The 141338-nt window shown below is 41.4% G+C and overlaps 3 protein-coding genes across 4 annotated transcripts; 2 read left to right on the plus strand and 1 right to left on the minus strand.

Annotated features, from left to right (window-relative positions):
• Positions 1 to 12222: 12222 nt before the first annotated feature.
• Positions 12223 to 30974, plus strand: hs3st2 (heparan sulfate (glucosamine) 3-O-sulfotransferase 2; the record flags this gene model as incomplete). The annotated part of the gene is made up of 2 exons (XM_079177937.1): positions 12223 to 12719; positions 30356 to 30974. 2 exons carry the CDS (start codon positions 12223 to 12225, stop codon positions 30972 to 30974), a joined length of 1116 nt encoding a protein of 371 aa, XP_079034063.1.
• A 28367-nt stretch (positions 30975 to 59341) lies between these two features.
• On the minus strand, positions 59342 to 74503 carry usp31 (ubiquitin specific peptidase 31). Of its 2 annotated transcripts, XM_079178408.1 has the most exons (16): positions 73465 to 74503; positions 73175 to 73309; positions 72763 to 72857; positions 72581 to 72673; positions 72255 to 72390; positions 71815 to 71962; positions 71547 to 71727; positions 71305 to 71416; positions 71015 to 71109; positions 70076 to 70153; positions 68865 to 68994; positions 68381 to 68500; positions 67691 to 67916; positions 67430 to 67588; positions 67200 to 67352; positions 59342 to 65789 (listed from the first exon to the last, which is right to left on the minus strand). In XM_079178408.1, the coding sequence occupies exons 1-16, from the start codon at positions 73987 to 73989 to the stop codon at positions 64297 to 64299; spliced, it is 3879 nt and encodes a 1292-aa protein (XP_079034534.1). In that variant the 5' UTR covers positions 73990 to 74503; the 3' UTR covers positions 59342 to 64296. The 2 variants fall into 2 exon arrangements, with proteins under 2 accessions (XP_079034534.1, XP_079034533.1); XM_079178407.1 differs by having other exon boundaries at positions 71547 to 71962.
• A 13946-nt stretch (positions 74504 to 88449) lies between these two features.
• Positions 88450 to 110171, plus strand: baiap3 (BAI1 associated protein 3; the record flags this gene model as incomplete). Its single annotated transcript, XM_079178327.1, has 33 exons — positions 88450 to 88583; positions 95606 to 95693; positions 96111 to 96194; positions 96371 to 96478; positions 96885 to 96944; positions 97291 to 97357; positions 98850 to 99063; positions 99280 to 99324; positions 100001 to 100078; positions 100802 to 100907; positions 101064 to 101171; positions 101253 to 101345; positions 102005 to 102108; positions 102198 to 102315; positions 102497 to 102621; positions 103746 to 103836; positions 104044 to 104100; positions 104214 to 104311; positions 104427 to 104478; positions 104608 to 104759; positions 104888 to 105011; positions 105608 to 105748; positions 105936 to 106031; positions 106319 to 106534; positions 106836 to 106904; positions 106996 to 107075; positions 108075 to 108183; positions 108717 to 108788; positions 108878 to 108961; positions 109290 to 109410; positions 109487 to 109610; positions 109679 to 109884; positions 110068 to 110171. 33 exons carry the CDS (start codon positions 88450 to 88452, stop codon positions 110169 to 110171), a joined length of 3528 nt encoding a protein of 1175 aa, XP_079034453.1.
• Between the last annotated feature and the right edge of the window lie 31167 nt (positions 110172 to 141338).

Below are 141338 nucleotides of genomic sequence, written 5' to 3' on the forward strand. Positions count from 1 at the left end.
TCTGCCAATGTCTGTGTTAGGACACACATATTGCTTCTACTTCGTGTTTCCATGGTCACTGCCAAGCACCTTTTTTTCTCTTAAATCCTCTCCCAATTCTCAATAAGAACATTAATTGAGACCAGATTCCTGGAGGATAAAGGTGGCGAGTCTGCACGGATGACAGTAAATGAGATCTGATTATGTATAGAGGGGACCAAGAAGGATTTAAATATGAATTATGAATACGGCAGAAATTCAGAGTGCTCTAAAAATTCCCCCTCATGCTTGAATAATAGATATGGTTTAGTGCTTTGCAGATCCATATGGTATCCACATTTATACACTGCTGTTCTGTTTGTGAGAATAATGCCAAATAATCCCTTTTTACATGAGACGGATGAAATTGCCTGTTGAGAAGAATTAAACTCACGACTCTGTATTTGATGCTGAAGCTCAGCCCGGTTTAGTGTCATTTGATGGTGTAAACACTTGTTAGTAGAGTGCTGGCTTCAGGCTTGCCACCTGTTTTGTTTGTGAAGGCGCGGAACATCTTCAAGCACATGACCTTCGGATGATCGGAAAGGAACAATGGGGTCTAAAAAAAGTCCTAAATCTATATATAGTATAATACAGCCTGTATTGAGTGCTGGGGATTTGCACTGCGCTGCACATTACCTCTCTGTGTGATTGCTGGGTTCAGCCATCTGCGATGTACACTAACATATGAAGTTACTTTTTACAAATACCTTCTCAAACAGATGCAGGAAGCTGAGGTTGCACTTCTGCTTTCAGGCTGGAATGCTCCATAAGAGCAGGACTGCTTCCTCCTGCTCTGACAGAACTTGTGTGCCGAGATGTCCGACTGATGAACTGCGATGCTCCTGAGCAAAATCTAAATTACTGTTCAAGGCTTGCACGCTGGATGAGGCGGGGGGGGTAGCCCTGTCTCCCACAAACTGCACAGTCAAATATGTTTTGAGCAAAATCTTACTTTTGCTTTTGACGTATCTATAAATAATTACAAGGTCAGGTCCATAAAACACAGGGCTGCTGTTCGTGTCCCATGTGAACCAACTAGTCCTTTTAAAAGGTTAAGCCGAACTATGATGTGGTTTTGTCGCATTTTGTTCTGTTTTGTTTGAACTTAAAGCGTGAACTGTGACTGTAATCGACTGGGAGAAAAGTTTCTCCTCAAAATGTTTTTGAAAGTGTCATTTAGCTGCATGGGAACGTTACTTTATAGGAGACAGGGTTGCAGTATCAAACATCTTTAAAAATGAATCTGAGAATACAGGCAGAAAGGTGCTCTGCCCATCGAAGTTATACCTCGGTTACTTCAGATGCAATGCTCCGCATGTTGTATGGGAGATGATTAGCAGATCTGCCCAGGAAAGAAGGGGAAAATCAAAAATCACAATATTTCACCATTTTAAGTACACTTTCATGGTTTTTGTACTATGGCACCGATACTCTACGCCACCTGTTCAAAGTCCTGGCTGCCTGAAATCTGTTATTGGGACACAACCTCTTAGTCTTATGTAGACTAACTGTTAACTTGAGGTAAACCGGAGCATGCCAACCTGCTCATTTGACTGTTTCACAGGGACAGAACGGAGGAGCTGACAGCCAACCAGTCTGTTATTCAAGGCTTGTTGCTCAGCCAGCTTTCTGTAATGAAATGCCAATTTTGTCCAAAACTAGCGATACAATTAAAGAACATGATAAGAAATACTGTATTTTTCCACAACTAGTGAACAACCAATGATTATCTGAGTCGTTCACACAGCATCAACTGCTAGATTAAAATAATGTAAAATAAGATCAAGGCCAAACAATAAACAACACAGAAGAACATGATGGAGCAACTACTTGTTTTTGTCATTGTAGATGAAAGAGTGTGTGATGGGTCGACCGCTAAATTACGAATTATCTCCTCCCTTCAACAGCTAACAAGACCATCAATTTGTCTCCGACACAGCCAAACCCAATTAAGTTTGGGTAAAAAGATGAGTTGTTTTTTAGTTTTTCTTTCTTCTAACCAAATTGCTGCTTTCATGAACGGCTTGCAGGACACAGGAAAAGATAAAGAAAGCAAACGCAGTGCATGAAAAGAGTCTTTCTATGGGAATTGTGATGCCCAGGTGTTTCCCAGTTTCATAAAACCGCCGACCAATTACCTGCAAGATAACAAAACAAGCAGGTTCACCTAAGACAGTCATCTGTTCTATATTCAACAGGCCTTTTTCACAACAGACATGTTAATGTGTCACAGTAGGAAAAGCACAAGTGTAAATAATTCATATGATGGCTGTATTCCATTTAGCTGCTTCAGTTTTAGGGACATGGTGTTGTGCATTGCTGACTCACTGTCACGGATAACTAGGGCACTTGAACAGAACATTGCATTTAAATCTGTCCTTCCATTCACATGTTTTTATGCATATTTAAAAATGTTTGCATGAAAACCTGTTGGAAATAAAATTTAACAACAATGGAACATGTAATATTGCAAAGACTTTTTACTCTTAAATGACGTGGAAGGTTTGAGTCATGGGACTTAAACGTAACTCAAGGGACAAAAATATCTCTCAAATTAACACGTGACACAAATATAAATGCCACATTTCCATCATGTTTTCCACCGTTTGAAGTTTTGACTGGCGCTCTTTCAATTACGTCATCTTGTTGCACCCTCTTCTTCTGCAATAATTTAATACCACGAGGGTTATATATCGATGGACCAACTCCTAATATTTACACTATTAGATGGAAGCGCATGTTAATTTGCAGCAAAACAAATTATTGAAATTCAATTAAAAGAAAGATATTTGGAATGCAACTCCAAAAAAGGAAATACAAAATATGATATCATATTTATATTTATATTTTGGCTCTGGTAATATTCGGATAGAACATTTGTTCAGTGAAATGTACAGTACTAGAGGTCCATCTCATTCCAGAGAGATGTGCTTTAACATGTTGGCACTAACAGCTAACCTGTGCATTTACTCCCTTGTTTTTGTTTTGAAGGAAATTAGTTTCATGACCTGAAAATTTTTCATGTATTGCTCATTTGTATATAACTTTATTTACCACTTTGTATACTGTAAATGTATATGGGGACCAATATCATTGCTGCACTCAAACAAAAGTGCTTTTAGAGAACATTTTCTTCTCTGTTTTTCTCGCTCAGCTCGTTGGGGAGAATGCTTGATTGAAAAGACCGGACGACTCATAAATGCTTCACACATTATTCTGTGCATGCGGTCTCATCAGCTTGTGTGAAAATTAAACACTCACACAGTTTAGCTTGAAGCAGAATATCACCAAATTAAATATTCCCATCTCTGTCGGACATAATACGCCGCAGGACATTCCAATCAATATTTGTCACTGTTAATTGTCTCTCGAGGCCATTAAACGAGGCAACTAACGCTGAAATGTGGGACGTTAGCGACAGGTTGCAAATCTCAGTCAGAGCACTTGAATTTGCGGAACCAAATTTGGCATTTTTGTGACAACACTGGGGAGTTTCTATATTGATTGGATGAAATGAATATGCAGACTGACCGTATTAGCTCATCTCAACTCTTTTGCTCACTGAGCATGAGACGTTATGAGACTCCTTGTCTCCAGTGCCATCATCCTACTTCCCAGTCCGAGGCTGCAGTGATGCGGGCGTCTCACTGAGGGACGGTTCTGATCTTGTTTGGGTTCAGGATTGTTGAGCCTCAGAACAGTAGTAGCGATTAGGTACTCCCTGTTTGTGTGCTTTTCACAATAAATAAATCTGTAGAGATGCAATCAAAGAAAATAAATCTGAGAGCCACTGAAAGCACATCGAAATCTACTTCACAGCCATCAATCGAATCCCGTTGCATTGAAGCAACAGAAGACGGGGTGTAGCCCTCTGTGAACGGTGATCAATCACTCGCAGAAGTGACCCTTTTGTCCGTGTCATTGAAACCCGAATAAACAGCACAAAATCCATCAGCCATGTGGTTTGTCTCAATCAATAAGAGGTTGTGTTCAGAAGTGCTTAGCGCAAATAAATGGCTTCATTTGTTTTGAAACAACTCTCATGTCCTCTGATGGCAGCTGTCCATCATCAGAGAGCTGGCGTGGATGGAAATCAGTCGGAGACAGAGGTGTTAGAATATTTTAATTATGCGGGGACACAGGCAGCCTCTGCATCACATGAAACCGACAGAAATGACAAAGATGGCAATCAATGTTTTCTAGCTTGGAAATAATTCAATCTTGGTTAATAACTAATGCAACTTTGAGCAGCAGATGTTTAAAATCAAAGAGTATCTCAAATAAATGTGTAGCAGATTCCTGCTCCATTATGAGAGCTGTGACAAAACAAATCAGGATTGGAGGGATCACAGCACTCAGGCTCCTGATGTGTCTCTCATGTTTGTGCTAAAGTTACGACTAATTAGGTTTTGGGGATTCCTCCTGACAGTTGAAAGTCTGTTTGGCCCGGTGGCAGCTAGATCTGCAGGTGTTGACTTCCCCCCTCCGTGCACGGGGATCAGAAATATTTGCAGGATTTCAGGAAACTGCCGAGCACTGTCCAAGCAAACTGTGTGATAATTAGGCGATGTCGTTAAATATCGAAACGCTCAGCGGACGGCAGAGAGGATGGCATTTCTAAACCATGTCCCCTTTATGTGAACAAACAAAAGAAAGCGCTGCAGTAGAATAGTCGTGGTTTAAACAACACGGGCAAAATGTCATCAGCAATTAGCTGACACCATGGTTGGCGAGGAGAGAGGTGACCTGCTGTTCAATGGCCTTTGGTCGGCGCTTGGCTTTTGTTCTTGTTGTCTTTTCTCCAGCAAATCATACACAAGAAGAGGGAGAGCATGAATAAGAACCTGAAGAAAGAGGCTCAAAGTAATTAGCAGTAATAGTGTTACCTACGCTTGCTCAATTGAAACCTGTTGCTGATTTCTGTAACTTTACTTCATGGCACTACAGGTTTAAATTTGTACACAAAATACAGAGTTTCTACCGCACCAAACGCTTTATCATCACGTGTGATTTTGGAGGTGCGAGGTGTTCAGAGTCCTGCATCAGCGACAACACCGGCAGTGTAGAAGTGAACCAATTCAACCACTTCAGTGATTCAAGTGATTCAAATTTTCATCCTTGTTGAGGGATAGTTACCAGTCAGTGTTAAAACCCGAAATCATAGTCAGGTTTCCAAATGTTCATCGTTTTAGCTCGCCGCAATCATTCCTCCTATTAAGAGATCCCCTCCTAATGTGTTCCCAATCTAACAAAAAACGAAGTCCTCCTTCCGTGCAAAAATCTATTACAACGTTTATGTGAAGTTTCTAGTTATACAAATGTGTGTGTCTTTGTGTTACTCTTCCTCCCCCAAATTTTGCACCAAAAAGCCGTAACTTTGTAAGAGCCCCACTTGTGTGTAATTAAGTTAAATGGCTAAAGCTTCATATTAACTTCATAAAACATCTTTGCGGGTTGTGTCCACCATCCTTGTCTACATATGGGCCAGTAAACATTGTTGTAAGACGGACTTGTAATTTGTGAACCCTTCCTATATTTCTGCATCCATCCAAAAGAAAAGTCTAAGTTGCTAATTAAGTGATAACATGTATGTGTGTTTCTGTCCTTCAAACACCGACAGGAAGAGCCTCTAAATGTCACTCTGAAATGAATTTGATGGTGCTGTATAATGGCTGTAGCTGAGGAGCTGGTGGTGTGAAAACTCCTTGGTTTTATCGCCCTTTAAGTTTTTCTTCTGTCGGTCTTTGGGTCCAGTTCAGTTCCTTGAAATGTCCAGCAGTGACTGATGTGCTGGCAAAGAAGCAGCACTAAGATCATCTCGCTTGACTGACTCACAGCAGCCATTATGTATCACCGCCTGGACATTTTTGATGAAGTGGGTTTGTTCAGTAGTTGTATGGATTCAGTGGAGGGGAAGAAGCATCCAGGATGCTTTTGTTTGTTCTCAAAGAAAACATTAGTGCAGTCTCAAAGCAGCAAAACATTGCTTTAACTCCCAGGGTTGTTCTTGTTCCGCGTTCTTCTGTCTGAGCAATCATCTCCTAACTGCTCCTCCAGACTTTTGAAGATGTTTCTTTGACTATCCATTTAGCTTTTACAGCACTCGTATATTTTTGAGTTCGTGACTAACTCCAGTGGATTGTTTGAAGAAGGATTGTGTAGATACACAGTCACGTTGACTCTCGATCTGATTTTCTCCCAGACAAACGACTGGGTGTTTGTCACAAATAGAGATGACACATTTGACTGTAAAAGCAATTCTGAAACTCATCGCTGTCAAACTTTTTTTCTTCAAAAAAAATAAAAAAATGTGTCTGTACGCTGGTATCTCTTTCAAATTGATCTACAAAATTGCAGCCTGCGGTGTGCCACATAGTTTAGTCGTGTAATGTCAGGTTTTCCACATAGAGTGGGTGGAATTACTTAATGCTGTCAAGTGCTGATATCACACTGATACGGTGAGCCTATAATCTCTGAATAGGAAGAAACTTAATGAAAAAGCGAGATATCTTGATATCCTTGGCATTACAGGACGACGGCAAGAACAAAGGGAAGGTATTTCATCACCGCAGGGCGCTCTGCGGCACCACTGTGCACGAGGCTCGGCAAGGTTGCTTATTCTCAGTGGTTTGTATCATTTTAAAAGGGAAAGATTATTTGAATCCCCTGGGGATAATATTCTCTGCTGAAAAAATGAGCTTCAGCTCAGGCACAGCTGGCAGTTTAGCAGCATTTATATCAGCCAAGAGATCCTATGAGAGGTTAATTGCCATCTAGCAGCAAGTGGTCAACAAAACAAGGTTTTTTGAAGGCGTGATCGCTTTGTTAATATAATATTAATGTGACTTGAATCAATTGGGTATTTGCAGAGATTCATGTTTGTGTTGGAGTCCTGTGATGCAGGTTCTGTGTGAACAAAAGTACAGAAAGGCACAGCATGAAAGTCATGATGCTGCCCTACAAATGTCATATTTTCTGAAAACTTGCTGCATGACAAACTATCACACATAGCAGAGGCTTGTAATTTAGGGGCAGTGTCTGGGATACCTGCACTCATCAAACAAGAATTGTATGACATTCTGCTCTATTACCCAGTGGAATTGCATCCATTTCCACAGAATACAAAAGAACTTCGGAGTTCATCTTCAATGAAGTTCTCTCGGCCGCCTGGGGACTTCAAGCAGTGTGGAATGTTTACGTCTCTTATAAACAAGCATGACTGTGCTGCCCACCGGCTGCTAACAGCTAACGTTAACTAGCCGTCGTCCTTCTAATTTCGACTCAAACTCGTTGTCCACGATGTAGCGTAATCACGGGAAAAAACAAGGTCCATGAAAGAGTTTGTACATGTGCAGTACTGATCAGGCAGGATGTGTGGATCGGGTAGAGAGTGACATGTCATGTGTCAGCTCTTGACGCTACACAGGAAAAACAACAACGTGATTATGTGATAGCGGATCGGTGCATAGACTCGTGAACTCGCCAACACCCAATCCAGCATTTCAGGCTGTATCGGAGGCATTTCCAATACTGGTATTGGAACAGCTCTAGTTCTGAGGACGGGAGTTAATCTCTCACAGTGTGACGGATGTGAGGGCAGACAAAGTGCAGTGTTATCCACACGTATAAGTGCTGTAGGAAAAGTTTTGGAAAGGCCCTCTCAGTACCTGCTGTATATGTGAGCAGACTTAAAAAAGGTGCAGGACTTTTTTCTGGATAAGGCGCGTGTGTGTGTGTGTGTGTGTGTCTGTGTGTGTGTGTGTGTGTGTGTGGAGTGAAGCTTTAGTATTGCTACAGCAGTGAAGTCGTTATGTGAGGTTATTGTAAAAGCACAACATGATCCATTGCCAATTTATAGTTATTCAACCGTTATGTACAAATTCACTGTATTGCTTTGGAAGCAAATAACAATGACACAAATGTGAACTTGCCCATGTTTGCAACTGATTACAAAGCAAAAGGATTTTCAAAATCGGACAATGGGCATCGAAAAAAAAAGGGATTGATAGTTTTGAAAAGCTCTCCTTTTGTGTCCTTGAATTCAACTTTTGAGTCCATATTCATTTATATCAGCGATAAATGTCCTTGCAGCGCAGGGCCAATCTCGAATGTACCGTCTAGAGAGACTCATCAAAACAGTGAGGTGGGAAGGAGTTGGAGCTGTCCTATATGCCGTTTCAGCAGTTTGAAGTATCTCACTGTCCCTTTGAATTGTAAAATGTTTTGAGCTTGAACGAACATTTTTATGTTGTATTTCAGCTTGACCTTAAATGACACATGTGGTCTCCATGACTGCTGATCATATTTCATGATCGAGGTAAGCAACACGGCAAGAGCAGAGCGCAAACAATGACGTTAAAGCTACTACGAGGAACTTATTTTTGTGTGGATTTTGGTGGTCTTGACAGTCCTCCACGCACAGTCCTGGTTCTGGTTCTCCACGTGCCTCTCTTCCCTCCAGCGAGCCCAGCAATACAGCACGGGCCTCGCAGTATGGTGGCGACTGGCGGAGCAGCAAGGCGAATGACAAAAAAAAAAACACCAAGTGGACCAATTTGCTGTGCATCATCACACTTTTTGGAGCTGGTCACATTTTCTATCATCATGAAACATGAGCTGCAGGTGAATTGATGCACTCTGGTTGCCAGCTCAAGCCTCACGGATGACATCATAAAAACATGTAGAAGCTTTAGTAGAGTTAAAAAAAAAAGAACTGCCACTTGTTTATTTCCTGGAGTACAGCGCAGCATTGTGGAGGTAAACCCCAGGGAGCTGAAACTGTTGTCTTAGCTGCACTGAATCTTTACTTAATAATATGACATTATTCACAAAGCACCTCCGAATGTTCTTCTAAAGGGATTCACTTAACCCTCCTGTCAGTTAATGCACCATAACACTGCTTTACACCCTTCTTTAATTTGCAATAAACAAAGGTTAATGAGCATGAAAGGGAATAATAACATTACCAAACATTGAATGTTTTTCCTGCTCATGAAAACAGTCCCAGTTTCATTGTAGGTTTTGTCCTGTTAATGCAACAATACTGCTGTTGTTTTATTTAAATGAGCACTCAGTGCAGCTGTACTGAAATAATAAAAGGAATAGAAAGTAGCATGAGCGTCTCCTTTTTTTTCGGTTTGAGTGGTTTCACCTTCATCTCTATGCATCTCTGGTCTTCACCTTTAGCTATAAAACAAGTACACTTTTCATTATAATCTTTTAGAAAACCAACTTCTTTCGCTTTCGTGCTTTACCCTTCTTAAGAACTCTTTGCCTTGAAGTAGGACATGTATACTGCCACACATTTAGCTCTGCACTCTTTTGCTTTTTAACTGCTTTACATCATCGTTGTTGCTGTGGTGCTTCAAAGGACGCTCAACACACAACCACAGCAAATAGATCCCAAACGTCAAGAAAAAAATATATTTAAGGCAGACGATGAGATTCAAGCATGTGTTACCTCTAAAATAAAACCTGCCAATTGTTTAATAATTTACTATAATAAGGAGTTATCTTGGTTAAAGTTACACCCGTGTTGCACTAGCAGATAGCAGAGTAAGCTGGCTGTGGCTTTTTACTGCGATTCGCAAGACGAGTCATGAAAGTATGTGCTCGGTGCAGCTCGTCTGTTTCGCTAAAGGGAGCGTTATTCTACACTACTGATGCCGTCTAAAGTTTGAATGGTAAAACGATTGTGATGTACAACGGAGATTAGATATTCATTTGCAGTGCAAGACTTTCCAACTTCAAGAAACACGATAAACACGGGGTGTGAGAGCAGTAGACGACTATGTTAACGCAGTTTTAACTTACAGTTGTGAAGCTTCGTCCAGCTACCGACCTGTTTTTATTGTTTTTCACATGTAATAGAATGTAAAATGTTTGCCAAGCAAGACATCCGAGTTTCTTTGGTGCTTGGACTGAAGAGCTGTTTGTGAGTGCTGTGAAATTGCTGGCAAATAGTTTGAGGACGGAGGCCTGTTTCATATGTACTGAGCGCAGCTAAACTAACCCCACCAGACACCGCAGGGTGCCTGAGCTGGCTCACTTCAACATAATTCTGGAATACCAGCCAAGAAAAAAACAATACAAATGCTGACTTCTTGTCCCGCACACCTGTGAGTATGAATGAAAAGTGTTCGCTGCAATATTCTGTGCAGAGGAAACACAAACGTCCCATGGATCCTTGCCTTTTACCTGCAGCCCACATGTTCAGGAGATAGCTGCAGAGAAGCAGCCAGACATAAATGTACTCCTGATGCACAAATCTGGAGAAAGAAACTACAGGATCGGTTGAAATACAACAGCAATCTTTACTCAAATTGGGCTTCCACAGAAGTACAAAGACTGCGAGTCCACAGGGAGAGCATTGATTTCTGTCTTTATTTATTTGAAGTAATTGCATCCAGCTTTGTTTTAAGAATTGATAGAGTGAATCTCAAGAGCTAAGTAAATCTGAGTGTCGTCTGCGTAGCTGTGATAAGCAGAGTCATTGTCGTATATGGCTTGAACTAGAGGCAGCAGGTACAGATTGAATAATAGCAGCCCGGGAATCGAACCCTGGGGGACTCCACACGTCCACTCAGATTAATGAGTGGATCTACAGGACTATTTAAGAGTGGAGTGGAGTTAAATCACATGGTATAGGATAGTATACTGCAATGGTAAACCCTGTTGAAATGTACTGAAAACTATTGCCACTAGGGGAACAACATGTTATGTTTGATATTGCAGTTATCAGTAAGATATTCCATTGTCCATGTTGTACTGTGAAGTAATGCCAATGTTGAGAACATGTATTTAGTAGGGGAGGAATTTGGGACATTTTCTTTTAAACCTTCCCCATTCCTTTCATTTAATTGAACAGAACTGTTGTTCAGAGTTGCATGTGTATTGCACTCCCCTGAAGGGCTGTGTTGGCACATTACTGCAAGCCACATAGTGTGAGCCTCTGGACTGTTGGCACACACACTCAAAAGGGTGCTACTTTGTATATTTTGCTGGTGAAATAATAAAAGTAAAAGTTGTTTACACACCACTAATGCCATAAAATAATGTCTGAATGGTGTGTACCTACTACAGGGTCGCAGGCTGAAACAGAATGACAATTTATCATATTCATATTTTTGTACTTAAAAGTGGAAAAGCATGAATATTGCAGCTTTATCCAGGCACTGCATAGCTATTCACTCCTCCATAATGAAACAAACGTTAACCATGACATTGAAAGACCTGAAAATGTTGCATTCCGGTCTGCAGTTAGTCTTGACTTTAAAGAAAATACTCATGTAGAGAATGCTCAGCCTTGATTAATAATTCTGTTACAAGTGAAAAGCAAACAAGTTGCAGATAACAGAAACATTGATGACACAACTGTGGCTGCTTTCAAAGGTCATTTGGATGGATTACTCTGAAATGAGGCATGCTATTAATACATTCATTGGTCATATAAACTCTAAGCCATAACAATCAGCTAATACACATAATTGCAGCTCTGATATATTTAAGTGAAAATTGAAATGACTCTTTACATAAACTGGCACTCCAATAGCCAAATTCTGCATCTTTAAATCTCCATATATGATGATACCTAAAATATTCAGGATGTTCCTTTAAAACATAAAACGCATGTAGAATTATGATGATGTGCATGACGTCGGGGAGTTTATTAAATATTTATAGCCGGTAGCCTAAGTGCATATACCTTCACAAGTTCTGTATGAAAAGGAAAGGCGGGCTGAGCATCTAAATCCCGTTGGAGGGGAACGGAACATTCGCGCTGCTGAGCGCTTTTGGGACACAGGACGTGTTGGACTTTTCTCTCACTCGACACACACAACAAGGAGAAGGAGGATAAAGATGGGCGTCAAGTTCCTCTGGGATTCGTTTTAAGACATCAGTGATTGATCCAAATGACTAACTTCACACTACTTGTGAAAAAAGAACTTGTTTAAAGGCTGAGAGAACAATTTCTTCCCCATAGCTCTAACCTATAGCCTCAGCTCCAAGTTTCTCACACAGTTCAGCAACCTATGAAAAGGAATAGTGCGATTTACGCGCAGTTGATGCCTTCGAGAAGCCACCCCTATCCGCACATGCCAGTCTGTCTCGAGTCTATATTATTGCCAGACTCCGGCGTCGGACCATAAGAGGAAGAAGTCTCCGATGGAAAATCATGCAGCGCTTTGAACCCATGGAGACATGGCACATAGGTTCCTCTCATCTACGAACAGATCCAGCGCCAGATTCGCCTTCATATTCACGGTGTCACTGTCCTGCACCTACTTATGCTACAGTATTATTTTTTGCCGCAGCACAATCATGACAAACCAGGGTTACGAGGGGAAAAGATGCTCGCCGAGCAAGAACGCAGGAGGGAAGAAACTTCTTGGAAAATTAGACAATTGCGCCTCGCTGGAAGTCAGGTCCGCTGCCCGGCGAGGATCAAGTGATGTCCGCGAACAAAGTAAAGCCCCTGCCTCGTCTGGAAGCCACTGGGCTGACATGAAGTTGAGAAACATGAGTGTTGCGCAAAAATATGGGAATAAGAAGCTGCCTAATGTGTTAATAGTCGGTGTAAAGAAAGGAGGCACCAGGGCGGTGCTGGAGTTCATCCGGATACATCCAGATGTGCGCGCTCTTGGAACAGAGCCGCACTTTTTCGACAGGAACTATGACAGAGGGCTTGACTGGTACAGGTGAGCAACACATGAAATAAACATACTAAAATGTATTTTTTTTTTCTGAGAAATTGCATTTGCCATGATATATTTCTGCATAGATGTACTGTTTGCACTTCAGTCACCCCTCTGCTCTGCCGGGCAAGGGACTCTGCTATATGACGTCATGATGTACACTTCCACGTCCAAATGTCCATTCAACTCGTTTTCTGACAAGTATGAATGCAGGTTTATTATAGTACCGGGCACTTCCCAGTCATGTAATTCGGTTGCAATTTGTCCGTGGCCGATAATTCAATTTAGGGGGCACATTTTACTGTCCAATTAAGCACGCAGACACGCTGCAGATGTTTGCTGTCAGCAGATCTCCATGGTGCTGAACAGACAGCTCCATGAAACTGATGTAGGACCAGTTCACACTAAAAATCCCAGCCAACAGATGACACAGGCAGCCCATAGGTTTCCAGCACACTTCAAAGCAGGCTACACCAGGGCACAACATGTTTTTTTTTGCGGGCTGGTGAAGGCAAAAGGGTCTCTCAAGGACCATCGACCCCCCCCCCCCCCCACCCACCTCTTTCTCGCTCTGTCACTTCTTCTCCAATGTGTCTATAAAGAAGGCCCTGTTGAATCTAATTTGAAGACAAGACTTATCTTGTTTTCATTTTCTGTTTGTTGAATTGAAAACTGAAGCAGAAAGGACAAGCTTCCTCTCAACAAAAGAAACCTAAAGATCATTTCCAAGCTGATCAGTGACTACAAATGTCAAGTCTGCAAAGGTCCTCCAAAAGGCTCGTTGGTTTTGTGTTGCATTACGTCTTTTTGTTGGAGTGAATACCAGGAACAGACCACAGAGCAGCGATTCAAAGAACATGGAACAAGTGAGGACGTCTGTTCTCAGGCATGTATACAACCTGCCCATCATGTCCCAGCTGATAGTTCGCTCAGATCTCCTTTGGCTTGCACACACTCCTCGGTGTGAGTTAAAATGATAGGTCCTGTTTGGTGCACTTATAGAAATGCCAGCTGTGTTTTTATGCCTCTGTGCCAGCAACAGCCGTGGCCGGAGGTACTATGGTTCTCATAAAGGTGATATTCTAAAAAGGGAAGGAGGGTATTATTTCCACCTGGACTCAAGGATGAAGTGATTCAATTTTGGTGGTCAAAGGTCGAGGTAATTGTGTTTTTGGGACACAGGATGCGTTGGACTTTTCTCTCAATTGACACACACGAGGAGGAAGAAAATAAAGATCGCCGTCAAATTCCTCTGGGATTCATTTTAGGACAGTGGCATCAGTAATTGATCCAGACTCCACATTGTAACTTCTTGAAAAATTAGACAATTGCTCTTTGCTGGAAGTTACGTGACACGAAGTTGAGAAATAAATATGGGAATAAGAAGCTCTCTAATGCGTTACTTGTCGATGTAAAGAAAGGAGGCACCAGGGCGGTGCTGGAGGTATACATCCAGATGAGAGGGAATTTATTCAAATTGATCCACCTCATCTCAAGATGAACTGTTTAGATTTTCGCAGTCAAAGGTCACCGTGACCTTAATCCATTCCTGTCTCGTGAATGCGATACCTCTGGTGTGAATTCCTCCATATTTGGCACAAATGTTCACTTGGACTGAAGGATAAATTGATGAGATTTTTATGGCCACGGTGACCTCACAAAACACGTTTTCAGCCATAACTCAAGAATGGCTAATTATGACAATTTCACATGAATGTATAATAGGACAAAATGATAAAGTGATGACATTTTGGACAGACATGGATATAAATTGCAACATGACTGGTTGGCGGAGGAATGGAACCACAAGGCGGCAATTCTAGTTTTATATTCGACAAAAGGCCATGAAGAAGGTGTGTCCTTTAATATCTTAACCGTTTAACACAACACAGACACACATCAGTGGGCTGTCACTAGATCATTACACCACTTTGGTTCTAGGCCTCATTTCAGCGAGTAAATCAAAGTGTTAAGTGAGAGCTGAAAAGATACAATCAGTCCATAAAGTACAAACAAATTGTTCATTATTTTACATTTGTGACTTCCAGATAGTTTGATTTAACCTAAACTTCATCATGTCTCGTCCGACAGTTCATTCAAGAGTGAAAATACATTCTCGAAATGAAATAACAATGCAGTGTATGTAACAGAGACTTTGTGTACAATAGAGTTATCTGGAAAGCTGCTTCATGGTCCTGAAAAGAGAATCGGTACTTTTCATCTTCACACTAATGAACCAGAGGCTATACGATTACAAAGGTGTGTTGATGTAAGACGCAAAAACACTCCAGACTTCCCTGGTTTGAAGGTGAAAAATAAACATTTCATAATTTGCACGTTTATTAAGGTGTCGTTTTAATTGCAATTCCTGATTCTAATCTTAATTTCCCATGTATAACAGTTCCTAGGGCGCTTTTTCAAAGACGGTTAGTCTTTATTGTTGTGTGTATTTCACAAATTAAATAGATTCAGAGACCTTCGCAAACGGAACGAAAGCTCTTTGTCACACATCACAGAACGAGCTGGAGAGCTTGTTAACAACCTCGACGGCTACCTCGACACATGACTTGATGTGGCCCAGCGCATATTCCTTTGTGTTGATTGATTTACACGTGCACACAGAAGGCAGAATATGTAGACACAGTGTAATGGAGTCAGTTGTACATAATTGAAGGCGTGTCTTTATTAACAAGCATCTGCAGCAACAGAAGTAACCAAACTCCAGTTAAACACAGCGGACTAGAGTATGCGGGAAGAAACGACCGTGATGCGTTTTTCTATTTCTCCAACAGATCAGATCAGACCGACATGGCCCTGCACCGACCATTAGTCCACTCACTGCACCACCTACCTTCCATCCCATGAATCTGCCATCTAAATGCAGCTTAATGATGCATCAGGAACTTTATGCCCAGGGGTTTTAGCTTTACTGAAGTTTGATTTGGTTATTTTTCTATGTCACACTAAAGCTAAGCACAGATAAATCGAGGTCCCACGCTGATATGATGCCACAATTACAAAGCTGGAATATTGCACACTTGTCACAAGCTGACAGTTCATATACTCAGGATACTTAAACAACACCATGAACACAGAGGCTGGTTTAATTCAGCTGTTATTCAACTTGACAAGTGACTGAGTGGAGCTCATTGTGTTTGACTGGCCCTCAGTGATTATCTGTCACAACGTTTGGTTTGTTGGCAGCACGTCACGTAAAGTATCTTTCCATTTTGATTAACTGTCACATTGTTCTGTAAAGCAAGTAACAATATATTTGTACATTCCACATGTGTTGCTCTGCTTTGTGCACAAGTTATCAATTGGTCTTTCTATCTGTCTATCAATGCGCTTTAATTACAGATCTTCAGTCCACAGACCTTTTGGCCGGCATTAAACTGACAATACTAAGAAACATCTGTATACTCAATCAACCAACCAAGCAAACAAGCAAACACCTAAGACAATTGCACCTTTAATCATTGTAAAAACATACATAAGCGAGCCAGGAAGAGTGGCTCCAGATGATCCACGTCATAGAAAGCTGAAAATAAAAAAGTCCTGCGAGGAAATACGAAACAAGTAACGGAACAAAGTGTCCTATACAGACTAGGAGTCTTATAAAGAGAGGATGCATCCTTGGCTGGACGCTGGTTGACCATCAGACACTGCGTGCACGAGTTAGACGGCATTTCCTCCGGAGCAGCGGCGGCGTCGTCGGGTGAACACCGCTGTTCATTTCCTGCATGCTTTGAGACATTTAGTCACCAGACTTCTGTCCCTTTGGTTGTTCATTCCATAAGTCTGTTGTGTTTCCTGTGTGCTCTTTATTGAGCTTAACCAGAACCAGAGGACAATTCAGAGAAATAGTCTTTTTCTTGGCGCCTGCTGCTGGTCCTGTAATTAATCAAAAATCTATTTTTATAATTTCCAACATGAACACAAAGTTGCCTCAGTCCATCAGGTCTGTCTGTCCACAGCTCATCTTGAATTCTGCTGGACCCCTTTGTGCTCATTGATGACTTTATACTCAAGGACTTCTCGTGTTATGGGGATTCACAATTTTTTGTCAGTGACTGCTGACTCCTCACTCCTCTTAGGCCGAGTTGCACCAGCAAGGATTCATTTGATCTGAGATTAGTTTTAAGAAGAGTTAAAAAAAAACTAGGTTTAAAATGAGTAAATCCAGATTTAGTATTTAGCAGAGCTCTGTCGCACAAATACAAACTAACCTCTGTTCAGTAAATCCAAGTTTATACTCAAATTAAATCGTTTTTATCAATATGGAGGAAACACTTGACTCTACTCACAGTAACGTTAAAAGAGACTTCCTGTTCAGCTCCAGAACAGTTTCCTCTCTGAACCGGTATCTTGGGAGAAATTCAGCTGCAGCACTGATTTAGTCTGTCCCCTAGCTTGTTGTAAGGAACTTGATTCAGGTTTAAAAGTGAATCCTTGTTGGTGCAACCGCATCGTAACCTGGCAATCTTTAAGAGTTCAGTCCTGGTTGATTCAGGATTTCTATTTGAGTGAAAACAAAGGATTTATACTCAGAGTTTATCATTCTGGAAGCTGCATTTAAAGTTCATTACTAACATGTTATTTGTCAGAACTGTGTGCATTGTTGTATTTTCTGTGTGTAAATGTAGAAAAACAACAGACACCCAGTTACTAATACTGCAAATATAAATACTGCAGTACTTTCATCAATGGGCCTTTTGAAGTGGATCTGATGAATTCCCTCGGTGGAGTTCGTTGAAGTATTGCGCCAAGAAATGGACAGAAATGGAAGGAAAAATCACACAAAATTAAAAAATGTCCGACTTCTGTTTGATTTTAATGCATGGTCCCAAGAGACCTACTTTTAAATCTACTAATGTGATACAACGTAGCGTCCCCTAGTGGCTGAATGGAATGACAGCTCTGGACATATGAATAAACTGTAGAATAACAAAGATACAAATAAAATAAGAAACAAATAAAATAATAAAATAATTGTGCCTATAGAAAAGTTATTGTATTTATTCTATGAATAGTAAAAAAACAATATGCTGTAGTTTATTTCTAATCTTTAAACAGAGAAAACTAAACTTATTATATTATTATTTTTTAATCTGTTCATGTATTTTAGCCACATTAGCGGAATGGCTCTGTGGATTGCAGTGTTGATCAGTCAGTCCAAAACTTTGGTCTGAAGGCAAATGCCTGTACAATCAGGCGCGGCATGACACCGGGGCAGACTCTGCAGAGCCTCAGTTAAGCCGCCTCAAGCAATTAAGTATTTCTTTTTAGTCTTTAAGTAAAGAAATATGTCCAAATTAAAAACCAGCCATGCTGTTCCCAATCCAATCCCTGATGCATGCTCGCGCCGCATGTGTACGCTTGTGGTTGTGGCTGCACCGTAGAAATCATTTCTTTCATTTCCAACGTTGTGATAGACATTTCATCTTTAACATTATAAACAAAGCACAGCAGGAAGTTGGCCGACAAGTTATTTTTAGAAATATAATCACTCAAATTGTGATGCTTGTTCGTTTTACACGTTTGTGCACATAAAAGGCAACGGCATTTCATCTGTAACACTATTACTAATAAACAGTCGTCTGATTATGCATATGGTAAGAAATGCACTTCTTGTTGTCACAGTTTGGATGTATTGAGTTGTTAGTTAGTTGAGTATTAATTGTAGCGGCGTGGGCGCTGTCCAGTGCTGAAACCGTTCACCTTTGCATGTGATATACGTTTTTGTCATTGTCTGCCTTGCAGCCACTTGTATTAGGTTATTAGCTTTTTTTGTTGAATGTTCTTTGGCCAAATTCAATTAGAACATTGTATATAAATTTAGTTTTTGAGTGCCATATCTGCTTTTTTTTATAATTAAAAATGATCTTATCTTTTTGCTGTTTAATGAGCATTATAGCCTTGCAGGCCTGCTACATGATGAATGAATGAAATGATTAATTGATTACTGAAGTTGGCATTGACTCATTTTAGGTTAAGCAGACTAATCATTTTTGGCACGGGAGTGTATCATTGACCTTCGGATCATTAAATGTGACAAACTAATCTCCACTTATTAGATTTTTTTAAAACTGCTCTCATGGTCTTCATCATCCAAGTGTCCTCACAAGATGACAATGACAAACTTTGATCCTTGATTATTTTCAGCACTAATCTCTGTGTATACATACTCTCTTCTGAAGCCCCACTCAAATCACCTTGTTTTTATTTTAAGTTATTCTTATCAGCTAATATCTGTTGCACAGACCAACACACACAACATGTGACGCTAAATGAACTCTGGTCAGTCTCAGTCTGTCTTGTTACATTAAGCATGTGACGGATCATTTAGGCTCTGAAGAAAAATGGTGCAGTGTTCATTACTGTGCCTCCTGAACAGAACACACACGTGGCCTCATTTGTTTCATGCGAGGGTGTTCACGTAGCCATGAAGGAGCGGATAAAACAGACGTTTCGCCGCCACCAGTTTCCTCGCACTTCTCTCACCACTTTTTCCATCCTCCACACAATCAGAAAAGATCAAACAAAATACATGTCGCTGTACAACATCAAGACTTAAAAGGGCATCCGGCTCTATTGATTTCACTGGAGTCAGAAGCACTTCCAGTAGATTCCCTGTGAGGGGTTGAAATTGTATGAGCGGCTATAGCTGCAGCAGCAAATATTCTCCAGGTCCACATTAATTGGCTCGGGGAGGCAGGGAGCTCTGGAACAGTATCATCAGAAAGGTTGATGAGGACAGAAAGTTAGATGGTTCTCATTTAACACAGAAAACTGCCCATTATACAGCGAGGGATTGTAAGGCGTAACTCTGCATTATTAATGAGCTGTCTTCATTGCAGTGCAGCTCTGAGACATGTAGTGGTTAACATTAATTAAAAAACAACTCTTTCTGAGATGTTTCCCCAGTGAGACCAGTCTGAAATGCAGAGACATTGTGCTCGTATTCCTTTAGTGATTATGCATACATTCTGGACCTATGGTAAAGCTCTGGTGTATGCAATTGAACAACCAACAGTGTCGCTCTTTCAGTCCACCATTTTGTTCCAAATAACTATTATATGATTGCCGTGAAACTGACGTTCACGGTGCTCAGAAGATGAATCATCTCCAATAACTGAAGTGATTATTTGAAGAGCAAAAACAACATTGAAGGCTTTTTCCTGGTGGAAAAGATGTCTTTGCTATTCCCCCGACTGGATTTGGCAAGAGTTTGATTGACAGATGGTTCATGTAATCACCTGCTGCTTCCAATGACGACTTCTCAGATGGTTCTGTGTAACAAACCATCTGGCAGGTCGGTGTCAAAGCGCTGTGCTTTGTGCACCTCTCATCCACCCCAAAACACATCAAAGACATCTTCCTGTAACTCACAAAAAGTAACATTTTCTGAATCGACAATGTTGCCAATACACAGAATGGATGCAGCAACGATCATACTTTGACTCAAGGAAATATCTAGCGAAGCATGTTGTTTTTTTGGTTTTAGGTAGTACGGTTGTTGATGAAGTCATTGCTGTTGTACTGTATTAGTGTGTGTGGTCAAAAACAAATGACAGCTGTCTGGTTTGTCACTTAATGTGTCTTGACAGTAAAAAAATATAATTCCATTTGGGCTTCAGTAGTCCCTGAAACAAATGATACTATCAAACTAACTATCATTTTGGAGACTCTGGAAATATCCAGCAGTCTGCGATCCTTACCTCATCGTAGCTCATCCTCACAGATTGTCAGCTTGTTAACTTTACCCCCTTGGCGAACCCAGAGTGTCACTCCCTCCTGACTAGTGATCAAATAATATCTGAGCTCTCCCTCCTGTTTCTCCCCTTGTCTGTCTCCTTTTGTACTTTCCCACCATCTGACTGAAGAGTAACACAACCAAAGGTGTGTGGACTGTCCTCTCATCGTTTATACTGCACATGTCCTTGGCTCACACTGCGAAAAGCTATCTGTAAATCCAGAAAGAACTTCTCAAAGCTCCAATGTTGATGGAAATTCAAGAAATCTCCATTCATATCATTAAGATGCTCCTGTTACAATGGACAAATGGGTGGTCGTAGAGAGGAAGTGACGGCAGACTCTTTCAATTAAGACATTCACAATGTCGCAATGTTATTATGAAGGGCGATATACGTCAATTATACGACGAGAAAAGAAACGTTTTAGCTGCCACACAGATCATATTACAGCATTGCAGAACGCCTTTACAGACTTGATTTCATCAACTAAAATCAGCAGCACAACAGCTGTAAATGCATCCAAAAATACACAAAAGTAAGCAGTAATCCTCATCTGAGAATGTGCAGTTTGGGATTTCAGAGCTTTCCTGTCTTTATTTCAGTGTCTGGATACTTCCCCGTGCCACATGTTAATGTGACAGCTCGTAGCTCGGCTCAATTCGGCGCGTTATTGTTCAAGGAGACCAAGTGTCAGTCATTTCCCTCTGCAGACCAAACCATGAATAATTGTTACTCCAAGGAAAACAAAAGCCTAGTGTTGAAATGACAGCAATTAAATAGGCTTTGGTTCAAGGTCAAACGCATCATCGCCGGACTGTATTGTCCTGCTCTGAATTTGTTTTGATTCTATTATGGGGCCGAGGACGGGCCAGTAAATCGCTAATGCCAGCGATCTGGCTCAGTCAGTCTGCTATTTTCAACCAATTTGTCTTCTATTAAATCAGAAAAGTAGATGCTTGATTCTCAGAGAGCTGAATTGTTATTCACCTCTGTTCCTCACCTCGCTGAATTGGCTGCAGGATTGCCGTATTTGTCTGGACTGCTCTTTGTTAACTCTTAATAGACTTTCAAGGCACCAGGCCTCTGTTGCTGGTGATTAACGATCAGATGTCGTCACAGCTGTAATCTAAGTGAGTGATACTTTAATAATGAAGCACTTCTCTTTACTGGATCTATGCTCGATCATAACGAGAAGAAGATGCCATTTTCAGGAAGAGCAGTGGCACAGACATTATGAGAATCACCGAGCATACGAACATTTTCTCTGCGCGGTCCACCTGAGTCATACGAACGGCTAATGGGTTTAGTCGGCAGGGAAGCAAGTCTGTGTGGTATTACCTTTTCAGGACATTTCAGGACAAATAGTTTGTAAAAACGCAATTTCACCAAGTCAATTTCTGTAAGTATGGATGAAAGAAAAAAAGAATATTAAATTATGTAATCCAAAAAAAAAAAAAGCTCCAATTGAACACATACAAATGTGTCCAAAAAAGCAATTACCCTGAAGCTGCAATGACTCTCAGGACATTGCGCAACTCAGACACTCGTTTACATTTTTACTAACTGGACCAAAATTCTATATACTGTAAGTCCAAATTTGCTGTTCAGCATTACTGTTATGTTCTCTTTTGTTCCCATTGATAGCACTGTTGTTGCATGTTTTTTGTGTTGCTCTGATTCAGTCTGAAGATAACGAGACAAGCTATTTAAATTGCGTGTTTTATATTACTTGACTTTGACTGCAGATCTCTGATAAAAGTTGTAATCTATTTCTTCAATACATTTTCACCGTTCTGTTTCTAAAGCAGAGCTTTTTATGTATGGCTGAGGACCGTGACCATCATTACTCTGAATGCTGCTTACTGTGATAACACACAGGCGACGAGAGCCGAGGAGACTTTTCCCCCTATAATTTACCGTGTAACTGTTCTGTTGTTAAATTGCTCCGGGGACCAAACAAACACAGCACTCGTAATGGATACTTTGATTTGGACCCCTCTATGGTCAGTCTGTGAGGCTGCATACTGTTCAATGGCCAGGGTTCATTATTCGTCCTCGTAATGACAAACATTTGTTGTCCGGCGGGAGCGACTGGCCATTCTCTAAATCTCTGTGCCTCTGCAGAAACACCTCACGTGGTGACTAATGGCTTAAAGTAAAGTGTTTGCATGGAATCCTCCAACTCATTCAGCTGTTATTGTATTTAGTAATAGTCTGATTAATTGCAAGCCGTGAGGAAGATGATGTGCATTCAGCACTGGTTAGCTTCCAATCGGGTTTTTGGATGATTGTTGGTGCGGGTTGTGAAGACATGAATAGACTTTTGATGGGTTAACATTAACAGTGATGTAGTTTAGGGCTGGGCGATAGAGGGTCAGAGTCTAAAACAGCTGATAAATGCATTGCATGCAATCTGTATGAAGTCTCCATCACCTCGACATTATTATTATTGGTTATAATAAGAGAGTTTAGCTCTAGAGAGGAGACTTTTGTACTGGTTTTAGACATTTGTTTTTACACTCTGTGTCATTACAATGTGCAAGTCATGACTCAGCTTTGACAGAGAATACAGAGGTGTGATGCCTGATGTTTATGTGAATACATTTTTTGTTTGCTGTTCATAAGGTCCTTGCATTTGTTTTATGACAATTCTGTAATTGTGCTGCAAACATTTACTGACAACTTGTCTTGAACTGACAATATGCAACATTCTGTTTTAAGTTCAAACCACAGATAAATGACAGTAATACATTCTGAGTTCATTGATCGTTCACAAGGAGATGATTCAAAGCTGACCTTTACTTGTTCTGATGGTCTGCATCCCTGATGAGCCGGCGTTGCTCTTTGGAACTTTAAGTTGTACAACAAGACGCACTTGTCTGGAGCTAAACAGTCCACCGTTTTAATTCAGTCACCGTGCATTGCCTGTCTTCACACTAACAAACCATGAATATTCTGTAGGTGAAGGATTTTCTTTATTTATGATGTTTGTATGCAGTGTTAGATAAAGGCTGTGGATCTTTACAGTCAACACAACAGCCCTGCACCAAATAGCTTTCAATGTCCAATCTTAGTTTACTTTGTGAGATTTTGGTCCTAATCAGTTGTAATTGCTTAGTTCTTGCTATTTGCTCTGGTAGCCATGTGGTGTTAGTAGGGTCATCGGTCATCTATTGTTTGAAACAGTGGGAGATGTTAACTGCTACCCTAACACCTTTGATTCCTTATTAGTGGCCCTTGAAAAAAATCATATTTCTGACCCCTTAATGTTAACGTCTATGGTCTACATTATATCCCAGGAACACTTGGAAGGAATTTCTTCAAATTGACCACCAACATTGATAAGTTCATCCTTCAGCGTGCCAAACGTTTAAAGATCAAGGTCACCGTGAACTCAGTATCTCAGTATCGCTTTGAGAACAAGTCTTCAAATGTGGCAGAAACGTCCACTTTGAGTCCAGGATGAACTGATTCGTTTTTTGTGATCAAATGTCACTGTAACCTGTCCATGAACTTATATTCTAACTCGGACAATTTCAAATGAATATACAATTGGAAACAAATTATAGAATGATGACATTTTGGACAGACGTGGATGTAAACTGATTCTAGTTTCTGGAAGAAAGGCTAGGTTGCCATGAATGTTAGTAGAATGTTGACATTAATGAGTATATTCATGCTCCCTAAAGGGTGAACCCTTTGTAGTTTGGAGACTGTATGATTCACTTTGGTGCCGATCCTCAGTAGTGGACTCTGTCTGAGACGTTGTTGCCTCTTACATACTGCAGTCTCGACAGCATTAATATCTCCTTCCAAGCTAAATCACATCTTGAGCAGGTCAACTGTGGCGATTTACTGTAAGTGTGGTAGAACTATCACGCAGTGCTCTGTTGGCGCTGACACTGAAGTCCCACTGCTGATGTTGTGTAGCCAGACCACCTTCTAATTGAAGGACAAAGTCCGCTACACGATGGGCTGCACTACAGTACATACAGACAACTTGTTTATACTCCACAAACTAACCAGAAGTGCAGCCCAGATGGGTGCTTTCAAACTCACAGCCTTTTGATGTGTTTTTTTCCAAGACCTGTGGGAACTGTAGGGCTGAAAGTGTCCCAACTGGTTCAGCACTTACAATATACACAAATGCTCCTTATGTTGAGCACCACAGATGAATGACCAAAACTTTAGGGCCCTATGAGAAGTGAAAGCCTGAGTGAAATTGAACAACTGAGCAATTTAAAGATATTAACTGGCAAAAGTCAAAGCAATCATTACGGGGATTAAATCACAGCTATAAATCCATTGCTGATGAATGACTTTAGGTATACAAACTGCAGTCAGAGTTGCATGTCCTCCCAGTGGAACTGCAGGAGAACGGGGTGTCTGGTTTTAATGGGAAGTCCTTAGTACTTTGAAGTAAAGACATCCGTGTTTGTAGCCTATTCCTCCATAATGATATAGCAGCGTCCAGAGGGAAGTAAGGGTGAACTCCAGACCTCCAGCCTCCCCTGCTCCAACAGAGATAAATTGTTCAGCAGGATAGCCAGCAGGCTCTTTCAGGGTTGCTATAATATGCAGACTAGCTTTCAGCACACCGCAGCTCATTAATGAGCGGCGATGACTGCATGCTTTCCACTGTTGACCCTATCTCCCTTGTTTGAATTGTAAAACGTGGATGTGATTTTCTTGGTTAACATACATTTGTTTTTTACTTTATTTACAGTAAGTAATTGTCTAATTTCATGGTATGGACATTACAGTTATTAAGACACAATGCGATACGATTAGACCATGAAGACTGCTGCATCCTTAATGTAGATGATAAAAGAGGAAACAGTAGGACAGCGCTCCAATTTTACCGTTTAAAATAGAGACGCAAGACGTCCTTCATCAGCGTGTATTCTGTACAAGTACAACCCCACAGGGGGAGCCACAGCCTGTCCAGGCACAGAGCAGGATGACGTAACCATGAAAAACCAAGAAAACCACACAAGTTATAAGAATCAAGCAAACAATATCTCTTCATTCATCCCATATTATCCAATGCGCCTCCCTTTTGAGAAGGATTCTGTCTTTTCATCCCCAAACTTTAGAGTAGTGTAGAGGAATATACACATCTGTCATGTTATTGTCTTTCCATTTATTTGATGCATGAGATTTTATTCTGGACCACAACTGCCCCACCTTTATCTGCATGGCGTGTTGCTACGTCCTCATTATTCATTATTTTTCTTTCCACTGGCCGACAAATGGTTTCCACTGATGCATTATTTACCTGTTAGATGCTGTGATAACACTCAGAGCTACTGACGGTATCCTTTGTGTAGAACACTTTTATTCGTATGACTCTAAAACACATACATAATTCCACTCTTATAGTAAAGGCATCTACGTATGATAACAACCTACACTGATCATCACCAAGCTCTTGACTGGAGATGTTGATCATATTGTTTTTTATCGGAGGATTCCTTTCTCCTCGTCTTCCTCCTCATCTGTTAAAGCGATCATCATAAAAGTAAAACTGATACTGGATGATGAATTGATAATTCTGCTATATTGATATTAACCAGCCAAGACCTTGTTTACTATGTCTGTTAATTGCTGGGATATTTACAAAACAATTCAGTATTTATTAAATGCTAACTCACTAAAATGAAGCATAAAGCACAATTATTGGAACTGACACTCAGAGAGCCTCAGCTTAAATCTCCAAAACTCTGATAAACACATTTCCTGGTTTTTACATGTTTGATTTACATGTTTAACACGGCACACAGTTCTCACTGCCATTCAAAGTCCCACTCACATGCAACAATTGGCCAATACATTTTCCACATGGCCAAACATCTAATTGCTTGACTGTCGACTTGTCGATCAGGATGTCAGCACCGTAACGAGACCACAGGTGACTCATCAACTGTTTACAACAACGATGGAAGCCAACATAGCAGCGATTGGCCCAATCATCAAAAATATGTTACTGAAATGTATTATATTCTATTTAGCATATCTCCTGCTCTGATTTCCAGAGCAAACAGCAACCTTTGTAAATGCATTGATATAGTGACTGATTCTACAATGTGGAGAGAAATACCTTTTTTCATTAGTGTGCTGTGCTGGCTTTGTGTGTTGTTTGGTCAATATATTCATGAACTTCACTTTTACAACATCGCTGAAAAATCAAATCCAGACTATCATTCAAAAAGTGGAAACGTTAAAAGTCTTTTGGATTAAGCACAGCAGTGTGTAACTGGTTCAAACAGAATGATATGGTTTGAACAGTGTGTGTGTGTGTGTGTGTGTGTGTGCCATACAGTAACACAATTGTTTCTTTTCATAAATTATTGTATAGTTTTGAATGAGGTGTTTCATTTTGCAATAGATCTAAGGTGTTCTGCTACTGACGTGTGTGGTTGTGTGAAGTAGTGTCTCAACAAAACGAGCGCTGTTTGTAAAAACTGTAATACATTACAAGTCAATGTCACAGAATGTTTACAGACATTAACAGCAAGAATTGTGCAATTAGAGCATCACATGCAATACTGAAGCATCCAAACAAATTAGCCTTCAACCAAGTCCTCTCATGTGACCAGGAACGGGGCTCATTTACAGTATCGAGCTGATCTTCCTCACCTGAGTTCATTTTCCCAAAGTGATTAAAATGTCACAGCCAAGCCAGTAATGCATCCTGACTTCAAGTTTCACCAAGGATTGGGAAGAAGACTGTAAATTACCCCCGGAGAATGTGGCGTTGACTCTGAGGAGTGAAAAGGTGGTAATCAATCAGAGCACTTCACTCAAATGTCAGTTAATCAAGGTGTGTGTGTGTGTGTGTGTGTCCCACAGAGCAAGATGTTCATATTAAAGTACGTTTTAAAGTTTTATTTCCTCTGATACCTGTATACTGATAAATATGCTAAAGTGTCAGAAACTTTGGTGATTACCCTCGAAGCGATTCCATTGGTATTACAATCATGTCGATTTTTCTAAGTGCAAATAATCATTACCAAGCAAGGACGGAACAGCTTTCAGTGAAATCACCCACTGCCATAAAGATCCTCAATTTTATCTTTTACTTTCAGATTTCTTGGGGGCACGGGGAGAAAAAAAAAATCCTGACGATTGGTTGAGACACCTGCCTCAGGTGTCACGTGTTCCCCTCCCGGCCTGAATAACGAGCAGACACATAAACGAGGCTGCTGCTGCTGCCAGGTGTGTTTTGAGTGGGCAAAGAACATGATTTATCAAAAATAATTAAAATTTAAATTTAAAAGTCTGCACGTCACTTGCATTCTGTTAGTTTTATCGCACGGCTATTAAAGGTTAATAATGCGGCACTAAAATCAGGGACGGGCTGGCGCATGTGTGGATGATGATTTTGTGATAACATAATTGGATATGAGACCCAACTACAGCATTCTAGTTTGAATACATGTTTGTAGATATTACAGGTGCCCCCCAGTGTTCCTCATTAACATCACTCCAAGACAGGCGACTTGGAAGTTGTTATCCAGGCTGCTCCCGCTGACATGAAAAGCATCCCTTCTGAATAGCCCCGATTTCAATCAAAATAAAGACGAACATCCTTTGATCATTGGATCGCACCTTGTTTGCCTTGGCTGCAGTTAAACAACCGAGGACACGGCGGCTAGAGGTACCAGTTTAATGAGCCACAGGGAGAGATTTGAGTCGGATGAAGCACAGCACTGTTAATATTTCTGTTTCCATCGAAACCGTTTGAGAACAGACACTGAAGATACAATGAATGCATCGCTAAGACGGTAAAAACGTGTCCTCTGCTTCTGAGAGAACTACTCTCAGAAGAAGATACATTCTGTGAGGAATTATTAATCCATCATTGACAATAATCTGCATTTACACTGTGGATCTTATCGAGTCAGTTTTATGTTTACCACTCACACTCCACATTCCAAATGTTATTGGAGAGAATGGATGAAATTCAAATGGATCCAAATGGTATCTAGCTGACTTCCCAATGTGCGGTCTTTTAATTGTGTACACTTTATTTCCATCTTGTATTTCATCAGTACCTTCGGTGCTGTTTAACCATGTAATGTAATGTCATTTAACTGGTGCTGAGACTCACCGCTGTAAAAAATCAATAACTCAACGTAAGTTAGCAAATGTTACAGAATCTTCTGACGGTCAGACTTACTTTGGGTTTCATATTCTGCATCCAACCAAAAACAGAGAAACACAGTATGAGTGGAACATCGCGGTGTAAAAACTCTCCTGATGTAACGTCATTAGCTTTTTATGAACACCTTATTCCCAGTATCCTCAAGCTATGTGTATTTATGTCGACAGAACACTGCCATATAGGGTTGTATAGCCAACAGCAGGCAGCTGTGTATATACTATTTTAAGCAGAACCATCTGCAGCCTTTCACTGTATATGTTCACATTGTCAGCCCAGTTTTGTAGTCTTGAACCAGCGCGTACAGGGTCCTCTCATCTACACAATCTTCATCTCTGAGCATGGTGGAAATGTTTGGAATTGACAAGCCAGATAACGAAGACTGTTTTCCTCACACAGCCAAAGATTCTGCAGCTCCTGGAAAATGGCTGCAAGTTGTGTGTGTGTGTGTGTGTGTGTGTGTGTGTGTAACAAAGCTGTTTGCTTGAAAAGGTGCTGTTCTCATAAAAGATTAATAGTTGCCTTGTGGCCCTGAGGCACCCGAGCCAACAACTCAGGATTCATAAATAAAACTAAATGGATCAATATTTCCAAGACTTAGAGGTAACCTATGGCTACCTCTAGCTTTAGAGAGAAAAGCTTTGAGAAAGGTTAGCTTTTAATCGAAGCCCTCCCCCAGTAATAATAAAGAAAGTCTGGTATTTGATCATCAGAACTACACTGAAATGTACCTGTAATCTAAAAACAGATCCACATGCTGTGAAATTGAGAGATTCAAGTACTATATCCTCTGTGATCATAAAAGTTTAAATAACGACAGCACAGCTGACGCCACAGCGGCGTCCTTTTTCATTCCTTAACAGGAAACAGGTGACAAAGTGTGGATGAATTGTGGCAGAGGCATTCATTGTCTCAACAGCCAACATCAGATGCCCATTTATCAAGTTTTATTGAACCAAAGTGCCAAAGCAGAAAGACATATTACACTGGGAAGGAAAACCCCACATGACAAATGTGACAAATAGAAACATTTGCCTGTAGTTTGCAAAGCCATTATCGTGGCAGCATGATGATGATAATTATGATGCATGTTTTGATCGTACAAGCTGTCCTGTCACCTAATCTAACAAATATATATTCACATTGTGTTTATTTGGGCTTTGACTGCAGTTATTTGGTACTCTGTGGATGTGTGATATTATACTGCATGCATACAGTTTGCCATCGAAAGTATTTAAATCATAAAACTATATTTTCTAGTGTCTGTAGTGCCAATATTTTACAAAATATTGTAAATTTTTCAAAAAATACTTTTGTGATTCGTCCGTCCGTCCTTCCGGTGCAATCTCATGAACGCAGGAACAGTAATTTCCTCAAAGATGAACTGATTATATGTGAAGTAATTATACTTTTCATTAACAGATGTTAACATATTTCACTTACAGTTTTCTGTACCAACATTGTGACTGATTTGCTCGTACTTCTGTCCTCTCTTTACTGTTTATATTTCTGGTCAGACACTAGATGCCTCACAATATAATGCATAGTAAATATGTATTTATCACAACACACGTGGTTGTTTTGAACTTGATATTTGTGACACAAGTGGGGATTTGCTTTCCACTGACTTTGACATTTTTGTATACACATGCGACAGAAAAGCATCAACTCTTGCTGACTCATCCATGTGTGTTTTATTCTTTCCTTTCTCTCCCAAGGGGACTAATGCCTCGAACACTCGACAGCCAGATCACATTAGAGAAGACGCCCAGCTACTTTGTCACCAGAGAGGCACCCAGACGCATCTCCAGCATGTCCCATGAGACCAAGTTGATTGTTGTGGTGCGCAACCCAGTCACAAGAGCCATCTCCGACTACACACAGACTCTTTCCAAGAAGCCCGACATCCCCACGTTTGAAGAGCTGGCCTTTAAGAACAAAAGTCTGGGTCTCGTCGACTCTTCCTGGAACGCCATTCGGATCGGGATGTACATCCTGCACCTGGAGAACTGGCTGCAGTACTTCCGCCTGTCACAGATGCACTTTGTGAGCGGGGAGCGGCTGATCACGGACCCGGCGGGGGAAATGGGCCGCGTTCAGGACTTTTTAGGACTGAAACGAATAATCACAGACAAGCACTTCTACTTTAATCGAACCAAGGGCTTCCCCTGTCTGAAGAAGCCGGAGAGCAGCAGTCAGCCGCGCTGCCTCGGCAAATCCAAGGGCAGGACTCACGTGCAGATCGAACAGGAGGTCATAGAGCAGCTGCAAGAGTTTTATAGGCCATTTAATATCAAATTCTTTGAAACTGTGGGGCAAGACTTCAAGTGGGAATGAGCGTGCTGTACACAAACAGAGCTGTTTTTAAAATGGCTAGAGAAACATAGATGAGGGCACCTTCAGCAAAATGTTTAAATAACAAGTTTATTGAGCTATCTATACATTGAAATATGAATATAGGAGAATATACAACTCATTAGAATATACTCATTTAAATAGTTTCACGTCATGATGGGGTTTTGGTTGGGTCATTCTGATAACAAGTGCCATTTCTTTAAAAAAATATATACAAAAGTCACGTTTCTTTCCCGCATACAAGACATATGAATTCATCAACAGACAACCAGCATTAATTCATCAACCAAGTCAGTAACCAGCAACCGTCACAACGCCTTCCTGTCATTAAGCCACGCCAGACCTACATTATGACATTGCTAGAATATTCATTCCTGCTCTGAGTGATCCGCCGGCTTTCCCGTTAAAATGAGCTCTCAACATGAAGTTGCACCAAAATGTCAAATGAATAATGAAATCAGCCTGGCAATTATTCTGCGGAGAAGTGTTCCTCCTTATTGTCGATGAAAGCTCAACAGTGGCAGGTTTACTGAATACATGTGCTGTAACTGAAAAGGAATTAAAACAGATGCTATAACTCTGACAAAGGATTACCGCTTGTTGAACTTCAGCGCTTTCTGTGTCAGTATTTTTGTTGTGATCATCGAAATAAAAAGGTAAAAGTCTTGAATTCAAGTATTTATTTGGGATATTTTGTGTTTTTCTTGCCTCCACGTGAGTAAAAGTAGTGTTTTCTTCTTACGGTGTGTAGTATATATCAACCCTGTCTCATACAAAATGATGTTCCCATACAACTAAGCTGGGAAACTCTCAAACTCTCAATTAAGTTTAGAGGGAATGGCATTTTCTCCTGGATTACAGCTGCTGTTATAAACAGTTTGAAACACGTGGTTACACATTGAAACAAAACGGAAGGAAAACTATTTGGTTCGGTTTAGTAATAAACATCATGGTTTCAAAACCAAACGTAAACCCCAGCAATGCAGTTTCATTAAAGGGGAACATGAAGGAAACAGGTCTGATCGTATGTATTTCCCACAATAATATATTATTATCAGATCTAACACCTATTAATTGATTCCATAACAAACACTACCTGAAGCCAGCCTCTCGTTAATCTATAACCTGATGAGTCATACTAAAGTAGTCTATATCAAAACTTCTAAAAGCCCTGTTCACACAGGACTACAATAACACACAGACTTCATGTGATTCAGGGCACGACATTCACTCACATCTCCTGTCCACATCTCAAAGATAACATACTAGGACTAAGAAAGAGACTTTGTGTTGAGCCTCCTGAAAGATAAAGCGTCCCTTACCAAATGCTGCCATGCATGTCACTGATCTCATTAACTTTCAAGATTCCTCCGTTGATAGATTTGATCGTGCTCTTTCTGAAGGGCTGGATTAACCTCCTCAATTTGCATCCTGAGTTGTCATTAATAATTTCCACTCATCTCCAAAGATTCTCGACACAAAAGAGGAGTAAAAGTGCAGAAAACCCAAAAATGATGATAATAATAATCCAACAAATCCCCAAATGAATGGATGTATCTGCGTTCTGTGAAATACGGGCAGCAAACGCTCAGTGGACTGTCTGTTGAAGACCAAAGATGTCAGATTAACACGGGATTAAGAACACAGACGGCCTCTGCAATTATTTTTAAACGACGTCTCCAGGTAATCCTTGGGTCCCGTATGAATGCAGTTTTAGATTTAACTCAATTGACGACAACATGACCTTCTAACACCGCTGAAACTGCAAGCGCTGGCATGTTGTGTCTAGGTTTAACATTCAAGCCTGATTGCTCTGAGACCTTGGCCTTCTCCTTCTATCAGTCCCTTCAACTGTTTTGGTGGTGCTGACGGATTTATACTTTTTGCAAATCTAGTTGTTTGCTGTAGGAACATTGTTCTCTTAATCTGAGCATTTACTATCACAAATTAAGACACAATAAATAATGAATCAGAAGACTGTCTCTGTACATCCTGATTCAAGAGACGTTGCTCTATGAGGTTATTTAAATTGATGAGATAATATGATAATCCGAGCAAAGCACCCTGGATGAAACAGCCAAATTAAGCTGCTACGGTAATGATGAAGCAGTATTTAAGGGTTTGAAAAGATATCTGGGACTTCATCCACAGGTGTTTCACTGTCATTGTTTAATCCCCCGCTGCAGGCCTGTGAAATGAGCAGCACTATCCAGTCACACTTAGACTAATGTGCAAAAGTGACAATGTAACCTTCCATATAAAGGAAATTAGATATTCACTTGCATTCCAACTGTGCTCCTCCAGTACATGTCCGTCGGCCAGCAGCAGCATTTAAACTGTCATTTATGATATTCCACATTCACTTTTGATTAACCTGCCAATGCCGTCCGCAGCTGCCTGCTTCTTACTGAGCCATCAGCAGACACGTCAGTTTAGCAACTTTATCTCAGCTCAGTTAATTATAACTTTTACCCAAGAATGCTTTGTGCCTGATGACATGGCACCGATGAAAAAAAATAAACACACCGGGCTGCCACTGTGTGATACCCAATGAACACTTTGATGCGTTATCGGTCCTGCAAATGGTTACTTTCCGTGTGAATTCAGTTGAAGAATATTAGGTGAACTTTTATGGTAATATTCATGGATGAAGTCATGTTGCAGAGGGAGAAATGGCAGCTGTCAAAGTTCTGCACAGCCTTTCCTTAAATGCTTGTGCTTATTCAAGGGGACACATCCCGGGCAAATAGGGTAAAAACTAGATATTGCCACGAAACTTTTTCAGAAAGTTTTCAGAAAATAATGTTTAGATATGCAAATGAGGTATTATCTTATTCAATATTCACACATTTCCGGAACACAAATGTGAACATTGGATACGGTTCAAATTCTTGTTTCACTTTGTAAAAACCTTTGACTCTAATAAGTCAACAGAGGGGATTTTGGATTTCTCTTTTGAAATATTCAATAAATCAGAAAATAATGTCAACAGCCATAAAAACATCTATTTTTGCCATGTGTTTAGGAGGAAAAAGTTTCATAAATCAGGCTATGAATGATAAATGAACAAATTCCTCTGTAGAAACCTTTATATTATGAATAGGAATGAAACAGCCTTTAAAGATATGTAATTACTATGTGAAGACACTTAGGTTAAAAGAGAAAGAATTAACCAATACATAGCACCATAAGAACCTCCCCAGTTGATTACTTACATATAGATTTATTTTTGGTATTGCATGTACTGCAATTTAATGTGGAAATATACAAATGAGGCATTATCTAACGTAATGTACTGTAATGTTTATGTTCTCGTGCCGCATCGAAGGCATCCATCTTCCACCTGCACAGTGGAGGCAATGAAAACACACATTGATGTAAATAAAGTATCCTCATTATGAAAACACACAGGTTTCCTCTGTCTGACCATTCTAAACTTCAAAGTAAATACCAAAGAAGCTGTTGTAAATGTCATGAACTTTGAAAGACTCTGAGGTAAAATACACCTCTGCCACTCATCAGAAATGTCTAACAGTACACAATAAAATCAATTACCTCGGAGACCTTTTATTTTCCTTCTTATTAAACGAAAAGAAATAATGAGGCAGCATTCAAATATATGTTTTGCAGTTGCCTCTTATGAACTCGCTTCAGAGGTCTTTTATAACTCCTGCCTTGAAGACCTATTTGAAATTCCACTGAGGCTCCAACCCTGAAGCTTCACACACTTTACAAGCTCGCGTCTGTAATCTCTATATTGTCGGGATGACATCGAAAGAGATAAAGCCGAAAATGTGCTGTGTCCCAGAAAGCACAGAGGCTCATTTAAAAAAAATCCATCGATAATATAAAAAATGCTCAAATAAAAGGCAGAGAATATCTCGTGATATTTAGTAACTTCTTGTACGAACCGAGTTTGCTGCTGTTTGGATCGCTGATGTCACATGTAATGCAAGCAGCTTGTTTCTTTCTGGAATATACACTTTCTCCAAGAAGATGTCCTCCGTGTGTGGTACAGTGTTGAAGTATTTATATCGAGACATCTCCTTGGCCCCCGTGATGAGCCAAAGCTACGGAGGATAATGAGGATGTTTCTTTTTTTTTCTCCATGCGGACAATGAGAGGAGCATCATTTGAAACTCGGCAGCCACGAACCCCTCCAGAAATCTCATTAAGCTAACCTCCACCTGCATCGATGCACCTTTTGAATATGTCATAATTCCACAAGTTTTGTTTTTTCCAATGCTGTGCATCATACTTCAAGCTGCTCGTCGAAATTAAAAGATGGACCCAAAACATACATGTATTTCCTGTGCAGATGCATGCTTTCTCAGGACTCTGTTTCATGCTTCATGTAATACAGCTGGCGAGTCCAGTGTCACACTAATGAAAGGATTCCCATTAAAGAGGCCATGCAGGTTGTTTGGGACACACACACACACACACACACACACACACACACACACACACACACCCAGCATGTACTAATAACCAATGTGAAAACCTTTCCCCTAAAACTCATTTCCTCTGGTCTGTTGAACATGTGCTGCTTGCCTTACCTTCAGAAAGGTCAAGTGCAGAACGGGTCTCCAGGCACACAGTCAACTAATTAAGCAATAGAGAGAAGATGCATTCCAGCTCCTGGGGTTCCGCAGCAGTCGGTAGCCACCCTCAGGGATAATGAACATGCAAGCAAGCTTGGGATTTGCATGAACATTGAACATTACACTGTTCTCATGCAACATATAAAAGACCTCTGGCAGGAAAGAAAGCAGATGTATAATCAAATAAAAAGGTGCTAATGTCTGAGTCTTTCTATTTAGTAGGCCTATTTACACACAAATCATACAAAACAGTGTTATTGATTTTTTTTTAAAAACAGCATTTCTCCATTTTAATACTGTTTCCATGGACATGGATCAAAGCTAGAGAATGTAAGTGAAAAATGTCGGATGTGCAGAAATATCTGGAAATGTTGTCAGCTGGAATCTCATTGGAGGAAAAGGTTCCGCAAGAACTTTGGTTCATTCAATCTAATCTATACGGGAGCTAATGCTGCTGCTCCAAGTTCAAATCGGCGACATTAATGTGCCAAATGATTTGAGTCCTTGGATGATGGTGGCATTTTCACAGCTGGACAGCAGAACTTGCACTATACTGCCATGTTATTCCACCCGTTACAAGCTAACAACAAGCTCAATAATATTGCTTTAATCTTGTCCAAAAAGGTAACGGAGAGTAATCAAGTTACATTCTGCCAATGTTGTGGTACTTGGATTAGGTTAGTCACTAACAGGTAATAGTAATTATACCAGAATACATTTATAAAGTAACCCTACCAGTCCTGCGCTGCAATATCTGAAACCTCCATGACATCTGCTAAACAGCAATATAATGAAATGCTTTTTTGTTGGTGAAATCAAACGGGAAGACAAATGGTGAAGCTTACTGTTATAAAGGCTGCAGCCTTGCAAGTCACAGAGCGGTTCAGTGCCCACTGCCTTCCATTTAAATGTGGGATCACAGCGGATGTCAATTGAGCGTACAGGACCGAGCCCAGGAGACCCCCCAAAGGACAAGAAATGGTCCGCAGTGAAAACGGGCATCCTCTGCAGGAAGCCTGATAATTAGATAATTAAGTCCTTATTCAACTGAGGGAATGTGCCCAACGGCGTGTTCAGGAGAGCAGAGCACAATAAGGAGCTCTGCCAAATGACCGGCACTTACCCAAACTTTCACCACTTTTTGTCATTCAACTGCCAAAGCCCGCCGGCCTCGGCTGAAAGCGGCTCAAGCGCACAGATCCTGAAACTTTTAGACTCCCAGCAGGTGGTGAAAATGAATATTACTTCATTCTGAAGAACACAGAGAGTTCACTTAACTACTAATGGGTGAAAAATGGAAAAGTAAGCAGGTAATCTGAACGCCATTACCGAGAGTCTCGGGCACACGTTCCGCACACAGGTGCAACTATTCCCTGTTTTCTGGATGAAAGGCCAGATTTTGTGTTCGTTATCTGTCTGTTCTTCTTCTTCACCTCAGGTACCTGAGCCCCTGCAGACATGATAAGGTTAACGGTTTGCAGAGACATACTGTATTTAAACCCTCGTAGTGTATGTGTTACAGCAACATATTACAAGACTAATGCTTCTGTTTGGCTTTGTGATCGATGCCGCACATTTGTGTTGCTTATTCAGATGTAATTATTAACGCGAGTTTGGGATTTATGACGGCATCTCTAATGAAATGGAGCCGTAAAGCTGTCACTGTTGTTTTCAGGGGTGTGAATAAAATGCCATCAGCGCCGTGAACACGGATGGAGGACGTGATCTGTTGATACAATGCTTCATTTTCCCTTAACGTGCAGGCATTCCGGGAAGAAAATGGTGAATCATTTTTTGAATATAACTCTCTGTAATTGTGGAACTAATGGCTTTACTTTGGAGAACAGGAGACAATAATCAGAGCAAAATGCAAAGCCTCAGAGATTGCTTCTGCCTGCCAGATTCTCAGAGGGAAATCATCGTAGATTGTAGCGAAGCTTTCTGCAATCACACTGGCTCTGGTTTAGTGTAATGTGACTCATCAAAGCGTTTCCATTGTGTCATTACTTTCATGCTTTCAGAGGAAATGGGCTCATTCAGTTAGCATCAGTCTAACTGCTTCTCTTCTCTTTAACCATCTCTCCTTACAGCGGCCCTCAACCCCCAACTCACATATTGAAGATTTTTAAATACTTGCCTCTCACTCCAGCCTGCTCTCTAATTACTCTTCCTCTGGGATGTTTTACGATATGAGTCTATATGTCTGTAATTTTAAGAAGTGGAATATGCATGCGTGTTTCTCCACTGATTTTGAGAATGAAAGAAAACAGATCCATATTTTAAGTTTGAATGATTTCTTTCAAAATTAAATGAAAGATTAAATGAGAAATGTATTGATTCTCTGCAGTCTCCAAGGTTTGTCGTGTGAACGTCCGCTACAAACTTTGCCCCAAGTCCTAACTTGATCATGAACCATTTTGAGAAATGTCCTCGATGGAAGAATTGAAACCATTCTTATATCTGTTGATATAAGGAGACAGTGAGCTTAGCTTAGCACAGAGAAGACTGGAAGCAGGTGGAGGCAGCTAGCCTGTCTCTATCCAAAGGTAACAGAAAACACAGCTATCACCAGTTTCTTTAGTCTGCACCAAAAAAATGACAAAAAGTGTAAAAAACGACAATTTGCAGTTTTGCAAATGATCATTTAGGCCAGCAGAGACTCAAGATAGTCTGTTATTCACATGTGACGTCGTGTGTCGTTTTTACACTTCAGTTTCTGTTCAGATCAAATAAATGTTGTGTTTGTTTGTGAGCTTTAGATGTGCAGGTGGATTTTGTTTACTGCACGGCTGCTGGATAAATCGTGGGATCATGGGGAGTTGCTGACAATGTACCTAATTTTAGAGAACTCAAAATGTGAAGCAACACTGAATAAACATGGATCTGCTGCATGCTTCTAAAGAGGGAATCGCATTAATCCAGTGTTTAGTGTAAATACTTTTGAATTAAGTCTCCATCGGCTCTCTGGCTGAAATGTTCCTCTGTATGACATTTCTGGTCACAACAATCATTGATTTTATAGGAGACATTTTACCTTTGGCAATATCAAATGTCTTTGTTGTCAGTAAATGATCACCACAGCAAAGAAAAGATGGGTGATCTGTCATCACAGACACACGCCTCATTTTGGTGTCTTTCAAAACAATGTGCTCGGAGAAACAATAGCTGAAAATGGTATGTTAATGCCCCTTTGAAACGTCACTCTACCAGCCTCGTCTTCTTGGTGAATTGTACATTTACCCCAGGTTTTAACAGTTCTCCTCCTGTGGAAGTACAGTCATTTACATCTGAATGACTTCACGCGCACCCTTGAAATCTGAGAAACAAGGTAAAAGACTTAACAAGGCTCGCCTGTTCTGTTGGCCCATGAAATGGGCACAGCTTAATGGCTTGTGGTTGGCAGGGATGCTCTAAAGCTATTTGAAGGCAACAAAAGAATCAATCTGAAATGCATGACAAGTTGCACTACACGGATTCCGAATGTAAGAGGACTATTCATGTGTACTGACATAACTGGGACTCGTCAGCCTTTGTTTCTTACAGCATCATCAAAGTTGTTTGTCTACTGATCTATTAAAAGTGGTCTATCAACAGTATTCAGTCAATTCATTTTATCAACCTTGATTTATACACAGAAAGCAAGAAAAGCACAGATATGAAGGGCTGTATATAAGATTGGTACACTTTCTCCAAAGAAGGTGATGAATTGACTCTGAGATCAAAGTTCAGACTGATCGTTCATTTCGGACATGTTCAGTTACGGTGGATAACTGAGCGATTACAGACCTTTCTCAACTAGTAAATGAATATTGCAGAGAAAGAGACAGAAGACATCCGACAGTAAAGACCTCAGACTGAGGAAGATATTTTTATAATGTTACCACAGCACTTGTTTGAATACATTTCTGCTCTCTGTGTTATCTGTAAGTGTCGAGTGATGACTTACCACAAAAAGTGTCAAGAACTAGTATGTGCAATTCTGTTTGCTGCTGATTTTCTTTTTTTCCCTGTTTCTCGAAGTCGTGCTGGTGCTTTGACACAGACCGAGATCCTCGCTCGACTTTGAAGTGAATGTCTTTTTCTTTGAGACACGCCAACGCTTCGGCACTTCTTCAAGGAGCCGAAGCTGAAGATGGTTCCAAATGTGTTTTTCTCTCACTCAAAATAAATGACTTGTGCGCTGCAAGAATCAGAACAGAAGATGGCACTTCAAGATTCAACGACTACATGCAAGGTTTTCCCTGTTTTAGGGTATTTATTACCAGAGATTTGATGGTAAGTAAGGCTTGTTTTTCCTACTTTTTAGACAGCAAGTGGTCTCAGTTCACATACTTTTTGTGTGAAAATAAACTTTAAGACAATAATTTGAGTTTCATAGGTTCAAGTTTCAGAAAAGTCTGTCCAAGAACAGACTCTGGCAGCTTTGTTCCTGCAGTGATCATTTTTTAAACAGGAAACAGACGGCTCTTCAGCGCGCTGTTCACTTGTTTATTCAAAGTTCATTCATATTTAATCCATTCTGTGTCCAAACTTTGACACTGTGTATCGTTGGGTCCCCAGCAAAACACCCGCCAACTGTGAAGTAGATCAGATGAACGACCAACAAGGACACACATAAACACACGCATACACATTTCAACGGAATTGCATTTCTAGGAAACAGCTTTTGTCGATGTTTACTTCCTATCAGCTGATGTCATTCAAATACACTGCAACAGGAAATAAACCGGGACACATTTTGTAATGTTTAAGTTTACAACTGTGAAATGTGAGAAGCTAGATAATGCTGGCAGAATAAGAATAAGGGCCTGAAAAGACACACTGCCAAACGCAAGATCGTTATTTGTTTGCTGCCGCTTTCTTTTTTTGTGCTAACGTTAGCTTAACACAAAGCACGAACTCTACGCTACCTAATAGTTTATCTTATTCAACCAAAATCTCAGGTACCTCACTACTTTGCCCCCTGCTGTTTTTTTTTGTTCAGATCATGGTAACTACGGTTGATGAAGTCATATAGCTTTGGGTATCCAGCAGAAGTCACCACAGTGAGAAAATAACATAAAGGACGTGGGGCACTTTACGGCTGTGCTTCATTGTCATTGAAAACTATTTTTTTAAAAAGCCACCAAAAGCTGGTAAAACACACTCAGTCTGATAAAAATTCATTTTTACACATATAACAAGTTAATTAGTGAGCTTTAGAGGTGCTGGTAGGTAGATTTAGTCAGTGTTGGACAGAGCCAGGCTAGCTGTTTCCCCGTTGCGAGTCTCTGCGCTAAGCTAAGCTTGATATTTATTGCTCAGACATTAGATATGGATTTTGTCATTTAACTCTCTGTAAGAAAGTAAATAAATCAAATGATTACTTCGACCATACTGTAGTTGCCATTTGCAAACATTTTGGAAAGTTATATTTGAAACACATTGCCATTGAATGGTTGCTTTCATCGAACCCAATCTGAGGTTTTGCTCCTTGCTGTTTGCATGGGGCTAACAACAGATGCCCATGGTTGCTTTAAAGGAGAATTTTTTTTTTTTTAAATTCCATTGGATGTATCTAACGCTATATAACTCGCAGCCCCCAGTGTTCAGTAAGTGCAACAGCAGAATAAGGCTCAGTTCTTTATACCTCCAACATTACAAGCAATTAAGAAACACAAGCAAAGGTGAGGTTCATAGTGCCTTCACAGAAATGAGAGCAATCATGTTAGAAAGACGTGTTCAGAAAGGAATTGAAACCAAGCAATGAGATCAATTATGTTATCTCTTTTTTTTTCAAGAACATTAGTGCAAATAAAAGGGGAATGATGTGGGTGTACAGAGATGATTCATGGGGCCAAGCAAATATAATGTGTCCAATCTGCTTGTTAAATGTTGTGGAAATGGATAGTGGCCTTTCAGAAAACTCCCAGGACTCTGTCAGACATTCTTGCACTGAGGAGACTTCAGCCTCTTTGCCAAAGACTCCCAAGACAAAACGGCATGTCGGAACTGTGGCCCCGCACGGTTCATCATGTAAAGGTCACACATATTGCTGCATGGAGTGGCTGATGAGCATCCAAAGAGAGAGGGCACGTCAAGACGACAGGAGCTGCAATCTTAACAGTGAGACTCAGTTTGTTATATGTTATTGCAAAACACCACTCCGTCCTAAAACCTCAGTATTTCACCCCATAGTGAACTGTAGTATTCTACTTTTTCCATTTGAGAAGTTTCCCTTTAGATAAGGCGCCATTGGAAGGATCTGTTCGACCCAAAATACAAAAATAAATATACTTTCCACACAGTATGTAATCATGCTGGTGGTTTTGGTGTGATTCGCTGAGGTAGAGGCGTCTGCAGCAGCTGGTTTGTGGAACTGAAAATGTTTCTATTCCTTCTATTTTTTTCCATATGTTCCAGTTACTTCTGACAATCAACAGACTTGAACAGTTTCTTTCAGAACTTTTTCCCACCAAAGCACGTCTACAGTACCAACTGTCTACTTCCTCGTTGCAAAGATGCTAGTTAACGATGACACTGAAGGGTGACATTTCTACATATTTCCAAACATCACACCAACACAATCTGAAAGGAGAAACAGCAGTAAATAAAATGGAAACCTCTACAGAATTAGTTGGTACAAAATTATAGACATTTGAATGACACAAACTTTTATGTTTTAGCCATTGAGCTGACATTCAAAATGGGAGGACTAACACTGGTAATTAGGAATAATTAGCAATATATATTCACTAATGCACCACACATTTACTTGTTACCAGAGGAGTTTGACTGCAGCAGATAAACTGAGACTTGTCCATACGGTTGGAGGGAATACAATTGCATGTGTATTATTTTTCATCCCTCGCATCAAACATAACAATTTCATAGACGAATGAGCAGCAGCGGTGTTTGTGAGATGCTATCCTCGTGATTCTTTGCATTATTCAAAATAGATCGTGATTATTCAGTGCAGGGGTTGTGAAATGTCACTGAATCAGCAATGTTTGAAATCAGGAGCCTTCAGCAGAACGGCCTTAAGCTTCAAAGGGAATCAGCGCAGCACTGTAGTTTTTGATCATTGGAGACAATTGATCTTTTGTGTTCAAAGAATATTTATGCTTCAGGCTTCCCTAAGAAACATTTCAAACAACCTGCCATTAAGTGTGTGATTGTAATATCAATACCAAGAAAGATGCAAATAAGTCATCTGCTCCCTGATAGCACCGTACAGTATCTGCAGGGATGTGTCTGTTTTACTACAATCACTAAGACACTTCCTGTACAGTAGCAGTCAGTAATAGTTGGATGGATGCTTGGCAACAGTGGCAGGTACAGTCAGTACTATTAGGCAGTTAAGGTGATGGCTTTATTTGTATGTATAAGGTAACAGGTCTGCAATGAATTCATGCATTTAGAATACAGTCAAGCTTTTGGAACATTTGGTGTTTTTAGAATCCACTTACCGCACACACACACACTATGAACGGACAACTCAGCAATACACATAGATGGTCCTGATCAACTCAGCCCACTACACATGTGGGTGGGATAATACTTCATGTGTTGTTGTAAAATGATATTCAAAAAATCTTCATAAATGATCTCATACGATTGATGCTTCTTTTTTATTTTTTGTATTCATTTTCCTCTGAGGTTATACCCTCTCTGCCTGAGAACATTTCTTGTATGTTGTAAGTTGTAGCAACATCCGGCGGGTGCAACACACATCCAGAAGCTTGTGTATTTATTTCAACAAACAACAGGAAGAGAGAGAGTTACTTCTGTAAATCACTGTCACACCAAACTGTGTGAACGCGATTGCAGGTTGACGTGTGAGAGTTATTTCAGTGTACTCTGTGAGGACCGTGTGGCAAGTTTTCCAAGTCTATCACGTATTCCTGAACAAGTTTGACAATGTAAATGTGGTGTCTCTCACAGACTACTTTCTCCTGTTTTGCTTGTTCTAAGCCCGTCAGTAACCTCTGTGCACTCGCTGGCGGTCGATGATGAGGTGTCATCTTGTGCAGCAGTGACCTTGACTGGGGTGAGTTAGTGAGTTATTGTATCTTCAGAAAGAGTTTCAATCACTCGGTCCAGAGACGAACTCCACAGACGTCACTGAGGTCAGGTCGGTCTGACAGCAGTCGCTGTCCTCTGGACTGCATTTTGTTTGGAGGCTATAAGGAAAGCTGGCTGGCTCTGTGGTACCAAAACCTCCAGTCTCCTCATGTCCAGAAACCGAGAGCTTCTGGCAAACTAGCTGGCAGTTTTATCATCACTATTCAACGTGTTTAGAAAATGCGACCGAAGTTGTAAAACCACCACAGTCTGTGCTCCAGACCCTCGCTCCAGTTGGTGTGAATGAGAATGTCTCAAGTTGAATGAGCGTTTGAGCCAAAGCACTCAGAAACCAAAGACACAGTCTTATCACTGTAACCCATTAAAAGAATTGAATGATGTATTAGAGATGGTGTTGGATATTGGACACCTGCATACACACACAAGCCCTCCCACTTTATGGACACAAAGAGAAAAAAAGAGCCGACTGATCCTTGGTTTATAATAAATATCTGGTCGATGCAGATCCGGTGAAAACGATGCTAATCTGAGGGTAATGGAATATTTATGTGTCACACAAACTGGCCTGGAGGAACATGCAGAAGGCTGTGCTGTAGGAATCAGATTGCACAAGCCACACACAGGCTGCTCATTTGCTCTCGCTTCACACTTCTGATTGGAAAAGCGGTGTGACTTGCAGCATGCATGATGAATTTATGTGTTAGGTTCTTTTTGTTGTTTGTATTTTTTATCTTTTTTTTCAACCAGTGCATCCTTGCCAAAATCACGGAGGGAGGGCTGCCAACTCCAGAGAGGAATCCAGAGGCTGCAGTGCTGCAGGGTTGAGAGGGAAGTACGAGGGGGGGAGGGGGGGCACTTTGTTATGCGCCATGTGGCCCCACATGGGTCGGAGAGCACAGAAAGTGGCCGTGATACTGACTGACAATTCCTGATAGGCCTACTTACCCTCCGGCCCAGAATACCAAGAGTGGCGGACATTTTAACAAGCTTGTGAGCTGCAACTATGAGAGGAGTGGAATAATTCTATTTTCTGATTAAACACTTGTCGATTGGAAATAGAAATAAGTGGAGAAAGTCATGAAACATCCATCACTCGAGAAAGTAAACGTGAGACTGAGTTCCTGTACAACGAAGTTAAATCTAAGCTTGTTTTTCCGCTGGTGAAGAGGAAATCTACTGGTGCTAGTAATAATGATGAATATTCCCCCATTACACTTATTATGCCTCCTGTCAAACTGCTTTAGTTGATTTCCAGAGGCTAATGGTCGCCGTTGAGTTTAATCGACCAGCAAAACAAGCAACACTGAAGCACTCGTAGCTTCATAGTTGCATCTTATTGAAGTGGGATTTTAAATTCAACCAATTAAACTTCCACTCATTGAGTCTTTTGCAATTTACTACACAGCAAATGGGCCTTGAAACGCTTTTATCTCCGTTAGGAGCCTAGACATATTTTCCGCTTCAGATATGTAAGCTGGACTCAACTTCTAAAGATACAAGCTTGTGAGGAAGCAATTCATGCAATATTTTAGTTGTTAAAGACATATCAAACCAAACTGCTCTTCATTTTACCAAAGCTTTGAACACTGGTCACTCTGTGTTTTTAATTCCCCACTTTTGTAGCATTTATAGGCGTTATATTATGTTCCAAAATGATTTATTATACGCCATAATGTAGCTGTAAGCATTTATTAATGCATTGGTCAAAAACTATAACTCTTCTTGTGTGCACCCATAAGTGGAGGCTGGTGTAGAAACATATCATGAATAAATAAAATGAATGAATCGTAAAGCACAATAGTGAACATATGTCTTCATAAAAGAAGTAACAATTGATGGCAACCTGTAAATGGATGTAGATGTTTGGAGCACCGGCTCTCCTCCGGTGGTTCCTGGAACAGTAACACACCGTGAGGCATGAGCCCTCATTGAAACCAATGAAAGTGAAATTCTTTGACTGCTGCTTCAGGCATGTGCAGACCCCCCCCCCTCACTCACTGTGGTAGTCAGAGGCAGTCAAATCATTATGTGCGTGCACGTCACAAATATCATTATTTCAATTCCAATTATGAATCTAATGTTTTGCTATCCAGTTACAGTAATTATTACAGATTAACCTTTGTGGCTGCAGGCACTGTGAGTGGTTTGACAACAAAAAAAAAACTCATTATCTTAAATTAAAGGCCGCAGCAGAAACAAGAGCAGGAGATGTGTATTATTATTACTATTCAGAAAAGCTCGGTCTAATGCTTGACAGGCATTATGTCTCTTTTTTAGGAGGCGCAGTCGATGAGAAAACGCCTCCTTCTTCCGTCTCGTATTAAAGAACAGCAACAGTCTGGTAAATAACATCCACGGGACACGTGTCCGTTGGAGGGACGTGAAGCGAAGGCTGACGGGCCACTGCCCTTAAACACCGGAGCATGTCCCCCACCTCAGCGCTGTCACACTGAAACTAAAAGCAAACATGAACCAAGACACTGAGGCAAACAGTCTTAAAGGGGTATGTTAGGTCGCCTTTTCATTCTTCATAGATAATTCCAGATTAACAACACGTTTAATAACTGGCAGCCATAAACGCAACCAGTGTTTGAAAGTGACGAGGGACCGTGTTAAATGGTGACTCTCAGCCGAATGCGTCGTGGTTGCTCGTAGTGACGGCAGCCGTTGAAACCACAGAACAGAACATGCAGGTGTCCTCGAGAGACCCGTCGATCGTTTTCTAACTAGATACTCACCGGTGTTAATTATCTAGAGCAGCCATTTACATAAGTTACTGCGAGCAACCACGGACGCATTCGGCTGATAATCACCAGTTAACACGGTCACTGGTTAAACTGAAACACGTGTTGCTCTGAAACGGTCGCGATGCTGTTCAAATTCTGTAGAACTTAAGTCCGCCGTTGGAGTGTCGATTTTGACAACCAAAACATGCGACAACCAGACGTTCTGTTGCCATGTGTACGCATGTTTTTGATGACGTCGGCTGTAAAATAACGTGCAGAGGGATGCTACATGTTCTTGTGAAACACAGAGATTGGATAGTTGCTGTCTATACAGGACTGTCTCAGAAAATTAGAATATTGTGATAAAGTTCTTTATTTTGTGTAATGCAATTAAAAAAACAAAAATGTCATGCATTCTGGATTCATTACAAATCAACTGAAATATTGCAAGCCTTTTATTCTTTTAATATTGCTGATTATGGCTTACAGTTTAAGAAAACTCAAATATCCTATCTCTAAATATTAGAATATCATGAAAAAGTATACTAGTAGGGTATTCAACTAATCACTTGAATCGTCTAATTAACTCGAAACACCTGCAAGGGTTTCCTGAGCCTTGAAAAACACTCAGCTTGGTTCAGTAAACTAAATCACACGTATGGGGATTATCACAATATTCTAATTTTCTGAGACAGTCCTGTATATAGTATAATATATAAACTATATAGTTTGCAGGATGGAATACATTACTTATTGTGGCTGGTAATTGAAGAATTCACAATCATTACATTTAAGGATTGTCAATTTGCACAACACAACTGGGCTGTGACAAATATGTGAGATTTCAATATAACATCCTAAAAATGAATAAAAACTAAGTTGATTTAATTTTTTTACAACAGCAAAAAAACAAAAACAAGCTCAAACACGACACATTCTAAACAATAGACGACACATTAAGCACAAACTGTGAAACTTTTCTGATGGTAGACAGCAAACTCCCTCCAGCTCGGCAGATAAAAAAGATTTACAGCAGCTTCTAATTCACATCACACCCTCGTTCAGACTGGCTGTTCTCCTTAGTCATTGTTAACTATGATGATGTGCAACACTTAAATAAAGCCAAAGCTTTTACTGCATCCACACCAATCAGATGGCAAATCGCTGCCTACAGAAAATAATCAAGTGGCTTCTACTGAACCAAAACATTCAGAATATAGAAGCTGCTTCACTGTGAAATGATAAAAAAATAGTCCCGGACCTCTGTTTGCAGAGAGGAGCGGAGATCAATAACAATCAAGACTGTGATTAGACGAAAGGGCCGATCTTGTTTGAATTGCCTCACATCAGATCTTTGTGAGTATTCTGGGCTGTGTGTTACCAATGTTTGGACAAATAAAACCTGACATGTTAGAGGCAACTGAAATAAAAATCTCTGCTTTTGCTGTTACAGAAAACAAAGGTTGTCTCATCCAAACCTCCACGCTCACAAGGGAAATGGTATTTTCTATTATTTAGTGAGCCCTTTCTCTGGTGTTGAGGTATAGTATTTTATAAATCTGCGAGTGTGTGTGGGTAAAACTCTGGGCTTCTCACGCGCTCACCTGTCCTCTTCACAGCAGCAGGGTGTGAGGATCAGTTCCTCCATAGCTGCTGAGCAACGAATATTCGCCGAGATCCACAGCGACTTTAAAGATGGTGGCAGATCAGCCGGGAACTGCAGATGAGAGATGAAAGGAGGAGGGAGGACAGCAGGAGAGGCAGGAAGAGATAGAGTGAGGTGAGAAGTTAATACCCCCCACACGACATATCCTGCAAATCATATCTCAAGTGAAATAACAGCCAGCCCATCAATGCAAATACGCACAATTACGCCAAGTGTTGAACTGCTTGACATTTCAAACATGTCATGGGGATTTCCAGCTTGAACCTGCGAATGAGGCAGAAGTTGGAGAATAACCAGCTGCTGTCTTGTGAAAGGAGCAGCCTGATAATCTTTGTAATATCAGAAACGCATTCATTATTTTGGAGCAGGAGCATGTGGCCTAAATCAGGGTTGTGACAGATGGGCGATTCAGATTTGAAAAGAAGCTCCCTGTAGTCGTTCCTAACGTGGGAAAAGTGTTTTGAAACCTGCTCAGTGATTTCAGTGTATGTCCTCATTAGCATTATTTTGCTCTCCTTAAGCTGTGGATCATTAAAATACCTGACGTTGGATGCTGCAGCACATTGTGTTCTTTCACAGATTTAAATAAATAAATTGCCGCAATTAAACATGAACACCAGTTTGACTTCAGTCCCTGAGCAGCGAACCGTATTTCACGCCACATTCATCTCTTTGGCTCCTATATGCTAACTGCTAGCGTGTTACCATGTGAGGTCATCTTGGTCTCAGCAGCACACTGACCTCCATGTGCTTTTGTCTCATCTCAGTAACAGAGTTTATATTTCAAATACATCTGTCTGCTCAGATATTTACAGTGTGTTGAGGTATTAAATGGCGTAATAGGAAGACTAAACCATTTCTTTTCTAAATGTTCTAATAAAGATAAATACAAACCTGATTAAAGCTACATGGCAGCAATGTGTCTCCTTAAAACCATACTCGTCGTCTCAGGATCAGTATTTGAGGTTGTGTATGATTATGAAAATATTGCTTTAAGGCACCTTTGTTGAGGTGGTGATAGTCATAAAGAAGTGAGTATACACCTGATTTAAATATAGTTCTCTGTTTTCTTTGGGGAAACAATACAATAAAACCAGTAGTGATTTATGAAGCAATAACCTAGACAGAAAAAAGGCTAAATAAGGGTTTATAATCATTGCCTATGGAGGTATAGCCTATCAGAATAGTCCGCAAGCATAATATCTTAAAATAACTTATTTCCACTTTTGCATACATCAAGGTCCCAAAAGACACCGTAAATCAAACACCTCTGCGTTCCTTGATGACGACCGATTGTGCTCACTTCCCTCTTTTCTTCTTTATTAAAAGACTGCAGGTCCAACCTGACAGCAGACCAATCTCTGAAGCCTCCATATAACACCCTCCTCTGCCACCTCCTGCCCCTAAATTAAGATTAATTACACAACAGGCCAATATGCTGAAATGGGAAATTATATGCTCCCAGGAACAGCACTCTATAGATGCTCTGTCTGAGTTAGTGGAACAGCTTTTAGATTGCGCTCACACATCCCTATGCTGAGCACAGCAGGCGTGGGATTGACTGTCTCGCTGTATTCTGTGGGCTTGATAATATCTGGCAGCGGAGTCTCAGGATGGGATGACACTGATTAAAGCCACTTTTATTGCATGTCAGATAGGGTTGAATTCTTCTTCTTTTTTTCTAATCAGTCTTCACGCGCAGTGAGACAACACACCACGCCCCCCCCCCCCCCCCCGTGTGATGTGATGCATAACTGGGAGTCGAACAGGCCCCGTTCAGTTCAGTATGTGTGCAGATATGACAGTATTTTACATTTATTTTGGGAGTCTTGTTAATATAAAATAATCAAATATGTGTATTTGCTCGGGCTGGAGCGATGCAGCACATACTAGTTGTGTCAGCTTTCTTACATTTGACATTTCTAAAGGCTAGTGTTTAGGATTCGGCAGCATCTAGGCTGCGGATTCCAACCAACTGACACTTCTATCATGTGCGTAGTCGGGTGTCCGACATGAGAACGCTGAAGGCTCTGTCGAGAGCCAGTGTTTGGCTTGTCTGTTGTAGGCTACGGTGCAAACATGGTGGTGTCATGGCAGACTCCGTAAAAACCAGACCAGCTCTCTAAGTAGATATAACGGATAATTCTAAGGTAACAAATACACACCAATCTTTATTTTCAGGTGATAATAATCCCCAAAGAAAACATACTAATTCATATTATATTCATTTTGCCAATAGATCTCCCTAAATGCTACTCACTAGCCCTTTAAGACAACTGCTGCCAAAAATGCTGCATATTTTTTCTGCTATTTTGCTGAAGATTTTATTCAGACTACAAGTAGGGAACGATCTCATTTCCACCACAAAACAGCGTTTTGTCAACAACCCTGTTTGATTGTCGTCACTACAAAATGTGTCAACCAAAGAAAGGCAAGTATAATATGTCTCACATACTATATATATACAGTACTGACTGCAGACCTTTCTTCACAGTCATTACAGTAACAGCATCAAAGCCCCCCCCCCCCCCCCCCCAGCATGGACCGGCTCAGCCACACAATCCCCCGCTGTGAACATCACCAGAGGAAAAATTCATGCTGAGCGAACTGAAGGGAGAGCAGCGGAAGGAGTAGCACCTGGTATGTTATGTAATGCGTGGACCTCATTGTTCAGCATGCAGCTCTGTGTGTTCGCACTCTGCAGACTGTGAAGCATTATGTCCCGGACTGCGTTCGAGGATGGATGATGGGCAGCTGGCGGCAGCAACAAGCTTCTGAATCGTTTCACACAATCCAGAATCTCACACAATTTAAATGCAGTTCTTGAGAAAGAAGCCTCTGCACCCTTGTGAACAATCCAAGCATTTAGAAATAAGTGTGCGCTGTCTAGAACTTCATCAGTGCAAATGGATCCGGTTTATGCTCTTAGATGCGTGTTTAAAAAATGAGAGGCACTTATGACTTCTGGTGACTAGCAGTTCTCTTGAATACCGATGTTGAATACACTTATTGTAAGTCACTTTTGCTAAATGACTGTGATGTAATGTCTGCCAAAAGGGAACCCGAACCTTATAATGGGACCAAATAGAGTTCACCTGCACTATGTTGTGCAAGTGCACATGGGAAATGCAGTTCTTCCTCCAAGATGTGACGCAAGATCTTGGGAACTAGACTTGCACAACAGCCCAGCTGCGTTCAATTTGGTCCCATTAAAGGCGTTGGGTTCCCTTTGTCAAACATTTGCCCTGATGAAGGTCTAGATGCAAAAGTTTGTTTTTATTTTACGTTTGCCCTAAGTGTATCGAGAGTCCGTGGCTACTTATTTCATTTTATTTTGCTCTTTAATGTGGTTAGAGGACCAAGATACCAAGAAAATGCAGATTAACTTTTCACTAAAAAGAGTAAGATATTAGCGTATTTGCTCGATGGAGTATGAAACTACTTGTATCACTGCAGCCCACTGCTTCAGTATGCTACAAGGTGCTGAATTGCTTTAGATATCTTCATCAGAATCGGATTACAAGTATTGAAAAGACAATCAATCAACATTGAGTTAAAATGATTTAGGTGATGTTTTTATTTTTTTATGAATGGTGTTGGTTTTTGACCCACCTGGCTTTTATCCTTTTCATTCTGTGGAGAACCAACTATTGCCATCTTAAGCCATCACTATCTTATAAGATGCTGAGAGTCAGTGCTGACAGCCAAGTGCCCCACAGATATGAACATCAATAGCCTGCTGATACACCGCAGTCTTCTTCCAGATGTCTCAATATTCTGCTTCTGGCTTCCACCTCTTTGGATACTGTTTGGTACTGTTTCTGTTGTTGTGATATTTGTTTGCAGAACTGTAGATCAAGCCCAAAGTGAGAGCTGCTTTAGGTTTGAAGGATTAAACCTGTTCTTTATGATAGACATGTCGGGGTGAAGTTAGGCTTCTCTTATAAACAAACAATCACTAATTTGCATTTTTAGGGTGCAAAACAAAAAAATCTTATATCACCAATTGATTATGAGAATGTATTTTTAAATGTTAGATTCAGAATAACATGCTGTGTTAGGATTTGGTTTCCGCGCATATAATCCCAGTCTGTTAAGAAAGTTGCTTTGTCCTCTTTATACAAATGATGAGTGGCACACTTCTCTATACGACCATATTACACAAACTGCCTCTTCATACATGTTCTCTACTGACACCTACAACTCAGCAGCTGCAACCTTCGGTCATGTGGACAAGTTAGGTTAAGTTTTTGCACTTTCATCAGCGAGCTATAAATATCTATCTAAAACTAGATTCATCGATGGGCATGGACGATTACAAAAACGAACATGGGATGACCAAGAACAATTCACGACCATCATTGACATGTTGAAGCGTATACGCTAACACTCTCTGGCCTCCTCACAACATATCTGTTCTTCAACATCAGTATTTCCAGGGCTCAACGGGTGCTGTCAGTGTCACATATGCCACCAATACCGACGGTGCACACTAATCAACAACACGTAGCCATCCTGTCTCTCTGCGCCGCCGTTAGCGGTGGTCGTTGAGTAGAATTAAGAGCAGCGGATATAAGTATCAATCATCCGATGATAAACGATGCAGTTGAGTGAAACTGAGAGGGTTCTGCTTCTGTGTAAGACCTGATAACTCCCTCCAATAATATCTCGTCCTTCACCAGAATGTCAGAGTGAACCTGTTTCACACACAAAGGAATGCAATGATTAAATTCCTGCCTTCAGCCACAGAAACCCAACACAGGAGGATAACATGAGTCAAGGTCATTGCTTTCACATTCCAAAGGATGGCTCCTCGGGTCTGTTTGCTGCTTGTTGTTGTTTTTCCTCCCAGCTGTAGAGATATGAAGTCTAAAACGTGGAAGGGGAAGGAACGCCGGAGAAGGATCGGTCGGAGAACTGTCAACGTGGCGGACTGTAATATATTACAATGACGCTCCCAAGAATCAAAAGCAATGAGCTGCTGACTGTTTAATAAACTGCAAGCTTACACAGCGCTATGTTCTTAACTATGATTCATTACTGTCACTGGATCTTCTATGAAAATAAAAGAGGCGCCCGAGGAGGCTGCTGGATTCCCGCCACACTAAGTTGCTGTAAATTGCCTCTGCATTACACGTGAAGACTTATTGTGGAGTTCATTTTGGTCTGTTTTCTTTCCTCTTCCCTTCGTTTTACCACCAATTAAAAATGTATGAAAATAAGAGTCCTAAGAGCCTTTAAGAGTTGTCACAGGGTTTTCAAATTCACATACTAAATGCACAGTTTGATATTTTATTCTTTCCCGGGTTTCCTTACATCATAATTATGGAGGTGGACTTAAACAGCCTGCCTCAAAGTCACGGCTGACATTTCTGTCTTTCTGAGGAGCTCTTGAGGGCTTCATCTCATCTGTTAGAGCAACAGCTAAATGAACTCTTTAGGACACTCCAGCTCTAAAGAGAAGATAAAAGCTGTTATATTGAGGTCAGGATTCTGTAGTGCATTACTTATCACCAGGGATGAACATTTTCCACATCCTAAATAAAAAAATAAATATGAAATTCTGTTTCATGTCATCCATTGAGAGTCTGAAAATGTTTGTTTTAAACAGAACCATGTATCGTTTAATCATGCCATTTGATCTTAGGCTCTACAGTATGGCTCAAGAATTTCTCGTTATTACAAAGGTGATATCACGGCTCTTACTTGCATTTTAAATAGCAGAATTAAAAAGCAAAGGCGATACTTATCACTGGAGAAAGGCTGTTTGGAAGGACAGCCAGGGACTGCTGGGAATTGAGGGAGAGAGCTTGGATCTACACACACACACACACGCGCGCACGCACACACACACATACACACACACAGCAGAGCCCCGGTTCAGGGTGCTGCTCTGGTTAAAGCCAACGCTTGGCTGACTCATTACAGCGCTGTGAGTACACTCATTAGTCAGTTTCTGTGGGCACTGGAAACAGCTTCAAAACGTGCCTATGAATGGCCACCAAAATGTTCTGTGTGCTAAAGCGCTCGTGTGATTCTTCCGAGTTTAAGACGGTCTGTAATTCATTCTGCCGCGCTCATTGTTATTCTCATTGGTGAAAGGGAGAGTCGGGGGAATGTGATAGGGCCTCTTCTTACTGTTAATTAGGGGAGCAGAGAGGATGGCTTTTTCTGGAACTTGTCATGAACATGACACAAGGCTATTAGGTGACTGGGAAATTTGACTCATTGCGATATGGCTGAAATACAATCTGTGGTCTCATCTTTCACCGGGGAAATGGTATATAGAGGGGGAAAAGGGAGGCAATGAGGCAGTCAGTGCTTCAAATGTTTAAGTCTCCTGTGAGTTTGTCCCACTGTGTTTTCATTGAGAGGTTTCAAGAATGCATGGACACTATATAACCGAACAAATAAGCACATCTCGGTGCATGAGGGGCCCCTCCTCTAGTCGTTCACATGAAACCAACAAGCAGAATTCACCGGAGATTGTGATGTAAATAGCTTTTACATTTGTGTTTCTGTCAGCCATCACTTCCTTCCAATAGGACAAAAATAGTGTTGCAGGAACGTATTGACGAATCGCCTCTAACTTTATTATGGAACCAATTCACTCCCCGCCAGCGCATTATGTTTATGATGTCAACATGTGAGTGCACGTTTACATCGGGGTCATGAAGACATGCAGGTGCTTTTGTGTTTTAGCGCCACACTTTGATTGAAGGAACATTCATGCTCTTGACAGAAGAATTATCACATTTTAATTTCTGATTTTATAATGCAGTAATAACAATAGGAACATTTGTGTGGATCTAAGTGGCTCCACAGGCTCAACTGTCATCCACTAGGACTCTCGGTATCATAGGGGGTGAAAAGACAAAAGGAATGAAATCCCATGATGAAGTGTTACTTTTCCACATATGACAGGTAATAAAGAATCCCAGACCAAGCTTAACAAATACATTAGGCCATTTCCCTAAGCCCAGGGACATATTCCTGCAGTTGGAGAACATTCATTCATAAATAAATAATGGTGAAACAGACTATGGGTGCATCTGGCTTTATATCCGTATTAGCTGCGGTCCTCATGAAACCATGAATCATGATAAAGAGGATTCATGAGCACAGAGGCCTCTTTAAAGTACGGATCCTTCAAGCCTTTTGTTCCTGCAGAAAAGCTAAAGGGTCATGCAATTTTTCTTTTCCTATTGCCTTAGAATCCAATAATATGTGTTTATACATTCACCTAGGCCGGGGTAAACTATTTCATACTTGACACGCTGGTATACGTACTTGTTACCTTGACAGTTTTGGCTCTTCCTCGTAAAAATGAATCAAACAGGTGCTCAAAGGGCTGGAAATTGTAAGACGGTGACTTCGTGGTGCTGTTTTGCAGAGCTGGTGGAACCATCATCCCAGTTCACGGTCTGCTGGGTCCATTTCCAGATTCCTGTTGCCTCGTTACCCCAGCAGTGGTTCTCAGTTCCTCTCAGGCCATGATGTGGTTTCACTCTTTTGCAAGGTTTTCTTGAAAGGCTTGTTGTTACGTAGAGTGTAAGCCCCAGAAAATGTCTTTACACACTCGGATTTGAGTATCTTCTTCCTAAAGCCGTGCAAAGTCCCTCTTTGTATGTTTTGTTGCAAGATAAGCACGCGCCTCACAAACAAGGTCACTTCTTCTTCTTGTTATTCAGTTTGCTTTATTCCACCAGGATGATCCATCCGCTCTTTTTACGATAGCTACACCTGCATCCGTCAAGGTAAACAAACAAGTACCACTCAATGGTACAAGCATGATCTTCATCTATTGGTATTCCGTATAGACTGTACATATATGCAAATGAGGAACTCAGGTAGTGACCTGCTCGCTGACAGATCAGGCATGTTTTATCCCACTTTGATGGAAATGTGACCAAACACAGAATTGCATGGAATCTGAATAACTGAAAGCCCACTGAAGGTACCGTCAGCACAAATACTGAACAAAGGGTCATATAACCTGCCTGGTCCTGATTCTACAACCAAAACAACCGATAATGGGATATTTAATCCATTCTGCATGCTGTGGCTGTAAAACGTTTTGTATTTACAGCCATGCCAACACACTGATCCACACTGTTAAACCAATTAGAACAAGCGTTTGCACCATTAGATTCAGTTTTTATATTCTGCTGCATCCGGAGCCTTTAAGGTATCATCATATATTGATGGATGTGGATATTTATATATTTGTTTTGATGTGTGCCAATGATTAGTTAATTAACGTGATGAGAACATGTTACTGTCATTAATTCAGCTTTCATTTACAAGCTATTTGATGAAATAATTCAAAATCTTAATATTTCTTGTAACAGATGCACCTCATCTCTCCAAGTTTGACTATATGCATCTGAAGACTATGAAACAATGTGTCCACACACACACACACACACACACTAAATTGGAGCATGACCCGACCACACGAATATCAACTTCTAAAATCACTATTGTGATACTGAACAAAGTATCATTTATCGGCGTGTTATTTTCATAAGAGAGAGAAAAACATCTGTGCAACACCGTAACAGCATTGTGATTGGATGTCCATGTGCGTGCACATCTATATTAAAATCAACTCACCGTTCGGATGGCTCTGATCAAAATCAGGAAGAGTGACGATTTCTCTCCCAGCTAATCTTGGTGTATTTGCTTTGTCTGAAACACTAGATAAAGAAGAACAGGAAATGGCAGCAGGGAATAATAAAAATTCAATGAAGAAAACAAGGAACAAAAAAAGGAAATTTCACTCGTCCTCAACCGTTGATGGGTCTCCAGGTACACTGCGTACCATTGAGCAGTCCTGATGACAAGGGGGACACGGCCTCCAGCCAAAACCCCACACACACACACTTGACATAGGGATCCACCACATCTGCAGCCGGCCCACCTCCAACCCTCCTCCGCTGGTGCCTTGGATCACTGCTCATGTTGTCCAACACTGTTCCGCCTGGGAAAGATCTCAACTATCAATCTCCAAGCTGTCAGCCACGCTGACCCATTGCAACCCGGAGCGAATCCTGCAATTGAAATCAAACAGCCCTCCCTCTCTGCGGTGAAGGTCTGTTGCTGTCTTGCGCTGCTTTGAACATTACCCTGTGAAGGTTGATTGAGTGGTCAGGGGGAAAAAAATAGGGATAACAAACAAGCAGCGTGCATGTGAAATGAAGCTCCGCAGCAGATAGTAGAAAACAGGCAACTAATTGGCTGCTACAAGGAGGAGGACGAGATGAAGCTGATAGTAGGGCAGCAGGTTTTACAGTGGGTATCGGTACCTTATTTCTCAACGAATGACAACTGAGTCCTGCAGTGTTTATGAGCTTAATCATCAACAATTGCCCTGCTATAGGGAGACAGTCTTCAAGAAAATCATTTCAAATAACCTGCACAGTTGGCTGCGTTTGAACACAACCCAGCGTCTTCTCAATGGATTAAAATGACTTGCAGTTAAGAGGCTCATTATTCTTATCTCCGATGAGAGACCTCAGCTATAGCTGTGAGGCCTAGACACTCTCATAATCTGTTGTTACAGACAGGTTCATGTTGGTGACCTTTAGCTGTGCCAGCATATGCATATTATGCTTAGGGTCTTGCACCTCTCCGCGAGTACCTCTCCGTCTCTGTCTTCCTCTGGTTCTTCCCTTGAATTCCAACCGCTTCTTCCTGCCTTCTAAAATCAATTATTATTGATTTTTGCTGCACTCTCTGGGGTGGAGTCAAAAGAGGGGACAAAGGAGACAAAACCACGGGCGAATTGCTAAAGTAACTCCACTGTACCGTGGGGGGACTGGTGTTATCATGAGAGGAGTCAGATACTGGTTGGAGTCCATTGAAAAGCACTGTAGAATGAGAGATAGCGGCATCCTCTGCTTACCAGGACATTTCAAATGATTCATGAGGTGGATCTCGGCCAAGAGCTGACTGTCTGTCTTCTTTTATGGCACAAACCAACATTGCTGATACAGAAATAGAGAGCGGGAGACTAACATACTTCAAACTTTGGTTTAACAGCTGCTCTAAGATGACCTGCTGACTGGAAATCAGATGGGTGAGAGGGGAGACGGTGACAGATGCTTCCACATTCTGGCCTCTTCTGAATATGTTTGCCAGATGATTATGTGCTTACAGCATTCACTCCTGTATTAGACTGAACTGTTGACTGTCTCCAATGTCAACAATAATGTTTGCTTGAAAATACTGAAAATAAATAGGCCTTAAAGTACTAATCTGGAGTGCAAAGTATATATTTAAATTGTACACAATATGCACATTAACTACGTTTTTTCTGATGCCATATACCTTAATATTTTGAGAAGAAATAAGTTCACACTTTGCTGTGATGGTTGTCTCTGTGGTCCTTGCGTGTTGAACGTGTTATACAGTATGTGGTAGGATGAGGGTTAATGATGCGAGTGCCTCTTAATCGCTGATAACATTTAAGTCATAGTTCGCAAAGATTTGCCGGCTGCAGCTTCAAAATGAGTAATTAAAAGACATTAAGTGCTGGCCCTGTTCACATTTAAAGCATAATGGATCAATTAAAGAATTAGCAGTTGATGAATCACAGTGGCCTTAAACTGCTTTTTCTGATTGCTTATTAAAAACATCACTGGCGTCTGCAGCCATACAGTGTCGACACGTGGACGTCCCTTTTTGAGTGAAAACTGAGCTCAGACATGCTTGCATCTGCACATCCCAGCTCCTGGCCCCTCTAAAGAAAAGCTTTAAATAATAATCCTGCCCAGAAATGTATGAGGCGCTCATGTATCGCACAGCCTTGAGGTCTCTGCAGCGGCGAGACAACGAGCAGTGGATTTGTGTGCTCATACTTGCTTGGATCTAAACGAGATGAAAGGGCGATCTTTGCACATTAAGAATAAAAACACCTTCAAAAATGTTCCTCATGCTGCAACAGCACACCATCTGACAGCTGCGAAAACACAAACGCCTTTATGGAGACAGACTGTGGACAGTCTCGCAGATCTGAGATCTGAGCCCACTGTGGAGCGGTTACTCATTATCGGCTTCTCTTGACATCAATCAATCTTCAAGTTGGGGAATCGTAACACACAAAGCTTTGTGCAACTTCAATGTTAATTCTACTGTAATGTTTTTGTGTTTATGCTGCATCGGTGAGTCTCTATGAAGGAAGAGCTGCCTGTTGTAAGGAGGCAAGCTGGAGGAGAATTAGTTAGAGAAGCGCTCCCTCTAGTGGCCGAATCAACACACGCACACAAACAAACAAGACACCACTCAAACTTTTAACATTTTTAATCAGATTTTTAATTTTGTACTTGCATTGATAAACCAACAAAGTCTGTACACATTTGTCCTTTTGGTGAAAAAAAAAAAAAAAATGAAAAGTGCATACATGATAACAAAAGAGAAATAAATTAACATTGAAGATTTTTGACCCATTTTAATAAACTATGAATGTTAAACACTTTGCTCAGCTCGTAAAAAAATAGAAAAAACATTTTGAAATCAAGTGAAGAGGCAAATGTTAGAACAGAGGCCCGAATGTAACATTTAAAAAAACTGAGCCTGGTACAAGAAATACAGTAAAACAGCATTCATTCAATAAATGCACTCTATCTTACAAAATGCAATATGAATGAGACATAAAATCACAAGTAGAAGACAGAGAGGTCAAAGTGGAGCCGTGCTACGCGGTTAGCACTATGTTAGCTTAGGAGACATTAAAGTGAGACTCGTGACATTCGTTCATCACACAGAAAGATACAAACTATCATCACGGTTCCTTTTGCTTAAGGCTGCCGACAAGTTTCAGTATTTATTTGTAGTGTTTACACGTGAAAAAGAGTCCTTTCAATATTAAGGACAACACGCAGCTGTATTGCTGTAGTACTACAGTATCTGAAGGATTTTGGTATTTCAGTTTCAGTGGTTATTGCAACTTTGATTCAGTGGTAAAATTACACAAACATGTTGCAGATAATGTCGCGTCTTATCGTTCCACCGTGAACAAGTGGAACTTGTGTGACTCTGTAAACAAAACAACAATAAGTCAACGTGCAGGATTCTGTCATCTTAATCAGCGTGTTCTGTGCATTCAGAGGGACGCTCCTCCTCCAGCTGTCAAACGGTGATTTCTGACAAACTGACGGTTTTGAATAAAGAATAATATCTTTTTTAAATCACATCATGATTGCAATGATTGACTTGGCATTAATACTACAAAAACTTTTAACTGACAATGTCATTGTTCATTACATACTGTCATAAAAAAACTAAAAACGTATTATCTGTCTTTATTGCATTGAGCTATACTCATCTATTTATTTGAGTTGCCTTTATAGTGGAGACTGGCCACATCTTTGATGCAGCTGAGAACACACTGTTAGCACTGCATTAACGGAGGCTTTTCACTGTATACGCACACACACACACACGAGGCTATTGAGTCACCACAGAGAGCATCACATCCATCGTGTCGTCTCTGCTGGTGAACAACAGCAATCATAAACAGAAACAAAGGAACACCCAGAGAGCACAGATCAGCAGAATTATACAAAATAATAAAAAGAAATATACACATATGTATATATCCTAAACATTATATGGTAGAATGCTCAAAGAAGCGATGGCATTAAATACATATTTTTAAGTTGAATCTTTAACTGTACAGATGAAATATTCTGTAATTTACAATTTCTTAATATTGGAATGGTGTGCAAATGAAGCAATGGAATATACGGCCGTGCTCTACTTTACACGGCCTCTTGCATAGTTAATGAAATACATGCATGAGCATTTTCATGCAATATTGCATTCCTTAATCATTCTTAGCTTTGTACATTGACAAAAAAATATGAACAAAACAGACAATAACTGCAGTGAAGAACGCTAGAAAGATGATTCCTTTTCATGCGACGGCTATGTCTTTGGATCAATTGGACGTATTTATCTGGTTTATATAGTAGAGCACTCGTCTGGTCTTCGATGGAGCTCTTTTTGGTAATTCAAACCTCCGCTTCTTTCGCCGAATTGATAAACGAGACGGTTCTTGCTCTATTGTATTTTAAGTTCCTGTGCCAAAACACTGGACCACGGTGACATTGGGATTACATCACAGCTCTACAACAGACTACAGAACACCACCACGGTGCGTACTGAAAGAGCCAACTCATCTCACCTCACATGTCGTAGATACAAAAGAGTAACGTAGGCAATGTGGTGGCTATAAACATAGTTATGGATGAGGAGTGGTTGGGAACACAGGCTGCCGCTTTAAGATACAAGTTCAGCTTTAAGTTCTGTATAGAGAGAAATGTTCATTCATTCAGTCATTAGCGCCACAAAAAGGATTCGGATGGACCTCCATTTAAATATCATAAGCAATATACAGATGCCGTCTACTGATGCTTGTTTACATTGCCCCCAAAAAAACCACATGAAAACGTCTAAAGTCCGAATGCACTGGATGTTCGCTACATGTGATCCAACCGGTGTGGAGGAAAGGGGCGGAGGGGTGACGTCGTGATGAAGCTCTACAATGCAACTTCATGACGGACTTTAAAAAAACCATCCTGCCGTGCACAAGTTCCTGATAGATTATAATGAGTAGAAAAGAGCAGCTACAGGAGCAGCAGCACATTCAAACAGCAGCATGTTCTCTACACGCTCCATGGCAGTTTGAACACAGTAGCCGCTACGTTTCTAACGAGTGTAAAGAGTCCCGAAAGGTTTGGGGCGACTGGATGTGGCTGCTGGTTAACTGACAGAGCGAGGAGCAAACACATTCTGTCTTTATTCACAATGGATATTTCTACGGCCCTATTAGTACTCCCAGCTGTTTAACACTAAGCTTAAATTTAGAATTTGGGTTAAATATGTCATCTCATATTTACCTGCCAAAAGTGCATTGACGAACAACTTGTGAATTACAAGTAATATCCGATATTGTTCGTAGCATTCGACTTGCTATCTGACTGCTGTTTGCTCAAACCATGGACGGGCGACTGAAACAACATGCATGCGTGTTTAAATAGAGCGCTATTTCCTCTGAAACCATCTGAGAACAAACCTGGTAGATGCTACAGAGAAACAGTTTACATCTAGAAGTTAACGATTATGTTAATGTTAAAGTACTTACTAATGGCTGGACTTTTAATGGCATAACCAGAGTCATTCATTCATTAAAAACATACCCTGTGCTGGTGTCTAATGTATGGATATTGCAGTTGCATGAGGGGTAATCCTACAAAGATAATGCTGATTGTTCAAAACGAGGCCGGCCAGCATCAGCAGCATTCTGTCTGTTTACTGTAGAGGAAAGAAAGCCTGCGGTGTCTGGTAGTAAAGAGCATCCAGCCTACATATGCAGGTTCCAGAGACACAATAAACGGAGTTCTGGGACTATTTAATGGCTCATCGTATTTAGTTTCAGCCTGACGAAGCAAATAAAAAAAGACAACGTCTCCTCCAGCGAGGAACCACAGGTTATGAGAACCGCTGCAAACAAGTGTGCGGTCCCAGTTCTGAACATCAGCATTTGAAAATACGCTCATTTAAGAAATATCAACGCCAGCGGCACCGTGGTCTGCTCCAGCACCAGGTGTGGTAAAAAAGGGGCGATTCCTTAAAATGAGCCCTGAAACACCGAGATGAATTCACCGTTTTACCATTTCAAGTCTAAGGCCTGTTAACACGACTGAACGATATGTCTGGAACTCAGGACGTGGGAAAAATGAGATGTGTGTGTGTGTGTGTGTGTGTGTGTGTGTGTAAATGAAAACTACTTAACTATACAAAGTGCAAACAATACGACATTCCTACTCAGCGATGCATACAGTAGTAGACTACTATGTTGCCAAAGGCAATTATTTGTTTCCATGTAGAGTATTGAAAGGCGCTTAAGATCATTTTCATCTTGCTCATGGAAAAAAGAAATGAGTTACACACTATAGATGTAGTCAATACCTGTACAGACTTTAAAGGGTTTCATTCCAAAAACACTCCATCCCTTTGAGAAAAAAGTAGTTAACTTCAATAAACATCTGCTAAAATACATTTCTATCAAAAAAAGTACTAGTATTAAACAAAAATAAAGTTTTAAAATATTGGAAAAGCTGTCTCAATGCGTGAACTCTTTCACATCTCAAATCCTTGTTCCCGGGGTCATCACCTCCGAGTTTATATTCCTTTAATGTTCATAATCAGTCAGATCAAAACGACCGGTTATTTGTCTTTCCAGCTACGCGTCAATCTTCCAGACATGAAACTTGGAAGTTCCATAAAGTCTGCTCATGTCTTCAGACACACTACCCATGAACCAATGCATGTGTGTGGAGGAAGTGAAAAGCAGAGCAGGTTTTACTCACTAACGGTCAACTTGATCAATGAGAACTACTGCGAGCGCTTAGCCACTGTTATTTGGGAATGAAACTTGTGTGTGTGTGTGTGTGTGTGTGTGTGTGAGCATCAACCCAGTTTCAGTGTTTGTCCAGAGACTGTTTCTGATGTTACGCTTCTCACTACGGTTGAGTTTTAAATGCTTATAGAACAGCAGTGAGGTTTCAGCATCGACAGCCAGCTCATTTCCATCCTAATCTGCAGAGACGCAAACTATGCATTGTTGGTGCATACGAAGTGAAAAGGCTTCTTAAAGCGTTAATGTCTGTAAATGCATGAGCTGCTGCTTTTTAAAATCTGCTTCCGTCAGCAGGAAATCTTGCAAGCAAACTAAACTTAATGTTTGCAGCTTTTCGAAGATATAACAAGCCCCCCTGTCTGAGGGAAAGATAAATTGGATTTCAAGAATGCAACAGGGAATTCTGTCAGCTGTCATATAAGCCTCCAGTACAAGCAATCAAACAGGTTGAGCTGTACTGCTGAATGCATACGGCATGCTCATGTACCCTAAAGGCCAGAAAGCATCTAACTGTTTCGCTCCCATCAGATCCAGACCTCCTGCTCAAAAGGTGCAATGGGTAACGATACTCACAGATTTAAAATCTACCGACAAACTCTTTGGCACCTAAATGTGCAGAGGATGTACTTTCTCACCGGTCCCAGAAAGGAATCCTCAACGCTGGCCGCCAATAGTCAAACCTCAAAGCCAGCTGATGCAAAAGCATCACATCAGAAATGTGTCTCTTTACGAACACGTCTGGTGCTCGCTGAAACGTAGGCACAAAGAAAATAGCTGCGTTATGTAAGGTCAATGTAACGACGTGACTACGGGTTTATCATTGAGGCCTCTTCGTTGTACGTGCAGGAGATTGCATGCTTGACGACAGCTTTCGGGAAGAGGCCGTCCTTTCAAGAGGCTTCTTCCCGTTAGAGGGAGACTTGAGACTTACTTCAGAAGTGGAAGACTTGGACTTGCCAACGTTTAATAGAGTGCGACTGAGAGAGCTGGGGGGCTTGGAAGACGCCTTTGTCCCTGGCTTTGACTCGCCTCCGTGAGTCTCTGCGGAGGCCTGTGAAGACACGGCGGCCCCCGTCTTTCCAGCATCACCGCCGGCATCCTTGGCTTGTCCGTTCTGCTTGCATGTCCTCTCCGAGGCTTTTTTGCCAAGCAGGGTGCTTTTTCCCAAATCAGCCGACCGGCGGCTTTCCCTTTGTCGGAGGGCGCTCTTGAAGAAGGACAAGCCCTTTTCCTCAGACTTGCTGCCGCGCTGCAGGTCTCTGTTGGAGACGCTGGGCGAGCGCAGGCTCGTGACAGAGGAGCTGCTGCTGGAGCTCCTCACGGATCTCCTCTCGGGCCGGTTGCTTTCCCCGCTCTTACACAGGGACGAGCGGGCTACCAAGCTGCCTCGGAGGCCGTCGACCAGGGGGCTGGTGTGCATGGAATCTCTGCTGTAGCTCCTTTCCACCAGCCTTTTGCGACCACTCATGGAGCTTTTCTCGGCGACGCTGGAGTTCTTCTTTGCAGTCGGCGATGGAGAAGCGGAGGACTGAGGTGTGGAGCGGACGACGAATGGCTTACGTTGTGGCGTTACGGCTACAGGTTGAGCTGCCTCCTTTGTTTTGGAGGGGGTTCCACAGGGTGTAGAGGTGCTTTTCTTGGCGTTTACACTCTTTTCTTTAGTATTGCTCGCCTTTTTGCCTTTCACGGGAGTACTGGAAGACGTCTCAGCGGTGCAGGACTTATGGGTTGAGCACAAACGTTTCTTGGAGGTTTTCTCTTGCTCCACTTTGCCGGAGCTCTTTGAGGAGCCTGTGATTTCTGCCTTTGAGGCAAATCCTCCGATACTGCTCTTACGTTTCTGTTCTTTGGAGGGAGTAGCTTGGGCGGGTAGAATGTTTTGGTCTATAGCTGTTATCTGGTTGTTGTTCTCAGTTGCCTCATTTTTGGTGCTCTTCTTGTCCGTTGGAGTGGGAGCCCTGCAGTACATGTCTAGGAAACTGGTATTGTTGTCCTGGTCACTGAAGTTGCTCTCCATCATAGACAGGGGAGTCCTGCTGCCAAAGTAGCGTTCGTGTCTACTGTAGCTGCCAAAACAGGAAGTGGAAACTTTGTCATCGCAGGCCTCTCCTATCCTCTCCAGAGGAGGGGAACATCGAGAGTCCAGGGAGAACCGTGAGGGCGAGTTGGATCTCATGTGCAGCTTCGCAGAGAGAGACCAAGAGGGCTTTATGCCGCTATCGTTGAATGCTAAAGGGCTGGCGATGGACGACCTGGAGGACACGCTCTGACGCTGAATGCTCCTCACAAAAGGGCGGACCGAGAATCCTCCTAAAACAAAGAAACATTCAAAAAAAGAAATGTTGTTAGAAACCCTCAATGAATACATTTACAACAACAACAACAACTGTATTTAACTACATTTTCTAATTTGTTCCAAAAGTAATTTGAAAATCTTTAGCAAACTTAAGTTTGTACATAACTTTAATAAATGAGTAAATAAGGATGCAAGTCTCTCGTTCCCTTTTCCCAATAAATTTCCTCTGAATGTCACAAGTCCCCTGAGTTGATTGGAGGGTTATTCAGATCACCTGTTGTGCAGAATGTGGGGGATCGGCTCCTAATTAAGAATTGAGAGCAGCTTGGTGCATTTCTCCTCTTGGCCAATCAGCGTGTGATGACGCCCTTTAACCAGGGCTGAAGAGAGGACATTCTGACTCTTCCTAGACTTAATGCAGACATCAGTTCATCCACACACTCTGGTCTTTGGGCTAATTTGACATTTCTTTGTTGCTTTAGTGTTTCTGATTTAGTTTGATTTTGAGTTTGCTCACCCGACGCCCGCAGGCTTTATTCTGTTACCTAAACCCTTTTATAGCATTTTTTTTTTTATTATCGAAAATAATTGTGAGATTTGTTTCTCAAACATTTCTGTTTTATGTGGTTGGGAACTGGCTCTCAGGTTTCTTCCCGATCAGCTGAAATCTTGAGAATCTGTTCCGCCACAATGACCACCAGCAATACAATAACTTCTGCTAAGTACCGATGCATTAAAACATATTAGGAGTTTTAAAAAACGGTTGTATAGCTAAATATATTACATAATTTGGCAGCATTATCCATAGCGATGTATGTGAAAGTTGTAGTAAAGTAGCAGTTTGCCTGGCCAACATTGTTTTGGGACTCTGACTGTTAAACAGAGCCCACGTTCATATTAACCACAAACATAAGCCCAACAGGCCAACACCGTCTCTCTTGGGACCCACTCGCTGTGTCAGGTTTCCAACAGCACAGAGCTGTCGAGCATGTTCTCCTTTCTCATCCAGTCAGAGTCCCTGACTATAAACATCTCTGGGAAACCTTGGTGGCATCTTTAGATTCCAACAGAAACAGTGTCAGTGGAAGGAGAATTTTCACTTCGTACAAAGGTTTGTGTTGCTCATTTTAAAAAAGCAAAGCTGTCCGTTTGAAGCCATTTCCTTTCCTCATGTTGGTCTACAACTGGTCTGCCACATGTGTTGGTTTTGGTCTTCTGAATATTAAATACTCCAGTCTCATCTGGTGGACGGATGGTTTTGGTTTTATAAAGATCAGAATCACACGCTAGCTCTGACCTTTTGTGCTTCTGTTAGAAACATGAAACTGAAAATAAGAGTCAGAGGCCAGCAGCAGTTCACGTGTAGTGAAAACAAGGCAGCACCACAGAGAATTACAATGAGACACCTGTAAACACTGTCTCACCATCGTCTTCACTACGCTCTACTGGAAACTCCACCGACTCAGCCAGCGATGCCAGAGAGGTGCGTCTGGATGAGGCTCCAGAGGCCAAGCTAGCAGGCCGACTGCCGGGTAACCTGTTGATCCAGTGGTCACACAGCGAGGAACTGGTGGAGCCTGTGTTAAGACAATAAACACTCTAGTTTCTTTCAGAGCCACGGTGAGGTGTCATCACGGCAAAATTCAGTACTGACCAGCAACAGAGCTGTTGGCCGACCAGGAGGGAATAACCGTCCTGCGCTGGTAGAACAGTATGTAGGCCGTCTGCTGACACACGTCGTCGTCCGCTACTGGTGAAACCTCACTGTCATCGAAGCAGTACCACTGACCGTCAATGGAGTTCTTACAGTAGGCTGCGAGTGCGAAGGGAAGAATGGGTTAAAAATGGATGAACACATAACTATACAGTCTTGATTCTCATACATTTGAACCGGAACATTTGTTCACAGCGTTACCTGTGTAGTGGCCTCCGTGCATGTTCCCGTGGTGGTTGCACACAGCATACAGGTCATACAGGTAGTCATCGGGGTTTCTTCCCAGGCCATAAGGGCGCCTCCAAGGTGACCAATGGGAGGGTAAACTCCAGCTGCTCTGGCTTCTCTTAACCACATGAGGGGCCATGTCCATGCCCATCAGTGGGAACCTCACCATGTTCTGCATCTTCACCCTCCGGTCCCCCTCCTGAGACAGAGTTCAGGATTAGAACATCGGTATTTATCGACTGCAGCCTATCGCACTTCAGTCGGGTCTCACTTTATTTGGGGTTTGATGAAAAGTACACAGTAGCTACAACCATTACTAAGGACCTTTTAGCTGCTTGATTAACTGTTTTTGAGTGGCAGCCAGCTCTTTTCTTACATTTAAGATAAACTTCATCAAACCTTTAACAGGATACATGCTTCAGAAAAGAGAATGAAATCTCTTAAACTCCCCGAGTGGGGCTGGGCATCGTTTAAAATGTTTAAATGTTGGTGCAAACACGGTATCGGAGTTTCAGGACCAATAAAAATGTTTTGCCTTTTTTGCATGTCATATCCCTACTGTATATAGAAAAGCAACATCTTAAAGCAAAAATAAAAACTAGAGCGGTTCTTGTTCTTGATACAGACAGTAGATGTGAACAGTGTTTGGTTGAGCTAGAATACCTGTCTGAACCTCTTGAGATGCAGTATGAGCACATCCGGCAGCGTCCACAGGCTGAGCTTAATGCGGCCCTGCTGCAGCTGCTTGCAGTGGGGACAGCGCCAGGCGTCGTCTGGGGCCAGCTGAAACACACACACACACACACACACACACACACACACACAGAGCCAGGCAGCAGCCATCAAGGACGAGCTCCCACCACACCACTTATGAAAGAGGCCTCACACGGGACAAGGCCCTGAGCTTTCCTCCTCAACACAAACCACAGTGTATATGCGGGCCTCTGCTCAGTATTTTCCAAACATAGCGCTCGGAGTCAAATACACAGTAAGACCACGGAGTGAGAGAATGAAACACTGGTGGAGGAGGAGACATGCGAGGCTGTACTTCAAAATATACTTCCCACTGACATGTGCAAAAGGCAAATTTAGGATGTATTGTCTAATGTCAAACTACTGACTGTGCTGTCAGCGGTCACAGTGTTACCTGCTCCTCCTTGGTGTAGAGCTGAAAGCACTGAGCGAGGGTGCAGGCCTGCGGCTGATGATGCTGTTCCCTGTGCAGATACACACTCTCCGCATCAGGAATGTACTCCTCCTCAGTGTGTCCGAACAGACTGTGGGAACACGGAGCGCAGTGCTTTCATTCAACAGCAGAGTCACGCGGGGATCCTACGATCTGCTTTGAGCTGCTGCTCAATCTGCTCATCAGTGAAGTAGTCAAATATTTCAAGACAGTTTGTCTGACACATCACACACTAATCCAGTTTGTCCTCTGATATAATAATAATAATTGAAACAATTTACATATGATAATCAGACTCCTGAACTGTGTAGTATTGGATCTTGCACAGGGGAGCAGCAGCATTGAAAGGCAGCTGAGAACAGCTTCACAAAGAGTACAGGTCTGAGGATTAATTCAATGTCTGCGGGGATTTTCCAAAGACTGATGAACTACACATGACTCGTGATCAAGATGCGACTTCCATTTGACCATTAACGGGTGTGTATATGTGTGCTAACCACATGAAGTAATTAGCTTAAGGGAGGAAATAAGAGCGAACATGTTGTTGAACTTCAAACTCTGGTGCTTCAAAAGACGTCTAGTCCTGTAAAATGGCTCCTGTGAGGATTTGCTTAACTCGACAGTTCCTGCAGAAGTCCTGCATAATGCAGTGACTGCCGTCATCAGTTCTTTTGGCCTCGCCGTAAACTGCAAAGCTGTTTTCTTAACTGGCACATGAAGCTGCAGTGATGTGTGGGCAGCACGCTTATGTTTTAAGTTGATTCCTTGTAAGTCAATGAGCAGTCCCATCGTGTTGAGAAACAGGATTTGATGACGTGTCGTGGCTGTGACACACACACACACCGCTGCAAGATTCAGGCCTGTTTATTATTATTATTTGTTTTCCGTTAAAACTGATCCTATCACCTCAGCTGTGCTTTCTACATAACTGCTCACACGGACTGTCTTGTTTAGGCACGGCCTTCAATAAAATGACAGTAATGACACCTTCAACGTCACGTCTACAAAGCAAGTTATTAAAATGAACAGCGTGGTTTGGTGTGATTTAGTGTACGCTGTCTAGTTACCGATGAAGATTACAGCAAACAAATGTCAACACCTGGTTGTATTCTGCAGAACAAACAAACTGTCGATAAAAGTAAACTTATCGATAATGAATCTTTTTCACTCACTAGTCCTTGGTCTCCTTGTCCCACTCCACCACAATCTTCACGTGTGGCGGCCCCCCTTGTCCGCAGGACTTGTATGCTCTGTAGTGGAAACAATGATAGTGGGAGGCAAACATTGAGGCGGGTGACATTTCTGATGGGATTTCATGTACAGTATGTCACTGTAGGCTAGAAAGAAAAGCAAAGTCGAGTGTTCCATAATCTACATGCAATTACAAGACATTGAAAACGGGATCAGTGTGAAGGAAGTTTCTTTAGAAGATGGTTTATGGTAAATGAAATCATTTTCACTCTGAAAGAGCAGCAGTAAATTAAAAGTTAATATATTTCTGCAGTTATGGATTTGTGTGTAAAACAGGCAATAATATATACGGAGAGATTCTAGTCGTCATGTAAGAACCTATTAATCAGTCACAGCTTTGATTCATGCACCTCTACTGAGCAACAACGTCGGGACTTGTTTTGTTGCAAACTTATGTCGGTAATAAACCAAACGTGCTGAACTAGCGTTTTTACAAACAGTTTAAATCATGTTTGGGCACGTCACCAAAGCAGTGATGGTGCGAGTGTTCACAGAGAACATCAACCAGATGGATGTCATTGTTACATCATCTCGTTAACTACGGTCTTTACCCTTTTAGTGCATGTGTACAGTGGTTGTTTGGAAGAGGTACAAATCAAGATGGAAACAAGTAAAATACATTTGATTCAATATCAATATGCAAATTAAAATAGATTCTAGTATTGTTAAACAAAAATCTGTGTAAATTTGCCTCATAACATCTACATTTTACTGACTGTTTTCCACCTTTTCAACACGAATGGCTGTTAAAGGCATTATTCTGTCAATAGGGTGAGATTTATGGAAGCATACACAGATGTACACGTGTGTGTAAAAGACTTAAAAATCACAATATGACATATAGAAACAGCAGAACTGACCTGTCCACGGTTGGGTGACAGAGTGGTCGCTCGTCTTGGGGGAGGAGGTAGGTGATACCGACGACGCCAACCACCCGGAGACTGAAAGGTCCGACCTACGCAGAGACACCATTGTTAGTGCGTCGAGCTTATTAACAACACGGTGTAATCAGAAAAACAGGGAAGCCCATTAATCATTTCACTAATAGTAACGTCACTCGTTTTGGAAGCTCATATTTTGTTTGTTTTTCCATCCGCTGACTGTGTGTAGTATCAGCTTATTTACTGCAACAGCGTGTTCCTCTTCCTACCTGAATGTAGACCCCCGGTCTCAGAAGATGACGCATTTTCTCCAGGATCTCTTTCTGTAGAGCGTCCCAGGTCACAGTGCGCTCCATGTACAGTACAAACGGCAAGCCGAACCTAAAACAACACCATGTGCAAAGCTTTAGTAGCTCTTATGAACACCACCGATAGCACATTAACCCACTGCTTCCATTATTCTGACCTGGATATTGTGTTAAAATGATTCCCTAATCTTTATTATTAGTACCTCTTTCCTTGGTGGCCGGTACAAGCCCTGTTACACACCAGAAGGATCATTTTTTCTGGTCCCAGGTTTTTGTTGGGCGATGCAGTTAAAGGGGTCACGGCCCCTTGCATGAAAGACGAAGTCCTGCTGATTTCTGTCCCATATTTTAAGTTGTTATGATTCAGGTTTGCCAGAAGACTTCCTGTGAAAGACACACACAAGGCTCGGTATAAATTTAATGTGGGGGAAAAAAATCTGAAGAATTGCTGACATATTAAGTACAATTCACCTCTTTTTGTGCGTATGTTTTCCAGTTTGAAGGTCTCTGGTGTCTCAAAGGCAAATATCGAATCGCTCTCTTGGATGATGTCAAGATCATCGTCATCATCGCAAAATGAACGATGAAAGCCATCATAGTACATTTCAGTCAAAACAAACTGAAAGAGAAGAAAAGAGTTCATTTAAACATGTAGTGTCCACTTTGTTGAATGTTTCATACTTTCAAGATAAAATAACATTTACTCTGGTGGCATTTTCATCCGGCCAGCTGTAATCAATGTTAGCACTCAGCTGTTGTAGCCCTAAGGACAACTGTGTTTAAAAATCTCTTTCTCTGTATTTAGTGCTGCTCAGAGGTAGAACTGGCTTCAGGAACAGTGAGCGACCATCGTGTGACGGTAACGTGGCCTCACTGTGAGACCCCGAGCCGATAGGAGACCAGAACAGTACCTGGTCCATTGGGATCTTGGTCTCACGCGCCACGGCATCTCTGAGGCGATAGACGGTGCTGTTGAGGGGAACAGCAACTCCAATCCTCATACAGTGAGAGTACTTCCCCTGGTACACCACCGTCACATACAGGGGCCTGGCAGAAACAGATCAAATACTTTACGTAAGCAAGGCTGCTCCCGCTGTCAAGCCGTGGTTCACATTCATTCTAGTGGGAAGATGTGAGAAGCTTATTTCCCCCCTTCTTCACATTTTTTTTTCTGAACTGACGACACTCCTGAAATGAACTCCACGGATCACACCTCGTGCTCCAGAGAGGAACTCACCGTGTGTGCGGCAGTGGGATCGGTAAGGAGATGCAGAGGAAGGGATCGAACGTATTGCTTTGCTTTTGGCAATGTGGGCAAGTAAGAGAAGACCTGTTGGGGAAAAAAATGCAATCCCTTAATACAACAGAGGGATAACGTGGCCATACTGGTTAAAAAGTGTTACTGGATATAAAGCGTACTTGTACTGAGCCTGAAATAGTTCTTGTACAAAAGACCCAGCAGACAGAGGGGGAGATGGCCCCTCTAAGCTTCGATCGTCTTCTTCAATGGGTGGCTGAACAAACACAAACAGGTTTTACGCGTCAGAATCACAAGTCATAAATAATACCAGCAGGAAAAACAAGACCAGGCAAGTCTAGATCAGCAGGAATGTGAATGCAGCCCATTTGTAAAGATGCACTGAGTGACCGGAATCATTGAAACACCTGTGAGTTACAATGTCCTGCAATAACATCTGGGATAACTATGTTTTAGCTTCCCAGGTACAAAGGATTGAATGGCTGAGCAATAAGAGGGGAATCGGCCACATGCAATCACTGCTTTTCACTAAAAACAACAGCCGATGCCCCATAACAGGTCTTCTAAACACACCTTTATAGCAGGCCTGATGTTGGGGTTGACGGTGTTGAGGTCCTCGTGTACTCTGTCCAGCAGCCACAGCAGAAACTCCTGAGCGTCGTGCTGAGCATTCCCTTTAAACTGGGTGGCATTCTTCGACACAGCATTCTGCAACAAACAGCACGGGTCAAAGGGTTACGAGGCATGCAATGTCTCAGCCCTGTTTATCCTGGAATGAACTTAGATATGTTGATCATAAAGTGTATTTTATTTTTTAACATGTATGTAGCAGTGTTGTGGGTAAGTACTGATCATGCATTTACCTTAAAATCCCTGCTATGCTGCGGGGTGTACTCAAACGTCCACAGAGCCCGCACAAGTCCTGACAGCTGCTCTGTAACTTCTCCTTTGGACAGAGGACCCTTCTTCTGCAGATGCACGCCATTTGTCTTTAGTTTGCCCTCCTCCGGCTCCTCGCCTTTGTAGTGCTCCAGAACCAGGTACTCGGCAAAGAGTTCCGTGTTGCTGAGGCACTGCAGAACCGCGTTCATGAAGCAGGTATTCCCGTGGTTTTTGAGGCCCGACACTCCGGGAACTCTCTCTCCTGACAGGAAACTCGCGAGGTCCCCATCGTCCATGGGCACATCTTTGCTCCCAGGTGTGAAAGTTGAAAAGCCGCCATCGTCTTTGTCATCTTCTGCTTGCACTTCAGATCCAACGTGGGATAACGCCGTCAGTGTCCTCAGGACTCTGCTCATAAAACTGCCAACAGAGCGGACAGAGCCTCGCCTGAAAAGCTTCTTGCTGAAGCTCGACTTCTTGTCCTTGATTGCGGCTTTGCAAGACATGATTCCTCTTCCACTGGACAACTCAGACAGATGTGCTGTGAAGAAGAAGAGCCATCTCCCCGGCTGCTCTCTGCTGCTCCATCTCAAAACATGTAGTCAGCACTGACTGCTGGCAACGCCAGGTGTGTTAGCTGACCTTAGCTAGTAATGCCATTTTAGTTGAGTGGTCTTCTTCTCAAGCATGCAGCTGTAACTGTGTAATGTCACTTAACGTTAGAATCTCGTGCGCTACAACCTTGCCAACAAACCGCCCAAGGCCAATTACCTAATTACTTAAGAAGCGTAACAGATGCATTGCTACGGTCTGTTATTGATGTCTGCAACTTGCTCCAGAGTTACCTTGTTTTAGCGGTTTACCGTCCTGCAGCAATGAATCAACATCAGTTATACTGAAAGCGAAGGCAGCAGTGTTAGCTACTTAGCTAACGCTGGCGCTAGCTACAATAACAACAAGAGCAGCAGAAACGGCAACCGACCGGTTCGGCCGAGATGTCCATGTTCAACCAGAAACTGATAGTCCGCCATGATTTGCAGGATATGACGGTTGAAGTAGAAAGCGTGTCCAAAATGTGCTTAACCTCGCATTTGTCACATATTTAGAGGCATATTCGGGCTAAGCTAACAGCAGAATCGTTCTACTTCTTCTTCGTCTTCTTCTTGTTCATGTTTGTTTTGGCAGCTGGTGAGCTGGTTTACCACCACGTTAGCGCCCCCTGCTGGACTGGAGTAAAAGCAGCAGCCTGGCAGTACTGCAGCCAGATTCTCGTTGTACCGTCGCTGCTCTCACTAACCCCGTTTATTTTTAATCATTTAAATGTAGACCTAGCCAGCCATGTTATTGGACAATAATTTAATTGTGCAGACTGATTAATGAACAAATGTTATCTTTTTTTTGTTTTACAGCTGCATTACTTCAAGGAAAGAAATCTGCAGCACCGCATCACCTTAATCAACAATATATAAATGAATAATATTTATCCTCAAATAATTCATTGCCATGACTTTGAATAGGCTGTTCTCTTATCCTGTTCATACTTAAAGCTACGAAAAGAAATGCACTTGAATTTGCACATAACGGTGAGCCAGGACAGCTAACATGCTTTGAACTACTCACCATGGTGATAGACTCAGATATATCTTCTTATTTTCAGCTGCAGATATATTTGGCCAATAAACCAGATTGTTGAGATGGTCAATCAAGAGTCCACAATGTGTTTGTTTTAGAGGTGGCCTGCACCTTTCACTGAGGAAGCCTTTACGAGCAAGTTGATTTAAAACCAACCACTCCTACATATCATCTGAGAGCTGGTTATTGTTCAGACTACTTGTTTTCATATTTGGCAGCCTATAGGACACACTTGTGAGAGGGAGTCAACCACTTGGGATGCCCCACAAGGAGGCTACGCGGCTTGAAAGGTACTGTGGTGTCTCTCTTATCATTGGCAGTCACCAGGTGTAAGTGTATATGTATATAAGAGAGTGACGTGGTGATGACGTGTAAATCCATTATCTCTTTGTTCATGTCTGTGTTCGTCAGATATCTATCGAAAAGTTACTCCTCCGGTTGTCACATCGTAGGTGTTATTGAGAATGTGAGAGCGAAAACACTGTGGGTTGGTGGCTAACGCACGTTTCAAAGTATTTTAATCTGTCTCTGAATCATCCTTCTGAACAGACAATATGTTTTCCTTTATGATGTAGGCGGAGAAGATGGAGAAGCGCAAACACACCCGCAAATATCCCAAAGAACTTAATGATGCCAAATGAAGCTGATATGAAAATGATTGCAGTTGTCTTTTATCATCTAGAGCATCTGACTGATTGTTCAAATGTTGTATGTATATGTGGGGTGACTTTGTTCGACTTGTATTTACAGTATTGATTAGTACAGTATGGTGTTCAGCAATAGAAAACAAATAATAAAGTAAGTGATCATTATAAAAGAAAGAGATGTGAAGAGAGTTGTTGATGCAATCTTCTCATTGTTCCATGTATCCAGTTCAGCATATCAGACACAGTCTAATTCCCTGAGAACTATACTGTTCCAGTTACTCTTTGCTTCCGTTTGCACGTTAATAAAACATCTTGGCAAACTGTGATGAAAAGAAAACACATTGTATTCATGTCCATAATGTCAAGATTGTCAACATCATACGCTGCTGTTGTATAATTGTTAGTTTCAGCGCTTTGCGATAATTCAAGTGTCTGAGCGTGTTCGGTGAAGCTAAAGTGTTGTTGCGCTCATCATGTCAATAACTAAACAGCACATTTTCTGGAGATAATAGTGTCGATTTTTGAGTGACAGTTGTTTTGTGTTGTGCTGATTAGCTTCTTGTTCTCACTGATGGAGTGAACTGTAAACACTTCCACTGATTGGCACTTGCATTGTGCAGAGATGCACCTCGGCTTGACGTCGCTGTGGAGTGGATCCAACATTGGCACACGCACAGAGATCGATACGCCGAAGAAATGCATGACTTTGATTTGGGTGCTTCAAGGCGCATCCAGATGAATTAGTGCTGCATCTTATTGAGAGCTTATTATAGTGTGAGCCAAAACACACAGGGTGCAGTACTTACACACTACTCACCACTGGGTGGCTGTACATGCATCTCAAACCAGCTATCTCTCCAGGAGTCTCTCCTCTCAGGCTTCCATGGATTGTGGTTATACCTGGGACGTGGCCCTGCCTGATACCCACTGCTATTATTATTGTTATTGTTAATCACATTTATATTATAGCTGCTTTTATTATCATCATCCTTCCATTACACCCACTGTTGCTGCTTTTATTAGTAGTAATATTTGTTTTCGTATATTTCCTCTGCTATTATTAGTGCTACTGCTATTATTACTCTCATTATATGTATTATTTCTGTCATATGGATTGACTGGTGTAATGTTGTTACATCGTACATTCTGTACACGTGACATCTGTTGCTTCCTCAGTTGCTCTCCCTGAGGTTTGTTCCTTTTTTTTCCCCACGTTAATAGATTTTTTTCAGTGGGGTGATTGGGCTTTAAAAATGAAGTTCAACTGAATACTTCTACTGTGGAAGATTTGAAACCAGCGTTTTGCCGCTCATCACTGAACAAAGTGGGTCAAAAAGTGAGCTCTGGAAACATGTTGCTGCCTCCATTGTCCAATGTGCAAGCAGATTCAAACAGCAGAATCAGCAGTTACTCTGTATTGATCTGTAACCTGATCGGGAAATGCTGGCGAACGCGTAATTGGGAAGCATTCAGTGTGCATATGGGAGGCAATATGGTGGCGACAAAATGACTCCTCAATCCGCCGCTCTTCTCTACACTGGTGTCAAACATCATAATACTCTACAGAAAAGAAAAGAAGAGAAGAGAAGACTGACTTTCATCTGCAACAGTTGCAGCAGTCAGGCTCAGGAACACAGTGTCTGAATAACCTCTGAATGACTCACGTGAAGACACATGTGATTCCAAAGTGGGAACATGCAGGGACTTCACAGGGATTGGTGCTGCAGTCTTCATAGGATTAGAGTCCATCAAAGTAGGAATAAATACATTATAAAAAAGGAGAAATAACACAACTACAAACAAAAAAATGTAATCTTAATCAGATTGAGTGTTGGACTTGAATGACTAAATCCTCCACTTGCTGTTTGCTGTCATCACGATCCGTCGGGGCCAGCTGGGGAAGTTCTCTAATGATGTGTCCATGGAAACAAGGCAGAGGGTCACATGTGTTTCATCACTCAACACGGGAAAAGCCTTCTGTTCAATGTTGCTGAGATTTTAGAATAATGTCGAAACACCTCAACATCAGAGAGAAGTCTAGCTTTTGTTTTTCCTCGTTAGTGAATTAGATAGTTTCTGCAAAGTGAAGCCAATGAGGAAGTGCCTCAAAGTTGCGTTCTTTCTAATGGCCAGCAGGGGGCGACTCCTCTGGTTTTAAAAAAATAGGTCTGATAGTATAGAAGTCTATGAGAACATGACTCTACTTCTCACTTGATTTATTAACTCAGTAAACATTGTAAACATAAGTTCATGGTCTCAATCTCTAGTAACAAGTCTTCTTTAATACAGCATGATGTTCATTTAGTAAACGATGGTCCATTTAGAGTAAGATAAACAACCAACAACGTTGTCCGGTCTGGGAGTTGTCTGTGTTTTATTCTTAGAAATTTAACCCTTTCACAGTATTTTCAGTTTATGAAAGTTAATAGTAAAATTGTTGGTCACCTAAAAATCTCTTATTAAGCGATGGTCATACTGAGCTCCGCCCTCTTGTGTCACTTCTTTTTGCAAAAACCAAGATGGCTACAGCTAAAATGTTGAAATTGAGGCTTCAAAAATGATGTCGCGGTGACTACGTCCACTTCTTCCTTCACAGCTCAGAAGAAACTCACCATCAGTCGTAAGAGAAGTGTCCCCCTCTCAATATTCTCTCAAGCATTGGTGAGAAAACGTCAAAGAAAGAACAAACAGATCGAGCCTTTATGTTGTCATTGTCAATTATCAAGTTTGAAGTAGCTTTGAGCTGAAAAGCAGTGGCTGTATGATTCCTTTTTAACTCTGAACTGCAGCTAGTATCTCCTTGAATGCTTTTGTGTTTGCCTAATGTACCGCTGAAGTGTTGTGTAATTGCTTTACACAGGACTGTGAGTTAGCTCCAAAATGGCTTTTAAACCTTTTGAGCAGTCTATTGTTTTCAGCAAGGATTTGCAATACTTGCTGAAATTATTATTTCCAAATAACAGATCCGATAAATAGATTTTATACTTGGGCATTATGAACGAATTCCACTCTGTGATTGATTTAAATAGTTCCACGACATAATGAAAGCTTCAGGATTTGCTCCTCTGTTGATTACTGTTGGTAAGTGGTGTTAAAGAAACTCCCATAATCGCAGGACGTTGATGAGCTTTGACTTTGTTGACACCGATGAGGGTTTCCATTCGTAAATGGTCAGTCCTATGAGAGGGTGCCTGACTGCAGCTCCTGTTATAATGGCCATGTGAAATCATTTCTATGCTTAGAGAGAAGCACCTCTACCCTACAAGCACATAATTAATGTCCCTGTGTCTATTTAAAGCATTTTGCACATGCTCTTCCCCTTCCCGGGAGTAGTGAGAAAATGCCTGAGGCGTAGGCCTATGATACAAGGGCTTCGAGGTGCTGTTCATCATCTGCTCAACCTTATTGGCAATGTGTAAATGTTGCTGTGTCATTCAATGAAGCACTGACACGGAACATGTAGTCAATTTAGCACTCCTCCATTAATCAGCAGGAAATCATTCAAATGTAATAATGCTGATAGTGACATAATATAGAGTCCCTCAGCTCTGTTTCTTTTTAAACCCACATTATGTGTCAGCTGTGGAGTGTAGTGGAATATATTTGTGTCATTTTAATGTTTTCTTTAAACTAAACATTAAGCACAGGAAAACAAAATAGAAAGAAGGGCCGGCGTTTCTCTTTCTTTCAAACACTGTTATTAAGAATTAAGGACGTTATATTTCATTGGCACATTGTGAAAAATGGGAAATATATATTATATATCTATATTATATATAGTTTGTTTATTTTCCTGTGTGGGGTTGACACTGAGACCAAGCCCCATGTGCACTATATGCAAAGCCTGTGATAGCTTCTTGATCTCCCGAGTTCTCATTATCATATGTAGATCCTATCAACGTGTTACATTAAAGCACTGGATGAGCTCATTAGGCGGAACAAAGTGGAAGCAGGAATCTCCGTCTGACTGACAGCTGAACCTGCTCCCTCCGTCGCTCAGGGATTTTTCTCGGCGACATCCCTCAGCAACAGTCAAATGATGCATTCAGGTGCATATCGTAAACTGCAAGCGCCCTTGAGCGAAAGTAAGAATCAACTGTTATGAGAAGCACTGAGGGGAAAGAGAAATTGGTCTACTGCTATTTTGAGGAAATAACATTCAAGTGAATTTGCTATATGGTTTAAATAAATAAAATAACTTTGTTTTTGATATGGACGTGTTTAAATATGTAAGTAAAGTAAGCCGAGATTGCTCTAAACTTGTCTTGCCCAAGTGGTCTCAATATTATGTTTTGCTTATAGCAACAGTACAACATCTGTGCAGTATAAGAAATGCAGTTTATATATAATATATCTTTTTTTTCCATTTCTTCCTTTCTCGTCGGAACATCAGTAGAATAGATTTTGTTTAGCTGTTTATTAGCCTTGACACTTTTTATTTTTTATTTATTTTTAAAGACTATATCTTTGCATTCTTTTATTGAAAAAAAAGACAAAAGCTACAGCCTACAACAAATCCCATGTGCTTAGTATTTATTTTCATTGTTTGTAAGATTTAGCCTAGTTGTATTATACATTAACATTAATATTAAACTACAGCTAAGGAAACACATTAGGTCATTTGGTAGCTTTAGAAACAGCATGTGAGTGACTATAGGCAGGCACTAGGCTGTAGGCTAATGGCACATGTGTGCAGCAACTAGTAGGCTGGGCTTCAGAACCCTACACACAAAAAGCCTACCAGATTATAAGGTACAGTTACATTTTAAAATGTGGCTTTGAAAATCCGGATACATCAGAACTCGGAGTTCTCTATATTCAAATCACATTTGTTGCATTTTGACTCAACCTTAGTTTGTGTCGCGCTGTCACCTCATAGTCTAATATTTCCGACAGTAATCGAGGGCAGTGAAGTATCGCTGCACTTCCGATGGCCATATTTGGGTGAGCATCAGTGGAGTCTGAGCTCAGGAAGCAATTGGAAACACTAAAATGAGCTTTTGTCTGTCTTCTATCGCAAGAAAAATATCCAGACGTTGTTTTCGCCGAAGTTGATTCGCCGACAGAAGAAAACAGCTGCTGCTGCTGCAGAGATCAGAGCTTTGATTCTCAGGAACTCTGACACACGCAGCTGCAAAAAAAACATTTCACACTGGAAAACTGTCAGCAGACACAGGTGAGCTGGGTTTTTATCATTTACCTGCATGAAACATTTGGTTTAGAATAATGAAAACAAAAAACACGCATCCGCTTTCCTGACTCGCAGTCTATTAAGGAGGTTGGTTCATTCGCACCTGTTGATCTGAATTCCCTGCTGAAAAATAATTTGAAATGAGCCTTATTGACGGAGGATAAAGTTCTGTCGATGCCCAGATAAAATATCAGTGCATGAAGGATCGTGTGATTGTCATATAATGTTACTTTTTTTAGAAGAAATCATGCATGTCTGCTATATGGCCAAAAGCTCCCCTAATGTTCACCATAACGATCTTAAACACAATGTTGGAAACCTCAAGTTGTCTCCGTGTGAAACCAGATGTAGGAGACTCACATTCTGGATGCCAGTACTATGTTCCACCTTGTTGGCTCTACCGAAAACTGGACAGGGAGAGGGTTTTATGGTTGAATAGATTACAAATCGTATCAGCCTGCTCTGTACATTTCAAAAGCTGGAGACGCGACGCACTCTTTAAGAATTAACAACAACGCACACACACGCGCACACACACACACACACACACACACACACAGACACAGGTGCATCAGAGCAGCATCGCATCAGATAAAGATAAAGATAAAGCATGAAGTTGAAAACATGTTATTTTACTCAGAATGCACTCTGTGAAACATGTGTAGGTTTGTGTTGGAAGATGTGCTCTATACTCTGGATTCCAGATTTTTGTAGAATAACAAGTGTCATAAGATTAAAGACAGGTTTATAGACCTCTTGATCTGAATGTGATGTCAACCTCCTCAGCAGCTCACACATTATGCATGCTGGGTTTCATACTGTGTATAAATCCATTTTTCGCTTTGGAGACGCTCGTCTCTCTCTCTCTCCCTCTCGCTCTCCCTCTCACTCTCTCACTCATGCACACACACACACACAAAGACGGCGCTCATGTAGAATAATCTTGTCCCCAAGTGACAGCAACGGCAGCCTAAATCCGTAATTTACCTGTGCTTTTAATATTGATTATCCAGCAGATTAAAAGGAGGATGAAAATAATGACGTTTCATTGTTAAGCAACAGCATGAAACTGCAGTCCAATAGAGAAGAATTGTAAATGTCTCTCTGTGGCTTTCTCCCTTCTTATTAAGAGGATGCAGGTTTTAACTCACTTTAGACTAATCATTATGAGTCCATTCATTTCAAATCACTCATTAATGAATAATTTTCCCCGTTTTAATGCCGTAGATCAGTGGTCAAAGAAAAAACAGCTTCCCCAGTGTTTTCCTTTTGCCACACATTCAAAGAGACATCATAAGTATGGTAATGCTGCTCAAGTAGTCAGTTGTTGTGTTCAGAAGCATTCATTATAGTGTGTGAGAACTTGAATGACTCAGAGCATCACTGCTATTGTAGCACAGTGTCTTGTGAATGCAAACTGATGTGTTTTCGCGTGAGGAGAGGCATTATTGTTTCTGCATAAAGGCTCGATGGCTGCTATTTTTGACAGCACTGTTACGGCTGGGGAGAGTGTTTTTCACGAGGACAAAGGATGTATTATCTGTGATACAATAAGCAAGGATTTGTGCCATTGTCAAAGTTTTATATTGTGTGCGTCGCTGTGGTGCAGACGCCCTTTACAAAAGCTCACAACCATCAACTCCTGGGGTTTTCTCTGGCAATCAATTTCCAAGCCAAAGTGCCTGTCATGTGCCTTGACAACACAGACACCGGGAGCTTTTGGGAATAGCAGGCTGGATGGTGTTTCTTTGGGCCGGATCTGAATGGTTCATAGATTATGTGTTATCTACAGGTGCATACCGTATAGATCACAGTGACTTTTCAAAATCCAATCCACTGGAAAGCTCTGAGATTTGTCACCGAATTGGAATTGGCAGCCGGATCCATTTAGCTGACGCGTCCCTAAGGGACAGTGACATAATTATAACGTTGATGGCCATATAATGAGGCTCTTGCTTCTGTCGTAAAGGTTATGATAGTCATGCTTTTTCACATCAGCGCCGCATAATCGACTTACAGTAGTGATTTGAACGTGCACCTCCTCAGGCTGATGTGGTTAAATTAAGTTCAAAATGTGCTCGTCTTCTTTCATTCAATTACACCAACTGTCAGTGTCATTGTTAAAGGAGACAGTTATTTCCCTTTCATTTTGTCGACTAAGAATGTAATGAATTAAATGCATGCTAATTACATTGGTTGTGTAGAAAATCATACCCCGGCTAGTGTCTCTTGGTGTGTCTTCTGTCTGACGTAGGGCTGCAACAACGAATCTGTTAAGTCGATTTTAACAATAGTTGACAACGAATTTCATCACTGATAGTTGGGTCTATGTTATGATGCACGTTGCGCGCTGTGGCAACGTCTCCTAAGGTGGGGGCAGTAAGCCAGCCAATGCCGCTCCTCATCCGCTCACGTGATGAATTACAGGAAATCTCTTTTGTCTCTGGAGTAAACGTTTGAAAATTAGCAGAGTGTAGCCGGACAATACAGCGGAAAATGTACAATTACAAATTGTAATTTGAATACAAACGGTCTGTTTTCTTTCAGTGATTTTGTTTTAAAGCTAGCGCTCGATAAAACTACCGGGCGGCTACATCGATCCGCACAAAAACGTAGAAACGTTTGTTTTTCAATCACCTGTAATTGTGCTTTTGTCCGTCAAAATGGACACAAATCTGCTGAAGACGGAAGATTTAGCTAACCCTAATATTTTGCTTTTTTTCTGCATTTATTTACTGTAGTAAAAGAGCATTGTACAAGACAATTAGAAATGTGTTTTGTATTTTGAATAAAACGCTGGAAATGATTTGTTTGCAATTAAAAAACGATTAATCGTAGTAATAATCATCAATTATCAAAATAGTTGTTAGTTGCAGCCGTAGTCTGACGTATCAACGTTGGAAACATCACACAGGAAAGGAATGTAAAGTAGGAACAGTACTTAAGATATACAAGTTCTCGAGTTACATTGAAACATTATCTTTCTATTATGTACATATTGAATTAACACGGTTAATTAAACAGTGATGCATTCCGCTCCACCACTGTGTGACGCAGATTGTGGCCTGTTGTAACTGTTTAAAATATAATGTTTTTTGTGTTTTACTGCGTTGAGGTGAACACACTTTAACACCAAGGGGCTTTTTTTTTCTTTTTCAGACCTTAGAATTCCATTTACCTGTATTTACCAGCTCCCTTTCTTCTGCTGTTACCATAGAGACACTCTTCCCTATCAGCAAGGCGCCTTTGGCTGGCGGACTCATTGGCTCTCACAGGAGAGAGACACTGTTGAGCATTAGCAAGTGTTTCCCTGGCACGACTTTGGCACCAATATAGCAAGAAAGGCATTTACTTGGCTTCAACGGTGTTTCCTTGGCAGCCGGCGCCCCACCGGCGGTGCCACGTCGACCCCGTTTTGTCACTACGGGGCTGACTGCTGAGGCAGAGTGAAATCCAGTTGGGAGAGATCCACTCCCGTAATTGAAATGAGTTCACCTGGGAGACAGCTGCTCCGCGGTGCCTGTTAGCTGTCATCAGTCCAATGCCGACCAGCCTGCATGTGGTGGATGTGATGTGACGCCTGAGCAGGTTTGTTTGGAGCATTTGTTTACCACAGCGAGAAAATATGCCTCAGGTATTTCAGCTGCACGGCCTTTTTAAAGATGTCATGGAGAGAGTGTTTCACGCTTAGATCGAGGTCACCTAGTGAGGAGAGCAGAGAACACTCACCGCTTTCTCTGTAGCCTCTGACGGTCATTGACAAAATGCACAGAAATGCACCCGAGACTTTTCTGAACTGGAATGTTATTAATATGAAATAAACTGCCCGATTCCAATCACCACTCAAATCTCATTAACGTTTGTGATTACTTGACATTCCCTTTGGCAGGCGTGCCCTGCTGTTTGTATACAATAATAATGATTCACAACTCATCTGAAGTTTTCCTTTAAATAGATTTATGTTTTTCTTTTCTTCTGACCTTATTTACATCCAATAAGTAGAAAGGTATTGAAGAGGTCACTCTTTTCCCTTTTCCACAAACTGGACCTGTACATTTGATGAACGTGACAAAAAACATTGTTCTTTCACCAAATAAAGAGCTATTTCATGTTTTTATTTCACGTGCACTTTACTCAGAGTCCCTGTCGGCTTACACTTGAATAGAAAGAAAACAGAAAGTAAAATACACAGTACAACATGTAAAAGTACACACACATACACAGGTAATGATATTAATATGACAACAAGGTTGAGGTTAGTCATTGTAAGAGCAGAGATCATACGCTATAAAATCCTGAAGACCTCGATCCATTTTGCTCTCGTAGATCGGCCGATCCTCTAACCTGCTCTACCACGAAGCCACAGCCGCACTGCAAATATTCATGACATATTTCCTATGCAGCTACAATGGAGATTGATGGCAGAAAGTATCAACAACTCTGAGATTCAATCGGACTCAGACACCAAGAGCTTTATCAAGACGTTGAGCAGTGACATTAAAAAAAATACCAGAATAAATCCATCATATTCTTGAGGCAGCTACTCGGTCGCTTCATCCTAAAGCAATACAAGACCCGTATCTATGCTGACAAGTAGTTAGCTAGCTGAATGTTTATGCATCCACAACCTTTAATAGAACCTCATCCTTCTCTGCTAGTTTGGAAAATATAGGAAATCACGAGAGAAGTAAAAAAAAAAAAAGAGGAAATTCCAACAGTTTGTCACTTGGACATGGCAGATGGCAGATGGATGATATCTGACAGAGAAGGAACACAGACACTTCAGTCTAATAGAGTAAAGTGTGAATGTGGATAACAGGTGTCAGCCCCCTGGATCGATAGCATACTGTCCTTTGGGCTCAGTCAGTGGTACTACTTGTACCGCGAGTATCTGCCTTATCCGAGCTGGGAAGCCGACTGCACGCTGCACTGCAACTCTCTGAGCAATTGGTCTGAATGATAGCAGCCACACGGGCAAATACGTTTCATTTTCTGGAATCCATTTGGTGAAAGCGCTGTCATTCAAAACATACAACCTTCAACAGTCTCACCCCCCCCCCCCCCCCCCCCCCCCCCCCCCACACACACACACACACACACACACACACACACACACACACACACACACACACACACACACACACACACACACACACACACACACACACACACACACACACACACACACACACACATGAACATTGTTTGTAAAATATGGAGCATCAGCTCAGAATGACTTTCCACTGTTATCCTCCTACAGTTTGTTAATAACAGCGCGTATTGTGTCTTGAAAATCTGAACAAGCTCCAAGCAACCGTTGTTCGTCGCTTCTTCTTTTCACGGCTGTCAACTATTGAAAAGAGTGTCTGACTTTTTTCCGTCCATCAAAGCCTCTCTTGTGTCTTCGTCATTCTTCTTTTCTTTTTTTTTGCTGCTGCTGCTGCTCATCAGCGCGCTGAATGTTTGAGGCTCTCGCAAACATCCAGGTTCAGCCAGCCAGTATCACAGGAGCTCTCATCACAGTCAACATGCAGTGAATTGGACAAGCGGGGGACTAAAGTGTGGATGCTGTTAAGGAGGAGTCTTTGATTCAACAATAAGCTTCACTCTCTTCCTCAGTTGCTAGGCAGACGTGAGCATCCCCGTAGGAACTACGGACATTTATGTGATTTAATAAACGTATTCTTAATTAACTCCTAATAAAGCATAGATATACTGCAGACACACGATGAAGTTCAGTGTGTGACTTTTGACAGTAAAAAGGTCATAAAGGGGCATTACTCGCTAATTATGTGGCCCTTAAGTCAATCAAATACAATTCAGTATATTCACATTAAACTTTGTTGTAATTAAATCAGAAGACAGTTACATGTTGGCTTCCTGTGCCTACAGACTCAGCTTTGGTCATAGTTAAGAGGAAACACTGATGTGAATTGATGCTATTGCAAAGAAACTGTACAGTTTGCTGATTTTACCTTTTTCTGTTTTACTTGTGGAAAATGCAGACGTGCTCATTTTCATTAAAAATCCCTTAACACAACAGTTTACTTTATTTTTTTAGCTTCTCTACTGCAGGGAGCACTGACGGCGCACAGTATTATTATATGAGGTCATATAATTCAGTTATACTTTAAAGACGCCATGAAGCCAATATGAGAGTTCACTTTACGGCTCTGAGAACGAGCCACTCGGTCTCAGCGAATGGTTCAGCGACACACGGTGCCAATCTTCATGAGGTCACCAGATTGGCTCATTTTTCTAAATTCATATTTCACAGTCACGACAACCCAAGTACCCCTGCAAATGCTCGGATAACATTTCTGCTTCTGTTAAATGTTAACACAGTGACAAACGGCTATATGTTATTATTTTCTTGGTGTTAAATAATGATTTTGCATAACATTTGTTCATTCAATATAATGACTGTCAGCCAATTCCCTCCAAACTGGCTTTCTATTTAAATCATTCATTAATTAGAGTTTTACAACATTTGAAGAAGTTGATATTCTTGGATGATATATTCTGGAGGTGGTTTCTTCTGATGAATTGTTGGTCCACAAAATGCAACGGCTGGTCGAGAGTCCTTTTGGGATATTCACTGATATGCTTTATAGAATTAGATGAGAAGATCATATTTACTGGTATTTGTTAAATATGAAGCTACAGTACAGCCAGCCTCTGGCTAACTTAGCTTAGCATAAAGACTAACCAAAGGTTAAGAAAATCCACCTACTGTATCAGCACCCAGAGCGCAAATGTAAGTAATGTTTTTGTTTAAAGAGCTACCGTTTTCCCCAAGAGGATTAAAGTGTCAATTATACAATTAACTATTAATGCATGTTTAATGATGGATTAAAATACTTTCGTTGTACAGAAATGATTACCGAATGCGTTTCTCATTTAAACCTTGCTTCATTATTAAATTACTTTTCTGTAAAGCCCACATTTCCCTTCTTTTCCTACTCGCTCTTCTCTTGTTAACACTCAGTAAACATCTTATTATTCTGTTTTCACATCATCTGGCTTTGACTGAGCTGTTTTTACAACATAGTCTAGTTTTCCTCTTTTAGTGTTTGTCCTGCAGATTCCCCAGGTCTATGATTAAGACATTTTTTGGAATCATTTTTCAAACATAGCTCTGTTGCTATTTCATTGAAGTGATTTGTTGACATTGCTGTTATGGGGCTCTTGTGGCTCTCAGCTCTGAGTTGCATATTTTGTGCAAAATGTGATCCCCAAAAATAAAGGTTGATTGGCTTTGAACTGGCCAGACCAAAAGGTGGAAGATAAATTGCATAATTTATACTCAAACAGAAATAGAACACACACCTCCTGCATAGAAGAGCATAATTATGTTCCAAGAGCAAAGAGGTTATGCAGCTGTGCAGCTGAAATTAAATATACTTTGACTCACTTCTGTAGAATAGAGGTGAATTACTCAAACGGTGCTAATCACGGGTTGCACCTCTTTGTGTCTTTTCCGGCAGTGAGAGATAATGACGACGCTGCTGGACCTGAAGAGTAGTGTGTTGAGGCAGGTGCAGAGGAGCCAGTCGCTGAGGAGCCGAAGGGAGCCTTCGCCCACCGCCAGCAGCCCCCTCACACACTGTCCTGACTCCTTACCTCGCAGGTGAGTTCTCTTGTGTGCAAACATGCACACTCCTGCAAGTTCTGTACTTGGTTTCCAGTTATTATGTTGTTGTTGTTTTAATGGATGTGACATTTGTGGAATTGTGGTGCTGTTTTCATTTTAACCGGTACAAAAAGTTTAACCGTTTTTTCCTTTCTGTCACTCAAGAGTTTAACCGATTTTAGAGAGAATTCAGAGATGTAATGAAATCCTTCCTGGCCCACTGAGCGGCAGAGGCGTTGCCTGAACTTATGATGTTAAAAGTAAAGTTGTGATGCGCTTTGTGCTTTTGGATGAAAACAGATGAAGTTGAGTTTGAGCGAGAAGCAGGAGCCGGGCTGTTTATTATGTCACTTAATTTTTCACTTGATTGTTGCCGCTTAGGACAAGTAATAGCTTCAATAAAGAGATTCTTTATTGAGGAAAATGAAATTGGATTCAGGATATCTCAGAGAGATGATAGCACACGCACATGAGAAATAAGTTATGTCTGTGATTCATTTGTTTTCCGCTGAAGCCACAAGTCATTATTTCTATGTTTGAATGTGCTTGGCGATTTATATATAGAGGAGACCATGCAACAAGCTGCCTCAGCCCCCAGGACACATCAACCACCACACTATTACATGCACAGTCAGGCTCTGACCCCGTCACAAATGCTGCTTTCTTGAGTATCAGTTTACAGCACAGTGTTCTGATGTCCACACGTCTCCTTCAACATACGAGTGAACCGTCGTACCGCACACTGCTGCTGCTAGTTGAGTGATGAAGACCTCTGGGTGCATCATAAATCAGGGGAGCACATCACCATATGTTTTAGTTTACGTGTGTGTTTTGTGTTTAAATCCATTATTATTAAAGTTACTGGTACATGGGTTCATATTGGTGTGTGTGTGTGTGAGTACTGTATGTACATTTATGTCTACAATATGTGTATTTTTGTATTTATGTTGAACATAAAAAAACAGCAAGACATCTTTAAGTCACTCACATACAAAGCCGATAAGAACAGTGATCATAACATTCTAAACGATATGTACTAACTGACTGTACGGCAGACTATAAATAAAGAAACCACCGCTAAAAGACATTTATATATGTTCTTGTCTGTCATTACGATGGAAACTACAGGTGAAACGGTTCGTCGATAGTTGTTGTTTTATATATAAGAAAATACAACACCACGCCTTTTATTTATAAAAGGTGCTGCTCACTGTTTGACCACGACCCATTAATTCAATTGTTGATTTGTTATAAATTATTACATGTTCTTATGTCAATATTGTTTGCATGTACTTTATGTGTGTATTTATACATGTATGCTTATATGTGTATAGTATGATATATGTATGTATGTTTCTTTGTTGTTCTTTTTATTTTGTGTTTCTCTTAAAATGTTGAGTTATGTCTTTAATAACGTCATGTTTTACCGTTGGCTGGACTGTGCTGAGAATAAACAGGACCTCAGTGCTTTTGATCTTGTCTGATCTCTTAAGTTGTATTCCTTTGTCCCTGTAGAAGGCTTTTATACAGGCAACGGGTCAAATCGTTCGTCTGTTTTTTTCAGTCTTGTTTTGAAGCGTCATCTGAAGCCAAAAGTAATTCTATGAACCTGTGGTTTCTATAGCAACCTAAATACAGGCTGCTGCCGTGAACTTATACTTGTGCTGACGACCGTGTCTATTTTTAACGTGGAAGATAACCTCAGATTCTTTGCTCAACGCTGATGAATTTGCGATTTGAAAGACTATTGGCTGACCATTTTTCATGAATATGTTTTTATTTAATGCATGGTCTTCATGCTGCCTATGTGTTGTTGATTCGTCATTTTCTATTGTATTCCTGATGCAATTTGATGTAAAATCTGCTTCAATGGGAGCCTATTTGTCTTCTTCATTAAAGAGTGATTTGAACTGTCAGTATCTCACATTTTTCTCATTTCTCATGCCAGCTCCCTGGTGCTACCGCCTTCCCACTGAGTCTCATCCGTGCAAGAACGCCGAGCGCTCGTCATTAGAGGCAGGCTGTTGATCTTTGTTATCCATTCAGACTGCTGCTGGCCTGCCTGCACTCTCACTTTAATTGAGAATTTGAAAATGAGGCCGGGTACATCCGGGCTGCTCCAGCCACAGTTGTTGACCCAGCGGCGTGGTCGGCTGTCAGAGCTGAGCTTTCAGAGCGGAGACCGGCATGCTGGAGGGTTTTTAATTCAGTTGAGCAAATTATGATTTTGTGAGCTGGTTTCCAAAGTCTGTGAAAATGCACTAGACACTGTCAGAGATGAGCTTGATCGGACTTTACACAGCAAAAAACCCACAGGGATTTATATTTACATTCATATCTTGGTTTATTATTGTTTGCTTGTTCCACTGTTCTGTTCCGTCTCCGTCAACAGTGGTGAACTTCACACTTCACTCCACTGTGTTTTGAATTGTGAGCTCGCTACACTGTCACGAATGGATTTGACTCCTCAGTGACACTGAACTGGTGCTCTCAGTTTCTGATTAATGAGGAATAACACAATCAATTTAGAATTACATTAAACGGAAAACCTTAATGCGCGTGCAATTACAGACAGACATACTATACATTTAAATCGGGGATGTCAAACTAATTTAAGTTCATGAGCCACGTACAACCCAATTTGATCTCAAGTGGGCCGGACCTGTAAGACCACTGCATGACAACGTATAAAGAACATCACCGTCACATTGTTCCCGTTCTTGTAGTGTAAGGAAGACTATTGCATTCTAAAAACATTCACAATAAATGTAAAATGAATTTACAAAGCTGAGATGTCTCTCAGCTACAACTAAAAACAGTTTCCTTAAACTTGCCAATACATTATTTATCTTCTCTGTTCTCAGTTGTCTTTGGAAGTTCTTGTGTTTTTTTGCCATGATGATGCCTGATTTTGGTGCCGAATTACATACTCCTTGAGCACTGAAAGGTGCTGTGAACACACCCAGCACACTGACTTCCCATTTACTTCTGTGAAGAAATAGGAAGTGGTCCCTTTTTCTTGAAAAACCTGGCACTGTGTCCACTTTTTATGACATTTTTACTACCGTTGGCTCCAGCGTGGACAGTAGCCTTGACAGTGTTGTGTCATGTAGCCTGTGTGTAAGCAAGTAGGCTCTGTAACAGCATATCCAGCATAGAGCCTGCTACTCTGGACAAACTGGAATTTTTATTGAAAAACTGGAATTATTTGCAAAGTCACCCAGTGGGCCCGATTGGACTCTTTGGCAGCCGGTTCGGTCCTTTGGGCCGTCGTCAATTTGAAACCCCTGGTTTCAATGATTCGGCTGGTGTTATGCTATTCAATCTCATGAAAACACTAAAACCAACAATGTGTTATTCTGTCCATCGATATTTTCCTTATCTCCTCATAGACTGTGTATCAGAAGTGTATGTAGCCACTGTGATGTCACCCATTGGTTTGTGGACTGAGGTTTTCAGTTCTGAAATTTGTCCGTCGCCATCTTGGTTTTTTGCAACCAGAAGTGACACAAGAAGTTGGAGCTCAGTGCAAACATTTTTTTTACAATTGACTTTCAACTACAAAAGGGTTTAAAAAGGTTTAAAATGAGAACATGGACAGCTCCCAGACCGAACAACGCTGTGGTAGCGACCTGTCAATCACAGGGTAGCCCCGCCCTAAAGCATACCCTGCTTTATGGTCTATTTTACTCTAAATGGGACCATCATTTACTAAATGAACATCTTATGTATTGTATATTTTACATATTGAAGAAGACTTGAAACTAGTGTTTGAGACCATAGACATAGATGTTTACAATGTTTACTGAGGTAATAAATCAGTTGAAGGTACGCTCATTTTCTCAAAGACTTCATCTAGCAGAGGAGTCGCCCCCTGATGGCCACTAGAAAGAATGCAACTTGAAGGCACTTCGCATTGGCTTCACTGTTTCTGCATTGTCATCAGAAGAATGGTGTATGTGTGATTGAGTAAACCATAGTGCCTGTGTTCATTGTATAGAAGGGAAATTTACAGTGTGGCCCATTGATGTTTTTTATAGTTTTTGGGAGCTCAGTGGCACAGAAGAATAAGATATATCAGGTGTGTGCTACACAGGCAGCATGCTTATTGACACCATGAATTCATGGTTTCTTTGGGTCTGTTGATTGGACCCCTTACACATGCAGGTGTGGACATGCTATACAATCCTTGAGGGAGGAATGCCTACAATAACAATAATGTAACAATAATACTGTTCAAGCATCGTCTACCTTGTAGTCAGGAATCATGTAAGAGCTTTATGTTGGAGTTGCACTTGTTGCCTGTTTTTAAAATGCATCAAATCCTCAGTCAGCTATTGACCTGCACAGTGAAAAGTAAAAACTGTGGAGCACCATTGTGAAGCACCCAAGAGGACCCAAGTTTAAAATAATTTCACACCAGGCTTGTGTTCTCTCTGTCAGTATAGTTCTAGCTCGGAGACTGCTGTTTCTTTCGCAAGTTATCGAATGGAGATCTCCATATTAGATTCTCTTCACCTGTAATGTTTTGTTGCTTAATCAACTATGTAATTAGAGTAAAACAAGCAGTGCTGTGTGTAGTATTGAGCGGGGATCCTTGACATGGAAGAGATTCTCTGTTGTGATAGGAGCAGCAGCACTGACAACCGCGATGAATCGCATTAAAAACTCTGATTATTTCATTAGAATGCATACAGACGTCACATTGTCTTTCATGCTGCAAACAACAGTGATGTCTGTGCTATTACTTACTATGTATGCACTGCCACATTATATTGAAGTTTGAAGAGAGGGGTTGCTGTCATCTTCACACCCACAATTAGTCACGTTTATTCTCGTAGATAGAAGTACAGTGTCCATGTTGTTATTTATGTATTTCTTCTGATTTACTCCCCAGACAGGAAATTGGAATGAATTCTGAAAATAAATTAGAATAAAATGACAGTAAAAAAAAACAGGACCTGTTTCCTAGCAACATCAAATCAGTTTGTTATTGAGAGCGAGAGAGAGAGAGAGAGAGAGAAAAATAGAGAGAGAGAGAGAGAGAGAGAGAGAGAGAGAGAGACAAAGGTTGAATTATTGTTTTTTTCTTGATGTATCAAATCAGGATTGACTGGATTTGCATCATTTGGATCTTATTCCGGCTCATAAACACGTCGCCCCAAAGCTGGAAACAAAAGATTCCAGACTGTCTGGACAAATCCTCAAGCTGACTGACAGAAGATGGGACAGATTTCTGGATAAGAGGACGCCCTGGATGATTGAAGATGGATGTGGAGAGAATTGAGTGTCTCATAACAAAAGTATCACAATCAAATTAGGCTTATTTGTGCTATATGTGCAAATGAAAACTGTAAGCTCCAAAAAACAAAACCTCCCATATCTTGTCAGCCGAACAGGCTTTTTTTTTGCAGAAGATATTATTGGTTTGTGGCTTCAAGCTTTCAAACACTGACTGAGGGGCTTTCGGATCAGAATAGCAATTCAGTTTTTGATCAGTATTTGGCAAAATCAACAAACACACCAGTGAGGGTGAAAATTAAAGTCCTGTCTTTGTTACAATACTAATAAATAAAAAGGTTGAACTGGAGGAGATGAAACAGGTTTATCGACAGAAACTAAAAAGCAATTATGTTGATTATTGAATCATTTATTTTAATTAAAATACCCCAAAGTCAATTCAAGCTTCTAAAATATGAATATTTGCAGATTTTCTTAGTTTTGGATGATATTTCACTGTTTTGCGGTTGTGGACTGTCGGTCGGATAAAGCAAGCAATCTGAATGAGATCAACTTGGCCTCTGCAAAGTTATGATGGGCACTGTGTCAAGTTTTCTGACAATTTTATGGACCAAATTAATCTAGCAGTCAAGAAAATAATTGTCAGATTAAAGGTTAATGAAAATCAGCTCTACTGCAAAGCACGACTTGATTAAAAACTGTGGACACTTTGAAGAATTTACTGTATTTATAGCATTTGATGAAAGATTAAGCCGTTTAAACTGAATACATCCACTTTTCAAGTTTTACTGGGTTTGACGACAGTGGAAACCTGACAACTCTCTCAGCATGACTGCCATTAGCTCTCATCAATACCTCAGGGGTTTGCCATCCGCTCCCCCACCATGGCGAGAGTCAGTGGGTGCTGGGATGGGCTGCCACTAGCCTGCTGTGATGTGATGACGCTAATAAAGGAGCGTGACAGCTCCTCTGTGGACATCTCCTCCGTGTAATGTGATGGGGTTGGCTGAGAGACGAGGAACAGGACGGAGAGAGAGAAGCTGGCAGGTGTGGGAGCTGTGGGGGTGAGGAGTTACAGGCAGACCGCATGGCTGATGGCTGATCCAGACGGTTCTGCCACAGCTCCCCAAGTGATCTCCATGCAGGCCGGGGAGGAAGACGCCCGGTGTGAGGTTTGGGAGGGGTGAGATGTTGGGGTGGAGGTGGTGGTGAGGGGAGGGAGGGGGGGGATCCCCAAGGTGTTTAGCCAGCTACTCCCTCCCTGAATGTGCATGTATCACCATGACAACTTGGGCCAGCGGGAGTCCGGGGATTCACTCACACCTGGAGGAAACGGGAAACATTTGCATTTTGCACAAAGCCCTGCTCATCATACACATAGCAGATTAACAAGATTCACACAGTGCAGACATGCTGGATTGCTGAGAGCTTTGGTCCAGACCTGCTTTTGCTTTTTAGTGCATGAGATGAGAAGGTGTTTGATGGCTAATAAGGAGCTGATCAGCATGCGATGGAGTGCTGTAGTTCGACATAACGAGGAAACAGATCATCTTTATTGACAGACGCTTCTCTGAAGTGTCTGTAAACAGGATGCAGTGTGATGTCACTGAATCCCACTTTGTTTTTAATTTGGATCCAGAAATATTACATTCGTTTGATGAGATTAACTGTTACATGCATGTCGCCTAACTTTTTTTTTTCAGAAACTAATATATTTCCCAAGTATTTCATCTCTATTTTTAGGGATGATTTGTCATTCTGTTTACTCTTCTTGGCAGGATTTCCGAGGAGAGCGTGGAGTTTTTTGAGCGTGTGAATGCCATCCTTCAGAAGCAGGAGAACATGCGGCGGACTGCCCAGGCTGAGGTAACCCTCACCCAACTTCCCCTTTTCCGTCTGTTGCGCCCTCAAAACACGTCCGTGCATTGCGAGCGTTTGTTCACGCCAGTGTGACGCGTACAGACAGAAGGGCCGGGTCGAGTTGGGTGCTTGGAAGACTGGAAGCTCAGCTGTGACAAGCTGTTGTCGATGGTTATGTTCAGCTCCTCCTGCTGCCAATGCTAATAAGGCAATAATGCTCTTTAACATCTTTGCTGAGAGCAATTGATGTCTTCATTACCAAATTGCTGTAAGACAAGAGTAAAAAAAGAGTCATCATCCAAACATAAGGAACATTTACACTACATATCATAATTGGTTAGAATGAAGTGGCTATTAATGCATTAGTTGTAGAAAGATCCTCTACACTTTTGTTTTGGCTGAACTGTTTCTGACCCCTCACAGTGCGAAACAGGAGCCTGCACAGTGCCGCCGCCGCAAGAGCATGTGGATCAGGCCTTTATCCCGGACAGAATCCGGAGGACAGAGGTGCGTCTGTTTTTAATTGTATTTCAGCAGTTTTTTAATTGTAAAAGTCGACAATAACAGACACCTCCTTGCTTTTTGATGTGCTTCAAAGCAGAAAACACGAAGAGGAAAGAACATCAGCTTTTATTTATTCACTTTTGAGGGATTGTCATTAAGTGGAGTTTGTTTTCATGTAGCTGGACCTGCTTTATGAGGAAGCTGTTTACACGGTGGTCAACCGGGTGGGAGTGCCTTCACCTGAACATGTGAGAAGTGACGAAGACCTGTTTGCTTACCTGCTAAAGGTATCTACGTCCCTCCCTCCCAACCTACCTCTCTACCTACAGTACATACCTACCTACCTCCCTACCATCCTCCCTCTGTCCCTCTAAAAAGCAGAATGTATTTTTTGAGCTCCATTACATCTCTGTTATTAACACCGCTGCTAGACTCAACAACAGTGTTATTTGTTGTGGGCAGGCTGTAAGAATCTGAGCAGATGCTGTTGGCGATAACCTGATTAAACATCAAAGTCCAGTCACACTGTGCGCTGATATACAGCTGTGATATTAAATCCATTCACATGAAATCGTGCTCGGGATTGTAGCCTCTTTAATGTCTGGAGTGGGTGGTTGTGTTGTATTCTTCGAATGTTCATTCACGTTTCTGTTGCGTATAAAAGCTTTTTTCTTTACCGTCTCACCACCCAAGGTGTTTGATATGGGCGAGGAGGAGCATGACATCATTCTCCAGAAAGTTCAGGAATCCAAGGTGAGATTCATGAGTCTCTGTCCATTCAAGTTGTCGGCTATACTGTTGCACATGAAGCTGACATCAGTTTTCTATATGTAAGTTGAAAAATGTACACTAGTCTGTATATTTCCAGTCTATGCTGGTATATTTTTATTACACTGTAGGCTATATACAACAAATTATTAAATGTTGACATTTTTGTTTGCCAGTTTAAGTACTTGCAATGTCAGATAGATCCTTTTTCGTGTCCAGAAGATTACTACAATGAATGCTGATCTATTATAATGTATTCAATGCATGACATTGATTTGTTGCATTTACAGTTTCCTACTGAATAGAAAGTAAATTGCTTTTTTTTTCACAGCGAGCCAGTTTTTCCTTGAGAGTTTCTGTCATGAAAGCAAAGAGTCTGATGGCCAAGGACGCAAATGGTGAGACATCTCAAGATGGTAACCCACCATTTGCTAAAACTCTTGCAAGAGTTGCCCGACAACCTATTCTAACTAGAGATGTTCAGATACTATTTGTTCCTTTCCGATACAGATTCTGATACCTCTCGTATTTTATATATAATATTATACAGACTAACGTTTTTCACCAGCATCCCAGAACCGTTCTAAACAATAACTAATTTTGGAATGCTCCATCAAACAACTGTATTTATTCAAATACACTATACTACATTTTACAAGACTATATTTCAACACATCATAATAATGTTATAAATTACCTTTCTAATAACACTCTTTTTTACTGAATAGAGATGTAACGCATCATAATGTAACTCAAAGCAACCTCCACTAACGTTAGCTGTTAGCTCCGTTTAGCCAATGCTGGCCACTGGCTGCTAACAGCTAACGTTAACTAACTCTATTCCTGCCAATTTTAACACAGATTTTTTGAAGAATAGGGTTCACGAGAGTGTTAAACCACAAATGTGTAGCACAAGTAAGTTTGCACGTCTGCAGTACGACTTGGGCCGTACAGATCAGGTAGCTAAGTGACGCACGCTGTTGCCGTTTCTGTGTATCGTGAATGAGCAGATAAACGATATGATTACACAATATCAGATCGGTGAATAGTTCGCCCATGTTCAACAATATCCGATCCAGCATTTTAAGCTGGATCGGAGGCTTTTCTGATACTGGTATCGGTATGGGAACAACTCGTATCCTAACCAATAAGCATCTTGCAATAGTTTCCCCAATTGTGGGTGACCATCAAGACACGACTGTGATGATACAACGCAGGATGGGTAAAATCTCTCCAACCTGCTTGTGACTTTTTGTGGTGTTAATTGTTGTGTGGTTCATGAAAATCTAAATAGACAAATGTTGAGGTCTGACAACATATCATTGATGTGAATATCTTGCATACCTTCCTCTTTTCATCTCTCCATGAATGCCCAGTATGCATGTAATTATATGAGGACTGCACAATGTGAGGGTGTTGGTATTTGAATAGTATTTCTTTATTATGGGGTGGGAATAAGGTTGGGGCGGACTTGCTACTCGCATGACATTTATGATATAACAAATCACATCAACCACTTCATGATATCATAATAAGCGGTACGTGATTAGATATGTAAAATATTAATAATAGTAGATCTTTTCAGTGTTGGACCTCCTGTATTCTTCCTGTTTGTCAAAAATGGCTGCAGGTTTTTGTCACTTCCCTCGACCACAGCCAACTACCTGAGACCACTTTCCATGTGAGGTGAAATTCATCCCAAACAAGCTTGTCGTCACCCAGTCACAATCTTCACGTTGACGAGCACTTTACCAAAACACAACACTGATTGTAATCACAAATGAGCCCAAAGGCTTCCCTCCTCCTAACAGCATCGGCAGAGTGATGGCCATAAACAGTTTTCATGTGTGTGATATAACCTTTTCTATGCATCACTCCGTGGCCTGCCAGGGTACAGCGACCCCTACTGCATGCTGGGAATCCTGCTGGGCCAGAGCCCGCGGGAGACGGAGGAGAAGAAGGAGAGAAAGTTCAGCTTCAGGAAGAGAAAGGATAAGCTGGAGAAACGCTCCAGCACCAAGGAAGTGTTACCTGCCAGGTGCATCCAGGTGACCGAGGTCAAACCAGAGACTCTCAACCCAGTGTGGGACGAGCACTTTGTGTTGTGAGTACAGCAGACCTCAGTGCTGGACATTGTGATATGTGTGACATTCAGGATTCACAGTTTCATTTGTTTCACACTGAATTTGTTAGATATGTGACCAGTGCAGCACAGTGTCATCAGCTCTGCACTAAAGGACTGATGGGTTTCTTGTTAGTATTTACTCATGGAGATGATTATTCAATTAATAATGTTTTTTTGGTTGTTTTTTTTTCACAGTGAAATAGATGATGTCCATAATGACCTCTTACATCTTGACATATGGTAAGATTAGTACGCAGCAACTCCTTGAATATATTTGAATGTCACCATGCCAGAGGGACAAAGAAATATTTTTTATTTCATTATATTAGGTTAAATTTGCATACAGATTAGTATTTTTGTTCTTGCGTCACAGAAACAAAATACATATACATACAGTGTACCGTAAATGCAAAAAGGAATACTCCAACAAATGTTTTTGGTACTCACTTAGGAAACACATTTGAAATCAATAACTTTTCCCCAAAAACATTTTTTAATGTATTTTATTTTTTTTGGCACACACTGCTTTTGCAATCACAGTTTTTCAATTTTTCAAACCAATGGTCTATCAGGTCCGATGGAGAAAAAGGGATTGTACTTGGTTAAGCTTGAAAGCGAAGTTGCCTTTTTGGCCTCAGCTCGAAACTGTAAAATTGTACCTTTTGGATTCGTAACAAACTGGGAAACTGTGAGCCAAGTTGCATAACAGATTGGTTGAAGAGTCGTTATTTAGCTGATAAAGAAACTTTTCTTACCCCCAGTCAAAGCTTTGTGAAGAGCTCACACTTAACTCCAAGTTCTTTTCTTGAATGCCAGATAGATCTTCTTGTTCTGTTCATTGTTGAGCAATGATAGCGAGGCATGTTCTTGCAGGAGATGAGAGGTTGTAATAACCTCTGAATTCTCTTTTCTTCAGGGATCATGACGATGATGTGTCTGTTGCAGAGGCCTGCAAAAAGCTCAATGAAGTCAGTGGACTTCGAGGAATGGGCAGGTAGAAGAAACTCTATTGTGTACATTTTTCTTTGAAATGCTGCATATTCCTTTAGCAATGTTGTCTTTTTTTCAATGGCTAAAGTGCAACTGAATCATAAGTTGCGACTTTGTGCACAATTATATAAGTTGGTAATTCATTTATTCAACCAGTTGGCATTGTGGCAGTGAATAGATGACTCATTCAACCTGTCAATCAAAGTGTCATTTCAATTTAATTAAAGCCAAAAGTTACAGTTCATGAATGAAGAAGCCAATGTTATCTACATTTGTTAAAAATAATGACACCATGTTCATTTTAGGAGATCATTTGGTATTTGTCCTTTTAACCTCAAAGAATGACTGACATACAGAACGCGCTGTGCTGAAGCTGTGCACACAAAGAACACAGAGTTCAGCCGTAGCCATGGAGAGACTAATAAATAGCAGACATGTTTAATGAAAACCTGAGAATGTCATTCATAACCAAGGGACAAAAGGATCAGACCTCTGGTGTAAAATATGCAGTTTCCATTTGAACAAAAAGTTGGAGTAAGAGCAAACTTTCATTAGGAAATGAAACTCACTCTGACGATGCTCTAATGTAAGTCACATCTCATAAAAACATGAAATAAATGCCCTTAAAATAATACAAAATATTAGGTTATAGCTCTTACATTACATTTATACATGAGTTCAACCTGTGACACACAAGATGCCCTTTTCCCTGCGTTTGTCTTGCCAGGTACTTTAAGCAGATAGCAAAGTCAGTGCGCTCCAATGGATCTGCATCATCAGGCTCCGAGGAGAACGCCGACGACTTCCTCGGATGCATCAACATCCCTTTGAATGTGAGCGTTCAAAGTCCAATCAAATACTCACTACTCAGGGGCGTCGAGCGACTGTGACAAATCAAAACACAACCACAAATATATTCCCCCGAAAGACACAATGTGAAGAATTCTCCCTGTGTCGGTTATGTTGATCTGGCTGATTCCTTCATGCAGGAGTTCCCAATTGTCGGCTATGACACCTGGTTTAAGCTGGAGCCTCGATCAAGTACATCTAAAGTTCAAGGAGAATGTCACCTGATACTGAAGCTCTTCACCAGCCAGGTCTGTAAATTCAGATTACTGCATACTCCTCTTCCTGCGTGTGTAAGAATACCAACTTTTAACTTTATTTTTCCCTTTCAGAGGGACACGGCTTTGTGTCAGACCGACTCAAATGTCTCCATTCACAAGAAACTGCTGAGTCAGATTGTGGAGTATGAGCACGGTCATGTTAAGGTGAGTTAAATGCAGATATTTATTCAAAGCAACCTGTAAATAACAAACAACCTTAAAGCAGTGGCGAATGGTAGTAACGCTTGGCCCCAGTGGACACTATTATGAAAGGCCTTAGTTATAAAGCGCACACACACACACACACACACACACCCCATCGTTTTATCACATGATGAGAAACAGACTCGGACATCTACATATCTATTATCCAGCAATCATTGCATATCTGTACATGACAAAACTATAAAAGAAAATAAGAAATTATCAATTTAATTGAATAGTTTTTTTATATTGTATTTATAATTTATGCAGAATAAGAATATGAATTGTGATTGCTAATGACTATTTTACCCCAAAAATGAAAATATAGCAAATGGCACCATGATATATGAATTTCTTTTCTCAACATAGTCATATTTTTGAGATGTCAGTTTGAATCACTTTCATCAAACCCCCACAGTGCACAGGCTGCGCTCTCTATATTTACTCCTCAGCCTTAAAGAGAAAAACACCAGTTTAACATTCTGTCATTATGATTATGTTAACTTACTTTAGTAATTGTTAATTAGTTTATAGTAGTGTTTATATTTTAAACAAAGTTTGTGATGAGTACGAACAGATTCCTCTGAACTGACATGGTAATCTGCTGGATATGATCCTAGAGAGAGCCCTACAACTGGAACGGGAAGGTTTGTCCTCCAGCATGGACTGTGCTGACTCACCATGCTGTGCAAACTGATCTCTCACCTCTCCAACAGGCTGTTATGTGAGTATTAACGGGTATACAATTGATCAAATCAAATGTGAAAGCGTAAGCGTCACGTAAAAGGCATTTGTTTTGTTTTTTAAACCCAGACGCTGGCAGTGCTACAGCAGCCACCATCGGACCCAGAGGATGTGCTACTCCCTGCTGCTGCGCCTCCTGAGGACCGTCGATGCAGAGTGGGACCCCACCGCTGTGAGGGGCGACCTGGTAGGTTTTCAGCCATCGGCCTCTCAGTAGAAAAAAAAAAAAAAAAAACTTTCACCATCTGGAAACAGTCACCTCATTAGCTCAGCTCTTCACTGACATGCATCAAGGTTTTTGGTCCAGCCAAAAATGTCTCACAGCCAGTGTACTTAAAGCTATAACTGAGGGCCCTTCCTGTGTCCAGGAGAGGCAGCTGTCAGACAGCTTCAGGCTGTACACAGAGCACTGCCTGTGCCTGATGAAGAACATGCGTCAGGTTTTCCCCTGCACCAGCGCTGCTGCCATTACACGCTACGAGCTCATGCTGAGGTAAAGTCACACTGCCATCACATCACATCAGACACTCGCCTGTGCTGCCATACCAGGTAGACTTTAATCAGTCAGTCATACTCTGCGGAGGAAGCAGTGTTGGGCTCCCTAAACACAAATATCTTAATCATTGCTCATTTCTCATTTCAAAATTTTAAACATTTGTTCCTGACCACAGATTTTGTTGTATACAACCTTAAAAATTGATGTTATTTGATATATATACAACATATTGTGGTCATAACATACATATGTTTACTTACATATTCTTATCTTCCATAACATATTGTTCCCTATGATATTATGCTTCAATTCCACCAGTAAAGTCAGTGACCAAATTTGATAGCAAGCCTGATAAAATGTCCTGCGACCCACCTGTGGGTCCCGACCCCAGTCTTTGGGAATGACTGATATAGATCATATAGATGTTGATGTTGCTTGTGTGCATCAAGAAACAGCTTGAGGAAATCACAAACATTCATTCATTGGGGAACATGAATATCCACAGTGAATTTCATGGATTCCAAGCATTAATTTTATGACACATTGTCATCAACCAATGTGTTGGCCATCAGGAAATGTTCCGGTCTCCATCAAATCATGAGAAACAACAGATGGGAGACCATAGATATCTGCGTTAAATTTGATAGTGATCTGGTCGGTATTGCAGAGACATTCTGCTCCGAATCAAGTCTGATGGACCCACTTAGCTTTGAGTTACCAATACACAACAGAAGGAAGGGCAGTGAAATGGACCAAATTAGGGATTCTCTTCCACATAAATGTCAGCCAGTAAAATCAGCTAATTAATGAAGTTCTTGTTGTTGTGGAGGTTTCTTTTTAACAGAAACTTCCCCCGTAAGAAGTCCAGCTCTGCCCAATGATCACCTCGAGGGAAATCTTTTCTTGATCTCTAGAAACACACTCAGAGTGACTCACCAGAATCAGCCTCTCTCCTCTCCTGCAGAGACAGTGCAGGATCCTGCTCACAATTTGAGTGCAAAGAATTTAGTGAGATTGAAGCTACTGTGCTTGTATGATATTTTTAATGTTGTGAATTTTAATTATGTGACCAGAAATCAGTCTTGTAATGTAAATGGCTTTTTCCTGTCTGTGAATGCCAGGGGGATTGGCTACATGCAAAACATGCGGGCGTTTAAGACTGTGTGTCCCCTTCGAAATGATCTGCATTTGGACATCACCACCGCTGTCAAGGTAACAATGCAATAAAAGAAAAAAAAACACTTGTCTTACAGTAGGTTCACTTGAAGGAACCCTGTGGAGTTTTTGACTAATTGAGGTGTTGTAGATGAATGACCTAATTAGCAGGTCAATGTATATGTTTGTACTACATTCATGTACTCCTCAGGCCAACTTTAAGTAGCTCATTTATTCTCCTAATTTGTGTAATTATTTCAACAGAAAGGAACTGTGGAGTGGTACGAGAGCTTAATTGCACGATATAAACCGGAGGATGGGGTATGTTTATACTGATTAATATAAGTCCTGATAATAGAGGTCATTCCATCTCGTTGACTGTGCCTTGAGGATTAACATCCACGATGTCGTTCATTTTTATATTGGCAAAGCAGACTCTGGAGGAGCAGCTGAAGAAGCTGGTTCAGGTGGTTGATTCCGTGTGTGCAGACGTACAGAAAGCCCAAAACGTTTACAACAATCTCTTCTACAGGTGAATACCAACGCTGTGCAAAAACAAACCAATGTATAAACGTTACCTGGCACAGGAACATTGATTTGGATTACCAACTGAAGCCATGTCATCCTTTGTTTGTGTGTTCTTACAGTGCAGTGAAAGTAGATTTCTTCAGCACATCATACAGGCAGTTGGAGAAACAGGTAAATCAAAAAATGATGTGAAAAGTCTTTGTTAACAAGTCTTTTAAAGCCTTGTGAGTCATTCAGTGTTGTTGCTAAATTTGACACCGTTTTTGAACAAATTATGAGTCAAATTATTAAATCCTTCAGGTAGCCGATGACGTAAATGTAGCAATGGAGCGTGTTTGTGGGACTCTGGAGCAGGAGAGCTCCAGACTGACGCAGACAATGGGAGAGACCATCTTTGAGCTCTTCATGTCCTTGAACATCCTCAAAGGCTTTCGAGAGTTTCTTCCTCTCAAGTTGGTTATCAGTTCAACTCTCATGATATTCCATACAGCAGCATAAAAGGCTCTGACGGGTGGTTGTTTGTTTCAGAGTTCAACCCGCTTTGAATTTATTGAAAAGGACTTGTGTTCCTCTCCAACAGGGACGCGAAAATGTTGGCCTTGACAGGCTTTCATAACTGGTTCAAGTCATCGATTCATAAGTGGCTGCAGATCGTTCATGACAAATCCTGTGACAGAATTCGTAAAGCAGTGGAAGCAGACAAGGTGAGAGTGAGAGGCCATTCGAAGATATGTAGTCAGTAGCAAATATGAGAGTACTTTTAACTTGTCGGCGCTGGATAAACACAGGTGTAATTAATAACATTAGTCATGGCCCAGTTCCGTTTAAGTCCTGCTATTGTGCATGTTGGCTCACTGGAATGTTTATGACACACACATTAGAATGGGACCATAATTAATTTGATCAATTACGCCTGTGTTTACCCTGCTACATGTCAAAATGTCTGCTTTTAAAATGGATTGACTGTCTATAAATATATCTACTATAGACACAAGAAGTGTTTACTACAGTTATATAGCGTGTAATAAAGCATGAATTAATAATCCATCAACCACCATGGCACATTCAAATACTTTTAAGCAGAATGTCAAATTCTTTGTCAAATGCCAAAATGTTTTTTTAGAATATATAATATATAGATAAGCAGTTATAAATATATTCATTTATTGGCTTATAACATACCGTGTTTATTAACTGTTGATAGAGGTGATTCCACAGGTAACGGGCTGAATTAAAATATCGCTGAACTTTAAAGAAAAGCAATTACATTAGACAGTGTTTCCATTTGTTCTGTGAGCAGCTCGAGCCTGTGCAGCAGGCCCAACACAGCTCCTCGGCAGTGGAGGTGGTAACGTGCTTCAGCCAGGTACGGGAGATCTGGCTCCAGCTGGCCTGGCCAGACTCTGCGGGGGCCTTCATCTTTGTCACACGTTTGACAGACGTGAGTGCTGCTTTCAGTGTCGCCATCACTTTTTCGCATCCCGCACGCACAAAAACAAGACACTGAGCAGACCCGCATCCATACACAACAGGATTGATAAAAGATTGAACCAGTCAAAAAAAAAAAAAGGAAAACTGTAGATGTCATCGTTATAACAGGACGGGTACCTTTTTTCTTTCTTTCACAGAATTTCTGCAGCGAGGCTGTCTGCTACTCAGAGATGATAACACGAAAGATTGAGAGGAACCAGCTGGGTCGAGACTACAAGAGCTTCACAGTGCAGGTAACGCCTGTAGCAAGACAGAACTGGGTGGGGGGGGGGGGGGGGGGGGGGTATGCAATGACGTAGGAAGTAAATGTGTGTCCCCCTGGCAACACAAAAGGCTCAGCAGGAGATGAGATATGTTTACACCAACAACAAAAAACACGGTTGCCTCTTCTCGTCGTCAATCATTTACACTCGCACCCCGTTCCTCCACTTCTCTGTAGCCCTGCTTTTTTTTCCTTCTTTGTGTCTCCACTTCTCCACCCTCTGTTTCTCCTGTTCTGCACCACCTCGCTTTCTGCTAGCTCTGCATCGCCCTGAACAACACAGAGCACGTGCGTGTTTTCCTGGGTCACCTGCCCCGTAACCTGGACTGGCAAGGTGTGGAGCGGGCCATGGAGGAGTCCTGCGGGGTGGAGGGGAAGGAGCAGGTTTACAAGGCTCTCAATGGGCAGCTGGTCAACATGGACCTGGACCTGCAGAGAGAAGCCAAGCGTCTCATCACGCTGCTCACCGACAAGGTGCTGTGCCCAAAGCATGAATACCTGCAGATCAGTACTACTTGATAGTATGACTCACCCTGTCACTGCCAGTGAAAACCTTGAAAGTCCATTCAACAGGCTGAGCAGTGACTTCATGACTCAGTGACTCATTTGTGTACATCACTAAATTCAGTATTAGAAAAAGTTAGTTTTTAAAAGAATTGTCCAGATGAAATGCTATGTGCTTGGATGCTGTGTATGGGGAAATTAAGTTGCAAAATTGGATTCCTTTTTGTATCTGTACTTGCATGCACATGTATGAGAGAATATATCTGTGCAGATGCTGCCGGAGCTGCGGAGGTACATCCAGCACATCAGCTTGTCTCCAGACTCCATCAACAATGACGACGTAAGGCCTTGAGGTGGTTCTCTGCTGCATTCATTCACGGATAAGTGGTGTTTGTATGTGTGTAATGTATGTTAATGTGCCCTTCTTCTAGGCTGTGTCGCCCCTTATGAAGTACTTACAAGACACTATGGTGATCCTCACTGAAAACCTTTTGAAGGAGAATCTGACGAGGTAATTACTTTCTTCTCCTCTCTCCTCACTATAAACTTCATTTTCTGTTTGACAGGAACAGTGCAAATTAATTTCAATAACTATTCTGAGTTAGGATTGTGCCACATCCGTACCAGTTGCTCATTTCCATCTGGTGAGCCTGTGCAGCTAATGATGAAAGACTACATACATAATTATGAGACACAAACAAGAAAGGATTCACAACATAAAGTCACAGCACATGTAGCTGTTTAAAGCAGGTTAACCCAGCAAGTCTTGCAAACAAACCATCAAAGCCACTATGGCAACTCCCAGTGTTAGTATGTTTTTTTTTTATGATCAAAGCTAGGGTTGGTAGTTTATTTTTAGCATATTGTGCAAAAAGTCCTTCCTAATCTTTCAGCATACTTCAATTCAAGTGGTACCCCAGCGTAGGCAGTTTTCTAGAAAAGACAAACAAATACAGAATACAGCCCTTATCCTGCAGCCCCTCCCTCCCTGTCCTAAGCCCCTCCCACCAGAGGAGCGCAGGCATATGTAAACGTTTTATACAGTTAACTGTACAAGTACTAGTCATTCATTTCAAACGTGAGGCTTTCATCAAAGAGACGTGCACGTCTCCCGTCATGGGATAGATTTTCTGAAACCTGAAAAACAGAGCCAAGAGGAGGTGCAGAAGTCTAGTTTTCTCTCAGACCACTTGAATTACAATATGCTCAAAGTTTTGTATGGTATTTTTGCCCAGTGTCGGCCAAAAATAAACTGCCTACCCAGGCTTTAAGATTGAGGCATGATATGATGACCAAGCATGAAATGTGCACCAATTTAGCATGGGACTCCTGTGCTATTGTGTACTGTAAGCTTTGGCATAACAATAATACCCCTCAGTGTTACCACTTATCATTATCAAGCTATTATCTGTGAAAACATACACGAGGCTAAGTGAGGGCACTGGTGTGCTATTGAAAGAGCTGCTAAACACAAACGCGTGGGTGTCTCATTGTGTCTGCTGCCTCGTAGAGTTCTCCAGAGCATGTGGGAGCTGCTCCTGCGGATGATCCTGGATGCAGTCGCAGAAAACAGGGGCGTCCAGGTGGAGTTCTACAACCGCTTCCAGTACACAGTGGAGGTCAGTGGTCAGGCTACTGCATTTCATCACACAATACTATTTGTTTAGCTACATCCAGTCTGGCATAGTTTGACTAAGAGGAGTAGTCTGCTTAGAAAGACATGTCAACTCTGTACAGATAATGATCACCGCTGATACCAGCATCCTTTTAATTAGCTCTCTAAGCTTGCCGCCGTGCCATCATTAGCATATATTACATATTTATGAAGTCCCCAGGTAGTAGTTCAGCACCAAAGCGTGGTCCCTCATAAATGACAATGTGGGGAGCTATTGTATATTCTAACGCCAATCTAACCAGCTGGCAGTGGACGTGACAGATTTGCATGAAAAGTCATGGCATGCTGCACGACAGGGCTGAGTTTGGAGTTTGGCAGACAGATATCGTGTTTGCCTGTCAGAGGTTTCATGCTGTTTCTGTGAACAACTTGTCTCCCTACTATGCTGAGACTTCATTCTATCAAAATGAGAGGGATGAATGTGAAGACTCTCAGCTCCAAGTTATATATATTTATCTTTTCCCTTGAATGCTTTAGACGCTGTTGCAGTTCTTGCATGTCAAGGGAGAGGGTCTCTCCCTGGAAGACATGAAGAGTGAAGACTACAAGGTAGGAGTTCTTATACTTTTTTTTAGGATTTATATCCTCCTACCCAAGGTGTTTTTTATCTTTTTGCTTTTCTGGCCGTGTTGTTTTAGGTCCTGGATGAGGAGCTCAGGCTGAATAAATGTCCCTCCTTTGAGCTGATTGAACAGTACTATCTGGAGAAGATTTCCCAACAGGTGTGTTTCCACTTACTGGCAGTTTCATTTGAGCCCTAAGGTGGACCGAGCCGTATTGATTGGACAGCACAACCCTTTGTCTCTGTCTGTCTTTACCTCTGATTGAAAATCTGCCTTCCCCTGGGTTCTTGAAAAACAAGATGCTGTAGGTTCTGTAACCCGTAGACTGATATATGCTTTCAATATTTCCTTCACCTTGTTTCTGCTGAAGGAAACTTCAAAATGAGTTGTGCTTTTACATATTATAACATAATTTCAATTCTTTCTGCAGCTTTACATGCTGGTTATGATAATCCTCTGTGATTAAAAAAATAAAAAATTGTTTCAGAAAACACTGAAACATACTCGCTTTGGTCGGATCAGTGTGAAGTGCTACTATGACGCTCCAGAGCAGAAGCTGACGGTGGAGATTCTGCACGCTGCAGATATCATCGCACTGGATGCTAACGGTAAACGTGTCACAATAAAACACAGGTTGTCGTATTGAAAGTTGAGTTTGCACTCACTTTTTCTGCTCTTTCTCAGGTCTGAGTGACCCATTTGTCATAGTGGAGCTCTGTCCTCACCACCTGTTCCCTATGGCCAAGAGTCAACGCACGCAAGTGAAACTCAAAACCCTGCACCCAGTATTCGACGAGCTCTTTTACTTGTGAGTACTGTTGACCTTTCTTCTTCTTCCCGTTTGTGCATACCCTGATCTGCCCCTGTGTCTTCCAGCCACGTCAGTCCGGAACAGTACAGACACAGGTATGCCTGTTTGACCTTCACTGTGATGGACTATGACTGGCTTTCCACCAACGACTTCGCCGGTGAAGCCGTGGCTCCTCTCAGCGACTTCTGCTGGCCAGGGAGACCGAACGCCTCAGCTGCCGGCAAGAGCGTCCAGCCTGTCATTCTCCACCTGTCTCGCAGTAAACCCAGCGGTACATATAGCTCCAGGCTGTATCAAGATCTTTGTTTTACACAAACATAATATTGGTTCTTGGGAGACCAGAGGGTGTAGGTCTGGGTTTTCCAATTACCTCTTCAACATGAAAAGCCATTCAATCCAGAGATATTTGTGTCAGGTGTCGGAACTACTCTCATCTGTTTGCTCTCCCCTCCAGAAAAGCCAATCATGAGGATGCTGGACGCTCGCATCGGAGACAAGGAGGCTCAGGAGTTTGTCCGCAGGCTGAAGGAGATTGAGAAGTCAATGGAGGAGGAGTAAAAGCTGTCCGTGCTGCCTGTGTTGGTGTTTTCTGACCACGTCTTGCGACATGTGCTTTTGTACTGGTACGATGTTTACAATATTTGAATATTTGATTTTTCCAATGTTATCGTTTGTTCAGTAATTATACCAAAATGAAAAGAGAAAAAAAGGAAAACAGTGAAGCTTATAGCGGTTTTCTAACTGGGAGATGAACATCCTGTCACTGTGCAACCCTATGCTGTCTCAGTCAAACTATATTTTAAAATTGAATGGATAGTTGATCCTAAATGTTACCGGTCTATATTTTTTGTAATGAGGTAATTGTTATCTTTGTTGTATGATCTTTGATATGATAGATTTAACATTTCAGAACTATTTTGTGGAAGTAGCTAATGTATCCAATAGTATTCAGCCAGAGTTTAAATCTATACCTCAGATATGCTCATTAGTTGCAGGGGAGTAACCAGTATTGATACGTTTCCTTCCCCTTGGACATTGCGGAGATAAATTGCATGAAAGCCTATTTAGGATGTAAAAACTTGAACCCACACTGATGTCCCTCAGACAGTGGCTTACTAACAAACACCTTTGAATACAAATACCTATCTCGTGAATGAACTCATGAAGGCATATATAGCTTTTGGGGATTGCACTTTCTGAGTCTTGGTGTTTTAAGGCAGGTCAGACAGCTCAGCAGCAGGGAGACCTAACGCTCCCCTGAGGCCACAGCTCGGGTTCATTCGCCTTTTCAGATTGCTCTTCACAAAGCTCACGATGGGTCATTGAAGAGGCCAAAGACCTCGTTGAGTTATTTTAACTCCGTTACTTTTTGCTGTCTGACACCAGTAAGCCAACATCTCAGCAGAAATATATGTGAGAGTTTTGCTGGCAACACTGCATTAATTGAAAGTTGTACAAAGTCAGCACATTGACAGAAACAAATTCATGTCTGTCATACATAAATGAGGAAAAATGTGTTGAACAATGAACAGGTTCATTTAGAGAACTCATGTCCCATTGAGGAAGTATTTGACTTTTGTACGGCTTCATTTAATCTGAATCGGTGTTGTCGAGAGCTACTAATCCTTATGTTAGCGACTGAAACTTAATTGTACAGCCTTACAGGACGCACCATGAATTACTAAGCGTGCTTGGGTGTCATTAGGAGAAGATTGATAGCACTCTCATGTCTGTAGAGTAAATGGTAAGCCACCTCCAGCTGCTGATTAGCTTAGCTTAGCATAGTTTACCTGGCTCTGTCTAACAGTAACAAAAATGCACCTACCAGTACCTCTAAAGCTCATTAATTAACACAAATAAATTGTTACATTGACACATTGTAGGTTCAGGTGGAGGCTATTTCTTGGCTGGGGACAGTGACTTCTTGAAGTCGCTACTTGATGATCACAAGACTCCTGGTATTATTCAGTTATAATACTCAAATATTCCACAACGGCATGTTTGGGCTATTGTTGGTAAAATAATAATTTCAAAATTCTCTGAGATGAAAATAGCAAATTTACCAGAGAATGCACAAATTTGCAAGAAAAAATATTCTATTCTATGATATAGAGTGCAAAACTGTGGTAACTCCAGCAGCCTTCTGAATTTTGTTGCTACTAAAGTAGTGTTATTATGGTTTAGGATGGCCTCTAAACCACAGACTGTATTCAAGAAGTGGACACATAGTCATCGTGACGTCACCCATTGGTTTGTGGACTGACATTATGAAGCCTTGAGTTCAGTGATTTGGCGGCATCTTGGATTATGGCCGTCGCCATCTTGACTTTTTTGCAACCGGTGAACGGTAGTTACCATATTTGGAATGCGAAGGAGTGACGTAGAGACGCCGTAAACGGCTCTGGTAGCGGCAGCGACCTGTCAATCAAAGTAGGCATGTCCTATAGCATACCTACGCTTTATGGTCTATTTTACTCTAAGTGGGACCATCATTTACTTTACTTTAATTTAGAATGGATGGATGTCATTAGTGTCAGCCACAATATCATGTATTTTTTTTTTGTTGTAAATTTGCCACTTAAATTTCAGAAAGTATCCTTGGTTTTTGGGGGAAAATGTTCCTATAGATTGGCTCAACTCGATTTTGCCACCCTGAGTGGTAACAAAAAACTTTGGGAGCTAGCCCACGGACTACAAGTGACCCGTTAGCCCAGTCAAGAAATAGTCTCGCACATAACCTCCATAAAACCACAATGTGTCATTTTAACACAGCTTTTAAACAGAATTAAGTCCTCTCCCAAAAATCGAATAAGCATATTTACTGAAATGTTTTTTTAGAGTCGCCAGCCGGAATTAAAGTTATTACCAAGAAGATATTTAGTTAGTTTTATTTATTTATTATTTCAAGTTTATTTCGTTCTGATTTTTTTTTTTTTACTATTTTGTCAACTTAAACTATTGTGTAAACATGAACATAGTCCAACCAAACAAATAGACCAGATTTTACATTTTTCGTTCATTTATGGAGTTATTTTCCTGAGGGAGCAGAAGTTATATTCAGAACCTTTCATGGTTATGGGGATACACCAGGAGACCCTGAAGCCTGATAATTGAAAGGGAGAAAATACACCCTGACGTACCGTTCCCAGAGATAACGCCGTGTGTTGCACAGTGTGTGGCCAGATGGTGGCTAATTGCAGCTAATGAACTCATGTAGCGTTCAGAAAGCTCTGGAAAGACAGCAAGGCCTTTTGTTATCCAACTTGAAACTATTGTAGGTTCATCACAGGGTTTGAACACGGAATACAATTTGAGTTTGAGTCTAAATCTCTCGAGGTAAAGAGAAATAAAAAGCATAATGAGCCTGTGCAATGGTATAATTATACATAAGGGGCAAGGCAAGACCTCGCTGCCTGCAGCAGCTCTCATTTGCCAGACCGCTTTAATTCAACACCAGCTCTCACCAGTCCTCCAAAGCTATGTCACTGAAAGGTTATCAATATTTTTGCAAAAAGAAATAACAATCCGAGTACTGTGGATTACTTGTGGGACATATGAAATTGTTATGCAATTGAAACATTACTAAACAACTCAGAAAAGCACAGATTCTGATCCCAGCTTAATAATGGAGTAGCCTTTACATTTGACTCTAGTAGCTGTGACTTAGCAAGCTAATCTTATTGTAGCAAGTCTAAAGGCCCAGTATTCTGGACAGGTTTTTAATTAAACCAGGATTAGGTCTAAATCTAGAATAGTGACTTAAAAAGTGAAAACAATTTTTCTCCTTGAATACAAAATCCTGGACTAATGAGTTTAGTTTCAGTCAGCTGTGTTCGTCCTCTGGTGAGAGTGACCTAACGAGGTTAATGTAAATCACCTGTGATGTCCTCGTGAGAGCTGCAACTGATTACAAAACTCCCACGATATAGTGGAATCCAGAGCAACAAACAGATAACGGAAGCTTAAAAAGTATTTATGAGTCCACATTTGTCACGTCTCTCTAATGGCGAATGAATCGGTACTTTTCAAACTACAGGTTTAATTTAAGCCCCTTTAGACCTGGTGGAACTCTAATCTTCCTTCAGGAAATCGAATACAAGACTGACTTAAATGTAGGACTATTTTGAGTTTATCTGTAGTGTATAGGATTTAATTTAGGCTTAATTACAGTCCAGGAAACTGGTCCTTACTGTCACAAATGTAGCTTAGAGCTTACACTATTAAACCTATAATAAGATGAGGCAGTTCTAGGCATTAGGAAAAATGCAGGCTAGGTAAACTCCTACTGAACCCCCCCCCCCGAAAAAAAAAACATGCTCCGTGATGTTGAGTTTGTCTTTGCATGTTAAAAAAGCTGAGTAGCACACACAAATCAGGCCTTTAGGAGTTGTTAAAGACTGTTTAAATGTGGCACTTTTATTGTACCTTGATGACAAGGCAACAGGATCACAAAACAGAAACACGGAAAAACACTGTAGCAAGTGCCGAGCACCAGAATTTTCACACCGACAGCATTTTATTAGTGATGTAACTTAACAGTAGCTGCTTGTGTAGTGCTTTGTCGTTACTCTGTGGAGTTGTGGGGATGAAGCACGCAAAAAAAAACATATTTAAAAAGCATATATCTCTGCCTGGAGAGTGAATCCTGTCAGATCTGCACAGCACATGCCTTCATGTCTTATTTTAGATTTTAAGATATCACAGGCCACATTACTGATCTCTTTCATTGTTAGTATATTAATATTACCTGACATATTTTGTTAAAAACATACTGCAGGTTATCCTAAACAAAGACTGAAGGACATGCGTATCTATTGACTGAAATATTCTTAATTGTTAGTGTGGCAGTAATATTTTCTCTGTATTCAACACCATAGACTATTAAAACCAGATATTCTGGCCAGATGTTTACACAAATACATGAAACCTCACATTATACAGTATAGAAAATGAAAACTAATATTATATAATACAATTTATACTGGGGTCACAAGAAAACATTTTTACAGTTTTAGATCGAAAATCCAGATTCTTGATGAGGAAGGCACAGTATATTTTTCCAGTCAATACAAATGTCTATGTTCAGTATTGTAGACGTCCTTATGTTGCCCTTAAACAGGCACTCTGGTCAGTATTAGTAGAGTAAATTGATTTATTCTCGTGATTTTCAAAGATTCAAATAAAGTGTTTTAGTCTTCAAATGTTCAGTGAAGTCAGTTGTATTATCATAGTATTCATTTCCTGCTAAGTGCATTAGACAAAAGACTAGTTTTGCTGACCATAATAAAAAAAAAGGGAAAGGATATCAGACTGTGAATTTACAGAATGTCATCACAACCGTCTGCTGACCTATTTTATTTAAGGTACTAATATAGAAATATTTACTGAAATTAGTATTTGGTTTGTCGTCTGCCGTCCAAATGAAAAGGCAACAGCTGGTGTAATGTATCTTCAAGAGGCAAAATACCTTCAATTTGTTATTGTAAAAGTGAATTTGTCCTTGAATTGTAAATGCCTGTGTTGCTGTTTACTGGATTATTATACCTTTGGGACCTTGAATAAAGATTGTATTTAAATTTGAACTTGTTGCCTTCACTGACGTGCGCATAAAGCATTTGAATATGTAGCGTTGATACATGGATAATGGTTGGAGTGATTAATGCCACCACTGTTTGACGCAGACCTGTTTCTCTACACTTTATCTTTCCTACCGTCTCATCATCCGCCCCATCGCTGTCCCGTGTTCCTCAGTGCCGTCTCTCCTCGACCTTTAATATTCCTCCCCCTCTGCAGCAGCTACCTGAAGAACAAACACATCCTGACATGCCAAAGCAACCCTAGAGAAAGACCAAATACAAATAGTGAGAAACAGGAGTGTTTATTATATCCAGAGATCAGAGGGCCAGAGGATTTACCCTGACAATCATTTCACTGTCCACGTTTCTCAAAAGAGCTGCTATGACAGTAGATCAGAGCAGGATTTATCATAGCAGCAGGACATGAGTGTCCATGAGGGCTTCTACTCTACGGAATGCTAGTCGATACGTTTTAATTTAAAAGGGTATTGATTTGTGTTCTGGCTCAGGTGTGGAAAGGATCTTGTCATCTAATGCAGACATCGTGCCCTCCAGTCAGCGCCTGCACACACTACATCCATCAGTGCACCAGACAGCTCTCTGCTACTGTAATGTCTCTGTGCCGAGGGGATAATACATACAGGTTAATAATACTCACTGGTTCCTTGTCATCTATTCTGGGTGGCAAAACACAAGCTGCACTCAGCGCGTGTCAAAAAAACAAAACCTGCATGAGAGAGGAGATCAAGAGTCGTTTTCTTTTTGGGACTTCTGATTTTGACCACTAGATGTCCTCGTAATTTTACAAATCCTTTCTTTAGCTTGAGTCATCATCACCATCATCCTCTGATTTGTTACGTTTGCACTCAGTCATGCAGCACAGAGCGGCAAATCAAGACTCCCAGATAGAGACTCATAAGGCTCATGATCCTCTTCCTCCATCAAGACAGTGACGCCTCTGATTTTAGACGTTATCTGCACTTATAGAAAGCGAATAAGCACGTTCACAACTGCAAGTACACTTTTGAGGTACTTGAAATTATTTAATAATATAAAATATGACCAATGATTAACAAGTGTATGATTAAGCATTACTAAAGGTAAGGATGAGGCTTTACCGATGCTGGGGGAAATTCACAAGCAAAATAATCACCTGCGACATTAAAGTAATGAACCTGTTCATGCATCCATTATCATGATCCAATAATATATATCATTCTGACATGGGCCATAGTGCATTATGGCAATGTTTACTTTTGCTACTTTAAGTATAATTTGATGCCAATATGTTTGTACTTTTATTTAAGTAAACATTTTGAATGCAGGAGTTTTACTTGTCACAGCATATTTCTACACTGTGATATTGGGAGTAACTGCTAGCTTAATTATTCAAGCTTCATCAAAATAAATCAGCATGCCTTACAACTATATAACATTCTCTATACAGCCAGGTATATAAAGCCACATAGGCATTTACTTTTGGGGGAGTTGTTGCTAGCACCTTGCTGTGAAGCAGTGTTGCATCAGTTGCTTTATTTTTTCAGCTAACTTGCTCTTTGTTCATTTTCCTGGGACTTTTCTTTATTTGTGGTTTTTGGTTGATGAAGCAACCATCTTTTAAATAGGCTCCTTTCTCCTGAGCCGTTCTTTAATTCAACATCTCTTTCTTTCTATACTCACCTCCAGTGCTGGGCGGCCACACTAAGAGCCCTTATTTATGATGAATTTCTACCTGGAAAGTTCCTCAACTCATAATTGAAAATAGAGGGGCAACTATGACGGATCTTGTCAGATAGAAATACAGCATTAATGCACTTTGAGGGGCTTTGAAATATTGTTTTCAATATTACAAAAAAACTGCTTTTATTTGGTGTTTCTCTTCTTAAATGGTCTTGTGGTGTGAGAGGCTACAGTGAGCCTCCCTTATCAGGTGTTTTTGCAGCAGGGGGGAGAGGTAGGAGCCTTCAGCTGGTGTTGATCCCCAGGAATGTTGGCAGAGTCTCTGCGTTGCTGCTGCTCCTCTGCTGGCTCTGGCAGACACATTAAACAGCGCTGTGATCCCGCGGTGTCTTATCTCCCCTCAAACAACCATAATCCTCCCCACAGAAATGTTACACTCCAGAGCCTGTCCCCTCCCAGCTCAACCTGGAGCCCCCACACAGACACTCCTCCCCCCTTTTTCTTTTCTTTTTTTTTTCTGGCAAAGATTTTAGATTACACACCTGCAGATTCCCTGATGTGGCATTTGCTTTGAAGACCAACAGCACAGGTTTAGTCATGACACTCTTATACATTTCCATCTGGGAGACCATTAATTAAAGCTAACCGAGCTATGGTGTGTACAGTATGCTTGCATACTTGCATGTATTATACTACAATACTTGATGCACTTCAACAGAAGTTTCCTCCTTTGGAAATGTCTGCTACTACCAAGGCCTAAGACATTTCCTTCAGAATAAAGGAAGGTTCCTCGCCGACGAGCATAAACACCTGTTGTCTGCAGGTGCATGCTTAGCTGTGGCGTCGGGATAATTAGGCACTTCTGAAGTCGGCCTCTCCTCTAAAGAAAATGTGCTGAGGAAAGGCCAACACAGCAAGTCCTTTGTGGCTTCAGGGGCCTCTATCGGAGTGAGCAGAGATAATATTGGACAGCTTGCCCCTGAGGAATGCAATTGGGACAGTGTTTGGGCCAAAGCCAGAGACTCCACTGAGCAACAGAACCCATCTCTGAATTATCCCGTCAGCTTCTCTCAGACCAGTGTCAACTCATGTCATCACAGTGAGTGACTGAGTGAGTGGTTCAATCCCATTCCGTGGACACGCAGGCTTTGACACGCTCTGATTAGGTTTACCACACTGTAAAACCAGTAAGTGCTTGAGGGCTCCTTCCTTCAAACCAGCAGTCTTTGCTTAGCAGACATACCCACAATTCATAGCATAGTTATATTAAAAAAGGGGAAATCCCAACCCATGTTGAAAAGAGTTGGCAGAACGAGTTCAGACCTGCATACAAGGCTCAGTAGCAAACACTGTGTGTGAATGTGCTTCCAGTAATAGAAACTGATTTTATTTTTCAATGAATTGAGCCAAAAATATTCACATTTACCAAACATTTTAAAAATAAGCCTCACTTATAACTTTCTGTTACAACAGAAGTGACTTTGAGCTGACTTGAAGGTGCTACATTTTAATTTCAGAGTATATCTATTTGAGGGATTGCCTCCTCTCCACATGGTGACGGCTAAGCCAGCCGCTAGGTGCTAATGGTGCTAATAGCTAATAGTGTCTGCGACGGCATTGGCTGGCCAGCGGGGCACGCTCAGATGTAATGACAGCTCAACAGCGCATCGCGTTGTGGAAGCACTTAATGAGTTAAAATTCTGTGACGCTGGAAGGAAACACTGCCAATGGCAAGTCAGTTTGGATTCTTTGTCATGGTGGACACACAAATTTAACGCATCCATGTGAATATGCAACGCTCAGAGCTAGTGACATCGTATGAACAGTGAGAAAGACTGCTTTTGGTGGGTGGATGGGTCAAACAAACTGTCAACCAGGAGACCGGTATTCAGAACTGTTGGTGTCCCGTTACGTATTTTACTTAGTTGACTATTTCAAGCCCATCCCTGATGTTTTTAACTAAACCTAATGAACTGGTTTTGTTACCACCAGCACGTAATGCCTTGTTTCAACACACACAGGGGAGGAGTGACCTCATTCTCTGCTCAGGTAGACATTATTCCACTATATCATCACATTGAAAAAAGTTGTTTTCTGCTGCATCAATGCTCTCAATTTCATATAGAGAACCTTTTAACTCCAACTTTCTGTGCATGCTCTTGCTCAAAAAACCCACAGGGCTTCCACACAGCAAATTCTGCTGTAAGCTGTGAAGAGCTCTATACATGGTTAGTTGTGACATTTGAGCAAAGAAGATTTTGTACAGCAGTGCCTCGGTACATAAAGAACAGTATGTGCTGTACAGACTTGTGATCATCCAAGAGGTTATCACATGAACAGCATCCGAATACTTTACGACCTTGATATATCCGTCAACAGCCAGAGGAGGTTCTTTGATTCCTCTAAAGCTCTCCAACACACATATATACATATACACATATATATATACAGTATACTCTCTTGCTAGTAAACACTGAATGACTGAGTCATCGCAGAGAGGGAGGTTCTACAAAACAGAACGTGAAAAGTAAAGAGCACACAGTGGAGTATGCCAGCGCCATAGTTTGATGTCTGAGAAGGTTGCTCATTTTGGGACTTAAACGAAAACAGAACTGTTTTCTTTCGGCACAGAGTGCTCTGTGAAGAAGTAATTATTGTGGCGGGGCATGTCCTCATGAATCCTCTGTTTATCCACTCAGTTCGGCAAGCACACTAACTGTGGTTCCTTCGGTTGGTCCCACACACGCACATCCATCCCCTGCTATTTCTGCAAAAACACTAACAACTTGTATACTTCCCGAGCAGAGTGACTCCCTACATTGGAAATGTTCTTTGTATAGATGTGTCTACAGTGATTACAGGATTGGAAGACGGCGTTAGACATCATTCCTCAGCTCCCCTGGTATTTCCTTTTGTCTATGTAAAGGGTATGTATGCGCCTCCCAACTTCATTTTCCCTTTGCAGTCTGTTTGATGTGTTTAAGGGGAGTCTATATGTCCTTAACTTGGCCGGTGGTGTTAAAATGAAGCTTTACTTTGCCTAGAAACATCAGGCCTACCAGCCCTGTCTCGGGAAAAATGACTTTCCCAGACGACAAAACTGCATGTGAATTACCACGTGTGGTGCATGTGTCAGAAAACACAGTGCTTTTTAACACAAGAAAGCCACAGGACTTATTTCCATCGTGGTCCTTGTCGAAGGAAGGCTGTGAATGCATGAAAGAATGATCTCTTCATGAGGATTTTATATTTTATAAAAAAAATAAGAGAAATGTTAACACCGTAAAATGTGAGTATTACTGAATCTGCTGTGCTTTTATATGCACTGTTTGCATTGGCACTGCAAGAGCAAAATGGCAGACTCTGAGGAAAACTGTACTTCGGGATCATGCCAGTAATCTGGCCTTGATAAAACCGTTCACACAGAAAACTATTCCTGCTGCACTGCGTGTATTTTTCATCATATTAGTCCCACAATGTGACACAGTTTTACTTTTACTACCAAAACACAAGCAAACATAAACCTTCTCTGTTAATGACTGCAGTGATGGATGCAATACAACTTTCTTCTCTCCCTAAAAGACACGCAAACTGTATCCACTCTAATTACACACAGAGGGTGAAGGTCACAAAAGTCTGTAGCTGAGGGGAAAGATTTGTATCCACCTCTAATCAAAGCATGCTCACTATTGTGTCAATGGTGACATTAAGGATGACATTTTGACCAGCGCTGTTTAGTCTTGTTGTCATTTATTCCTTGTCACTGTTGCCCTTTTCAAAGGCAAGAAATAACAGAGGCACAGTCTGGACTCTTCAAAGTAGCAGCCATGCCACCCAAAGTCAGTATTAATTGAATCTGAAGGACCACCACCCTCGCATTTACCTCGAATGGCTCTTGTATTCTTCTCTCTTTGTGCTGCAAAGGCTAATATCCTCTGTTGCAAAGCCCTTTTTTTTATCCCGCGACTGACTGTGATTGGAGTAATCTTTAGTTCATTTCCTATTGCAGCTCTCCACAAGCGGGGCGTCCGAGGGTCAAGTGGTCAGTCGCGAAGCCAAAGTGTCCACAGCTCTGTCTTTGAAGCCTTTGATGGCCACGAACCAACAAAGACGACTGTATCCATGGCCACCGGTGGTGAAAGGGGGAGAATGTAACCAGTTGCCTCAGATAAAATCTCTCGGTTCATTTCAAGGTCAGCAGACTTTTCACACTTCCCAAACTTTGTTGGACAAGAAACACATTCTGTACGAGACCACTGCAGCACCTTTAGGAAACCAATGTTATGATTTATACAGGAAACCTGGGCCTCTGAAGCAGACCTGAAGCTCAATGTGCTTCCTCTCTTGCTCTTTCCATGCTTTTGTATTGGCTGCAAATATTTCTATAAATTCTGAGTGAGTGCTGTATAAAAGTCTTTCGGTGCCAACTGATTCACCGAGACTCCACTCCACTGAAGGATCCTGCCTCCTTTCATTCCATGCATGATTTGATTGTGAGGCATTGTACAAAGGATATAAACATAAGTAAGTTGGTTCATTAAAAGTCTCCACAGCAAAAGTTCAGCGGGTGGGAGGTACAGCTGTATGTATCACTCTCTGTCCTTCTCCTAACTAGACCCTCCCATGGGGGCTGTGGGAACGAACCGAAGGAATCCTCCCAAAAGGGAATAAGGGTGAGAAACACAAATCTAAAGAGAGCCTCTGTGGTCACGGGGTCTGTTGGTACAGTACGAGTCTGAGGAACAGTGTATGATGTCGGCCTCGCTCACATGCCCCCAGACCTTTTACGTAAGTCACATAAGCTCTCTCTGACAAAGCCTCTGTCCGCCCCGAAACCCCAAAACCCCGCCACTCCCCCCTCCAGCGCCGTACATCAGCAGTGCTGTGCACAGCGCACACTGGGACCACGGGGGGATCAGTGACGGGGTGTTGGCACTTTCAAGTTGTGTTTTTTCAGGACAGGAGCAGCTGTTAAAATGTTATTCCACCATTTTGTCCAAGCACACAATGTTTCGCAAATGGCTCAGCTGTCCCATGTTTTGCTTCAGTGTCACCTGTGATCTAGACTTTGAGAGTCATTTACATGTTTTAGGAATGAACATGACACATTGTTGGAGCAGGTGATAACTGAGTACTTTCCTCCCCCCTGACAACCTATTTAGATGTTGCTGAGGGTAAGATACAAAAAGACTGTAATAGACTATTGTACATGAACATATTTTACATACCAGCCAGGTCTCACCACATGCATATGACCCGGCAATTTGTTAGTCATTTAGCATGCAATAACAATGCCATTCTTGCTTTCTGTGTCATTTTACGATTTTACCACGTAGTCTGTATACTGACAGCAATGTGAATGATATACGTGTGAATAAACTGTGCTCAGAGCAAGTGACGTGGTGTAATAAGTGCGAAAGACTATGGTTGTTGGGGAGGAGAGGTGGGTCAAACACAGGTCATTCAACCAGTGGACCGGTGTTCTTTTTCACAAAGTGTTGTTGAGTTATTTTAAATGTATGTTTGTGACGTGCAGTTCGTACTTATGTTACTTTATTTACGTTTTATAAAGTTTTCGTACTTATTTTAAGACCACAGCCATGATATTTTTCTTAAACCTAACTAAGTGGTTTTGTTGCCTAAACCCAATTGCGGCTTTTTCCCGGTAACAACGTGGCTCAAAATGACATGCGTAAAAAACGCTAAAATGCAAACATGTCTTTAAAATGTTGTGCTATTTATACGCCTTCCAGTGAGATTAGGTTGTCTCTACAATATATTCTAGCATAGAACAACACACTTTTTCCTGAAAAAATATCTTGTTCGTTTTGCATTGTTCTGGCCACTGACTTTACTCGCTTGTTTTGAAATACACAAATGTGTCCACGTGAGCCAAAAGCAAATTGAGGGCTATCAAAAGTAGTCCTTTAAATAGTCCTGTTGTTTGTAGCACATTCCTTCTTTCTAAACCATGGACTAAACATATATGACCACTCAGCCACTTAAACAGAGTTGAAACTCAGAAATTAAAAAGTAATGTGAATGCTCTCTGCAGTGGTGGATCTTGCCTTTTAACACTGTTACGCCAGCAGTGTGTCAGAAGAACAAAAGATGCCACTTGAAAGTGGCAATGCACTGCAAGGCAAGCCATACGGCCCTCAACATGCCACAATCCCCTACACCTAGCCGGATTTTAGCCAAAATCCTACATTCAGCCTCTTTTAGGCTGCCTAAAGCTTGATGGATGCCGTTGTTGAGTCTTGGGGACCACCCATGGCAGCTGCCAACACTCACAGTCTGCTCTCTTCAGCTCCCACACAGCTAGTAAAGTCTGTGGCCATTGTGGGTTAGCTCTGCAGTGTGTTTTTTATCATGTGGACATCATGTGGTGAGCTTTTCAAAAGAACCTGCCATCCTGTATTCCAGCAGAACAGTAGCTCAGTGCGCCCCCACTCCCCTTTGCAAAGGAACCAGGAGCTAATGCTTGGTAATTCGAAGGTGCCCTCTGGATGAAAAGAGGGGAATATTGAGAGACCGTGTGCCAGCTTGCAGGGAGGTGACGTCTCACTCTTGTGTCGCCTTGTACTTGTTTGTTCTCACTTGATGAAGATCTTTTTACTGCAGAGCTGCTTCAATTGAACTGTTTACACAATACCATGTGTCCTAAATTCCTTCTGCCAACATGAAAACAAATCGGTCGCCTCTGCCTTGAACAAAAATGCTGCCCACAATGAAATAGATTAAAACCTAAATTACATATCGAGACCAACGAAGGTTGTTGTTTGAAGTTAATAACAGAAATGGAAAGAAACACATGTTGATCAATGTGATCTTGTTTTTACAGTAGATGACGCTTTCCCTGCTCCTACCACAGAACAGTGTGGAAGCACTCTCCTCCAGTTATTAAAACTGGCCTCTAGACAAGCATGAAATGAGTGCACGTTAGTGCAAGAACTGCTCCTCTGGTTCTAATCAGTTGTGTTGCTTGTTTGGCGAGCACCATCTGCACCCCCGACGGGGTGAAACTCAATCCAGATGCCTGCTATTTGGCAACACTAGCACTGTCTCATTCTATACCCCTCACTAGCTTCCACCAGCAACAGTGGACTCCCCTCGTGGCAGCAGAGCAATCTGTCGTGTACAGTACACATCTTGACTGGTGGCAGTTTATTGATCTGACTTCAAAAATCTAAGAAATCTGACAAAAACAGCAGCCTGGTCCAGAGAGATAGAGAGCTGTGAGGAGTAAGGCACATGGTCTGAAGGGGAAATCCCTCATTTGAAGTGTAAATGCAGTTTCAAAAAACCTAGAGATGAAAGCCTGATTATGTTTGTGTGTGTGTGAAGAGAGGATCTTTCTATTGTTAAAATTGGATATTCTAAATTTTCAAAACTTTTAAGATTCCACAGAAACTCAGAATCAAGATCCCCTCCACTTTGCTCTAATATTAACACACAATATGATGTAGAATGATGTTAACCACTTGCGGTTTGTAAGCATATCAAATCTATACACACAGACCATACTTCAGATGATGTGCATTCACCCAGCCACACACACACACACACACACACACACACACACACACACACACACACACACACAGCCTCCCTTTCGCTCAAATCCCAAAACACCCGTTGGTTGTTACACAACTGCAAAATCCTGCAGTTTGCCCCAGAATGCACTGCTCTCTTTGAAGTGAGGAAGAACCTCTGCTGTATAAACATGCTGTCCATCTATGTAAATCTATATACCAAACCTCTCTCTTCCATCATTTATATGTCTTAGAAGGAGCAGATGTCCAGTCTGGTGGTAGACCGATAATCTATCACTGACTCTTAGTTACAGTATAAGACAACTGTTTCAAAGTACACCAACTTTTTTTGGTTTGTATTTGCATCCCAGACTATTTCTAAAATAATGAATGTCATAAATCTCAGGCCGCGTGGCGCAGTGGCTGAATTACAGCGCAGTGTACTCAGTTTAAAGAGCCATACATCAAACTCTGCACCAAGCCAAAACCAGTAAACACGCCATTAGACATAATGAGGTATTATTTATGAGAGGTATGATTCTGGGAAAAGAGAAAGAAATGCCAACATAATGACATCAGATGTTAATGGCATGGAAACTTTTCATGACAATTTCATCCATCAACCAAACCTCAGAAGTGCAAAAACGAAAATATTTCTGAGCAATTCGTGATAAGACGACAAACTTTCAGTTTTAAGAGCAGAGCAAAGATTTGCAAATGTGTATTTAACATAATGTAAATCAGCAGCATAGAGTCAAATTAAGAAGCAGAAAGCATTTTGCTTTATACAGACGTCCCTTGAGAATAAAGCAACAGATTATTGTAGCTATTCTCAGGTTATGCACACAGATTGTTAATTGGTTGGTGAATATTGAATTGTGACCGAAAGGCAGGACGAACATATTTATTTCCTAGAGACATAGAGATGGAAACGAATAAATTGTCGCTCTCCAAATATCTCCAAGACATTTTTTTATAGTTGTGGTTGAGTCATCATTTCACACATTTGAAAAAGTCTCCAAAAAATCTATTGAAGACTGGATACCAAACATACCTTTTACAGAGCAAACTGTCGTTCAGTATGTGAACTCTATATTTGACTAACTTTTTAGCGATCTATCACATAAACAGCAATTTCAAATTCAGAGCATTGATACAGCAGCAAACAACTATTTGCTTGGTAAAGCTAAAGGGAACTTCTCTGTGTTTTGTTAGTCATGTTAGTGCATGTGACTCCCTGAATGTGTGTGTGTGCCCCACTGGCTCACTAATCATTGATGTTCTTCATTGTGCTCATCCGGGGGTTACTGCTGATAACGCTGTGCTGACCTATGGCGTGGTTGCGGAAGCGTAGAGTTCGCCCTGCAGTTCCTCCTTACGGCCTTAATCAGAGAGCGTTTCGTAGGTGGAAAACAGGAAGCGCACCACATTGCCTTTTTGTTGCCCGATCAGACATAATGATCCTTGCAGTGTTTATTTATTTTTGTATTTGTTTTGTTTTGTTTCTGGGCAGCCACTGAATGAGTGCTCATGTTAACTGAGCACAAAGCATGGATCTCAAGTACAGTACAGTAATTTGCCTCCTGCTGTTTTCTCTTCAGATCACGGTAACTCAGGTTGGAAAAGTCATATAGCTGCAGGTATTCCACAAACCGTCACCAGCTTTTCCGCTCTGTGTTGATTTTTTTCTACAGGAAACATTCAGGGTGCTCCTGCAAAAACAAGCATACAACGAAAAAACAAACCCAGAGGCGCTCACAAAACAAAAGCACGCAAAAACAATTCACTCTCATACTTCTTTTGTTTGTGCCTGAGAAACATAATAAATATAAAATAATCTATTGTCATAAATAGCTATTTGGCGACAACATATATACAGTATATATCTATGAAACTCTATCCCCCACCACTTGTGTAGCGTACTTGCTTTGAATCTAATGTATCCAGGTGCAGCAAGTCATAAATACCCCGGAGCGTGAACGATACCTTTTCTCCATGTGTGTCTCAGTGGAGACCATTAACCTCTTAACCTCATATAACTTTAGGTGAATGATGTATTGCATTTCGTCAGCGTGAGATGTATTGTGATGTAACTCACACGTATTGACAAGCATAGGTGCAGCAAGATAAACCAAAACCCAGGCCTACATAACAACAACATATAGAGGCAGTGATTGACTCTCTACTATCTCATTTAATGCCACATACAGCTGCTGGTTGGCCCATTATACATATATGTCGAGTCTAATCATATCACCTTTCTGTGTGATCCAGCTATAGGTACAAGTGACTAAAGGCTTCTACATCTAATAAGCAGCACGCATCCTGCATTGCCACTGGACCACTGGAATAGCGGCCATAGATATGGAGGGCAGACAAAAGCTGCCTTGTGTGTAGCAGCAGAGGAATGCTCCATGCCTGCTCCCTGGACTTACTCTTATCTGATTGAAAGCACAGCGAGGCCCATGCATTTATTCAGGCTTTCCTATACAAGCTGGCTGAGCCTTCGGGTCTAGTTGTCCTGCACAGCTGCAGCAGAGCGACTCAAGTTCAAGATGTCACCCGGAAAACCCAGGAGAATTTTTGGGGTGACGGTTTTCTAGCAGTCAATCTGTATTTGAGCCGAGGCGTGTTCTTTGTTTTTCGCTACAGTCGTCATGTGTTCTGGGGTGTGAAGGAAATGTGGCTGATGTAAGAAAAACTGTGTAATGACGCCCTTGTGGTTCACTGATCCTACCCAATGTCCTCCATGTGCTGGTCCCACCTCTACATGACCTCACTCTGCTCACACAAGTCATCCCTCTACCACCTTAAACACATAAATAATGTGCACATGAGGAACATACGGACAATGGATTATGCTCCAACAATGTCTTGATTCCAGCTCTGTGCGGGAAAGGGAGGTGGATATGGTCAACGCTCTGTCTAAATTCTGCATGTCTCGAGAAAATCCTGTGTGGTAAATGTAGACCTGCCATAAAACAAGGCTTCCAGACAAGGGAGGCCACCTCAGCTCTACCTCCACACAAACCTCCCACGGTGCATTAAAAAGGCCAATAAACAGGGCCGCTGGCAGGCAAAGAGTGGGGAATGTCCAGGGAGTAGAGAGAGGATGGTGATGTGTGATGGAAGCAGACAGACGAGGTCCGTCCATTTGTCAGAAGATTAGCTCTGTTTAATGTTGTATTCCATGTTGCACTTTATTTAGGGAGCGTGACAGAGAAAGTCAGAGGGGGAGATATTTGAGATGTTTATAAATAGCAGAGCTGGAGCCTGCACATCTGATAAGGGAAGGCCTCAAACAAAGCGGCAAACACAAGAACAATAGAAAGTAGGAGGGCTTTGGGAGGGATGGGGGGCCCAGAGAGGGGCGGCTGAAAGGCCCACAGTGTAGCAGGACAGGGAGAGAGAGAGAGAGAGAGAGAGAGAGAGAGAGAGAGAGAGAGAGAGAGAGAGAGAGAGAGAGAGAGAGAGAGAGAGAGAGAGAGAGAGAGAGAGAGAGAGAGAGAGAGAGAGAGAGAGAGAGAGAGAGAGGGAGGGAGGGAGGGAGGGAGGGAGAGGGAGAGGGAGAGAGAGAGGCAACCAGCGCCATGCTGACAGCACCACGCTGAAAACAGCCCAGCAAATATGTTTTGCCATCATCTTTCACCCGTTCACAGATCAGCTGCTCCATTATGTTTTTGAGGTGCTTTTGGAACAGTGACTGAAAATCAGCTTTAAAATATGTCGGTTTGATTTAACGCTGAACTCCACGAGTGAAAGAATGAATACATCTCCAACGTACCTCTGGATCCAGTGGGCCTGGATCAAACATACCCCCCCCCCGATTTAAGCTAAGCTAACCCCATTGCTACACTTTTTCAGCCTTTTGATGACATCTTTTAGTGATAAACGTGATGCACTCATGTCAGTGAGGCTAGAGTGTCTCATTTGTGGAGGGTGTACTGAGCCTGGCCTTCATGTCCTCTGAGTGATTCACCTTTTATGGCCTTCGGCCATCGCAGGATCCCGTCCCTGAAACAGCTTACATGTGACCTAATAACAATCAATTAAATAATTCAGTATTAAGTGATCAGATACATGATTCCCTCGAGTTTACCTGAAATGACTTATGGAGGGAGGGAAAAACAAAAACATTTCAAATCTCACACAGTCCCAAATGATCAAGAACAGAGGACATAGAAGGACAATAGTGTTGCAGTCTGTTTAAGAAAGGATTCTGACCTTTGCAGAAAAAAACATCACTTTTACTGTTGATTGAGCCATTTGTCATCTAGTATTGTTTGCACATGGCACAAGCTTTGTTTCACAATAAACATGTTTGTTACTGCATAATAGAGAAATGTGACAGGTTTGAATAATGACACAGCGTCAGAGCCCTTTTCCTTGGTTTACTTTGTCCAGACCATCATTGTGGTGGGAGGCGTGGTGACATAAGACTATTCCTGTGGCCAAGATGATGATTTAATATCACATCTAACGATGCCAGAGAGGCGGATTTTGTTGTTCCTGTTTTTTATCCTCATGTGCATTGTGTACTTTTTAGAGAGGCTAATGATTAATCTTTTTGGAACCATTTAGGCAGGAACCCACCTAGTCTCCAATGAATACACTACAATTGTTATTATTCATACTTTCATTTATAGTTGTCTTCCTCCCTCTACTTTCAGTGCTATTGATGTCTCTTTAAACAGCAGTTTGACAAAGACGAAGTTGAAAAAAATGTAAATCGAGCACTCAAAAATCTGTATGAAAGTGCACCCCGGGATTAATTTGAGTCTTTTTTGTACTAATTCGGCTCTTTAGCTTCCCACTGTACTGAGAGATTTCAGGTGGCCAGTCAAGCATATCATTTGAATCAGAGCGAGATCAATGGACTTCATGCGCACGTAGTTTCATATTCTCTGAGTACATATCATAACCCCAGAGGGAGAAACGGGGCTCTTTGAACTTCCGAGGAACATCAGTGCAGGAATGTAGATTATCAGCGTTTGAAGCTGGTTGTATAAAAATGTCACGCTGATTGTTTTCAAGGCTGGAGAAAGCTTGGTGTTATTTGAAAGGGAGTTCAGGGAAATTCATTTCATAATTAGAAGCATCTCCTTCCTCACACACTGACAGGTGTATTGTGCTATCTGGGATCATTCATTGTTGGCCTGTATTCTATGCAAACAAGATACAAGTATGGGTATGATGCACTCGGGGGTCCTGGTATAGAAAAAAACAGGCAAGGCAGAGGTAAAGAACTCTATTGACTTTTATTCAGTAACATAAAAAAAACTGTAAAAGGTTGTCCGACAGTTGCAAAAGTACTTACTGAACACCTGCAAGCAAATTAGAAACAAGTATTTTCCATGGCTTTGGCACAGCGTAATACACATGAGTGCGTTTCTATCTGACAGGTTTTATGCCTCCCAGTGCTGGCAGGAGTCGATGAGGGGAAGGAGGTGACATAAATATGTAATTTCAGGCCATGTTGGCGCACATCTGCTGACACAGTTGAGGTCTCTTTGATGTGTTTTCTGTTATACAGTATATTTTGCCCATCTAGAAATCACGACTTGAGCTGTTGCTTGTACAAACACTTTCAAGCCAACATATTATGTGACTGTGAAACATGTGGTCCTATTCTGCGGCTTTGTTTTGTACAAATGGCTGGTTGACGTTAGATCCCCTGCTGGTTGCCATTTGGTACACCACACGGGTGGAGAAAGATAAATCTCTTAGAAATTGTGTTTTTTTTGCCTGATCTGGTGGTAAAGCTACAACATGAGCCATAACCACAACAAGAAGGTAGAGAGCCTTTCGATTAGAATGCATGTCGATGTCACATACAACAATACAAAACTGTTGCAGAAATACACAGTGGGGGATTAAAAGGAAGGAGACCATTCCACCCAAAAACTGATACCAGCTGATGTCAGAAACATTAGTTTTGCAGTTGAAAAGAACGTAAAGCTTAATCACATAGCTCAAATCTTTTCGTTTCCTACCCTTTTCCCTTTTTTGTATTGTTGGCCCATGAATATTTGTTGGCCGTTACCATAAAGCAAGGCCCCTCTGAGAGTAGTCTGGGCAGTAGACGAGCCTTATCAGTCGCCATGTTATCTGATGAAGGGGTCCCAAAGCCATCTCATCAGGCTCGGTGTAGTGGCAGAGGAGGCTCATGGGAGGTGAAGGAGAAACACGAGAAAGGTGGGGGTGTTCTGCTCCATTAAGACTTGCAGACGGAGGTGTAAATATATCCACCGTGAAGGCTGCCGCCAACCATCCCTTGCCTTTAGAACTCCTCAGCTTTGATCACAAAGTACAACACAGACAGCTTTGTTTAAACACACAAGTACACACAGGTCAGTGACTGGGAGTTACTAGAAGGATCGAAAACGTTACAACAAAAGACACAAACAGCCAGATGAGTCATTGAGAGACTCTGAATGAAGGTGGCCGTTGGGATATTATTACGTTTTTTTGAACAAGGTGGAAGAAAAGTGAAGATCAGAATTAGATAGTTTATAACGAGAGTGCTTTTGACTTATGTGTTTACTCATCTCTGCTTCACTAGAGCTCCAAAAGACCTTTTGACGTCAGGCTTCCCCAGACACTCACTCAGATTCCTGAGTGTAACTAAATCACCCCAAAGGTCATGTGCATCTATCAAGCTGAAGATATATGTCCTGTTTATTACCCATGAAGATCATTAGCATTTCCTCCCCTGCTGTCTTCCGTTCCCTTGTACTAACATCCACACCGATTCTATTCTCCACACTCAGAGAGCCTGGCCTGATTCACAGAAAGTAGCTCAAACAGCCACGCAGCAGAGACAAACTCCGTGCGCACATCGAGTCATAAACGCAGAGGTCCAAGGGCTCTTTGTTCTCGATTCAAAGACTTCCTGTCACTTCCTTTCCGTCTTCCAGTTGGTCCCCACACAGTTCATGTCAGTGTCTGGTTCAGTTATTCTAAAAATGTTTTCAGAGGAAATAGGCCTGAACTTCCTTCAGGCGTCACACATGTACAATAAATAAAAACGCTATTGTTTGTTTTTTTGAATGTGTCTTGTCAAAGAGGATTCTAGTCAGAAAAATAAGACAAAGCTTGCATTTTGTATAACCACAACATTTGTAACTGATGTGTTTCAGCTTAATCATGGGTGCGTGCTTATACAACACATTATAGGGCATACAGTACAGTAGATGGTGGATTTGCTGCACAAACAAATATTACTTTTCCATATTTATCTCCACAGCTGCAAAAGTTGTGCTCTAGTAGTGAACATGGTTTTAGTGAACCAAAATATAAAGCAGTCACTCTAGCCAACATTTCTCTTACAGTAAGGTCTTCCTGCTGAACAGTGAATTTAAAAGGGGCCTCTGATTTATCTGTTCCTGGAAGGCATCAAGGGAAGTGCAGCAGAAGTTACTTTATCTGACAAAAGTGAAGAGAGAACTCTTTTAATGAGATAAGCTCTGCACTTATATGTGCAGTCAGCATAGACTGCGGCTCTGACTGTGATTAAAGATGATGGATTTCATTAAAAAGTAATGAGCATGTTCTATGTACCCTCCTCGTCTTTCCATTAATAGGCTTATGAGCAGACAGCAGTATACTGTATGCTCCTGCATGATGAGTGCAGCTGAAAAACATCAGCTGACTTGAGGTTGGTTGTTGTACTGGCGGACAGCCAGGAGCTCTTCTTTATGGTTCACCTCCGTTTCCAGACTAAACAAGCCTATCTTTCAGATAGAACAACATACAATGCATAGACAGTTTATAGTGGAATGTGCAGCGCTTGTGCACAAAAAGAAATACTGTACATACACACACATGGGCAGTTGCTGTAGTGGATGGTAGACCACAGGGTGTAGGCAGACAGCCAGTGTTTCAAAATGAGGCCCAAAGTAACCACTCTGAAATGAACGCTTTAGAGGACAGCCAAACCACGACATCAAACACACAGACACACACAGAGAGTGAGAGGAAAGAAACACTGAATCCAAACAGTTGTTAGCGATGTTGTGTTCGGACTGAGGCCTTAAAGAAAAAAGTTTGGAGGGACAGCAATTTGGGAAAGTTTTTGAGGAAAAGTGTTTTGAGAAAAAGAGCGGAGAAAACAATGCGTCTAGCGCCAAAAACTAGACTCTGGGTCAACAAACAAAAGAGATCAGACAACTTGGAATCGATATTGATGCCGGACTTTGTATCTGTAATCCTATCTTACTGTGAGTCTAGTCAAATCAAACATCATACGAGCAGGAGGTAACAGCTGTGTAGTACTTTGATAAAAGCCACAGAGGTTCTGACCTTAATCACAGGTGTGTTTTTATTACTTCCGCACGGCGCTCAACAATGGCGACGGCTGAGTCGGTGGCTCGCAGCTAACAGTGCTTACAGAGCTGTCAATGGCAACAGTGCTGACAGAGCTGCCTGTGTATACCTGAGGAGGAACCAGGGGGTCGGCGCCAATGGTGAACTCTGGGAGGAGTTAGAGGAGGCAAATGTCCCCTTGGTGCCATCATGTTCAAAAGAAACGCAGCAAAAGTGCTCTCTTGGATGGCCCTATTGTCGATTGAATATGAATAAGTGCCCATATGGTGCCCCTTTAATGTAGATAACACAATAATGTGCCCTCTATGGTACCCTTCAAATGGAGAAAACGTGATGAAGTGCCCTCTTGCACTTCCAGTGGAGAAAACATGGGAAACACCCTTCCAGTGGAGAAAACATGGGAAACACCCTTCCAGTGGAGAAAACATAATTAAGTGCCACCTAGGGCATCTAAGACTTTGTCAGCATCCACAGTTGGGTCGCAGGAGATTTGATCAGGTTTCCCAAATGCATTAGCAGAATTTCTTTCATGGTCTTTTAACATGTATATCTGCAGTACACCTTTGAGCCACATGAGAGAGCCTAAATGTTCATACTGTTACCATAATTAGCCTTCTCATAACATTGAATCTAATATGAAAGGCTATGCAAACATTCGGTTTGTTTTACTGATGAGTGTCGAAAAACAAGAGCATATTAACTCATTTATAAAGTATTTATAAAGTTTATAAAGTATTTAACATGTATGTGTTTTCATACATTCTACCTTCTTTGAAATGGCTGGTTTACCTATTCAAGATAATATGAGGTGAGTAAATGTTCATTAATGCACAAGGCTTATTGCGAACTGGTTTACATATATTTTTTTAAATGGATCCCCAGAAAAAAGGTTAGGTAAACATTGCTCTATGGTGTCCTTCCAGTGGAGAAAATGTGATGAAGTGACCTGACAGATGGCTTTAAAATTGCAAAATCAGAATGTAGTGCCATATAGACTGCCCTACATGCTCGAAAACTTTCTTCGCGCTGGTGCCCTTGTCATTTCTTTTGCCCCTGTCCTTCAGTCTGCCACTGGTGGGCGCTATGCTTCTGCAACCCCTAACTGCCGCAGTAGGTGTTGTACGTCAAAATGACAAATCTTTTTCAAATTTTCTAGAAAAATATTTCCATTTCACATACCACAAATGTATTTTATTTTATTTATTTAATCTCCAAAAATGAAAACGTTTTAATTAAATAATGTGATGACATGACTTATTTAGATTCCAACGCTTGCAAATCTTGTACATGTCGCAGAGTGTTTTATATTCTCCGGCTTTTTTTTTATGCTGAGACATTTATTTCCATGAGACATTTATCATCCGACATTTTCCAACAACTCTTTGTCCACAGGGATTGTTTCCTGTAAATAGAAACTGTCACCAGCTAACAGTGGCTGCTATTGCGACTTGAAATACGACCACAGTCACTGAAAGGACATAAACACTTTGCAGCTTCACCTGTGCAGTAGCAATTGTTTGTGCCATCAGCGTTACCAGCACATCGGGGAGCAGTTTCTCAGCGCCAAACAAGGATTTCTTTCTGGATGAGACGATTAATCGCAGCCAAGAATTACACTCATTGTTCAGAAAACATACCTTTTTAATATGAATACAAAAATACCCTCTGAAACTATTTGTTGCTGAATGCTTGAAATATTTGTGAAGCTGTATTAATCCTGGGCAAAAAAAAGTAATAATAATAAAAAGAAGACAACACATTCAGATGTGTCTGAAAACTCCTCTTCCACAATCCTTGGGGGAGATTTCTCGGAAAGCTTTCATGCCGTTCCAGAGAGTTTGGAGTTCATGCTGTCTGCAGTCCGAGAGCTCCCTGAACTGTGAGGTCAGTGGGAGGGAAAGGTGGTTCATGGTTTGAGCCAAAGCCAGAGACAGGCCAGAGGCCAGAGCATTATGAAACACACAAACACACAGCTGTGTGTGGACAGCCTCCCACTGTTCTTGCCGATCCACCACAACAGCCCACTAATCCCTCTTAGATCTGCTCATCAGGGCCAGACAGTGCCCATCCAGTGGCGCTGCCGCATCTGGTGGAACCAAACAGCAGAATAATCTTGGCTTACGGCCGCAGCTGAATGGAGCAGGGGGCCCATGAGGGGGGGGGGGGGCCCTGACCGTATCCCCTGCTACCCTACCACTTCTCTCTGTACCACATGAAAGAAGGTAATATGTCATGAAGACATACTGTATGTACCTGGTGTTTTTTCAAGTTAAAAATATCAACCAAGTTCAACTGATGCCTAACTATAATTGTGTGTCAAAGTGATACTTATTATCCTAACAATAAAAGTAAAGAAAAACAATGAAGGGCAACAAAAAAACAACCAGAATGTATTGTTTAAAACCAATACATTCTTAACTAGATTAGGTGCAAGAGGATTTGCATGGCCGCCCCAGACTCAGCAGCGCTTATAAAAGCAAATAGCGGCATCGTTCAATGTGACTTGACCCACATATACTGGACAGTGTGATCGTAATGACCCCTTTGCCCCCCTTGCTCAGACCGCGCATATCTGAACACAACCTTCATTTTGAGCTCAACTACACACCTGTAAAGTTTTATGACTGCATCTTGCTATCGCATTGACAAAATCTGTCCACAGACAGAAGAATAGACAGACAGAAACACCTGGCAAAATAGTTAGAATCTCCTCCGTGGTAGCTCCCGCTATGATAGGCGTCTCCAGGACCAGGTTTCGCCATGATGACTCACCTACAGACTCACAAAGTAAAAATAATAACAGCTTCATATACAAATGGATAGATGTAGTTTTCTCCCTGACGCCTGAAAGCACCAGCAGAGAAATGTTTTGTTACCGCTCACCAATTACTTATAAGCAATCTTAAACATGGCTGTGATGTGAACTCCAAATAATGATAATGACAATGTTGATGAGTGCATCTAAATGATCCAAAATCCAAAATCACAGTGATGATCAATTTGAGAGTGACAGAGTGCATGATCAGGAGGCTATTTAATCACTCACATTCCTAATGGAATGTATTTACACTAAAAGCCTCGTGCAAGCTGACCTGATGTGGACTCCTATTCTCCGATTCCATTCAGGCAACAAATACATTTCCCTTGAGAAACTGAAAAAATCCAAGGAGAACGTGCCATAAAACTACCGTTCAAGCATACGGCTGAAGTGGATGTTATTGAAAAGGATACATTACAAGGTTGACCTAAGGCCATGACTCATTCCTTCACTGGGGACAAGCTAACAGCAGAGTGGGTGGAAACAGCTGTCTGCATGTCTTTTTTTTCTGCTTGCACTTGAGCAGCACCTTAGTTACCCTGCATCCTCTTTTAAAGCACGCCCATTACCAAAACATGAGCAGTCCTCTTCACTTACTCCAGGAATGTTACAACGCAATGCAGGCCCCTCTGCAGCTATGTGCTGCAGGAGATACTATCTACATGCTGATGTGTGCAGGGTCAGGGTCGCCCATGATTTACGCCATTATAAGACTTGGGTCACATTGTGTATGTGGGATAGCCCACCAAAGAAAGCACATTGAGTGAGTAGGTAACATCGTAAAAATAAGTTTGTTCACATAGCCCTTTGTGAGCAAACATCACAAACTGCTTCACAATACTATAAAGAATTCAGATGTTACATATATGAAAACCAATGCATTTAGTGGCAGGTTTAATAGTACAAGTACAACCAACACACCTTCGTCAGAAGATCTACATCACCTACGTGAGCCTGCTGTGGCTCAGAAGATACAGAGGGTTGTAAACTTATCGCTGTATAAATGTAGTCAATTTACCTACAAGGCCTTTCAGTAGAATGTGTCAAATACCACTAATTTGACATCTCATTTCATCAAGGCCTAGTCCAAAGGGGCATCTATGTTTTTATAATACTTGAACTTACCAACGAAGAAAGGGACTCAATATTGGTTCCAATCTAATAATACAGCCACCGTGGCACAAAGAGGAAGCTCAAGGTTGTCCTGCATTGAGCTGCAGAAAACTCTTCTTCACCCACAAGTCGTGTACATCTGTATGAAATGTATAAATGTATATCATCTGCTCAGCAGTGCTAATGGAAACGGTACCCTTTTACAAGTATTACTTATCTGCCCAAGGGTAAGTACAATGTAAACTGAAAGGGGCCCAAAGGGTAGCCCTAAGGGACACCCGAGGGAAGGGCCGTGGTATTAGGTTTAGTCTGCAGTCGGCTGGTCAGTTGCTATTGATTGACATGCGCACAGTCTGACTAGCCTCGCTCTGAAAGCATGTCTAACCACCTGACATGTTCTTTATGAATTATAGTGGTTTAGTTTGGAAAATTCCCCAAAATAATCCTTTGTTACTGTTACTGTTCTTTAGACTGGATGAACAGCTACAGTTAAGCAGATGTGATATCTGCCATCTTCTGCCAAGACTTAATGCTCACTTGAGCATAAAAAACTAAAAGGAGGGCTGCTGGCCAACACAAGCCAACACCACTGTTCATGATATTATTTGGCTTGCAAAGCCCAAAGGTTAATTAATATTTAGGAAGATATAGAATACAGACAGATGGGAGGGGATTGTCAAAGCAGCCTTTGTCCCAGCGGGGGAAACACACTGAGTCTGGCTTACGTGGCATTATATTAATCCAGGGTCCACTGCTATTCCACCATATTCCACCATTATTTGTGTGTATTTATATATGGTATTCTCCTAAAATTCAAACATTTGAATCATTCAGATATGCTCAGATTGACGTTATAAAATGGAATGATACACACACATGCTCTTCCTCCACAAGCAGCCACGGTGACACAAACCCATCTTGCTTCAAGGGAGGCCTTTTTTCCAGGAAGGCGTCTGATAGGATGACAGATCCCAGTGTGGCGCCGAATCAGTCGTGATGGAAAAACAAAAACAAGCTGCAGGCTGCATACTGATGTTTATATTATGAACTCGTTTTGGATTATCATGGGAGCACGATGTGTCTAAGCTCTGCTCTCCTGCCGTACATGTCGCCATTTTATGTAACGCTGCACTTGTTTGTTTTTAGTAGTGTGGCTGTTTGAAATTACATTCTGAATTGTAATTATATTATTTACTTTTCCATCGTTAAAGCATGTGTGTTTTAAATTGCATCAGAAGTCTTTATGCTTTCAAATGTTTTTATATTGATGAAACATGTTGATGACTTGATAATAATAATAATAATAATGACTAGGAGGAGCTATTCCAGCCTCATTTATCCACTTCCTTTCTGCCATCTGAAAAAGGAGGAAGCGTCCCAGCCACTGGACGCTGGTGCCTGGTCTGCAGCACACCATAATCCACCACAGATTTAATGAGCTTAATGTGCACTCCCAGGCCTCTGAGCTTAAAGGCATCTGCACTGCATGCACTGTGCTGCTGTTTGTGTGCTCTCTCCACATAAAAGACATCAGACACACAAGCACTGAGGTGCGTCTTCATGCTGTGATTGGTCATAGCCTTCTGACAAAGTCTTCCAGTACAGGAACAGCTCTATGTAATTTGGCAGTTCTCTGAAAAAGACATGACTTACACCACTCGTGAAACATTTCAGAATTTCAGTGTGCCCACAGACGCTGTGGTTTAATCATTATCATTAGACTCACATTACGTGTCTGTGACCATCTGGTCCCGAAGCGACTGCGCAAACAAGGCATATGTCGTCATGCAGCCTAAAGTCTTCAGTGGGAAAGGAAATACAGAGCAGAGATTTACAGTGGTGCTGAGGCTTCCAAGAATAGGAAGAGATTTCAGAGCTTGATTGGGGATAAACTGTGATTTAGTCCTCAGACCCACGGTCCACTCTGCTCCTAATACTAACGCTCACTTTCTCTCCTGCTGAAATAAATGACCACAGGCACTGCCACGCAAACCAGCATTAACATGTCTCCCCTTTTCAAACGTGCAATGAAGAATCAAAACAGAACTTGTATTATTCAGATGGAGCACAAATATATAATACTACGAACAAAGCATTCAGAGAACATACCAATGCACTAAAAGCTTTCATGAAAAGTGCCATAGATTAATATGATTATATCATTAATTGAAACCATAGTGACTTAAGATAAGTAAGAATCATGGCAATATTATCTTATAGTTTGATCCATATAATGTGTGACCAAGAGCTATCCGCATGGTCAGAATTAGAAAAAAAGCAAGAAATTGTGAATTGTATTATAGCTGTGGGAAAAACACCAGACAAGGTTATAGTCCACGCCATGCACGCTAAAGAAAGCTTTAAGCGGTGCATTATACAGAAGTCTTAATCTGATTTATGTTGTGGAACTCTGAGGATTGTTTGAAAGGGATTATTGTATGAAGTCCCAAGCTTCACACACAAGTGACTCAGACTGTAAGGGATGACAAGTTTGCTATTGCTTTGACATTTATTTCAGATCATCTTATTTGTTTTCTGCATTTTGGCTCTGATTTTGCAGAGGCCATAATGTGCGCATCTTTCTGCAGTAAAAGACTCTTTCAGACTCATCTGATCCATACGTGGATGCATAGTAATCATCAATTGGCATTGTAATCATCAATTGGTGAACAGCATATCTCCCCACTCCTCTGCTGGAAATACTCCGCTTTCACCATGCTTGCTTCTGATTTGGCTCCATCATGGCAGGAGCTGTGGAAAGTGTAGCGCTTGATATTTAAGACTCACTCCTGAGATGCAGAACTCCTTCTTGCATAAGTGATCGCTATAGCACATGCAAACGGAAAGATAATGTTTCTACTGCACCGATCTCCTGTTACTGCCGTGTTGTGACAACTGATATTATAGGGATTTTCTGTCCTTAAATTTGCATTTATACTTCTTAAAAATTAGACAATGTGACAAAGTGAATGATTTTCCAATATAACTTTTAGAACACAGCGTTCTCTCTTACGTGGCTGATGAGATTTAATGATAGCAACACAACCAGGGAGCAGTGTGTGTTAGTCACACTACAGCGAGATTTCCTTGGGATTTTGTCTTTGAATAGTGCAATATATGCAATACCTTGAATTGTATAAAACAGTGTTGTGCATGTAACATGTACGTACAGTATATACATACTAGAAATAAGGGTTCTAAACAGATTCTTCCTGAAGGGCTGAAGTTCTACCCAGAACCATTTGCTTCTTAGGATCCTTTTTCTGAAGAAAAGGATTTTTCAAGAGTCCCTCGTAAGACTATGGGTTCCATTAAGAACCCTTTTTGGATGATAGTGTTCTTCAAAGATTGTTGAAAGCAAGAGTGTTAAAGAGGAACAGCAAAAATACAGCCCGACAATTCAGAGTTCTGGGTGAAACCATTGGAATATAAAATGGGTGTCAGTAGAATCCCCTGGGTGGGTTCTTGTTACCACCCTTAGAACGTGGAAAGATTCTGGATGGAACCGTCGGGGAACGTTGACTGAAAAACTTCTCATAGTTGGGTTCTGGGTAGAACTCACTGAAAGGGTTCCAGGTGGAACATATACCAGAGTTTTTACCAGGAACCAGAAAGGGTTCTCTATGGGGACAAGTCGAAGAACTTATTTCAAAGAGTGTCTTTTTCAGGCTTTTGTCCCAGACATCATCTGATAACTGTTCACCCAAACCCGTCTGCATTCTGCCTGTATGGAGTTGGACATTGACAAGAAATTATTTTTTCAGACTCCGCGGAATGTTTAACTTCAGTTCTTTCAAAGTGGCATAAGAGACTTACGTTCAGCACTCCTAAGCACTCTCTATGAGGATTGAGTGCGTTCACTGAGCCGTGGCAACGCATTTTGTTTTGAAACTGTGCATTCCAAGAATCTTTCGCTACTGTTTCTCATTTTTATTGCTTGCCTAGAACTAATCCATTATACTTGCAGGGATAGCGTTAGGAGCAGAGACATTTAGAGTTTAATGAAATATCTGCTTCCAGGTTCTTTTAACACTGTGGACCTTCAGGGTTTCACTTTAGGGCTTAGTTGCAGTATCCCTCCTTTCCCTCGGGTGCTGAGCAGGAAATTGAGGGATGGATCTGTGAAGCGCTGATTAAGACCTGCTGTTACCATGTTGCACGTGCCATGTTATCTTAGACCCAGAGCTTAGCAATGATCAAATAAGGTTTTATAGGTTCAGTGACAATAAAACTGAACATGACATTTGGTTGCTATCATGGCTCATCAGCACCTACTAAAAGTTATGGTACTGTAATGATTATATATCGTTGTGGGACCATGAAAAATGTTGATTTATTTAGGTTATTAAAATGCATTATGGTGGCAAAATGCAACATGAAGAATGTGTAGCCAGCAAAGCAAGAAACCAGAAAATGTACATACGAGTAGTTGGTCATAAAACACTACAGTCTTTAGGCATTGTCATAAAACAATGGTGAAATTGGCTGCTGTTCAAACAAGACACATTTAATACTTAATTCAATCATCTGCTGTGCAGCATTGTTCTCCATGTCAGGATTATGATATGTGCTATAAACTGTGGCGAATGCACATGATAATCCTTAATCTTCTTAGCGAACTTCAGTTGCTTAATTAAAGACTCCATTCAACAGAACAACACAAAGGCATTTTTGCATT

This window comes from Pholis gunnellus (assembly GCF_910591455.1).
Source record: "Pholis gunnellus genome assembly, chromosome: 17".
In the NCBI taxonomy this organism is placed as follows: domain Eukaryota; kingdom Metazoa; phylum Chordata; class Actinopteri; order Perciformes; family Pholidae; genus Pholis; species Pholis gunnellus.

What these genes read in the sequence shown, in the direction of transcription:
- usp31 (XM_079178407.1), bottom strand. Translation starts at nt 73,989, where the DNA reads ATGTCTTGCAAAGCCGCAATCAAGGACAAGAAGTCGAGCTTCAGCAAG. An exon ending in CTATTTCAGGCTCAGTACAA is followed by an intron (nt 72,674 to 72,762) that starts GTACGCTTTATA and finishes TTTCCCCAACAG; the next exon opens with GTCTTCTCTTACTTGCCCAC. An exon ending in TCTACACCAAGGAGGAGCAG is followed by an intron (nt 68,501 to 68,864) that starts GTAACACTGTGA and finishes TGTGTGTTTCAG; the next exon opens with CTGGCCCCAGACGACGCCTG.